The following is a 132,491-nucleotide window of genomic DNA, read 5'->3' as shown; positions in this document are numbered from 1 at the left end:
GAGGGTGAAGCCATCATGAATGGAATTATACCTTTATAAAAGGGGTCCCAGAGATTCTCTCGCTCTCTTTACCTTATGAGGATGTACAAGAAGAGTGCTGTAACCTGGAAGAGGGCCCTCACCATCACTTGACAACGCTGGGACCATGATCCCAGCATTGAAGGCATGGAGACTTCCAGCCTCCAAACTGTGACAAATAAATTTCTGTTATTGGCAACCCAACCAGTGTTCAGTACTTTATTACAGCAGCTGGATCTGACTAAGGCAGAGTTGTGTAAACCAAATGCTTTTAGTGGTAGTTAAGTGAATGTGCATCGTGGGATACTAGGATCAAGGAATTTGGATAGAGAAAGTAGAACATATGTTCTCCTGCCAAGATAAGCCCCAAAAGGTGACTATCTGTGAAATGAGAGTTCTCTCTCTCTCTCTCCCTCCCTCACTCCCTTCCTCCTTATCTTACTCCCTTCCTCCCTATTCACCTGCCATTCTAGGGGCTTTTATTGCTTGCTTCTTTGTGTCTTCTCACTCAACCTCAAGAGCATTAATATTCTTGTTTTTCAAATAAGATGAAACTTAGAATAAATGACACCCAAGGTCACAGAAGACATATTCAGAATGTGGATTCCGTGCTGACCTAGCCAGCTTCAAAGCCCGCACCTATTTATTGTTTGCACATGCCTTCCATAATTAAGAAAGAATGTGTCGGGCCAGGGATTTAGCTCAGTGGTTCCACTGCCTGCCTCACAAGCTCAAGGTCCGCAGTTCAATCCCCAGTACCAAAAAAAAAAAAGAAAAGAATATGTCCACTAAAAGAATTTCTTGTCAATATCAGCTTAGAAAATGAAACTAAGTGTTCTGTGACAGAGATAGCTAAGTTAATGAGGAAACAGATGAAATGAGAATAAACAGTTCTTAAATGTAAAAACTGTAAAAAAACAGGTCTAATTGCTGAGCAGTCAAGAACATGGTTTTGTAGTTTTGCAGGTCTGACCAGCATGGATTTTAATTTTGGCTCCATTACTTACTAGACTTTTCATCTTTCTGAAGTTACAAAAGCTCTCTGAGCCTGTTTTCTCATTTATAAAGAAGTATATAAAGAGGGACCGGGGATTTAGCTCAGTGGTACCACTGCCTGCCTCACAAGCACAAGGTCCCAAGTTCGATCCCTGGTACCAAAAAAAAAAAGTATATAAAGATATATATAGGACTAAATGAGGGAACATATACAATTTATTGTGAATCTGATGTACTTAGGCTGTTAATTAGTAGCTTTACTTATTTATTATTATCACAACGAGGCCAAGTACTAATTGCAACCAAGAAAAACCTTCATGGATGAAAAGAGTAAAAGGAGAAGTAAATTTTCCCAGAAAGTTCAGCCGTACAGAATTCAGGATTCTCATTCATTCCTTCCTCCTCTCTCTTCTGTTCTCTCCCCATCCTCCGACTTGCTAAACCACATACATCACCTCATTTCATCTAAACATAGTTTTTGCCCTTCATCCACCTAGAATTCTTCCTGTACTCCCCCTGGCTCACACTCACTTCCTTTCTCCAAGCTTCCCTCTCTAGGCTTGCTCTCTTTTTTCAGGTAATTTATTGCCACTTCCTCAGAGAGACCATGTTCATGTCCAGGCTTACAGTGCAAAGCAGCCATCATGCCATTCCATATCATACCGCCCTGTTTAAGCTCTCTGTACAGCACTTAGTACCATCTGAGGTTTTTTTCTTTACTAAGGATAGGTTTGTGTGGCATGGTCAAGTTCAGAAAAATGTGCAAATTGGAATGCAAATTTGGCAGTCATGATTCTGCATTGCTCTGAATGGTGGCCACTTGAAGGATGTAGAGCTCATAACATGTTAAATGAAAGTTGACACCAACACTCTGAGTGGGAGGGACACCACGGAAAGGAAAGAAATTTTGTAGATCTGAGATCTGGATACAATCCCCACCATGAGGAGGAAGCAGTTGTGAGTTTAATGTACTTTTGACCTTAACTGAAGTAAAATTTAGTAAACTGGGTTGGAAAAGAAAATAGCTTCCTTCCCCAAAAGTCAAGAACATAGAAGAAATCTGAAAGTTTTTATACAAGGACAGCTGAATAGGTTGAACTTTGCACTAGAGTTCAAGTAGACAATGGAATCATTATGGAAACCAAAAGACCAATTATCTAAGAGGAACTATCCTATTTGGGGACTGGACATGACTTGTGAATAAAATAGTACTGCATAGCATTGGTAGTGCTAATAGTTTTTGTTTTGTTTTTTATGCAAAGTCAGGTGCAAGAAATCACTTCCTTCACACATTGCTAGTACAAGTAGGGTAACATTCCTGGGGAGCAATTTGCAATGCAAAGTAAAAGCCTGTCCCTTGACTAAAAGACCATTTAGAAAAATTTACCATAGAAAATAGTCATTAAATTTACTGGTTTTTAGCTTAAAAAATTGTGACATCCAATTTTTCACTATTTTTGATCATTTCCAAAACATCCATCATGAAAGAGGTGACCAAATAAATTAAGATTCATCCAATAATAAATTCTTACATAGTTACTGAAAACTCGTTTCAAGGATTTATTAAACTTTTCTCAAATATTTTTAACTACTAAAATTCTCACAACAAAATTTAAAAACCAGAAAACCTAACTTCAAATGCTATATCAGCTTACTAAAAATTGACACAGATATGTCATTGAGTCCAAATTAAAAACATGAATTGGATTTAAATTTTATTCTATAAATCTTGAATGCTGATAATTTCAGTAGTTGATAGACATCCACACACATCACACCCCATATACACTCAAGACTAAATAAAACTAACCCAATTGTTAACATAGTTATGTCTGAGTGAAGAAATACCAGAGGATTTTTATTTCTTTGCCATCATTAAAGTTAAGAGTAATAAAAATATATTCACTAAAAATAGAAGTTTTTTGTTGCTGTTCTGTTTTTGCTTTTGTTTTGCAGAAAGCAACCTTCTCAACCTTATTGCGATTTTTGTATTGATTTGTTTGCTGTTTAAACCTACAGTATTTTGCTGAGAAAGAGGAATAGAAAAAATCAAAAGCTATATGCTTTCAGATCTAAATACTTACATTTTTCTAATTATTCTCATGAAATGTAATCTAATTTACTTTAATTGCAGATTTCGGGAAGTAGAAGATAAAGACTGTCAGGAAATAACATTAGAAGTGATAACAGCAGGAGCAATAGGACCTAGGAGTTCCCAAAAGGAACATGAAGGATGTCATGCCAAAAGGGGCAAAGAGCACAGTCCTCAACTATGGAAATAATTGTGGGCCAAACTGTTAATGGAATTTGGGGTGCTGGAGTCTCCTAGAGGTATTTTCTAGGTCCTTTCTGTCCTAAACAAAGACACAAAAGTTGGCGAGATTTTAACATTTATTAAAGATAGGAAAAGAAACATGCTTTACAGTGTGAGTTTGGGCCAATTAGAACTAGAGAAAGAACATTCTACAGGGTGAGAACAGACCACCATTAAAGAGAGAATGCAGTGGTCCCAAGCTCAACCATCTGTCTCTTTGTATCTTCCACTCCTCAGGTTAACATCAGGTCTAGGCTGCCCTATCAAAAACCTACTCCAGCTCTCATGAGAATTGAAGATAGCACTCTGATTGCTGCCACAAGCAGGGCTTTGGGAACTGTTCTATGTTTGTATCCTGTAGCTTTGTAATTAATAGGTCATGCCCTTTTCCACAGCTGTTTGCTATGCTCTAATCTCCTGCCTCAAAACCAGTTGCCTATACTTATGGTGCATTATTCTAGTAACAGAGTTTTGTTTTGTTTTTGTTTTTTTGCAGTACCTGGGATCGAACTCAGGACCTTGCACTTGGGAGGCAGGCATGGTGCCACTGAGCTACATCCCCAGCCCAGGTAATAGAGGTTTAACAATGAACTTACCAAGTTAAATAAATTAGAAGCCAGTGGAAGTAACTGAAATCATACAGGGCTGAAAATGGGGTTGTCCAGTGTGTGGGCTACACAGAGCGACTCTACAGACAACAGTAGATAGAGACTGCAATGCAAGTATTGCACCCCACCAATACACCTACATCTCCTTGGAGGAAGAAGCCCCCCTTTTTGTGTTTGAGCAAAGCTTTCTTATAGATTAGTGGTAGTCCTGTGGATAAACGGTGAGGAACCAGAGACAGAATAGAAAAATTTTTAGGTATCAGCCCAAGGAAAACAAGTACAGAGAGATACATGATTCCACTTGTTTGTCTTTTAAAATAAGAACTACTCAACCATCTTTAAGTATTTATGGAGAAAAGCCAGTAAATATTGAAGGTACAAGAAAAACTTGTTACCGGACAGGATCCAAGGAGGTTCTCCAAAGCCGAGATGAGGAAACAACTCACCTCAACCACGGGGCAGGCCATAGGTTAACTGACTTCCATCACAGAAAAAGAATTTTCAAGACAGGCCAAGGAGAGGCCTAAAGAAATTGATTAGGCAGTACTGAAAGTTGATACTCAAACTAAATAGAATGTGGGCCCTCAAGAGAGAAGCACATTGTAGCCTAGCCCCGAGAATAGTTATGTTTTGGTGGTGGAAATCTGTAGAATTTGTGAATATAGAAAGTTTGGGCTAAGTTTATGGAAGAAAATAAGACTGCACCCACAATTAAATAAGGACTCATTTTACAGATGAAAGAATGGCCTATTTTACTGGAGAAACGCATAGGCCCAATCTATTGTTTGTTTGTGTTTATCTTTTAAGATGGTTGATTTAGGATGTTTTGCCTAAAAACATTATTTGAAACTTTTGAGTCTGTTTCTCTATCTTATGGCTAGGTTTCTGCCCTTTACGTTATCAACCAAGCTCAACTTTAAATATCTCTAAGAGATTTTTGATGTGATGAGTCTGGAAGAAAAAACAAACCAGCCTAAGAAGCTTAAAGAATCCTATGAAGGGCAGATATGGATAACATTGGGTAACTCTGTGTTGTGAAGTTTCAGTGTTCTGAAAAGTACAATTTTAAAATGATGATTTTCCTGGTCTCTTTCCTTTTTTTATTTCTATCCTATAAAAGATGAGGAAACCTGAGTAGGAAGACAAGGAGTTAGGAAGATGTTTGGAAGAATTCGAATTCAGAGGAATGCATGAGCCAGGCTTGGTGCCACTGTAAAGGTGGCCCAAGGAGCTCTTATGCTAATTGGCTCCAATAGTTTTATAATAAATAAAATAGACTTTGACCTAAGGACAGCACTACTCTCGTTTGTATGCATGAGATCTTGGGCTCTGTTTTGTCACTCATTTCTCACTCATTTCAAGTTCCTGGTTGTGGTTGCTGGAAGTTTGCCTGCCAGATTGAGATGGATAACTGTAACATAATAAATCATAGTTATGAGCAAAAATTGTAATATCCACCTTGTAATACTATTCTCAAGAACCAGATGTTTTCAAGAAAAACGCTTCAGTCTCCAATCTGCCTTACAGTGCACATCAGTGAATCTGGCACAATGCCCATGAAAGCAATTTGATCCCATAAACCAGGAAAGCTGAGTAATGAGCAGGTTCTAAATGCCTTCTTCTGAGTGGTGTAACCATAGAATAGATGGCAATCATTAAACCAGGCTGTTTTCAAATAGTGCTTATATTATTTTTATCTTTCTTCAAACAAATTCTTTTGGCAATGTTAAAGAAACTCTGTTTTTAAAAAAACATAAGGATATTTTAAGAAGGTAATTACTACTTCCGTTTCCGCCAGAGGCAGCCTAGTTTTATTTTTAAGAGTAAATGATGTAAGAACTTTAAAAAAAAAGCACTTGAAGTACAAACAATGCTGTGAAATAAGTATTCAGTAGCAACCTCACCTGCAATGAGACAGGCTAATCAGTCCTATTTCATACTTTATTTTTTTTCTTTTTAAATTAAAAATATTTTATTAATATATGTTTGCAGTACATGTAGTTTACAATCATCCTGATGAAGTGGTACGTGTACATACTACAACTTGGTTTTTTTTTAAATCCCCTTCCCCTGCCCCGCATTTCCCCATCCTGATTTTAATTTTTGTTGATTTATTAATCTTAGCTCATTTTATACCATATAATATTTATGTTCATTGAGGTTATTATGTTCCTGTTCATGGCATATCTTTATTCTATTTATTTACTAAGCTTAAGAAATTTAAAGGAAAAAATGAACTAAAAGTCTAAGCAGTTTAATAAATGCTCTTTTCATGTGCTTTAAGTTAAATACTTACAATTGTTTTAGTGAATTAAATTTTCTCTCTGGCATATAGTTTCTTTAAATTTTTTCAGCCTAACTTTAGAAGTCACAAATTGTAGAAGATAATCTGAAAGAATTTACAGAGGCAGGGGAAATTCCAGTGTACTGAGACAACCCAAAAGCAAATTTGAAATGATTGAACACATATCACACAAGGGGAAGAAATGGGACAAAGGAGATATGTCTGGATTTTGATGTCACTTCTCTGTATTAAACACATAAATCTAGAGCCTCTTATAAAGTGCAGTATCTTGTATATCTTGGGTTATTGTTCTCCTCATACCTCTCTTAAAATGTCAAATGCTCCTTATTCTAGTTTCAATAAAAATTTTTTTCCACAAAAAGACAAAATGAATTTCACTTTTTAAATTTGTCATTTAGAAACCATTTCAAACTTATAGAAAATTGCATGAATTTGAAGAGTGGGAAGAGTACCTACATATCAAGATACATATTTACCCAGATGCATATTAAAGTATTGCTAATATTTTATCTTTCTATCTATATATATAAAGTTTGGTATGTACAGATACACAATCATATGTAAATGTTCTTTTGTGAATTTTCTGAGTCTACATTGCATACAGCATCACATCCTTATATTATTCTCTACTTCCGTGGTGTGTATTTCCTAGGAATATAAGTACTCTCATATAATCATAGTGCAGTTAACCAGCTTCAGTAAATTTAACATGGATATAAATACTTTACCACTATTTTTGGCCTACTGATTCAGTAGTGTTCTTTTTACCCCCCAATCAGAATCTATTCTGGGATTGAATACAGTAATTCCTTGTCATGCCTCTTTGCCTCTTCTGTCTTGTTTAATCTGCAGCATTTCCATAGCCTTCCTTTGTCTTTAGCATACACATTTTTGAAGAATATAGTCCTCTACATTACTAATCTTTTTAATAGAATGTTTCCAATTCTTGGCTTGTCTAATATTTCTTCATGATTTGATTTGAGCTAAGCATTCCTGGCCATAATTCTATATAAGTAATGCTATTTCCTCAAAGTATGACATCTGGAAACACCAATATCCCTTAGACCATGTTGGTGAATTTTCGCTACTCAATCAAATTTCTCTACTACATAGCTATTATTTTTCCTTTGTATCTCATAACCAATCTGTAAGGAGACACTTAAGGTCATACAAGTATCTGGCTCTTCTTTAAAAATTTCCCCTAAAGTTATTGTTATCCTTGCCTAATCCTGTCTTTACTATGCTGTTTACAAAGGCTGTGTATCCTAATATTAGCACTTTTTCTACCTGTACTCAGAAGTCAGCACTCAGCATTTTATCATATGCAATGCTTTTACCTTGCTTATTTATTATTGTTATTTTTACTTTTACTTTTTAAATATCTCCATTATTATATCATATAGGCTCATGGATTCTCCCCACTACCACCACCCATGGTTCATAATTCATTAATGACCTCATTTATTTTTGTGGTCAAATTGTTTTGGACTTGACTGGCATGAACCTCATCAAGTTGGCTCCTGAGTTCTAGAATATGCTTCTATAATTCCTTTTTTGTTTTGTTTTGTTTTTTGAGCATTTCCTTACTTTCTAGCATGGAAAGATGTCCCAGGTTCAACTTGTAATTACCATGTTCCCACCTTGGAATCATCTATTTCTCAAAAAATCCCCAGTTCCCTGTATATTAGAGATCAAAAATCTAAATGGTAAGTCTACTCATTGCCAGGGGTTTATAGTTTCTTTAGGCCCTTTCAACAGGTGGAAAATACATGCACACACATGCATATAAACACGTACATGCATTCATACACACATGTTTGATATATACATGCATATATTAGAAACCACACAATTACACTAATTCCTCTTTGTTTCAGTTTTTCCCATGGAGCTTCTTCAGTTTGCTTTCCTCAGTTTTTATTTGTATGACCTTTCTTCATTCTGAAAACCTGAATCCTAACAACCTAAACATAATTGTTCATCTCTCCAAGTTTATAATCCATCTAAAATATTTTCAGAATTATTCACACAGTCATAACAAAAAAACCTTTAAAAACTTCAGAATTTCAATCCCCCACCTACCAACAACTTTGATTTTTAATGTTGATAAATTCAACAACCTATCTTAAAATGTTACCAAAGCCATTGCCAACTGGTATGAAGTATTTAAAAATCACACTAAATAATTTATTGCTGATAAGAGTGTATGCTGTAATCCATAGGCCAGCTTTGCAATTTCCTTCCACATATTCCTCCATTTGCAAAATAATTTTCCACCCCTTTCCACACCAGCCAGTGTCATATTAATGAAGTAGTGACAGGAAGGAAAGTAAGACTTAAATCACCAGGTGGTAAAGAACGAGAATTGAACATTTTTGTTAAAAATATATAGCAGAGCTACATTTTTATAAACTAATTTATTTTTGTTTGACCTTATTATTTTCAGAATCTTTTGCTGTGAAAGTTTACCTAGCAATTATAAACATTGCTAAAAGAATAAAGAGTAAAAATTTTCTTCCTATATTATTCAAAATATGAGTTTCTACTTTATAGCAACTAACACTATTTTTTTCTTTAAATGTGTTCTTTCAGACTACTGCCATTTTTCATGAGTGAATCCTGGTATTTGCTTGAAAAAGTTAGATTTATTTTCGCTATTCTTTACTTTTGTATTTATATTTCATACCTACTTTCTTGAATCCTACAGCCTCATAAAATGGTTTCGAATAGCAGAGCTGCAGAGATGATGGGGAGGTCAGCTATGTTAATTTCAAAGTACCCCAGACTTCCATGTGAGGTTGCCTAGCAACCCATCTCTCAGGCGTCCTTTGTGGATGAGAGAAGAGAAAGCAATTCTTTTGTACACTCTCAAGCTGAGATGTTTTATACAGTGAAAAACCTTTCGCAAAGGGTCCAACACAGCCCGTTTCTCCTTTCTGCCCACTTTGAGCTCTTCACACAAGATGAGAGAAATATTCCATCCTTTGATACCTTAGATCTGACACAGATATATAATGGAACTAGGCATGATATGGTCAAACAGTGGAAGTGACCTGTATCCTTATGTTAAATTGAGACACGTTAATTAAACCTCAAATCTTCCCCTTTCTCTTTTATGAAAGCATACTTTTCCCCTCAAGTTCTAAAAGCCAGCTATGTTAAATGAAACTGCAACTGCCTGCTGAGCATCAGTTACCATAGTGACGGGAGCCAGGAGCGGTGTTTTTCTCTTTGGGCACAGGATAGCTGAAATGTGTTCAACCAGGGGACCCAAGCAACATGCTGACTAGAACTCAAGCATCTGGGAAGTACCTGCTCTATGCCTTTATCTCTACACTGACATGAAAAATAACTAACCTCTCTGCTATCCCTCGAAGCTGTCACCATTTTAGAACTGAACTTCAGTGGGTGGCAGGAATGATACATCCCAGTAAAATCCACATGAACAGCTGAGAGATCCGGAGAAGATGCGCTCCCTTTCAAACACTACTAAAAACACAATGAAAGAAACAGCTAGAAATTCACGTTGTGAAAATGCTTATGTACAATTTTTGGAAGCATTTATAATCCTTATTTTGGAGGCAGACAATGCTGTTCAGAAGCACACTGTGATTCACATCAACATTATTTTAATAGAGAGTAAGATAGAACAGGTGTAACCACAAAATGCTTTGTGCTTCCATCTAATTATGGTTGAGAAGAGAGAGGCCAGGTAGCACAGTGGGCTTTGGAGTCAAACAGCCTGAATTTTCATCTTCTATCATTTATTGGCAGTGTGATTTATGACAAGTTCTTTATGATGTTTAAGTCTCAGTTTCCTGTTGTTTAAAATGGGACTAAAAAGGGGAATTTGACAATGGGAATAAGAAAATAATGTGGAGTGCCCTCTTAGACAAGGTTAGCTGCCACGAGGAATTTGGCTTAATACGTCAACCGGTGCTTACTGAGAACCTGGTCAATGCCCTGCATTGCGCTTGACAGTTAATATTGATTGTCAACTTGCTTGGCTTGAGAGGCACCTAGGAGACTAGCAAAGCACGTTTTGGGGTGTTTCTGGGTGGATCATCGATGGATGAGACTTTACAGACTGTGTCTGGTCCCTGGCCTCTTCCTCTGAGATCCCCTGCTCTCTGCTTCCCTGATGCTATGCATTAAAAAGCTGTTCACTGTCATGCCCTTCTGCCCTGATGATTTTGCCTTGGAGCCAGATGACCGTGGACTGAAACTTCTAAAACTGTGAGTGAAATTAAATCTCTCTTCCTTTAAATTGCAGGTATAGAGGATATTGCCCCTGCACAGGAAAAGCTGACTAATACAAAGTAACACTGAGTTCCATCCAAAAAAAGGGCAGCCAAGCATGGGAACTATGACTACAGGTTACCTACCCTTCTCACACTTTATTTTGGTATGTCATCCTCACCAATATTCTACACATACTAATATGGCATCTACCTCTAGAGTCAGTTCACAGAGAAAAGTCTTACTGTGATTTTTATAGCTACATTTTGCTTTTCTATCCTAATTTGTATTTTCAGCACACTTGTCATATTCATCAGACAGGGCACTATGCTTCTATGGAGGGAGTTAAAATAATAATTAATAATTATTACTAATTAATAAGTGCATTGATCCCTGAATGCAATTCCCAATGGGTCTACCCAACCCTTATCAACAGTAAACACTGGAACATATATGAATTTCCAAAATGCTTTTCCTGGGCACTCTGTTCTGATAACAGTGTACCTTGTGGTCATTTATTAGAAGAAACCACTGACGTAAATCCTGGGAAGCATATGCCTCTTAAAATTTCCAGACATCGGGTTGGGGATTTAGCTCAGTGGTTCCACTGCCTGCTTTGCAAGCGCGAAGTCCCGAGTTCAATACCCAGTATCAAAAAAAAAGGTCTGATCATCAAGACTAACTCCTTCATTTTGGAGCTAAGGAGTGGAGCTCAGGCACAAAGATTAACTTGCCCAATTCATTTGTATACATGCATATATATATATATATATATATATATATACACACATATACACACACGTAAACAATATAAATACTCACTGCGTTCATGTTGCAAGTATAGCCACATGCAGAAATTGATGTGTCCCTTGGTTACTAGTTTCCATCACTCTGTCCAGGAGCAAGGTCATCAAGTCCTAAGTTTACCTATCTGCATCAGAAAATTTCCGGGGAGACAGTCCCCAAGTAGCTACTAGAAAAATGCTGTCTGATTGATTTGTGCCTCTTTTTTCATAGTATTTAACTGGATATTTTAACAAAAAAAGTACCTACCTGGCCATTAGCATAGCTGACCACCTACATTCACAGCACAAATTTTAAATAATGGAGCAAAGTACTAACCTATCATTAATAAAAGCAATTTGCAATATGATAAAGTGTTTATTCAGAAATCATAAATTTTCCATTTATTTTCTTTCTGCCTGATGTCTGTCATCTACCAAGATGTCTGCTGAAAATATCAACAACATAAGAGCTGCCTAGGCTTATACTTTTCCAAATCAAGCAGCAGCCATAAAGATTCCTGTTCCTCCATATTGAACTTCACAGTCTTTCTTCTGTGCTATGGCTCTATTATGTATACATTATTTTGTCATCATGTAAAAGTGAGCTCTTAACCACTCCACCAGCTCACTTGAAACATGGAGAGAGATTAGGAAGGGACTGAGTTAGGCTGGCCCCATTTAGCCCCAAGATTTCTTATTATATCACTCATCAAGTGCCTAGAATGCCACTCCCAATTTCCTGAGCTCACGTATTTCCTAGGCATTGTGAGGTGAGTAAAGTCAAACAGAAACCAAACAAAATTTAAGGAGATGGGTTGGAGGGCAGTTTCTAAAAACAAGATGCCAGCTGATGGAGTGATGTCCTCAGGAGAGGTCAAAGGCAAATGGACCTGGTTGAGCACCAGGAGAGGAGATATTCATCTGAATAAAATCTAGAGTTCTCCCTGGTGTTGACTATGCCCCTATGAAGTTCCTAGCAGGAGAAGTATATATTGCTGGCACATACTTGGGGTAAAATTATCATAGCAAATTTGTAAAACATCCATCCCCTTACTCATATGCACGAGGTACTCTCCTCTCTCTTCTAGTCTGTCCCCACAGAAGAACCTCTTCCCTGCCTCAAATGAAGCTAGTTCTCTTCAGTTTCTATGCAAGATATTTGTTGAAGTTCCATATTCTCTTGTTCTGTCTTCTAGCCAAGTCATTGTGTGCTTTTGTAATAAAATATAAAAATCAACTTCAACATCCAGCTTTTGTATAATAAACCTTGATGCCCCATTAGACCCAAATGTCTAATCAACAAGAACAAAAAATGTCTATTTTTACTCAAATGCATAAAGATAAACTCTAAACTCTTCTAGTGCAACAAAACAAGACAAGAAAAACAGAACCATTGGTTCTATATTAATAGGAATGTTCATCTCCTGCCACAATTCAAAATATATTATTGAAGAGTCAGAAAAGTAAAAAGTCCTTATATAAAGAGTTTCTGAATTGTTCTGGTCTTTCTTTATCAATCATCTTGCTCCTGCTTTCATGCAGATGCCCCGCCCAGCCTAGACTTCCATCTGTCACAGGAACATGACCATCTGGTGTCAGTACAGATCATTAATCCTTCCACACATCCAAGTTCTTTTAAACATTTTTTTAAAGAACACAGAAGTCTTCATTAAATTGCTCTGGTGGTTCTGCTTGTTTGCTATTAGGGCTCAACTCACAGTGATATGAGAGGAGCCATGATGGCAGGGCAGACCCCTGTCCTTAGGGTCCATGATGGGCCTCCTTCTGCTGTTACAGCAATAACTAGGAAGTGACTGGCTTCAAACAACACAGATTTATTTCCTTAACCTTTAGGAGGTTGGAAAGCCAAAGCAAATGATATAGGCTAAAATCAAGGTGAGTAACAGAGCTGTGTTCCTTCTGAGTGTTCTAGGGAAGAATCTTTGATTTCTCCAGTGTCTCGTGGCCACCTGCATTAACTGGCTCATGGGTACATCATTCTGACTTCTGCTTCTGTCATCACATCTCCTTCACCAACTTCCTTGCCTCCCTGTTTCCCTCATAAAAACTCTTGTGATTATATTGGGCTCACTTGTATAATACGGGATACCCGCAAGTTCCTCAATTACATCTGCCAAGTCCCTTCTGCTGTGTAAGTTAACACATTCACAGGCTCTAGGGACTAGGATGTAGACATCCTTTGAGGAACCATTACTCTGCCTGCCACAAGGTTTCACGTAATCAGAGATATACTTTTTTGGAATCAGAGAACCTGATTTCTAATCACAATTAATAATTTAAATAAGGATAGTGCATAGGGATTGCTAATATCTGGAATTTTAACCTTTAACTTATTGAATTGTAGCCCTCAATTCTGGCCCTAGTCTTTAAAGTGGACTAACCTGAGCTCTCATCACTTAGAAACTCTGAGAACCTGAGTAAGTTCCCCAACTGCTCTGAGCCACAGTTGCTACTTCACTTCTATGGGATATCTTAGGGAAAAGAGACTCAGAGACAGGTTTTCCTGCAGGAGTGCTCTTGGAAGTAACAACAGTATGAGACTGACAGAAGCAAGACTGAACTGTGAAGAAATCACGAGAAATCCTTCAGCTTTTATTTTTATTTATTTTTTGATACCGGGGATCAAACTCGGGACCTTGTGCTTTCAAGGCAGGCAGTGGAACCACTGAGCTAAATCCCTGGCCCTCCTTCAACTTTTAATGGAGTTCTGTGGCTGGTATGGTTCTTCAGAATTGTCCCATTTAAGGCAAAGGAGCCAGTCATTGATACCTGTTTAGTCAACCTCCCTGGGCTGGTCTCCTAAGTTAGGTGAGGGTGGAACTTGCCCGGAGGACAAAATATAGAGGACCCCAACTACTCAATAACCAACATAAACAATGTTTTAATACATTAATGTTAAAAATCTAAGCTATGGGGGCCAGGGATTTAGCTTAGTGGTTCCGCCACCTGCCTTGCAAGTGCAAGGACCCGAGTTCGATCCCTGGTACCAAAAAAAAAAAAAAAAAAAATCTAAGCTAATGAAGAATCTGCAATGAATAATATTTTAAAATTTTGAAATAGAGACATATTGGAGTCTGGCACAAGGGAAAAATGATCATATTGTTATTTTTATTTAAAACTGATATTTTGATCATCACTGATTCTTTGCATTTTTATTTTTTTTTAAATTGCTTTAATATATTATTCGTATTGATTGCTGAGGGTTTTTTTTTTTTAAAGCACCTCTTAAATTCAGCTCCCAAGACTAGTTCCTCACTTGGCTTCCCCTTGTCCTGTCCCAGCATTGTATATGGCTGCTCCTCGCCCCACACCCCCAAACCCAGGAGGGACTATAATTTTGGGGCCAGGGCAATTCCTAGAGAAGGGTTTAGGTGTATGGCATCAGCAGCCAACACTTCTAGCATCGGGTAGTTGAGTACATTGATCCTGTACAGGAGAATGGGGACCGCCAGAGCACCTGCTGTGGAATGCACCTCCCTGCCTGTAATGACAGTGTTTTGCCCTGTAATTATTCACTCATTGGGATCATCAAGATGCACCTGAAGACTTATGTAGCTACCAACTAATCCTTTCAGGTACTAGTGAATGTAGTCACAGACTAGACTGGGCCTGACCTCTTCTTTCCATTTTCCTGACAGCCAAACATTTGAGTGAAAGGGCCAGGTAATTTACTCAGACCTGAGGCTGCCATTAATATCACTGTCAACATATTGCTCTGATCTATGTATGGCTCATTAGCTTTGGCAAGAATTACTGAGCAAATAAACCGAAGTGCAACTTCATTCTATCTCAAGGCCTGTCTAGACCCTTAACCCCAGACAACCTTATATGCCAGTGATCACAATCAAGCTGGAGGACAGGCATAAATCTTTTATTGCTGTAAGAAAAAAAAGTCAAAGTGCAAGCTCTGTCAAATATGGGTTAGTGAATGGCATGATGAGTCTAGCGTATATACATGACATTCTAGAAACACGTTGACTTGACATGAAGAAAAAATATTAATTCTCTGTCTTCACTCAAAGATCTGTGTTTCTCAAAAGGAGAGGGGGTTTAATCGCCACTGGGAATATTAGTGACTTTTTAAGAGGAGAGGTGTTTCCAATCTCCAGGGGTTTACATTAGAATCTCCTAAGGTGCTTAATTGTGCAGTCTCTTTCTAGTTTCCCACTGGAGAGATTCTGACACTTAACCTTGATTCCCATGAAAGGTTTCACAATTACTGCAGGAAATCGCTGTTACTGATGGGAGAATGAAGTCTGTATTAGACATCTGCAGATAGAAAAGGGAGAGGGCCACTGTTACAAGTTGAAATTGTTAATATTATTGCACATGAAACAAACCAGCGGCAAGATATTACACAAGTATCTGACACATAGAGTGGCATTTTGCCACATGAAAAGTATAATTGAAGTTTTTTTTTCATGAGCCATATTTCAATAAGAGCTATTGAGCAGTGTTTAGAGCACATCATGTGTAGGGGGGTGGGAAGAGCTTTTTTCAGAAGCACTGGAGATTTTTAAAACTTGTATATTCTAGCCGAAAGAAAAAGATTATACTTTGTTATGTTTCAATAAGCCCTCTCTCTCCACCTTGGGAAATGGAGGTTGTTGGCGCTACATTTTGTTTTCCTGAATTGACAGTAGTTCTCTAACGGTGTTTTTCTTCTTTTCCTTTTCATTCTTTTTTAAACTACATGATCTTTACTAATGTAAACTTCACATAGATTCTGATGAAAGAAGCAACACAATTTCTAGCCATTGTGTACTCTTTACATAATTCACTTCCATGGGCCGGGGATTTAGCTCAGTGGTTTCTCCACCTGCTACGCAAGCACAAAGACCCGAGTTTGATCCCTGGTACCAAAAAAAAAAAAAAAACATAATTCACTTCCTAATGACTCCTTTTTCTGTTTTTGCAGGTCATTTAGCAAAATCTACATCCTAAAGTGATTTGTGTAAATGCTTCTGCATCTGTTAACTTATTTTATTTCCCTTGGACATTTTTCTTTGTGATTTTAGTGCCCTCTGAGGATAGGGTGTTCATATCATATCTTTTCTTCATGATAATCATTTTTTAAATGGTCTGAGCACTTCTTTCCCCACTATAATCCTAAATGGTTATACAATATCTGCATTTTGCTCAGCCTTTGAGATTAGAGTTGTAGTGTCCAAACCAGCATAGGCTTTAGTAGTGGCCACTCATACCACCTCAGCTGGTGTTTGAGCAACCTTACCCTCTGCCTTTTCAATAAAGTTGTTGGACAGTTGATCACCTAGATAACCTGAGGAAGTTTAAAATTCAGACACTCGCTGGGAATGCCCAGTATTCATTTTCTTCTCATTTATTAAGGAAAAAAAACAAAGGTAATATAAATGAAGTAAAGGGTCTGGATGACAGTAGTAATTTGCGTTTCCCCTCCATCCCCTCCTGCTTTAAACCATGAGAGTAGTAAAAGAATGCCTACTCATATTGCACAAGTATTTTTAAAAAATAATTCTTCCTATACATCAAGGGGAAGACAATACCAATATTTTTAAAACCTGGGAAGAATTTTTAGTCCTAGACTACTAAAAGTAAGTTGTGGATAAATTAATCCTGTAAATTGGACATTTCATTGAGATAAATTGCAAAAGAAATTGTTCCAACATGGATTAACTTCTGACCTTCAAGGTGAAAAGTATAAAGATGATATTCTTGGATTTCATGAATTTTAGATGTTTTAATTATTGTTGTGTTACACTCCAAAATACCCTTCCATGGGGCTGGGGATTTAGCTCAGTGGTTTCGCCACCTGGTGCACAAGCAAAAGGACCCGAGTTCGATCCCTGGTACCAAAAAAACCCCAAAAAACTAAAACTTTTCCATTATATATTCTTAAATCAAGTTAAAAATACATCAAAATTTTAATTAACATTATATTTCTTCCAATTTATATTTATATATGTACATCTTTCTGTTTGCATTTGCCATCATGAGAAAGAAAACTTTATTGTATTATAGGATGTGACAAGTGTGAACTAATTTATTTCTGCCACTGTGGTGAGCTGGTTAAATTATTTTCATAAGTTTTCTTCACTGAAAACTGTCACTCATCACTTCTTGATGATATTTTTCTGAATCTTATTTCTCAAAAATATGCCCAAAATCTTGACACTTTTTAAGGAATAGGGTTCTTTTCTGTGGGTGGTCATATTATGATATAGTCATATTTGAGGGTATGATGAAGATATTAGATCTGCATGGAAACATTTTCTCAGTATGATATCAGGGTTGACTGTACAGTAGTACCTAATAATATTAAAGAAATGTAGCAAGAAATTAGTAGATAATCTTCTAGCATTTTTCATTTCTTTCAGGAAAATAACCTATGGGCCCTTGTAAAAGGATTTTCTGTTAATACTTAGTTACTTTTCTCATTGCTGAGACAAAATACCCAATACTCAAAGTTAAAGGGGGAAAGGCTTATTTAGCTCACAGTTTGTAGGGGTTTCAGTAATTGGCTGGCTCCAAGGCAGGGTGGCATGGCAGACAGGAGTTGCAGAGGAGAAACAGTTCATGGCAGGCAGAAGGTAGCAAAGTAAGCTCTTTCTATGCCTTATATCTCACACACACTACTTAGGGCAGGTAGCATTCATACCCTTAATCTTAGTGACCTTGAGGCTAGCATTGCACCATGAATCAGTAACACAATCTAGATCCCGCCACCTCTGAAAAAGCCACACCTGTAACGTCTAAACACAAGCCATAACATTCCACCCCTGGCCCCTCAAAGCATATGCCTTTATGTAAAAGGCATTTAGTCCATCTCCAAGAGTTGTCAAATTCCCAACAGTTTCAGCATTGCTGAAAATTCCAACTCTAAAGTCTCCTCAGATTTAAGGCAGACTGTAAGCTACAAGCCCCTGTTGATAAGAAAGTTAAACACTTTCAACATTCAATGACACAAGATAGACATTTCCATTCCAAAAGTTACAAATGGGGATAGCAAGGAATGGGACCAAAGCAAGTCCACAATCCATCAGGGCAAACATTAAGTCCTGTAGTTCCATGTCCAGCATCTGAGACAGTTTGTGGCAAGATGTGAACTCCAAAGGGCTTAGGTGGCTCTGCCCCTATAGCACTGCTGCTGGTTGTAGTTCCCATGGCTTCTCTTTGGGCCAGCTCTGCTCCCTCCTTGCAGCTTTCCTCAGGTGATCCATGTTCCTGGCTTCTCCAACCTTCTGAGGTCTTCACTACACCTTTGGTTTCACACTCACAGCTTCACACACTGCCCTCTTAGGGGTACACTGCCTGGCCTTCCATGCCTTCTTCTGAACTCTGGGTGGAAGCTTTCCTGACACCACAATTATTGCATTCTACACACACCTAAAACCAGCACCATGTGGATGATACCAAGGTCTGCTGACAGCTTGAAGCAGTTGCCAGACTTCCTTCTCTCTTGTCTGTCGGGGTTCAAGTGCCTATGAACCAAATTCCGAGGAACAATTTCCCTTGGCCACCACCATGCTAGAACATGGTTCTCTGCAGGCTCTCTTCTCAAAGCAAAGTCTTTCACTTTTTTTCTTTTTTGTATCAGGAATTGAACTCAGGACCTTGCACTTGTCAGACAGGCATGGTGCCACTGAACTAAATCCCTGGTCCAAATTCTTTCACTTTTGTAGTTTTGAGGCTGTAAATGCTGGAGTCCTGCTGTTTCCTATAATGTCCTCAGGCCATCTTTCCTATTCTCCTGTTTCTTCTCAGCAATCAAGTTCTCTGTTCTATCTTTGCAGTCCACAGCTTTATTAGTGCTTCCTTCCTGGCTAACCTCACAACATTTTAAATCATTCTGTTGGCTTCTTTTTTCTTGAGTCTTAACATAGATCTGGCTAAAAGCTCCCAACAGCAACCATGCCTTAGCCTCAACATTAGACTGCCTTGAAATTTCTTCTGCCAAGATTATTTAGTCCACTGCCATTAATCTCAGTCTCAGGCAAAGTCTCTGGACTTGAGCAAAATGCAGACAAACTTTCTACCAAGGTATAACATACATTATCCGGAGTCCAACAGCCAACTGGGTCCTTCTTCCCAGCAGAAACCTCCAGAGCCTGGTCTTTCTGGGCAGCATTTCTATCAGCTTCCTCATCTTCTAAGCTCTGACCAGAATCTCCCATCAAGTACAGCATAAGGCATTCCAACTCTACTTTTTCAGCCAGCATCTTTGAACCTTTCCAAACTCTTCCCACAAGCCAGTCCCAAAGGCTCCTGAACCACATGTTCAGGTAGAGTGACAGCAAGGACCCACTTCTCTGGGACTTGATTCTGTGTTAGTTACTTTTCTTATTGCTGAGACAAAGTATCTGACACCCAAAGTTAAAGGGTAAAGGTTTATTTAGCTCACTGTTTATTGAGGTTTCAGTCCATAATCGTCTGACTCGAAGGCAGGGTGGTGTGGCAGGCAGATCCTGCAGAGGAGAAACAGTTCATGGTGCTCAGAAGGTAGCAAAAGCAATACGGGACCTAAACAGCAACTTTTTGCCCCTTTTATCTTGTTCAGACCATGTAGGGCAGGTAGCACTCACACCCTTAATCCTAGTGACCTTGAGCCTAGCATTGCCCCATGAATTAATCACATACTCTAGACCCAGCATCCTCTGAAAAAGCCTCATCTATGACCACATGATGCTTTGGCAGAACATCTAAACACAAGCCATAATAGTACTGGTTAAAAACATTATTGGTTTAGAGAGTGGCAGCATTGTCTGTTACATTGTAGTATTCTTTTATTTCAATTCAAAGACCCTATTTTTAGATCTTTTTAAGTGTTGCTAAAACACTTTGTGTTTATACACAAAGATACACCTTATGTATCTTCTGACTATACACAAAAATACACTTTGTGTATCTTCTGACTATGGATATCAAGTGGGAATTACTTATATGGGCATTCTTTTGTTCTCTTGCTGGTCTGATGGTCATGTGATTGGATTGCCATGCATTACAGGAAGCAGAGCCCAGACCAACCAACCCTTCTTCACCAATGGTACCTCTGCCAAAAGAGATGATGCTTAATGCTTAAGGGAGAATAAGGTGGGGGAATGAAGATCAGCTCAGAAACGGCTTTGCCATTGAACTGTATAAACAGCTTGAGTAGTCAGATGTATATTCTTTCATAGTAACCAAGTAGCAACAAGTAACTATTATTTGTCATTCTTACAAATGAGATAACAATGAGTTAAAGCTATTTTGATGATTACAGGGAGAAAACGGTGTTCCATTTCTAAAGTATGTTTGGTGTTTGAAGGGCTGATGTTTGCAGGTCACACTTTTGGTTCTTTTAATTATGCTAATACCCCCAAATCAAAAAGCTTCAAATAAAAAAGTGTTTGGTGTAATTCTTTCACAATTCTGCTGCTAAGTATGTAGACATAGCTCCATTCACCAGGCTTACTCTATGTATCAGGATGGCTGCATCTGAATGAAAAACAGAAAGGGTGAGAAGTTATATTCATACCTTTTCAGATGACATAATGTTTGTACTTTCCATTGCTAAATTTTGCTGTTGCTACAGAGAGACAAAAAAGATTCATTTTTTTAAGTCCTTGAAAATGTTGCAGTTAGTGCAAGAAAGAAAAAAAATATTTTGAACTCACTAGTAAAATTTAGGAGCTGCAAAATAAAGTAGGAACACCTAAAATTGTTTAGTGTTTTTGGATGATCACCCTGTACAATAAAATGAACTATGAACTACAAATGGCTACACAAATACCCATTAGCAGACTGGAAAATATTAATAAAACTTGGACAATTTGACTTAAAATTATTTAGAACAGAAAGTCTTCCTTACTCTTAGTACCACAAAGCTCTTAGAATTTCTCTTGGGTATTTGAAGAGGATTTACACACCCTGAAGGTAGAAGAAAGTAATTTCTGTACCTGTTTGTAATAAATAAATAAATAAATAAATAAATAAATAAGTAAGTAAAATTTTCTTTTTTCCATAAGGAAAGATATATGGCCAAGAAAGGGTGTAATTGCTTAAAAAACAAACAAATAAAACAAAAAACATAGAGAAAGAAGTCAGAGAAGACAGAGGGCAAACATAACAGAAAAAGGCAGATTGGTATATATATCAAATCCCCAAGCTGAATATAAATGGTACATACTAATAAAAATAAATAAAACAGAAATTTTTTTAAAAGCCAGTAAGCATGTGGATGTTCAGGGCTTCCTGCGTAATGCCAAGCCCTCCCACTCCAGTGGCCCTTGTAGATGGTACTATATTGCCACCAGTTAAAATCTCTGATAGACAGGAGATTCTACGCCCAAGTGACTATAGTTAAGTTTCACTGAAAATGTGCAGATTTTAAAAACACAGTGGGTAAACTTAAAAAGAAGTCATCAGTTTAAGTGATAAATCACATAGAAAACACCTCACCATTCCCAAAGAATATAAATAAATGAAGTAATTTCTTATTCATCTTATTTTTTTCTTTTTCTTCTATCTGATACTTATTAAGATAGATGATAATAGGGGCTGGGGATTTAGCTCAGTGGTTCAAGGCCTGCTTCGCAAGCGCAAGGTTTCAATTCCGAGTACCAAAAAAAAAAAGGATAGATGAAAATAATTTTCAACCAAATCATAACTTTTATTGTGCGATAAACTTCATCAAATTGGTGGTGAAGAGTAGTGATTGTATTTAATAGAAGAACATGCTAGATAGGTTTCCTGGTTTTCTTGGTATGCTTTCATTTGTTTGTTTATTATTTATTAATGTAGAATTTCTAGCTTTCTCAGAGAATCTTAAAACAATAAAATAAATAAAAAATATATCCTGGACCCCATGCCTAAAAATGTTAAAGATATGTGAGTTTTTGGAGAAGAAATATATTGGCTATTCCTAGTACTTTCTCTGTTGGGAAGTCGGATGAATAAGAGAACAATTCCATAGGTGTGTTCTGCTTTGTGTCCAAGTCCCCAGCCCTTGGCTGGAAACTGTGTGAGTAATTCACAGGAGCTCAGGATGAAGGTCTTTTGGTTGTGTATACATAGACTAACCATGTACCATGAGATTGTTCTACTCAAATGGCAGGATTTTTTCAAATAGATTCCATTCTATCAAAACAAGTTCTCACACCTTGCCCAAAAATTCCTCATCATGTTTTCTCCAAGTTGAAATCTAAGAAAGTAACCGCTTTTATTTTTAAGGAAAAAAAATGCTCTTTTCCTTTCAGCAATTGAAAGTGTATTTTCCTAAGAATGGCTCCTTTTCCCAATAAAAATTTGGCTACCTATATCTTTCTAATTCAAATATTCCACGTCAGCATAAACTCTTTAGTCAGTGACAATATGGCTTCACTACAAAGTACTTTTAGTTGTCGTTTTGGGGAATTCAAATGCTAACAGATGAGTTAACCAGATTCTACTTCACAACATACAATCACTGTCTAGTCAAGCCCTTTTTCTTTTTTTTTCACGTTTTTGGGTTTTCATCCCAATTCGTTCTTGACTTCGCTTCCATTTCTCCTCCCACACACACAGCCATCCTAACAAGTTTGAAATATGTTATTGAATATGTAAACATTCTCAAAAAATACATAAACTTGTTATTAGCATTTACATTTTAATTCACATAATTGGTATTGTGCAATAGATTTCATTCTCTCCCATCCTTTTTATTCATTCAACACTACTATTTTTAGGATGATACTTTGGCATTTTAATTCACTTCTTCCAACAACTACATGTTACACCATACTATGTATTCATCACATTTTACTTGTCTGTTCTCCTAATAATAAGACTCATTTGACACCAGTTCCCAGCTGTTACAAAAGAGGTAGTAGATTCTGGTGCTGTTAAATTTCTCCAAACATTGCATGCTGACCTCAGCAGTCCTAGATGCCCTCTAACCTTGTACCAAGGTTCTCAAGTCTCAGTCTCACCCACATTTCTGGAAGGTTAGACTTTTTATCAACTTGATGAGTACAAAGGAATATCTTACTTTAATATGCATTTCTTTGATTACCAGTATCGTTTAACACATTACTATACACTTAATCGGCCATTTGGAGTTCTTTTCTATGAATTGCTTTTTCACATCTTTCCCAATATTTAAATTTGTTTCCTTCTATCACTCCATAATACACTCACTGTTCTTTTAAAAATATAAATGGCCAAAGTTAGGAGGTTTGCCTATCTAGCATCCTTAGGCTTCAAAGTTGGCCAAAAAGTTTGAAATTAGAACAGGTTAGGTGGCTGTGGTGGTGGGATTTGCAGATAGAGGGGACTCTTGGATATGAATTTGAGTTATAATTTCAGCACTTAAATACCAAGAGACTTAGTACAAATTGCTTTCTCTTGTCGGTTTGTGTGGGTGTGGATATGAAATAGGGAAATAATAATTATGCCTTGAGAGGCTTGTTACTTACTATAAAATATAATATAAAATCATTTATGTACAGTACAAGGATGATTATAAGTATTCCACAAAAATTTGTTCCAATTTTGTCTGGCCTATAGGAGGAACACAATAAATAGTATTCATAATACTCATGCCAGCAAACTCATTGTCATTGTTTAGGAAAGACCTTACTTGAAGCAGAATATAGACATTGTCTTCTAAGATCTTTTCTAGTCCTACGTAGTCATAGAATTCACTCACACATTGACCTAGATTTTAGCATTAGTGAGCTGTTAGTGTTCTCATTTGCTCATTTGCAAATGAGAACACTTTCCTAAAATCTTATAAGAGAATTCTTTGGCTATTTTTATAAGGATTCTGAAACCATCAAATTAAACCTATTTTGAAAAAAAGAAAAACCTCAGAAACTTTAAGTCTTTCTTCCTTTCCTCCTTCCTTATTTTAGTAATATATTAGTAAAAAAAAGTCTATAACAAACTCATTAAAAATATACACTAATATCATTTAATAAAAATTGTTATTACATATCTAATTGAGCACATCCCTTTATTTCTTTATGCTTCAGCTTTCTCATTTATAAAATAAGTTGGATTCATTAATTTCTAAGCTGTTTAACTGATTCCAAATTCCATGTTTCCTTGAGTCTGTAGGATGACATGTCACATTAACAAGCACAGTGCTGCTGAAAGACACTTCAGCTGCAACCCAAGTCACTGAGGCAAGGCCTCCACTTGGAAGGCCTTTGTGTGACTGTCACAGAAAGTTGTCCCTTCTTCCAAGCACAGAGCTTTCAGGAGCTGTGTGAGATGGATTTCAGTCTCCTAGGTGCCTTTGTGGAGAACAGGAAAAAAATATATAATGGCCCAGAGGTCACTGCTCTTTCTGATCCAGTTTTGGCCACTTAGACCTCCAGCTTCAAAAGAGACTGGTAATGCTCTGGCACAGGTCTTGGTGGGGATGTGCCCTGTCAGTACTGACCTCATACACACATAATTCCCTCAACACTCCATTTCTTTATTTTAATGTTATTAAATACTCATTCTTCATTTTAATGTTATTTGTCTTGGTTTTTATTGAAGAATTGTGTGTTTGTGTTTTTAAAAATCTGTTTTTTCTTCCTTATTCAGTCTTATTTTCAGGTTCTGATATAATTACACTTAAGATGTTTTGGAAATAACAAACTAATCAGATTTACAAGGGGAAAGCCACTGTCTATGAAGGTAGATTTGCCATTGCCCTTCTGGGTGAGTGATGCTGCTTCAGCCCCTCCTCTGGCCCAGAGTAATCAGCCAGCATTTCTTCCCTCTCTCCTGACGCCGCCGGGCACTTTCCCCATACCTTCCACGGATGTGCTACTGCCACTGCCCCAACCTGTGATTCATTTCCTCAGGTTGGGCTGCACCATAGGCCACCCAGCGTCTATTCAGGAGTCACTGGACTCATTTAAATCCCCGCTGGTATCAAAGGCTTAGAGGAGAAGGCGAGCCCTACCTTGCAGATGATTCTCATTTAGGTACTTAATTGCCCTGAAAGCTAAATACCTTTTTTTTCCTGTCTCACCAGCTGACAGATCAACTGTATTTTTGTTTAGATTTGACGCAGATCTGAATGGTCATGGGCTGGGCAGATCCTGGAGAGAAACAACTGCAGTCTGAAGTCCTTAGAACAAGGCACTCACTTTCAGCCCATAACAGTGCCCAAGTGAGACCTTAAAATGAAACAGAGAATATTATATATAGTAATATAGTGAGTCAGAGAATATTATAGAGACAGAGAATATTATATGTAGTAATTATATATTATATAATATATAGAGAATATTATGTAATATTATATATGAGAGAGAATATTGTATGCAGTAATTGTATATACTTTATAATAAACCACTTCTCTGGCAATAGAAATGTATTGAGGCTGAACTCAAAGAGATGGTCAACTTTAATCACTGTTAGCAGTATCACACTAGTTAATATCTATTTATGTATTATTCACTATATGCCAGACTTCGCTGGAAATTTCCCTGAATTATCCAATGCTGAACTGCTACCTACTATTATTTTTTTAGGGGCAGTGTCCTTTATTTTATGGATAAATTTATAATAACTAATTAATTAAATATTTAATGACTTCCTAGAGGGTGTTCAAATGAGCTTGATGAATATTTATTTTCATTGAAAGGTATACAGGAGATATTTTAAATTGGAAAAATAAAAAAGCTATTGCAAGACTTTCTTTTCTGCAGCTTTGAACTTACTGTGAAAATTATTTCTTTCTTTTCTTCTTTTTCCTGTTTTGGGAGGAGGAAGAAAAAATGTGTATCTACCCCATTGTACAAAAATAACACATTTACATACAAGGAATAGTTAAATAAATTGTTAATGTGGTTAATTCTAAAGTATGAGATGCAAAAAGAAAAAAAATGTATGGACTCTCTGCTTTTTTCATTTTATTTACAACTTTAATTGGGACTTGTTTTAATTATAAACACTAAACTGACTTATATAATAAAGAACTTTTAAAGATAAGAGAGAGTAAGCAATGTCAACAGCCTCTTCAAGTTCAAGCCATTTTCTTTATACTACTCAAATGAATGTTTCATCTAAGCTTTAAAACAACATAATGACAGGCCTATAATCATTCATAATGAACGAAAGCTAAGTAAACCCAATTAACAGAAAAGAACACTGTATCTATTTTTCCAATGATTTAAATAGATTGATCTAAATAATATATGCTGGAAGTTACCTAATTCCTTGTAATAATTTAATAATGGTGAAGATAGTCACCAAAACATTTATCCAGTAATTTTCAGATTTACAGATTAAAACCTTTACTTTCTAGTTTTCATTTGACACTTACTGTGACCTTTTAAAGGAGATATTTAATCCAGTAATAATCATAGTCATGTATGAAGTACCTTCATTCCCATGTTCTAGGCACTGTACAGACTGTTCAATATCTGTTATCCTATTCAAACCTCAAGATAGTCCTATGGATTAAGCATGCATTAACTTCAGCAGCAAGTCACAAAAATAAATAAATAAATAACAGCAATGGCTCAAACAAAACAAAAATGCATTTCTTCCTTCTCTAAAAGCTTGGGTAAATAAATGGTCCAGGACTTCTACAATTCCATGGTCATGAGGGAATGAGGGTCTGTGGACCTCAGCACACAATTTATGTACCGTGGTTTAAGTTGACAGCTCCAGCTCTACCAATCATGTCTGAATTCTGACTGTCGGGAAGAAAAAGAGAGAGGAAAATTGAATGTTACCTTTTCTTTTGATGATACTTCTTCAAGGTTGCAGGCATCACTTCTATATATATACCCCTGTGAGAAATTAACCTAACTGCAAGGGAGGCCAGAGAGGAGGACTTCATTCTGGCCTTTGTGTCTAGTCACATTTGGGGGATTCTTTGCTGATGAAGAAGGGAAGAAATATACTGGAGTAAAATAACAATCTCTTTATTAATTTTTATTTTTATTAGTACCTCAGTATCTGTTTGCAGTACATAATGACTACATCCAGTGTGGGAGTTGGTACATAACACATGCACGTAGGATGTACATAACATGTACATAACACACCTTCATTCTTGTTACCTTCCCTTCTCCTCCCCACTGCCCCCCTTCCCTCTACCTCTTGGCCCTCTTTCCAAACAGTTTCTTTCATAATGTTCTGATTCTCATTCTACAAGTGAGAAGTTAATAAATGTGTTAATGACACTACTGTCACTTTTATTAGTTAATGATACTAATAAAAGTGCCCAATGTCGCTAGTAATAGTTTAGTTGGTTTGACTGAAACTTATTTACCACTGTACACTAACTCTTGTACTCTTAGCTAATCAATTTCCTAAGGTAGTTATAATTCAACTAATAATATACAAAACACTTTTTTCTTTTTTTTTGTAGACAGGGTCTCACCGTATATTTGAGGCTGGCTTTGAACTCATGATGTAGCTCAGGCTGGACTCGAACTCGAAATGATCCTCCTGCCTCAGTTTCCCGTGTGCTCGGATTACAGGTGGGCACCACAAAACAGTTTTTAATGCAAAGGGCAATTAGAAGCTGCTTTTGGTCTAAGTGTTTGCTGTATTAGTGACTGTACTTAACTATGAATAAGCAGGCACCAATGTATGTACATAGCTTAAAATTATGAGTTTCTAGGATGAATTATGATATTTGTAGCTAAGGGTCGTAAAGGTGACATTTAATAAAAAATAATTTTAAAATCCTGGAATAAAAACAATGATATCACCTATATCCAATAAGATGGATTTATATCTCAGTATTAGAAACTATGGTAAATAAGATCACATTAAATCATATATAGGGGCAGAATGACACTAATTTAATGAAAATTGAAATAGCAAGATAATACATAATCATTTAAATGGTAACTGTTATGTGCCTAAGTGCTTTGGACAACTGTGGGGGAAGTAAAGGAGATCTGTGGATGGCTACTGAGCATTTCATATGAGTCAAAAATGAGATATGCAGTAGGTACAAAATATACATGATTTTGAAGACTGTACCAAAGTAGAAATATAAAATAACTCATTAAACAATGTTCATACTGACTACAGGTTCAAATAATATTTTAGATATGCTGAGTTAAATAAAATACATCATTTACTTTATTTTTGTCTTTTTTATTAACTTTCACATTTAGCTCCTAGAGGACTTTAAATTTCATATGTAGCTGGAATTTGAGACTCAGGTTAAATTTGTTCTGTACGGTGATAATCTACACAAAGAGAAGCAAGGAGAAGACAAGGACAGAGTTCTCCACCATTGTCCAAGGAAAAAAAATCTTTCTGTGGAATGTCTTGAGTCTCCCAGTCATTAGAGAGGGACAGCTTGTTGCTGGGCAGCAACTCATGAACAAATTCCCAAAATACTTAAAACTGTCCAGAAAACCATCCCGTATTTTTTTAAAGGACTCCACACTCAGGAGGAGGGCAGAGAGCCAACTTCTGATGACTAATTTGGTTTCCTAGTTCTTTCAATAGAGAAAGGCGTGTCTAGGATAAGAGATAAATTCATTCTGATTGTTGGGAAGAATGTGCTTCATTTGAAGTAAATTCATTGATCCTGAATCAATTGAGAAGCTTTTAGCAGCAATTAATAGGAAAAGATGGATGTAAGTGATACAGGAACATATTGTCTCAAGAATAAGTCCAGAGATAAAGTAAGTTTCTGCTCCATTTCTCTGCAAGTCTATCAGGCTCTGCTTTCCTGGGCATGTTAGCTTTACTTTCAAGTTAAATTTAATAGCACAATGAATCAGTGGCTTCATTATTTCTTCTTCTCCTCCTCCTCCTCCTCCTCCTCCTCCTCCTCCTCCTCCTCCTCCTCCTCCTCCTCCTCCTTCTTCTTCTTCTTCTTCTTTTTCTTCTTCTTCTTCTTCCTCCTCCTCCTCCTCCTCCTCCTCTTCCTCCTCCTCCTTCTTCTTCTATGATTACCATATTTTTCATCACTAAAATTTCCCCAAATCTAATCACACAAATCATCTCACAGGCTTTTGCTAATACTCATTTATTTATTCACTTAGTAAACACATCTATCAAGCATCTGCAATGTGCCAAACGCAAGATAATTCTGTTATGGAGCTGTTATCGTTGTCCTGTTAGATAAAACTGAAAAGGCACACTAAGCATATGTTCACATTTATTAAATCAATAGAGCTCTCCAATGGGTTTAAAAACTCTCCAAGTCCTAAATGCAACTTGAAAAGTTTACTCCTTTGAAATCCAGCCACCAATTTGGATGGGAGAGTCAGCCTGGTTAGTACAAATTATGCCTGACAAGAAACTCAGATCAACAGGTTTTTATGTATTTCAGTGATTTGGATCTCTCAGTCACTAATGCTTAAGGGAGTGTAGATATTTCTTGTCAAATGTCTTTATCAAAGGAGAAGAGCAGCATGTTAATTCTCTGTGGAATTCTGTTTCTGCCCCCCAGGCCCCCGCCCCTGCCCAGAGGAAGCACTCAGGGAACTCTCCTCCCCCAAGACGAAGACTGACTGTCTTTACTGCCATAACACCATTTCTCAATACACATCATATAGTCCCTGGGAGTCAGGTGTCCAGGGAGAAATGGAAGAAACTCCCCTTGAGCTGGTAAAGATTTTGTCTACCTCGCAGAGGACACTTCAGATCCCCTGCACATTGAACCAGAAGGTCCTTGGTTCAAGTTCCTGACTTAGCAATTTGAATGTGTTACCTTGAATGCAGGTAACACATGTAGGTTCTTTGTGAAATGAGTTCTTTTTTTTAATGTATATTTGAAACCTGAAGAAAGTAAAGGTCAGAAAATGACTGGCTCCTTGACCTCAGCTTTTACTGCAGTCATTGGGGAATTACAGTTATCTTTAGCCCTGAATGCTTCTTCTTGAGATTAAAGTGATGAAGGGATTCACTATCTAGTGCACAATAAACCTTCCATAACTTCATTTGGGAATTCAGTTGGAAAGAAGGAATGCGGGCTTCTGAAAACATTAGCAGGATAGAAAAGTGAAGCCAAACTCTACTTGCATTTTCCAATTTCTGAGCATCAGGCACAGGATGGTCACTGGTAGGTTCCCATTCATTTTCTGTTTCAAAATTCAACAAGACAGGGAAGTGCTGCACCAGTTAAAAGGCAGTGAGTACTGTTGCAAGAGTGAATGAATGAATGAATGCATTCATCTTTTCTCATTTATTTTAGGTCAGTCTCAGAAAGAATAACCAGCTGGTGTGATATTCTTGTACAGCAGTATCTACAGAGAACTGGTTCTCAGGCCCCCAGGACACCAAAATCCATGGATGAGTAAATCCCTTATATAAAACAGCTAGCGCTTGTGTATGGCCTACACATATCTTTTGTTTACTTTAAAATCATCTCTAGATTACCTACAATTCCTAATACAATATAAATAGTGCATGGTCTTTATTCCATATGATTTTTAAAATGACAGAAATGTACATTTTGTACAAAAATGTTCTGTACAGATATGGTTTTTAAAAAATAGTTTGAATCCATAGGTTCTAGGGCTATGGAATCTAGGAATATGAATCTAGGAATATGGAGGACCAACTGTATGGGTTTGTATTCTAAAGTCCTTGTTAAGTTTCATTAGTATTACTCCATAGCAGATAATTGTATCCCAAAGCAGTGAAAATACAAAAGGTCTTTATTACTTCTCAATCTCCCCACACCTCTGACCAAAAAATAAGAGAGAGAAAAAAAAGTAGTGAGGGTGACAAGCCCACTCTTAGATTGTTCTCCTTAGGTTGGGAAAGAAGGATTTCTTATGAGTTAGAACATTTTTTTGAGCGACTTCCCAGTGAGTGAATAATAGGGATATTTTTCTTGACATTTTAAGTAGAAGTGTGGAAATAGACTTGAAGCTGGTGAATCTTGGGTGGCATCAAATGCTTTAACCATTCAACTGAATGTGGTTGTGCTATGCATAGCAGATCCTTCAATAATCATGAGAGTCTCTCCTGGGAAACCATGATACCAACCCATTCCATTTCTTGGTACTATTGGTTCTTTGCCTTGACAGATAGCTCTTACCTAGTGATTCAGAAAATTGTCCTCATTTATGCTTAATATTTTAGCGGTAATTTTGTGACATATGCACATGATGTTAATAGCAGTGAATCAGGAACACAGACATAAAATATATATACATAAATAAAAAGCTAAGATGAATGACCTCTTATCACTTATTAAAACCTACACTCTTTAACCATTCTTCAACAATACTATTGATACACAGGTAGTCATTACAAATAAAGCAAATTCTTATGACAAGACAGGATTTTCTTTCCCCCAGACTACTCTGTTCCAAACATCTTTTCCTTTCTCCCTTCCTTGTGCTAAAAAGGAGAAAGCTACTGAATGTCTCCTAGGATATTTGTCAATGATTAAAATTCTACCATCAGTACCATATATTTTTTTATTTAATGTGTAAACTCTTAACAGTAAATTATATAAACTACTCTAGAAATTAGTTTCAGTTTTAGCTGTATCGTTTTAGATATATATGTATATATATATTTTTTTGGTACCGGGGATCGAACTCAGGTCCTTGCACTTGCACAGCAGGCGGTGAAACCACTGAGCTAAATCCCCAGCCCTAGCTTTTTATATTGATGGGAAAGAATACAAAGATCATAAAAAGACTAAATAAGTCCACACAGTGGCCTTGTGGTAGATAAGGCTGCAACAGGGCATCTGTAGCATCAAGGAAAACTAGCTACTGGACTATTCTGGGCAGGTTAAACACTAAGATTTTGCTTCTTACTTTTTGCTGTGGCTACTGAAATATATAAAAGTGTTATATAATCACAGAAAGCACTTGGAATAACACCCAGCACTATCAAACTCCGTGGAAACTTTTATTAGTTTGAGCTGTATTTAACTTTAACATTAATTAGAGTCTAATTGCTATAACATCCACTAACAGAATGTATTTTACAAAAAGGTTTTGGAGTTAGACACACTAGACTTCTTATAACATCTTGTCCACTTGCTGATTGTATGAATTTAAACTCTCGGTGTCTTATTTTCAGTCAAAATTGAGGTAAGTATATCTGTCTCATGGTGTTGCATATTAAGATAATATATTATTTAGCACCTTGCACAGTGTAGATTATTTAAATAATACAAATAGTAACAATGGTAATGATGATGATGATAGAAATTATATTTTCTATTAGGGATGATGGTGAAAATTTCAACATCCTTCAATCACAGTATTGGCATTAAAATAAAATCTCTTAAATGTCTTAGTAATGGCACCTATGATGACATGGTAATAAAATTGTAAACATGGATACCTTTTAACTTGATAAATCTAAATATACACATATTCCGTGTCCCAAGCGCTCCCAAACATTATGGAGGCTTCTTTTCACTTTAAGCAAGTCAAAGGCCATCTATTTTTTCCTCAGCAGTTGGAGAGTCCCTTCAATTTCACTTCAGATACTCTTCTAAACTGTGCTTTCTTTCTGACCTTTACAAATTCCATAGAATCAACTCACACTGATTCCTTTCCCTGAGTTCACAAACCTAAACACCCATGTTCTTTTGAGCACTTACCATGTTTATGTTATGCACTTTGTGTAATGTGACTCCTTGTGTCACATATACACATAGCACGTCATAAATGGTCGGTCCTTCCATCCCTTCCTATCTTTATTTACACATGTTCTACCTCTTTCTATTGAACGTATCTCACAGGTTTCCAATTTACTTATCAATGCTTAATACATCTTCTGCATCATAACCATCCCATTGGTTTTCTTGTTTTTTGTTGCTGAATTAACTATTTTTAAACAATACAGTGAAAAATGTAGGTCATGTATTTTATCATTCAGTACCAACCACCAATTGGAAATACTATCTCTTTCTTCTTGAAAGAGAGCTAAAAATCTTACATTCTTGACCACTTACCCTTTGAACCTAGACCAGGTATTAATAATTTCAAGTTAAAAGGATAAACAATCTTTTCTTTTTATTCATAAAGTGATTTAAACAAGTTAAGGCAAAGGCATAAGGGCCTGGATTTAGCTCAGTGGCACCACGCTTTCCTCGCAAGTGCAAGGTCTTGAGTTCGATCCCCAGTACTGTAAAACAACAACAAAAACCTGACAAAAGGCATCTTGCTTAGGCATCTTGGTCTCTTCAGGCTTCAGCTTCCTCTATGACAAATGTAGGCTATTTTATTGGATACACATGAATGCTGCCTCTTCAGCCAAGGGGCCCTGGGAGAATGGTGACATGTTTGAATTTTGATTCTTTAGAAGACTGTACAGAGTGAGCATCTCTCAGATCGAGGGAGGTCCAGTAGGGGATGTGTGTCTAGTCTGCACTTGAAACCCCACCCTGTACCACAAAAGGAATCACTGGAGGCCAAGGAGTGTTCTCAGCTTTCAGGACAGTAGGTCTAGCCCCACCTTTCCATGCCCAGTAGCAACTAGTTGTCCTGCAGTGCAGGATGTTCAACTATCCTGACTTCCCCAGGGTTCTCCTTGTGTTAGTGGCAGAACTCTCATGATCTAAGAAACCTCTGAGTCCTGAGCAAACTAGGATGGTTATTTATCCTATTTCTTAGCATTTTTGATGCATCAGTTTCCTCAAATATAGAGGAGGAGATATGGACTCATTTACCTCAGTGTTCTTACAGCATCTGAGGGAGATAATGTGAGTAGAGTGCTTAACAACAGTGCATTTATGGTGAAGACAATTGTTACCCTGTTTCTAAACCACCAATCTGGTTTTAGGCTTTATTATCTCCACATAAGCTTGTTTTATTTTATTATATTTTATTTTACCTTATTTTTCATGGATACATTCAAACAGAGAATGCAAGTGACTCCTTCTAAAACTCCTGGTTTTGCTGTTTGCATGTGTGCATGCAGTACCACACAATCACACTATTCCAGTGGTTCTCAAAGTGTGGTACCGATGCCAACAACATCAGCATCACCAAGGGCCTTGTTTGAAATATTAATTATTAGGCTATACTCCACACTTATTGTATCAAATGCTGGCGAGATCCAGAAGTCTGTTTCCCACCCAGTCTTCTGTGTGAATCTGTTTTTGTTGTTTTGTTTAGCACTGCATATACTACATTCCATGCTCAACATCTTCTTCACATGAAAGCGATCTAGTAAAATGCTGGGTGCCTTATTCCTGAGGCAGTATATGATTTTTAAAAGATCTAAATCTTTTACATTTGTAAGTAGAAATCATTTAAGGGATTGTCTTCTTCTGCACATTCTTACACAGAACTTGACTGCTTATGCTAAAAGTTCAACCTGTGAATGATGCTGAGTGACCTCAATTAATACCAACAAGTATTTTTCACTATCAGTAAATACCTTCCATGCAATTCAGTGCTTCCCTGTTCACTGTAACTTAGTTAAATTATTTCCCCTGCTAACTTACTGTGATAATCATCTCAAACTTAGAGTTTTGAAATATTTCAAATAAATACAGAGTAAAATTTGCGATGAGCATGCTGAAAGTGACAGTTATATTTTGAATGGCTGATTAGATGGTATACAGCTGTTTAAATTTAAGTGTTTCAATTTGGATGCTTAGTTACCATCTCCCCTGGGAGAGCTCCTTGACTACTCTGCTTTTTCACTTCCTGGTAGCAATGACTTCTTTGAGTGAAGTTTAATGTCATTTTAAGTGGTGGAAATAAAGTAAGCAATGAAATGTAAACAGGGTCTATTGACATGAAATTAGTATGTTTTAAACACAAGGTCTCTGTCATGATGTTCAAGTGCAAATGCACTCTTCACAGTTTAATAGCTGTGCAATAAATAGCTGCGCCACAGTTTAAACAAATATACTTTTAGCAATTACGTCGCGTATCATTTAATGTTGAATTATCTGTTCCTAAAGTCATGGCTTAATATTTGTGGGAATCTCTTTTCAAAGTATTGTTTTAGCTTCTCTACAGACTTCTCTGGAGATCTCATGTCACTTTCTTTTCCCTTAATTTAAAGCATTCTTCTGAGTTTGTAAAGCAATGTCTTTCCCGAAATTCTGTTTGTGCCACTGGAATGAATTCAGATAAGTGAAGGGAATGATGAGATGCAAAGGGAAAAAGACTGCTATTAATCCCGATAACAATTACTCTGTGTAGGTGATTTATAATTATGTGTTATCTTAATATTTAGAATACAAATGATTGCTATGCCTTAGAGGGACATTTTCTATATTCTACCCCTCCCCCAGCTGTGATTCTAAATATGTTTTGAACTACAAAGAGGGATGAACATTTTTAAATGTCTATAGAAGAGAATATAATGAGAATATTTTCTAGTGGCCTTTAAAGGCATGGAGATCTAACTGAATGAACATCTAACTTTATCAACAACTAATTGGACAACTAGTTGAAACTTACAAGGCACAAAGATGTGGCAAGATGGTTCTCATTTTGGGTGTCTCATGTGGCTGCAGCCACATGGAGAGAGCTGGTGCCCCTGAGCACCTCGCTCTGTCATTGTGTGCTCTCTCCAGCTCTGCACTTTGTGGGGCTTAGGTCTCCCACACAAAATCTTACAATCATCTCCTCATTCTGAAGTAAGAATACAATGCCAGGAATCACCAGGAAACAAACACTGAAACAAACAAACAAATAAACAGAAATGGTAACAACATTATATAAGGTTACTCTTTTGGGTACTGTTTTAAATATTTGGTACATATTAATTTCTTTTGTACATCTTTGTATAATCAGAACTCTTACTATTTTCATTTTATTGAAGAAAAAAAGGAAAAGAAAAACAGACCAGAGGTCAGAAGTTGCCCAAAGTCAATGGCAGTACTGGGCTGTGAACTGGGTGCTGAGCCTGAGTTCTTGAGCACTATCCCATACACTGAGAGACATTCATGGAGCAATAGGAAAAATACCTGGAAGTAACACATTTAGAGAAAACAGTAGATTACATATTCATGAAAAAGAATGGAATGCCATCTGAAAGGAATGTTGAAAATAAAAAATAACTCTGTTATGTCTTGTGTCTAGATGTCCTCCTAAAGCCTCCTAAAGTTATAGGTTGGAGGTTTTTCAGAGGTGGCTAGGTCTAGATGTGTGATTCTTGGATTAAAGGTATGTGATTACTAAATTAGTCCACTGATTGGTTTGGCACAGTTCTGGGTAGGATTCAAGTTGCCCACCCCATACTGAATGTGAGTGATACAATATAAAGGGACAGAAAAAATCTGTCATTTTTTGCTTGCTGCCTTCTGCCTGCCCTGCTTTGCTATGAACTGTTTATCCCTGTGATGCCCCTCTGCCATGCCACCCTGCCTTGGAGCCAGCCAACTATGAACTGAAATCTCTACTAACTATGAGCTGCAATAAACCTTTCCTCCTTTAACTTTGAGTGTCAGGTATATTGTCTCATCAATGCAAAAAGTAACTAAGACAGAATTTGGTACCAAGACCAGGGTCATTGCTATGACTGTAATTGACCATGTGGGTCAGGAGCCTATGGAACTGGCTTGGGGGAAGAGTTTGGAAAGTTCTGGAGATGCCAGCTGAAGAAGCTGTCCTGGAATGCCATGATGGGAGATTCTGGTCAGAGCTCAGAAGATCAGAATGCTGGTAGAAATGCTGTCAGTAAAGATCAGGCTTCAGAGGTTTCTTCTGGGAAGAAGGACTAAATGGGCTGTTGGATGACAGATGATGTATGTTATGCCTTGGCAGAAAGTTTGTTTGCATTCTGCTCAGGTCCAGAGACTTTGCCTTAGACTGAGATAAAGGGAAGTGGACTAATGAATCTGGTAGAAGAAATTTCAAGCAGTCTAATGTTGAGGTGGTGGTATGGCTACTGTTGAGGCTTTTAGCCAGATGTATGTTGAGATTCAAGAGCAAAGAGACTAGCAGAGTTATTTAAAATATTTTGACTTTGTCCAAAAAGTGAACTCCAGTAAAATTGCAGCCTGCAAAGATGGAATAGAGGAGAAACTGGTCACTAAAAAGATTAGAAAGAAAAAGCCAAGTATTTCAGAAGAGGACAATAGAGATGATGGCCTGAGAACATTATAAGAGCCAGAAGGACTCCACCCTTTGCAGCCTCAAAATCGCAAAAGTGAGACTGCTTTGAGAAAAGGGCCCCACAGAACCATGCTTCAGCATGGTGGTGGCCTAAGGCAGTTGTTCTTCAGGATTAGGTTCAAAGGCACTCAACCCCTACACACAAGAGAGAAGGGAGCATAGCTACTGCTTCAGTTGGCAGCAGACCTTGGCATCATCCATGTGGTACTGGTTTTAGGTGCATGCAGAATGCAATAATTGTGGGGTCAGGAAGGCTACCACCCAGAAGAAGAAGCTGTCCTGGAATGCCATGATGGGAGATTCTGGTCAGAGCTCAGAAGACCAGAATGCTGGTAGAAATGCTGGCAGTAGAGATCAGGCTTCAGAGGTTTCTTCTGGGAAGAAGGACCCAATTGGCTGTTGGACTACAGATGATGTATGTTATGCCTTGGTAGAAACTTTGTCTGCATTTTGCTCAAGTCCAGAGACTTTGCCTGAGACTGAGATTAATGGCAGTGGACTAAATCTTGGCAGAAGAAATTTCAAGGCAGTCTAATGTCAAGGCTATGGCATGGTTGCTGTTGGGGTCTTTTAGCCAGATCTATGTTAAGACTCAAGAAAAAAGAAGCCAACAGAATGATTTAAAATGTTGTGAGTTTGGCCAGGAAGGAAGCACTAGTAAAGCTGTGGACTGCAAACATAGAACAGAGAACTTGATTGCTGAGAAGAAACAGGAGAATAGGAAAGATGGCCTGAGGACATTATAGGAAACAGCAGGACTCCAGCATTTACAGCCTCAAAACTACAAAAGTGAAAGAATTTGGACCAGGGATTTAGCTCAGTGGCACCATGCCTGTCTGACAAGTGCAAGGTCCTGAGTTCAATTCCTGATACAATAAAAAAGTGAAGACTTTGCTTTGGGAAGAGAGCCCCCAGAGAACCACGTTTCAGCATGGTGGTGGCCAAGGGAAGTTGTTCCTCGGAATTTGGTTCATAGGCACTTGACCCCTACAGACAAGAGAGAAGGAAGTCTGGCAACTGCTTCAGCTGCCAGCAGACCTTGGTATCATCCACATGGTGCTGGTTTTAGGTGCGTGTAGAATGCAATAATTGTGGTGTCAGGAAAGCTTCCACCCAGAGTTCAGAAGAAGGCATGGAAGGCCAGGCAGTGTACCCCTAAGAGGGCAGTGTGTGAAGCTGTGAGTGTGAAACCAAAGGTGTAGTGAAGACCTCAGAAGGTTGGAGAAGCCAGGAACATGGATCACCTGAGGAAAGCTGCAAGGCGGGAGCAGAGCTGGCCCAAAGAGAAGCCATGGGAACTACAACCAGCAGCAGTGCTATAGGGGCAGAGCCACCTAAGCCCTTTGGAGTTCACATCTTGCCACAAACTGCCTCAGATGCTGGACATGGAACTACAGGACTTAATGTTTGCCCTGATGGATTTTGGACTTACTTTGGCCCCATTCCTTACTATCCCCCTGTTTGTAACTTTTGGAATGGAAATGTCTATCTTGTGTCATTGAATGTTGGAAGTGTTTAACTTTCTTTTCATTTGTACAGGGGCTTGCAGCTAAATTTGCCTTAAGACTCAGAGGAGACTTTGGAGTTGGAATTTTTAGCAATGTTAGGAATTTGTCAACTCTTGGAGAAGGACTAAATGCTCTTTTGCATAAAGGAACATGCTTTGGCCAAGGGTGGAATGTTATGGCTTATGTCTAGATGTCCCACCAAAGCCCCATGAGATCATAGGTGGGACTTTTTCAGAGGTGCCTGGATCTAGATTGTGTGATACTGGGATTTATTCATGGTGTGATGCTAGGCTCAAGGGCACTAGGATTGAGGGTGTGAGTGCTACCCATCCTAAATAGTCTGGTTAAGATAAAAGGGGCAAAAAGACACTGTTGTGGTCTCTTGTTACTTTTGCTGTCTTTGTCTGCAATGAACTGTTTCTTCTCTGTGGATGCCTCTTTGCCACGTGCCACTCTGCCTTGGAACCAGCCATCTATGGACTGGAACCTCTATAAACTATAAGCTAAATAAACCTTTCCTTCCTTAATTTGCGGGTGTTGGGTATTTTGTTTCAGCAACAAGAAAAAAGTAACAAAGACAAAATTTGCTACCAAAGAATTGGGGTCATTGCTGTGACATGACCATGTCCTTTAGGAACATGTGGAGCTGGCTTAGGGGAAGGGGAAGAGTTTGAAAGGTTCAGAGATGCTGGCTGGAAAAGTAGAGCTTGAAGCTTTAGGTGGTACTTGATGGGAGATTCTAGTCAGAGCTTAGAAGACCAGAATGCTGATACAAATGATGCTGGTAAAGACCAGGAGCTTTCTACTGGGAAGAAGGGCTGCATTGGCTGTTGGACTCCAGACAATGTCTGTTATGACTTGGCAGAAAGTTTGTCTGGTGCATTTGTTTGTATCCAGACACATTGCCTGAGACTGAGATAAGGGGCAGTGGACTAAGCAGGGCTTTTTCAGAGGTGGCTGGATCTAGAGTATGTGATGCTAGGATTAAGGGTATATGATTACTAAATTAGTCCACTGATTAGTTTAGCACAGTTCTGGGTAGGATTAAGGGTGCCCCATCCTGGTGTGAGTACTATCTGACCTAAGGGCAGGCACCCTGGAGACAATATAAAGAGACAGAAAGAATCTGTCCCTTGTTGCTTGCTGCCTTCTGCCTGCCCTGCTTTGCCATTAACTGTTTCTCCTCTGCAATGCCTCTCTGCCATGCCACACTGCTTTGGAGCCAGCCAGTTAACTGAAACCTCTAAAAACTGTGAGGTATAATAAACCTTTCCTCCTCTAACTTTGGGTGTGGGGTATATTTTCTCAGCAATGATACAAGTAGCTCAAACAAACTCTTTAGGATTAAAAAAAAATAATATCAAGAAAACAAAAATAATTGCACAATTTATGAAAAAAATTCAGACATTAGAATGAAAAACAAATGATGAAAAACAGAATTGAAAAGATGAGAATCAAAGAAGCAGTATATGAGTTCCACAAACAGGAAAGATTTAAAAACAGGGGGGACAATATTATTTTAAAATAGAATAAAGTATTTTGGAAGGAAAGGACACATTTTCAGATTGAAAGGGCTGATTAATGTCCTACCACAACAAGTGAAGAAAGAAGCATATCAATGCTCATCATCACAAAACTAGAAATAAAGGAGAGACCTTAAAGATCCAAGAGACAAAAATGAGATCTCTTTACAAGGATCAGAATCAGGACAGGATTTAATCTAGCTTCTCAACAGCAACATGGGCTGCATTCCAGAGGGAGCACTGTCTAGTCTACAACCTTCGCAGGGAAAGTGGTTTTCAACCTTGAATTCTTTACCTTGACATACCAAAATTAAGCCTTAAGGTCAGAGATATTTTTTGACAAGCAATTCCTCAAAATATTTACTTTTCAAATGCCCCTTCCTAAAAAGCCACTCAACCATTTGCTTCTTCAAAATGAAGGAGAAAATGAAAAGGAAGAAGGCCTGAAATCCCAACCATAAAGGAGAAGAGCTAAAAAATTTCCTGGACCACTGCAAGGCAGCCATCCTGAAGAGGGTGTTAGACAGCCAGGAAAGGAATAGTGTTGAAAGTTTACCTAATGTGTTTGATTCTACCAAGAGTTTAACAGCAATGTCGGGAAACTTGAGGGTGCATGAGTGATCGGTACACAGTAAACTAAAGAAACAAAACAGTGCGGGGCTATTTCAAAGACCAGAAAAACAAAAATTAATGCAAGGAAAGAAATGTAAGTTATAAAACATGGTGTGGTTCAGCTGTGAGTGATATGCACAATTATAGCAATAGTAAGTATTAAACATTGATTTGACTCCAAAGTGTGCTATGAATACCATGGGGAGTTTGGAAGAAGAACATGTATTTATGGGGTGTCGTGGGAAGAGTGCATCAAACTCCTTGACCTACATTTTTTTTTAAAGGCAAATCATTTAATACTAATCCCTAAAACTGGAAAATCAACAGAGTAAGCAGATGTTTTAGAATTTGGGCATATATATATCAACAAATCAAATTTTGAAAATTCTGCTTTTGAAGAGTACTAAGGCAAGGAAGATATTTCTATTAAATGCTTGAAAGTACTATTTTAGTTCTGAAAAGTATACATATGTGTATTGCTCTCATAAAAAAATTTAAATAAAATTGAAGCTCTGCTGAAATAATATTTATCAATCTCTACTAGTATCTATAATTGTTCATAGAAACCAAAAGCTACTGCCTTACTTGGTATGATTTAGGTTTAACTGAAACCCCATAGTAAGAAACCTGGATTCTGTCTATTAAATAGGTTTCTTCTAGGGGCTATAGAGGATGAGGAATGTCTATTTGGTCCTGAGCCCTGCCTAGTAGGTCTGTCTGAAGGATCAGAGTGGACAGAGGAAAACAAACCTGCAGGGCCTATGAGTGTCCTTAAGCAAGCCCGGCACCCAAGAAAGCATGGAAAGATTAGACAGTTGTATTCAGAAGGATACATATTTTATTTCACAGGTATACAAAGGGCTTGTTTTGCAAAACTAATAAACTCTGTGGTCTGAGCCATTGAACAAATATCCATAGAAGGGTAAGAATTATTTTAATTTACTTTGGAAAGACTGCAAAACAGTAAGTTCTCTTTGTAAATGCATTTTGTCCTGAAGAGTGGTTTGTTAGCCACAACTAATCCAGCAGGTCCTGGCCTCACAAAAAGATGTGTGAGAGAGGGGGGAAAAGACAATGTATTTTTAAATTGTTGTTGGAAAAGGAGGGCTTAGATTTTCAGCCAATCAAAGGATCAGTAATATTATGTTTGAAAATAGATTTAGGAAAGATCTCTTGCTATCTTGTCCAGACTCTTGAGCAAAACAGTAAACACTGAAGCTCAACATGTTTGGTTTTCTCTCTGGCATGTAACTCAGGCTCATTAGAGCATTCTCTCAGCAGTGTCTTTGAATTGTTGCCTGACTTCATGTAATTTATACCCTTTTCATATACTATCCCTTGAAGCTTTACTCATATTTCTTCAGTCTCATAATCTTGTCCTTAAGAAATATAGCTAATACTACCTTCATCACTTAATCTTCCACTCTTCCTCACTACTTCGTTCATCCAAAATATTTTTACCAGTAATTTTTGTGTGAAATATATGTCCTATAAGGACATGAAAATATGCTGCACCTTTACCTTTTTCAGAAGGGTAAGTTGAGATGATATTTCAATCATTCTACATATTCATTATATGTAACTTTTGAGAATAAAACCTACTGTAGTTACAACCATCACATTTTATAGATGAGAAAGGTGAACCACAGCAAAATTATTCAGAATTTAAAGGCAGAATAAGGATTATGAACTGAGGCAGCCAAACAAACTCCAAACTGTTAAATGGGATATATAACCTATACTCTGAACTGAAAATCTAGTTTGGAACTAATTAATTATGGTAACACAATAAACTATATTTTAAGCTGATAAAATGTATTAAAAGTATTACATACTATTAGAAAGAGTGGAAAACTTTTAATGTAATAGTTGTTAATTTACTAAAACCTGAGAGAGAATTTAGCATTATAAACAGTATTTTTGGTGGAAAGATAAATTTTCTACTATAGTTCATATAAGGGCTATCAATTTTATGAAAAGTCATTGGAAAAAGTGAAAAATCATAGCTCAGACAGTCTTTTTTTAACTATAAACAGCCATATCAAGCAAATAGCAGAAATTTTAAATAGAAGATAAATAGAAAATTATTGGAATATTAGACAGTTTGGACTAGTTTTTATCGTTTTGTTAGAAGTTTTAAAATACATTTTTAGATAATATTTTTGTCAGAATATATTATCAACTTTTATTTACATAGTGATTTAGTATATGATCTTATTTATGTATTGTTATAGTTATATACACACATACAGAAATTAAAGGTTATGTTTACAAGTATCGTTTAATTTTAATTGATTTATTTTATAGGCCTCAAATTACTGATATGGTGGAATTAAATGAGTTTTTCAGTTTCCTTTACTTTTGAACTCTAATTTCATAACTTACACAATGTTAAGTCTTATTTCTCACTTGTTTGTCATTTTCTAACACACAGTTGACCTGTCACCAATTAAAGTTTCTCATGTAATAAAAAAACCCCACCAGAATAAAGCCTAGAGAAATTGTTAGACAAATGCACAAGGATGTTTCCTATAGGGTTAAATTAAAATTCAATTTATTATTTTAAATGTTTATCCATAGTAGATTGGTGAAATGCATACAATAGAATTATTGTACCCATACAGCATTACAAGTGCTGAGGTACAGAATGATTTTCTGTTTTTATTTTTTAAAAGAGTCAGGGTATATTTTTTTGTTGTTGTTTTTTGTTTGTTTGTTTGTTTGTTTGTTTTTGGTGCTGGGGATCAAACTCAGATCCATCCGCTTGCGCAGCAGGCAGCGAAACCACTGAGCCAAATCCCGGGCCCCTTGGGGTATATTGTTAACTGAAGAGGTGTATGGTATTGTAGGGAAGAGAAAAATGTTCTAGGGGCAGTAAATTGTAGGGGAGTGACTAACAGATATATATATATATATATATATATATATATATATATATATTTAAGGTAGAAAGGGAGAGGTCAGAAAGCCTTTCCTGTACCTGCTGTTTTACAAGTGCCCTTAGCTCAAAGTAATCAATAACCAAAGGACATATTTTGAGGCATTATGTTCTGAACTCCTTCAGTATGATCCTATCTGTCTAAAATGTTCATGTGTCTTCCTCACTCTGCAAATGAATAAAAGAATGCACATGGAAATTTTCATAGTGGTTTTCTTTGGGTACTTAGGAATTTTTAAATTTTATTATATGGGTTTCATTTTTTAAAAAATAATGAGTTGTATGATTTTGTTTTTCTACAAATAGGATTATTTATTGATCAGAAAGAAGGAATAAACTATTTTCATTTAAAAAATATGTGTCATGGGAAATTGCTCCTTGATTCAAATTCTTTATAAATTCTGCCAACAAAAGAGTTTCTTTCATTATCAATTTATAAAAGAAATAACAATTGGGAAAGAATTGCTAACCAAATTTTGAATCATAAAACAATAGTTCTAGAGGCAACTCCAAGAAATTATACCTACCTTTGAACAAAACAATGATTAAGCTAAATATATATATAAAATTTGTCCCTATGAGAATGAGTGTAGAGGCAGTATTTGGCTTATAATTAAATGGTCAGCTAGGAATCTTAAATAGGGGCAGGAATGCACTTTGGACAGAGGTAGGAACTGCTCTCACATACCAGTGGAGACATTTTACCAAATTAACACAACAGAAGTCAAAATCTCCCTGCTCCATGAACAAAATGCAATATAAAGTGTGAGACCTGTCAGGAACCCTGGAAATACAAATATATGTTTTAAAAGTTTCACAAACACCGAGATCTGTGCAAAAGTTGTGACCATTCCACACAAATATACTTTCTGTCATCAGCAGAAGGCAGCAAATGTGATTGGGAACATTGACTGAGTGCAAGGAAACTGGAGCATCTAGAACGTGAAGAAAGATCACATTGTCCTGAGTCCCTGAAATGAAACGTGGCAGATCTTCTCAGAACTATCAGGGGCTCCGATGTCAGTTCCTGGTTTTAACCACCTTTTCTTTCTTGGCAGCAAATATGTATTACCTTTGTAAAAATAGTTTACTTTTATACTGTGGGTTCCTCATTATTGCTCCTATCATTAATGAGAACAAGTAGTTTGGTTTAGGTCCAACTTAAGGTTTGTGGAAATTAGTTTGGTTTCCTTCCAGAATAAGCCAATGAAAATAACTGGTTCTATTCATTTATTAGTCCAGATAAACAAAGACAGTTTTATTCTGGGCATAATGCTTATCTGTGTGACTGACCTGCACAGAAACAGAGGGGAAGACAGAAACCATGAAAAGCAGAAACTGAAAAGTTGGCCTCTTTCCACAAGAACTAACTGTGTTCCAGAGCAAAGAGAAATCTTACCCAAATGAGCTGGAGCAAAGAGCCACAGGCTCTCCGGTGTTTTTGACCTTTAAATGCAGGGAAATTAAAGCAATTTTACAGTATATTCTGTAAGAATAGTTTCTTTCGTTTGTATTTAGCTTAAGGTTGTACAGGCACACAAACGAGATTGTTCACTAGGAATCTGTTTCCTTTCTGAAAACAACTTCTCTTTTCCTCAGAAGTATGAAACATGCTTTCTTTTAAAACTGAATTACTATTTCTTTTTATTTTGAGATATTTAGATATTCTTGAGATATATGGAAATGTCCTTGTAATAAAACTAGGACTGTGAAATATTGGTTTAATACAGGCAATAATTGCATACTGACCACTATGGAATTCACAAAAAATAGTTTTTCTCCATTATTTATTTTCTTTAGCTAAGTAATTTTTCATAAAAATTAGATTACCATAGCAAAGCTTGCAGAATGTAAAGAATATGCAGTGGAAAGTGTGCTAGCTGCCCAGTCCACAGGGCTACTCAGAAGTAATCAGTTACACTTTCTTGCTTATCTTTTCAGAAACTTTTACGCATATACTTCATTCACGTATGATAAGTAAAAGTATACAACACAGAGATAAATATTTATATATCTCACAAGTAGGAATTTTCTTCCTCCTAATGATTTTCTTTTGTGTATTTTTAAAAATTTAAAAACAGGTCCCAGAGATCATTTCAAATAATCCTATAGATATGAATATCATTCTTTCAAGTGACTGCATGATATATAGTTATAGGGACACATCACAACTTATTTATTTATTTATTTATATTAAATTCTTTTATTGGCACATTGTAGGTATACAACACAATTACATTTCTCATTGGGAATTGTACCTTTATATAATGCATCTTGATTCTTATTTTTTCCCCATTCCTAGCCCTCCCTTCATACCCTCCACCCTTCCCTATTTACAAAGACTTTATTTCCATGTTTTCCATTTCTCATCATTTTTTCCTTTCCCTTCTTTCCTTTCCCCTGCCCCTCCCACTACCCCTACCCCTTTGGACCTTTTCTTCCTATTTTACATTATCGATTATTCATTCTAATCATTGGTACATTTTAGGTATACAATATAATGACATTCATCATTGGAAATCTGCACCTTTACATAGTCTCTCTTGGTTCTTATTTTTCACCCTTGCCCAGCCCTCCCTTCAACCCCTCCAGTCCTCCCTATTTACAAAGATTTTGTTCCTATTTTTCCATTTTCTCATATTAATCCCATTCCCATCTATCCTTTCCCCTAGCCCTCCCACTTCCTTCCCCTTTGCCCTTTTTCTTCCTATTTCACATTACCTATTATACATTTAGTCCTTATTTACACTTTCAGTTTCTCACACCAGAGAAACTATTCGGTATTTACACATGTGTTTCCTATTTATTTCACTCAAGAGTATCGCCTCAATGTGCATCCACTTAGCTATAAATGTCTCTAATTTCTCATTTTTTATGGCTGAGTAGTACTCCATTTTATAAAAAAACCACATTTTCTTTATCCAATCTCCAGTTGATGGGCATTTGGGCTGTTTCCAAGTTTTAGCTATTACAAACTGTGCTGCTATGAACATGGGTGCACATATATCACTGTGGTATGATTCTTTTAATTCTTTGGGGAAGATCCCCAGCAGTGGAATAGCGGGGTCAAATGGGACTTCCAGTCCTAGTTCTTTGAGGTATCTCCATACTGATTTCCACAGTGGTTGCACCATTCTACACTCCCACCAGCAGTGGAGCAGGGTTCCTCTTTCCCCACAGCCATGCCAGCATTTGTTATTGATTGATTTCATGATAGCAGCCATTCTTTCTGGAGTGAAGTGGAATCTGAGCATTGTTTTCATTTGCATCTCTTGAATGACCAGTGATGTTGAACATTTTTTCATGTATTTATTTGTTATTTCTACTTCTTTGTCTGAGAAATGTCTGTTCATTTCAGATGCCCATTTTTGGATTGGGTCTTTAAATTTGGGAGGTCTGATCTTTTTAAATTCTTTATAGATTCGAGATAGTAGACCTTTGTCTGAGGAAGAGCAGGTGAAAATTTTTTCCCACATTGTGGGTTGTCTCTTCACACTGCTGGTGGTTTCTCTTGCTGTGCAGAAGCTTTTTAATAAGAAGAGATCCCATTTGTTGATTGTTTGTGCTATTTCACAGGCAACTGAGGTTTTGTTCATAAAATCTTTTCCTACACCGATGTCTTCAAGGGTTCTACCTAACTTCTGTTCCAACTGGTTCAGAGTTTCTATTTTAATATTTAGATCTTTAATCCATTTTGATTTTAGTATAGTGCATGGTGAGAGATATAGGTCTAGTTTTAATCTTTGGCAAGTTGAAACCCTGTTTCTCCAGCACCATTTATTAAAGAGGCTACCTTTCCTCCAGTGAGGGTGTTTGGCTCCTTTGTTGAAGATGAGATGGCTGAGTGTGTCTGGAATTGTTTCTGCATCTTCTAATCTGTTCCACTGGTCCTCAAGTCTGTTTCTTTGCCAGTACCATGCTGTATTTATCACAGTAGCTTTGTAGTATAGTTGCTGGTTGGGGATTGTGATAGCCCCTGCCATGTCTCTGTTACCTAGAATTGCTTTTGCTATTCTGGGTCTCTTCTTGCTCCAAATGAATTTTTGGATTGTTTTCTCAAGGTCTATGAAGTATGCTGCTGGGATCTCAAATTGGAATTGCATTAAATCTATATAGCAGTTTTGGAAGTATGGCTATTTTCACTATATTAATCCTTCCTACCCAGGAGCAGGGGATGTCTGTCCATTTTCTGATATCATCTTCAATCTCTCTTTTCAGAGTGCCATAGTTTTCAGAGAAGAGGTCTTTGATTTCTTTTGTTAGGATGATTCCTAGGTATTTCAGTTTTTTGGATGCTATTGTGAAAGGAATTATTTGCCCTATTTCTCTCTCAGTGAGTCTGTCATTGGTGTAGAGGAAAGCTATTGATTTTTGTGTGTTGACCTTGTAACCAGCTACTTGACTGAATTTGGTTATTAAGTCTAGAAGACTTTTGGTGGAGTTGTTGGGGTCTTCTATATAGAGTATCATGTCATCTGCAAATAATGACAATTTGACTTCTTCATTACCTATCTTTATTCCTTTTATTTCTTTCTCTTGTCTAATTGCTGTGGCTAATGTTTCCAGAACTATATTGAACAAGAGTGGTGATAGTGGCCATCCTTGTCTTGTTCCTGATTTTAGTGTGAAGGATTTCAGTTTTTGACCATTTAGTATGATATTGGCTGTTGGCTTTTCATAGATGGCTTCTATCCATTTGAGGTAGAGACCATCTATGCCAATTTTTTGAAGGGTTTTTATCCTAAATGCATGTTGGATTTTGTCAAATGCTTTTTCTGTGTCTATGGAGATAATCATATGGTTTTTGTCCTTGGCTCTATTGATGTAGTGTATTACATTAATTGATTTTCATATATTGAACCATCCCTGCATCTCTGGGATGAATCCCACTTGATCAGGGTGTATGATCTTCTTGATGATCTTCTGCATTCTGTTTTCCAGTATCTTATTAAGGATTTTTGCATCTATGTTCATTAGTGAGATTGGCCTATAGTTCTCTTTTTCAGTTGGGTTTTTCTCTGCTTTGGGGATCAAGGTGATGCTTGCTTCCAGGAATGAATTTGGGAGTATTGCATCCCTTTCAATTTCATTGAAGAGTTGAAACAGTAGTGGCAGCAGTTCCTCTCTAAATGTCTTGTAGAATTCAGCAGTGAAGCCATCAGGGCCCAGGCTTTTCTTCATTGATAAGTTTTTAATTACATTTTCAATTTCATTGGTTGATATTGGGTTGTTCAGAATTTTTAGGTCTTCTTTGTTCAACTTTGGTAATTCATATGTATCTAGGAATCTGTCCATTTCTTCTGTGTTGTCCATCTTATTGGTGTATAGGTTCTGGAAGTAGGTATTGATGATCCTCTGGATTTCTGCTGGGTCTGTTGTAATTTCACCCTTTTCATTCTGAATTGCATGGATTTGGGCCTTTTCTTTCCTTTTTCTGATAAGGTTGGCTAAAGGTTTGTCAATTTTGTTGATTCTTTCGAAGAACCAACTCTTGGCTTCATTGATTTTTTGTATCATTCTCTTCATCTCCATTGCATTGATTTCTCCTCTGATCTTTATAATTTCCTCCCTTGTATGAGCTTTGGGGTTGTTCTGCTCTTCTTTTTCTAGAAGCTTGAGGTGCAGCATCAGGTTGTTTAATTGGGTTCATTCTGTTTTCCTAATATGCATATTCACTGCTATGAATTTCCCTCATAAGACTGCTTTCATTGTGTCCCATAGATTCCGATATGTTGTATTGTCATTGTCATTTAATTGAAGGAACTGTCTGATTTCTTCTTTAATTTCCTCTGTGACCCATTGGTTATTCAGAAGTGTGTTGTTCAATTTCCACATGTTTATGAAATTATTTGAGTTTCTTTTGCTATGGATCTCCAGTTTCATGACACTATGGTCTGATAATATACAGGGGATAACTTCAATTCCTTTGCACTTACTTAAACATGTTCTATGTGTGAGTATGTGGTCTATTTTTGAGAATGACCCATGTGCAGCTGAGAAGAATGTGTATTCTGATTTTGTGGGGTGGAAGACTCTGTGAACATCTGTTAAGTTCATTTGTTCAAGAGTTCGATTGAGTTCTAGTATTTCATTACTTATTTTTAGTCTAGTTGATCTATCTATTTGTGACAGTGGGGTGTTGAGGTCCCCCACTACAATTGTATTAGTGCATATATGACTTTTCATGTCCGTTAGTATTTGTTTTCTATAGTTGGGTGCACTAGTGTTTGGTGCATAGATATTTATGATTGTCATCTCTTCCTCTTGGATTCTTCCCTTTACAAGGATGTAATGTCCTTCTTCATCTCTCTTAATCAGTGTTGGTTTGAAATCTACTTGATCTGTCAAGAGGATAGCTACTCCTGCTTTTTTTTGGGTTCCCGTCACAGGGAGTATTGTTTTCCACCCTTTAACTTTCAGTCTATGAGTTTCCTTTTGAATGAAGTGTGTTTCTTGTATGCAGCATATTGTTGGATTTTGCTTCTTGACCCATTCTCCAGTCTATTCCTTTTGATTGGTGAATTGAGACCATTAACGTTGATGGTTATAACTGAAACGTATTGACTTGTCATTGCCATGACTTTTTCTTTTGGTTGGGTTCTCCCCCTTTACATTTAATTTCTTGTCATGCCAGCTGGGTTCATTCTGCTTTGCTTCCTGGGGTTGTGATCCTCAATGTCTGTTCCTAGGATATTGTGTAAAATTCTTTGGAGTGCTGGTTTGGTATTCACGAAGTTCCTAAGGTGCTCTTGGTCATGAAAGTATCTTATTTCTCCATCCATTTTGAAAGCTAGTTTTTCAGGGTACATCAATCTGGGTTGGAGGCTGTTTTCTTTTAGGGCTTGGAATATGTCACTCCAAGCTCTTCTTGCCTTGATGGTTTGTGTTGAGAAGTCTGCTGTGATTCTGATGGGCTTTCCTTTGTATGTGATTTGTTTCTTTTCTCTGACTGTTTGTAGAACTTTGTTCTTCTGTTGTGTTTCTGGAATCTTAACAATTATATGCCTCTGTGTAGATTTTTTTTGATCAAGGCTATTTGGAGTCCTATATGCCTCACTTTTCTGTATGCCAAGCTCTTTTCCCCAGCTTGGGAAGTTTTCTGCCATTATTTTTGTGAAGAGATGTTTTATGTCATCTGCACTCTCTCCTGTTTCTTCATTGAGCCCAATCAGTCTTATGTTATTCTTTTTTGCATCATCTAGCAGCTGCTTGATTAATTTCTCATGTTCCCTTATAATTATGAAGCCATTTTTCTTTTCCTGGTCACTAATTGCAATCTTATCTTCTATATCTGAAATTCTGTCCTCACATTGGCTCATTCTGCTGTGTAGACTTTCAGTGGAGTTTTTCATGTCCTGGAAATCTATTTGCATCTGTTTTATGGATTCCTTTTTTTGTTATGTTAGGATTCCATCATGTTCCTCAGCTCCTCTCTAAATTTATTAATCATGCCTTGCACTAGAGGCACAGTTTCTATTATCTGAGAAATTATTTCTGATTTCATTTTTTCCAGATCCCCTTTTGTTGCCAGTTCAGTGGGTCCAGGTGTTTGAGTATCAGAGTGTTCCATCTCATTTCCCTTTGGGGTTGCTGTAGGTGATCTGGAAGTCTGGTTTTGAGACTTATTTACATGTTTTCTCATTTCGACTGGGGTGGGGGGCTGTTAGAACCTGCACGGATTACCTCCTCTGAGCTTGGTGAGGTGGTACAGGGGCCGGGAGCAGCGTTAGGGATGGTGCCCCAAAAGCCCTTTCCTGTGGGCTGGGAGCGGCCAGAGGGATGGTGGCTGGGAAACCCCTTCCTCTGGACCAGGAGCAGTGGGATGGTGGCTCAGAAACCCCTCCCTCTGGGCTGGGAGTGGTGGGAGGGATGGTGGTCCGGAAGCCCCTTCCTCTGGGCCAGGAGAAGCAGGACAGAAGGTGGCCCAAAAGCCCTTTCCTCTGGGCTGGGAGCAGCGGGAGGGATGGTGACCGGGAAGCCCCTTCCTCTGGACCAGGAGCAGTGGGACGATGGCTCAGAAGCCCCTACCTCTGGGCCGGGAACAGAGGGACTCAGTACCTTGGTCTGGTGGTCTGGTGTCCTCTGCGTCTTTGTAGTGTGGAATCAGGTGGCTGCCTGTCTGCAGCGGGGTGATTCTGCGTGTGATTCGGCATGTGTTCCGCGTGACTGGGGACCTCGGTAGGGTGTGGGCAGACCTGCCTGTATGCAGCGGGGTGATTCGGTGTCTTCTGCGCGACTCCACAACTTATTTAATTAGTTCACCACTGAAGGATAGTTGAATTGTCACTGTGGTCTTTCTTTCTGCAGTAACTCTTCACTAAGCAATAAACACTAAGATACATGTCTGCATGTGTGTGTAAATATGTACAAGTAGGTTAAAGCTCTAGAAGTGGAATTACTAGGCTGAAGTCTGTATTGCACTTTCAAGGTTCCCTGGTTAGTAGATTTGACAAAATTTTGTCTTCTTAGTCTAATAATTTGACAATGAAAATATGAAAAAAATAAACAAAAAGCTCTTTGTGTAAAATAGTTAATAATGATGGGCATTGACAAGATCAACACTCATTTTTGAATATTCAGTGAATTTAAAAAGCACATAGATGCCACTAAACCAGAGAGAATGGATCTCCACAAGCTTATGCTCATAAGAAACAAAACATGAAACTCCATCTCTGAAAGAATCTGTCATTAAGTTGTGAAGTTTTGCCACCAAGTTGTGTTACTTTCTTGACTAAGCATTTAAGATTTCAGAGCATTTACTTCAATTCTTCAAGTATTTACTGATGGACTGCTCTTCACTAATCCCATAAGAAGGAAAAAGTAGAATTCTATACTGTCTAGGAACACAAGAGTGAGAGAAGGCAACTGCACAAACACAGTGTTTAATGAAAGACATGGAATCTCATGGTAACATATGTGAGAAATGGTATGGAAAGATTTCTATTACATCCCTTCTGTCATTGACAAAACTGTGTCATACAGGCAATGAATGATAAAAGAAAACACACATTTCTCTAGCACATTATCACTAACAATAAACATATTTTATAGGAAGAAAGGAGGGAAGAAGGCTAGAAGGAAGGTAAGAAAGAAAAAGCATTAAAAAGAAAACCAAACAAATAAGCCATTTCTGGTATGCATCATGGGAAAGACTTCCTTCATGTCTTATTCATCTTTGTATCACCAGCTCTCATGTGATGGTCCCAGGCGCACATCTTGTAATCCATCTATTTGGGATGATCTGCTTTTGTCTACTACTACTACTACTACTACTACTACTACTACTACTACTGCTACTACTACTACTACTACTACACACAGCCCTCTCGTGGTCCTTTGACTTTTCACTTACTGGTTTTTTCAGGAATGCCTTTCACACCTTAGTCCACACATCCTTGTCCTACCTATCCTTGTATTACTGACTCAAGGATCATTATCTCTCCTTCCATACAAGGTACACTTTTTTCTTCCCCTAAGAAGGACTTCATACCCCTAGGGCAGTGATGACAAACCTTTTAAAGCTTGTAATGACACAAACAGCATGTTGTAGCACGTGTGCCTTAGGTTTACCACCACCGCCTTAGGGTATACCTCTGCAATGCTTCACCTTTGCCATTTCTTTCTTTTCCTGAACTATCAATAAGACAATACTTGTTCTTTCTTACAATGTTTATTTACAATATGCCTTTTTATTATAATTACTTGTGAATATTACTTATGACCAGGCTATAATTAATTACCTTCCTTAAAAATACAGTTTAATTTTTCTCACAATATTCAGCACAGTGCAATGTATTTAATTTTAAAAGTACTGGGCATTTACTATCCAAGTAATATGCTAATTTAGTCCATATATTGCATCTTTATATACTTGGTATAATAATAAATGGTTATAGAGCTCAACATAGTTAAGCACTCTTCTAAGTGTTTTATAAAATTAACTTACTGAATTCTCACTACAACCAGAGGAGTTTACTATTTCGTTTTTCAGATGTGGAAATTGAGTCACTGATAAATTCAGTAACTTGTCAAAGTATAATAACTCAATGTTGGCGCAAGCTGGCTTCAGAGCCCATGCTCTGGGCTATTCTGTGAAACTGCCTCGACCAAGCCTGAGTGGATGTGGCCATGGAGCCTCTCCATTCCTGAGTAGAGACGATGCTCCAAGTGGAAAATAACTCATTCAATGCAGCATCATTCATTGGCAAAGATGGGTTTACAATTACATTTAACTCTAAAATCCATATATTTTTCTATTATCTATACTTTGACTCAAAAATTCCATCTCCTCCTGGGGTGTGACTCCAGTCTCAGTTTGTATCTTGCAGCAGTAGTTCTTGCCTTCCCGGAATCTATTTATCCCCAGCACAATGTTATTCTTTCAGTGATCCACCCCCTCTCACTCTCAATCCAGGGAAGCAATACATGGATTGTATTGCCCTTATATTTATTTACATGTCTTCTCTCCGAAATACCTAACGATCCTCCAAACAGCAACAAGAGAGATGACAATGTTCATCCATTGTCTACCCATTCCAAAATATAGTTCAAACAAAATAAACTCTAAGCCAAAAATAATGTAACAAAGTTCTGTAAAATTCCAATTTTTCCACTTACGATAACTTCGGGAAAAAGATAAAATATCAAATTCTACTAAAAAAAAAATTTGTAGAAGCCAGCTCTGCTGTGGCCTAAGCATATCCTTCGTGCTTCTTTTGGACAATAGTGTGTTGCCGCTAGGAGGAAAAGCAACAGTGATGCAAGAGATGAGAAAACAGAAGATGAGGGAATCCAGACCTAATATTGGGGGAAGAAAGAAGGCTATGGATGAGCTGTTCTGTTATTCGTGAGTTAGAGCAGACAGAGAATGGGGTCAAGGTGCCTTCTAGGAAAGCGAAAGAGGAAGCAACCGTGAAAGTTGAGTAAGGTAGTAGTTGTCATGTTAAGAGGATGTTTAGACCAAGAAAAGGAGGGAGGCGGGACAGTTAACACCCAACCCAAAGCTAGACTAGTATGAGGAAAAGAAGGAAGTGGATTTTTTTCTCTGCCTGATGCATTGTCAAGTTTTGTTTCTGTGGCAGCTGAAAACTGAACCCTTATTCTTCTAAATATTTGTTTTAGGGATTCGGAATATCTAAGTTACTTCTGTAAGTGTTATGGTTGTGTGTAGATGTCCCTCTACAGCCTCATGCAGTCATGGGTGGGGCTTTCCAGAGGCCTCTGGATCTAGGGTGTATGACACTGGGATTGATTCACGGTGCACTGCTAGGATTAAGGGCACTAGGATTAAGGATGTGAGTGTTACCCTCAAGGCCGGTAGCTGGTTAAGATATAAGGCACAGAATGAAGCTTGTCCCTTGTAGCTTGCTGGCTGCTACTTCACTGCTGGCTATCTTTGCCTGCCCTACTTTTCCATGGATCATTTCTTCTCCATGATACTCCCTTGCCATGACACCTTGCCTTGGAGCCAGACAACTACAGACTGAAACCTCTACTAATTGTAATCCAAATAAACCTTTCCTCCTTTAACTTTGGGTATTGCTTATTTTGTCTCAACAATGAGAAAAGTAACTAAGACAATAGGTTTCTCTCTCCTTTCTTTCCTTTTTCTTTTTTTTTCTCTTGAAGGAAGGCTTATAAAGTTGAATTTGAGGTATCTGGCAAACATCTGATACCTTAAGTATCCTCAAATTTAGTAAGCCTCAGAATCCCTGGGATTGGTTCATCAGATTTAGCAAATAAAAATACGAGACACTTAAATTTAAATTTCTGACAAAAATGAATAAATTTTAGCATAAATATGCTATAAATATTGCATGGAACATACCAAAATTATTTGTTGTTTATCTGAAATTCAAATTATTCTAGATGTCCTCTATTTTATCTGGCAACCTTACCTAAGGAGCTTGTTAAAATGCATTTTTACAAGTTCCATATTCTAATTCTGTCCCTGGGCCTGAAATGGGACCATGTAATCAACATATAGAGGGATGCCAGTCAAGCTTTGATAATGCTGACTTGAAAATGAAAGAGGGCATGTGGGGGAGGAGAGAGGCATGCATAGTGATGGTGAGCTTAAGGGTGCTAGAGACCTGGTCTTTGACTGGCAGCAGAGGTAACTCGTTAGTACTGAGACCTTTGTGTGTTACAATAAAAGATGTCTATTGAATCCCACTTTTGTGTTATTCAGTCCTTTCAATAACTGTATTTCATTAGATAAGGAAATATAAGCTCTGGATTAATCAACTTGCCCAGTGATTAGAAGAATTAGGGTTTGATCCAAGACCAGTTGTTTCCATAGTCCATTTTCTCAACCAATCCCATGCAACAATAGTGGATTTAAGGAATTTTTGCCAATTCAGGTGCTCCTTCTTTTTACAATCTTTTTCAAAGTGCTAAACAAACCAAAATATAATTTGATATATACTCTCTGGAAAATTATACACATTAGTGATAAGCAAAGGGTCTAAGGGTTTGTGAAAAGTCTAAAGAGCTGAGCATTTGAAAATTGGATGACCTATTAGACAAGGTATTATTTAAGGAAATGCTTTTTGTCCAGATGGCTCCACCTGCCCCAGCCAAATCTATGATCCTGAAGGGGTGTATGTCAAGCAATACTCTCCTTCAAAGAATAGACCATAATCTTCTCACTAGGTGACCTAAGACCGCTGATTAGGCTCTGGAGAAGCTGAGAGACCACTAAATACAGAGAACGGTTGATGGAGGAAATGGAGCTTATGAGACTAGAAAGGAGCTAGCTCTAAACAACCATGGCTGATGAGATTTTCTAGTATTTGTAGAGCTGATAGGAAAAAAAGGATAATTGAGCAAGGACCACAAGTTGGATAGTAGTTGTATAAGGATTTTTAACTCAATAAATACATGGTAGAGTGTGTTATGCCTCAAAATATCCTGCACATTTTCCTAGGTTGTCTTGTTTTCTGCCTTGCGTCTCCCTGTGGGAGAATTCCAGGTACCTTGTACTGGCCAGTGAAAGGTGTAAACCCAAATGGCCAGCATGTGATGCCCTAGGATCTCATTCCCTCTACCCTGAGAGGGGTTTTCTACTTAGGATCTCAAAGAGAAGTCAGTGTGGAGCAGAGCCAAGCTGGTCTGTGACAAGCACATAATGTAAACAAGAAATGAACCTGTCATTCTGTTACTGACATTTTAATGCCATTTGTTATTATATAATCCCTTAGCTATCCTGGTGTTACATAAGAAAGTGCTCTATAAATGCCAGAATTGTCCAAAGATAGAAAGGAGTACCTGAAGAAAGTGAGTTCCCTACACTGGGAGTATTCAAACATTGCTTCAAGACTACTTTGGACCATGCTTTTAAAAAGTGTGGAGGAGTGGAAGATTGAAATCTTGGCTGAACAGTTGGACTCAAATCTTCTTTCTACATCTGAGATTCTATGCTATAATAGTAGGAGGTAAAAGTAGGTACAAAATGAACAAAGCCAATTTTGCTTATCCATGATTTACACTCACTAGACGAGGAGGGACAGAGTGACATTTGAGTAGATGAATATCAGTTTGTGGTTACTGAGATTTGGAGTATTAACTTAAACTTGTTTGAAAACAAGTTTCTGGAATGTAACTAAAAAGAGAGTTAAATATTTATGGAGTCTGAGATTAATTGCCAAAGACCTTCAGGAAAGGAGGAAAATAGCTAGGGAAAGTGAAATTCAGACACTGTCATGAATCACTATCATTCGCCAGGACACTAGTAACTCTTGGATGAACAGTGTCAAACCACACATTGGCCAGAGATCAGAAATGACAGAGTGGGCCACTACCACATTATCAGATCCACAGTGCCCAGAAAAATGCCCAGTCAATGTTCACCGCCTCATTGTCTCTCCCCTTTATTGTTTATCCCTTTCATAATCCTGAGCTTGTCCTATTCCCTTCTTCTATCCTTTTGTCTACTTCCACTCTTAACTACATCTCTCTTCAAAATCTGATTTTGGCAGGAGGTGCAGCCCAGTGCTAGACTGTAAGACTGTGTTCTGAGCATGTGTGAAGCCCTGGGTTTAATACCTGGGACTCCCCAAAATCTGATCTCTCACCATTCTCTCATGTCAGTAATCTAATTTTTTTTCCAGCTACCTGTTTACCAAAGTCATCAGTGACAAGGCTAGGAATGAGAAAGGGGGAAAAAATGAAGAAAAATTATAAAATGAGGGACAATTTTTTCCTCATAAATAAATTAATCAGCAATGTGGCAGTGTGTGTACTATGTGCAAGCATGGCTTTGGGGAAAATTGAGAGCTACTCCAAATTTTAGCTCCAATGCTGAAGGTCATGTGAGTGACCTTGAACAAACTACTTAACCTTTCAGTGTTCTCAGTTTCAAAATTCTTACAATGAGGCCAGTAACTACGTAGGAGAGTTATGGTGAAGATTAAATAAGGTAAAATATGTCATATATTGCTATACATAAGAGACACCAGGTAAAATAGATTACATCACAATTTACTTCAGTGCACATCTGTATTTACAATTTCTGCATCTCAAGTTAAAATGTGTTAAATACTGGAACCATTGTCTGTTGGTACTTTTTAGTGTCTACAGTATCACTGGGCATATAAAGGTATAAATTCTTTAAGACACAGGACAAGCCTTTACTCCCAGGTATATTTGATACTACTTTATCAAACTCTACATATTATGGTCTGAATGTGTCTCCCTCAAACTCAAGTATTGAAGTCCTAATTAGGCTAATTGAAGATATGGAGCCTGTGGGAGATGATTAGGTTCAGATTAGGAGATGAGGGTGGGACCCCCATTGTGGGATGACTGTCTTTATGAGAAGAGAGATCATTTGTGCTCTCTCCCACTTGTGAATATGCAGCAAAGATGTTGCTTCCAGACAAGAAGAGGGCTCTCACCTGAGACTGAAAATACTGACAAATCAACCTTGGAATTCCTCACTCCCAGAATTGTGAGGAAATAATTTCTGTCGTCCAAGCCACCCAATCAATGATATGCTGTTTTAACACCCTGATCTAAGAATAGGTGGACAGTATTTGTAGTCACCTTCTAGTTTTGCATATCTCCCATACTAGTTCAACCAAGTGAACTGGGGATACCACATTGATATGTAGGATTTGTATTTTTGTTATGACCTAAGTCCATGAGGAAAAGACTCAATCCCAAAATTTTAAAATTTACATTTTAAATGAACTAGGCAGATTTAGACAGATCTAGCTTCTACCAAAGATCGACTCTTCTATCTTTGCTGACAGAATTTAAATGTTTGAATTGTCAGTACATTCATCCTTAGCTAATGTCAAACAATGGCCTAAGACAATCATGCCAACCCTTTTTCTTGCTTTCTGCATCTTTGAAGTTTGTGGTGGCCTTGAGATGTATATAAGAAGTTCTTGAAGGAGCTCCTGGGAAAGCTTTTGCATTTCTGACCATCAGTGCTGAAAGTCTCTTCCTTCGTCCTCCCTACCTGAGTGTGCAAATATTGTTGGCTGTATTTTATGATTCTGACATGACAAAGGTGGTAGGAAAACTGACATACTAAATACTATAAAAAAAGAACTTACTGAGTATATTACTGAACAATTGAACTAAAGGCAGCACTCAGCCAGGTCTAGACTTGTTACATCAGAAAATGAAACTCTAAGTCACTATTAGCCTCTCTCTTTTCTTAATTTTCCTTCCTAGTAAATGTCAGTCAAATACTTTCTTAACGTGTACCACATAAAAGGGTAATGTACAGCAGAGTTGCTGTTCTTGTGAAATTTCAGGACAAGTAAACAGGAACTGAAATATCATTGACATAGAAACATGGGAAAAGGGAAAGTTTCTATGAGAAGTTCTCTCAGAAGAATACAATTTTTTTAGGAAAAAAGATTCTCATATTGGTAAGAAATGATAAGCAAAAACAAGTGACCATGGTATCTTATAGGAAAACATTTTGACATTTAATATTTAGAATATTCTTAAAGTAGATATGTTAGGGAACATAAAACTTTATATTTTAATTTTGGAAGGAGAAGGAAAATAAAATTTTATAATACATTTTAAAATATAAACAGAATACTGGGTGTATATGGCCATCTGATGATGAAAGAAAGTTATTTGGGGAAATATTTTATAGTAAATATTGGTTTATGTGATGTTGGCAACTGATACATACAGTTTTACCAGCTGTCTCTACATTTGTCAATATCGTGTGTAGAGATGCTAAAAAGATGGTAAGCATTGATATACTCTAAATTTTTAAAAATTTGGCTTCAGTCTGATTTCTTATTTCTAACTAATCACTCTCCTCTCCCCATTTAAGATTCTGTCCCCATGCTAATTTGAGTTTTTGGAATAATTTAGAGACTGCTAATTTCGTCTGAACATTATTTAATCTCAGGATTAATTCAACAGTTTTTTATTTTTTAGGGTTTTTGGGGTTTTTTTTTTTTGCTTTTTTGTTTTGTTTTGTTGAGACAGGGTCTCACTATGTAACCCAGGGTGATCTTGAACTCACTATGTAGTCCAGGCTAGCCTCAAACTCATGGCAATCCTCCTACCTCTGCCTCATAAGTGCTGGGGTTACAGGCATGCACCACCATGCCTGGCTTCTTTTTTAGTTTTTAAGAATCTCCAAGTTTTACATTTGTAGGCTGTAAAAAATCTTTAATACCAGCATGTTTTATCCACATTTTTTAATGGAGATGTTTGATTGTAGTGAGATACCACATACACTTTTCTTGCTGACCTCTTTTAAACTGGCTTTCTTATATTCATAATAGTACTTATTTTGTCATTACAGGCTTTTCTAATTCAAATAACATTTTGTGATTTGTTATAGTCAAAGGGATCAGAGCCAAATTCTTTGAAGATGCATATCTATTTAGTCACAGTAGCAGTTTGGATTATGATACTAATTAATGTGTAAATGTATTAGTCTTTCTGAAATTTGCCACATGGAGTTCTGACACAGAATGATAAGCCTTGAATGATCAAAGAGTAATTTTGTTTTATTCAATACATTTATTTATTTTTTGGTGCTGAAGTTTGAACCACGGTTTTGTGCCTACTAATCACATGCTCTACCACTGAGCTCCACTCTTATGCCCTGAAAGCAATTTTAATAGTGAGTGAGATAAATCTTTTAAACCATCTTTATTAGAAACCAGTGTCAAGAAAATGTTTTGTCTATATGTGAACGTACTCAATGAAGTTCAGATTTATTATGTATGTTCTTTTTTAAAAAATAAAAATCACTATATAATGGTATTTTAAAGTAGGTTTAAATGGTAATTGAATCTAAAATTATTACATTTTTAAAAAATGTAATATAGGAAACATAAACCAAAGCGCCAAAATTTTTCCTTCTCAGAATTTTTGCTCTTGCCTCATACTCAGCAATCACTTTCTCAGACATAGTGCAAATTAGTTCTTTCTCCCCTCTCAGCCTGTAAGAGCACTGAAGAAAGGCAATAAACTGATCTCGAGCACTTGATATGTGTAGCATCTATTGAAGTGCTGGGCCAAACTGACACTCGTGAGTATTTGTTAAAGGAACGACATCACTCCCTTTGAAGACTACAGAGGTTCCCCTGTCTAATAATTTGGCACAGTTGCCTCACTCCAGCATCCACCTCTTTACACAAATCCTGTCCTAGCCCCCAAGAGAACAAACCAGGTCTTGCCTGCAACATACTCTAAGTTTTTGGGTACAGGGCATACCTCCTACAAAATCGTGACTTTCCACTTCACCCTTCCCTGAAGATTCATACCAAATTCTTTACAGAGACTCTTTTTATTCCTCTAGCCTATAGGATTGCTTTCCTTTGTACATAGATACAATATGTCACTGATGGCCCTTGCTCCATTGTGGTTTTGATTATATGTATTTGTGTACACATCTCATTTCCCAATCTATGTTATAAGCTCCTTGGAGAATGGGATAGTGAAGGAGTCCTGTTATCAATTCCCAGGACACAGAGCACACAGTAGGAATTTCATTCATACTCATGAGTATATGTACCCGGCCTTTCATGTTCATTGATGTGAGGGAGTTCATTGATGTGAGGAGGAAGCTACTACTGGAAAACACATGAGAGTTGCACAGTGTGGTAAAGAACACAATCTTCTACATCAGCCTGTTGCATAATTGTTTTGTACCCTAGAATAACTCACAAAATCTTCATCTCTAGTATGATAATAATATTACCTACCTCAAAGGGCTTTTTTTGCAAATTAAATGAGATAATGTATCTATAATCCTTAGTCCTCATGAAAACTATTCATTGATATTCACTCAATGTCAATATTACTTGAATTTAAGATGTTGGAATTTTTAATGGTTGATATGCTTGTTTGGCAATATTGCATTGTAGATTAGAAAGCATCTCTATAATAGTAAAGTAATAACAATTACCATGTCATTGCAGGCTCAATATATTTTTCTTGGAAAACTCAAAAAAATTTCTATGATTCTTCACTTAATTTACAATACAGATCTGTGAAATGTTTCTTGCCATACTGTTTAATAATCCAATAAATTCCTCCTTGGGATAATAGCAATGATGGCTATGAAGTACTATAAGCACTTCTGGTTACTTATTTAGTATTTATAAGGCATACTAGTGATTACACTGCCTCACTGAGATGAACATATGATGAAATACCTAAGCCACTGTATTTTTATTGTAATACAGGACTTTGCAGCTCTTTGGCCCTAGTACAGAAGATCATCAGAGGCACACACGTTTGTTAGAACACAAGAGGTGGGAAGGTAACCCTAAATCAATTCTCAAGATAATATTACCATTTGCTTGATTCTAATTTAAATAACTTGAAGTTCTTGGGAAGCTTTGAAAAATAGTGTGTTTACCCAAAAGGAGTACAATAGAAACTTTTTTTTTTTTGCATTTTGCAAAATGGCCCTCTTAAAGAACAACATGCTCTTTGAGGCTTGCACTGAATAAGGAAATTTTACTAGTAAAGATAAGAAGCATGTGCTATGGTAGTATTGTACCCACAGGACCTTAGTTAAGAAAAGTCTAAATCTTTAGAGTATTTAGAAATATACTCAGTTGGGCAGTTAAGGAGACTTTTCCAACTTAATGTGTGTGATTGTAACAAAAAAAGAAGTATCAAAAATGTTATGGGCGGAGATTAAAAACATATTAAACTCTTTTTCCAGTGTTCCCATTCTGATGATCTTTAAGAGTTATAGCTGAAGAAATACAGCCCATCCTTGACATTGGTTCCTTTCATAACAAATTATTTTAAATGTCACCAATAAGACTTCAGAGTCTTTTGAAGACCAAAGACAAGATTGAAAATGGAGCAAATGCCTGTTTCAGTTCCTGAAATGAAGACATTAGCAGCATAATAGAAGGCAAGTGAAAGATAAATACATTTGTTTTTCCATCTGTTAAGACACAGCTAAAACATTTTTCCCATTTTTTCCTTAATATTTGTTTCCTGGCAACAAATGACAAAAATTCTCAATCAACCACGACTTTCACTTTCTTTGAAAAAGCAGCATTAATACTGTTATTTAGATTTTTGGTATATGAAATCTTTTTCAGAAAAGAATCTCTCTGTCTCTCCTGTCTCTCTGTCATATTCTTTCATATGCTCTCTATATGTGAGAGAAAGGTTGATATATATATATACATATATATGATTAATAAAGATGTTTGCCATTAATATCACAAAGATGTATTATATAACCACAATTGGACATTATCTGATAAATTTGTTATAATTCAGCAATTTCAGTCCTAGGTATTTATCAAAAAAATCTTTTTTATGCTCTTTTATCAGAAGGCAAACATAAGGATGTTCTTAATAGCACTGATTGTAATCTCTTTGTCTCACATACAGGCACCTGGAAGATTTTAAATGCTATTTAAGAGCAGAATGGATAAGTGCCATATAGTGTGAAAATTAAATAATTACAGCAATAACATGCATAAATCTTATGTACATAATGTTGAGAACAAACATGAAGTAGAATAATACACATATGTTTCATTAATATGTAAAATTGAAAAATATGCAAAGTTTATCAGTATTTTTTATGCATGCAAATGTATGTGGCAAACTTCTAAAGACACAGGAATAATTAAAACAAAACTTCAAATTTGCTGTGTGTAGGACTTGAGAATACCTCACAGTTGTTACCCAAACAGTATTCTTTTTTTTTCTTTTTTGGTACTAAGAATCGAACTCAGGGCCTCACACTTGCCAGGCAGGCACTGCACCACTGAGCTACATCTCCAGCCTCTAGTATTGTTTTTCTTTAAGTAGGTCATAGGTTCATAGTTTCTCATTGCATTATGGTTCTTTATATGTTGTGCGTATTTAATAGATGTTCATTTGAAACTGCTCTATACTTGATAAAACAATTAAAAGAGACACACTCTGGTTTCTCTTCAGATCATATAAATCCTTCATCTTTTACAATTAAAGCAGAGCACTGAACAGTCTCTGTCACTATGATACCTAAGCAAAATATTTTTAAAGTAATATAACCTTTTAATAACCAAGGATGTATTTCCAGATTTCTATGAGGTTATGGTAGTGTTTAATTGCTATTTTTTAAAAAATTAGTACATGTTTGCGGTACATAATGACTACCTTCCTTGTGGAGAGTTGGTAGATTTACATAACACGTCTTGATTTTTTTTTTTTACTTCCCCTTCTCTTCCCCTCATAATTGCTATCAAGACAAAAAAAAAAAAAAAAAAAACCTAGGTAAAATGGTAAAACTGGTCAGTCTAGTTTACTGTGATCCGTGATGCTAAAAAGGTCAAAACCATAAAAAAAAGAGGATGTTCAAAGTCTTTGGTTTTTTACAATCTTCAGAAATAAAATTATATTAAAATGTCAGAAAAAAATTGTACAATATATTTATAAATGAGAATTTATTTCCTAATTTGGTCTACTTTGTCATAGGATAATTTTTATGCCATATACTTCTGGAATTATTCCTTAAATGCAAACTATCCATTGAAAATCCATATAGCTGCTGTTTTTGTATATGCCCCAATACAATTAAATTTTTAAAACTCAAAATTTCATTTTTGCATTAATAAATTTTATTGCATCTTCTCAGGTCTTATTTTTGCTTCTAGAAAAAAATTAGGAATAACTGATGCAAAAGTCTTTCACTCTCAATTCAAGTTTATGTATTATTTAAAAGACAGACTCTTATTTTAACATCAAAGTAACAATGTGAAGATACTGTATTTAAGTTTTTCTAGTTATAACTAAATGAATAAAATTAGATTATCAAATATTATTAAGTACTGCTTTGGAACATTTTCATTTATGTTTTAAAGTATCACATACTGAATTATTGTACAATTATACAAAAATTACAAAATCCAGTTTTTTGGAATTCTAATTATACTTACATTACATTTACAATTTATTTATTAATTCATTTATTTGTTTTTTGAGACAAGGTCTCACTGTAGTTCAGACTGGCCTTAAAGTCAATATGTAGCCCAGGCTGGCCTCAAACTTACAACAATCCTCCTGCTCAGCCCCCCAAGTGCTGGGATTACTGGTGTGCAACAGCATACTCAGCTTATATTATTTTATTTGTGTGTGTCACTGTGTGTGTTTGGGCACGCGCGTGTGGACACATGCTGGGAATCAAGCCCGGGGGGCCTTCTAAATGCTAGGCAAATGTTCTACCACTGAGCTATATGGCCAGCTCTTAAGTTATATTTAAAGTACACAAATGAGCAAACATGTGTCTATTGCTAAATGGGGCATTGTACTGAAGTTTTGTACTCCATTTTATCTCCCAGAATTATTTAGACATTCTTGTTTTCTTCACTGCTTTTATGATAGAAATCATATTTGCTTTTTGGTATGCCATTCTGTTTCATATCATCTTATACTTAAAAGGAATTGCTATATGAAAAAAATTCAGAATTTGGTTTAATATGTTTGAGGACATTGCAGGAGTTTTTTGAGAAGACAAAACCTTATACTGCTTAACTGTTCCATATGTTATCACTATATGAATGAAATGGTGACTGGGGAAGCAGAAATTGTCAATGAATGCCCAAGAACAAACTAAAGATGCCAAATCATCCACCCTTGGATCCAAGGCAGAATTATTTTGCAACTTCTTTCTTAAGAGTTCATAGATCCTGGGTTTTGGTTCTCACAGGCTTGCTTTCACCTTCCAGCTCTATGGGCTGTGGATCTCTGAACCGGCCACTGTCTCTGCACCTCTGAAATTACAGAGGTGTTGTGGAAACTGACTGAGACAATGTAGGAATAATTCTCGCACAGACTTAGTACTCAGTAAATATTTCTGCTGTTCCCACACCTCAGTTCGAAATGCAAAGCAAAATTTTCTCAGAATATGAGGCCATAGTGCAGTATTACAAGCCACTTCCTTATCGCATAGAGCACTTACTAGTGTTTTTTGAGAAACAAACCACAGACCTCAGGATCTTTGCCCTAATATCTCCTCCAACTCACTTCACAGATGTTTTCTTACCTATTGATCTCTTATCTTCAGAGTGAGTGACAAGAGAGAAATAATTGTCTTAGGGAACAGAAACAGTGCAGAGAAAGGATATGTAACAAAAATGTACATTCCCCACCACCACCACCATCATCACCATCATATCACCACCATCACCATCATCATTACTGTCATCATTGTCATCATTACTGTCATCATTGTCATCACCATGTCATCATCATCACCATCAGCCTCATCATCATCATCATCATCATCATCATCATCATCATCATCATCATCATCATCAGAGAAAGCCTGTATAGGACATGAGTAGTGAATAAAATGCTTTCTAAATGAAATGATTATGCCATCATGCAGTTTTGTGAGACCAGAAGACAACACAGTGTTGAGACTGAATATTCAACTTATTTCTTTTACGTTGATGTTGCATCTATCCCTGTGGAAGGCCTTAAAGTCTGTGCTAGTATCTGAAGACACTTAATGTAACATTATCTTTCTATGTCTATGACTAAGGTAATTTTTCTCTCAAATCTGTATTACATCATCTGGTAATAAGTAAACCTTTGTAAAACCATGGACTTACCCTTTTTCATTAAGGAGGCAATTGCATTCTATAAGCCCTTCCTAGTGCAAGGTGTGAAATGAGCGTGGTGGAATTTACTTGTGTAAGACAATAGGCGTTAGGCATCACAGGAATCCAGGGTGTCATATGCTCTACTACATCCCAAAACCAATGTGCTTTTTGATCATGATCTATGTGGCTTGTTTTTTGTTTTTGTTAGGAATTAGGACTGAAGTTTTCCCAGTTCCCTCTGCTTTGTCAAAAATGAAGATTTTCTTTTCCTTTAAAGGGCTATATAGTAAATATCTTAGACTTTGTAGACTATTCTGTCTCTGAGACAACTATTCGACACTGCCAATGTAGTGTCAAAGCAGTTGTAGACATGAATGGGCATGGCTCAAAAAGTAGGGAGAGAGATCTTTCTCAAATGGGAGGGGATTAAGCGGTGGAGGAAAGGGGAGAGAAGGGAGGGAAAGAGGATGAAAAAAAGAATTAAGATGTGTTATGTACACATACCACCTCCACACAAAGAATGTAAACACTATGTACTGCAAACATGTGCTAATAAGAATAAATACAAAATTTGCAAAAACATGTGGATGTAAACCATTTCACCTGCATTAGAGTACATTTTGGGGAACACATGAGAATTGCTGGGCAGTCCAAGGCCTGACCCAAGATCCTACATAAAAATGTTTTCTGTTCCTAATAAATATTGAGCAAGGAGTAATAGTGCAGTCTTATTGCTCTGTAGTGTAGAGCCTGGGAGACCAGCACTTTTTTGAATCTTAGAGCCCCTTCACCATTCTGCTTCCAAGGGTTAGAGCTGCATTCCTGCACATCCTGTTTTCTATGAATGGCGCCCCATGTAATTGTGCAACATGACGCTCTAAAATGATGATATCTGGGCATACTGTCAATGCCTTCCCTGCTCTAGTCTATTACAACTCTTCTCTTTCTCCATTCTGCACAAGTTTTATTGAAATTTGGATTAGTAATAGAAAACTGGCTCACACTGAAAACATTCTTTCAAATATCGTCTACAGCAAACATTTTGTGCAGATGTGTGGCTCAGTGGTAGAGCTCTTGCTTAGCCTGTGAAAGGTCTTGGTTTTGATCTCCAGAAACTGCCCTTCACCAGACTTGTTTGGAAAGGGTCTGGCAGCATTACTTCATCTTAGTATGGTCAATTTTTGAGTACTTAAAAAACTAGTTTAATTTGTCTTTTTAAATCTTTCTGTAATGAGCATGAATTTCTTTACAATAAAAACATTTTTATAGGAAAAGATAAATCAATTCAGGAAAAGTGTGAGTCAAGGACACATTGAGTACATCTCAGAGGTCAAGATCATGCAAGACCATTATCATATTTTCCCATGAAATACCTTTGGGTGCCAGTCAAAAATTAGAGTGAGCTATATCTAATATCAGTCTAACTCAGCACGACATTTCTTTTTGCTTTTATACTAATGCTTAAAAGCTTGAAACTCTGCACTCTATTCAATACATTTCATCAATTATTTATTGAGCACCTACTATGTGCCAAGTATTATGAAAACAGGATTAACAAGACACGGTTCATTTGCAGTTTAAGTCAATAATTGCCCTTCTAGAAATGTATATCTATTTGAAAATCTGATGGTTATTTTGATACTATTCTTCAAGGCAAAAAACGTCATGTAATGTTCAAAAAATTTAAACTTGAATAATCAATATTTTCATTGCTTTAACAATGTAGGATTATGCTGAATCATTTTGACAAAAAAAAAAAACCCTCACGTATTTGTGGCTCTTCACTAAGGCATCACTACTATCCTACTTCTGAATCAATAGAATTTCAATTCTTTCACTTGTTTTGGAAGAAATTATTTCAATCTGTTAGGTCCTTGAGCCAAAACTCTCTGACTTTGAGATCCTGACTAGGTTTTCATGAGGCAAAACTGTTTTTAAAATTTAAATCAAGGCATATGTTTCAAACTAAAGTTGCTAAGTCCTGGCTAACCAACAATTACACAATTAAACTAAACATATTTAAATTCGGGCTTAGTGAATCTGCACAGTCTTACTCATTACATTATATACTGCAGTTATGTTATGAGCTAAAATTTTATTTCGCTTAAGTAATTTTAATTTTTTCCTTTTTGTTTTTCATTAATTATTATTGCTACATTCAGGAGTTGTTTTTTTTTTTTAACGATGATTGCCTTGGTTTGGAGTTTACATTAACTAGAATGTCAGGGACTTGGAGATATCTTGGACATAATACTGGTTTTTGTGAAGATAAACTTAAGCTCAGAAGTGAAGTAACTTGTAGGATTATAAGTTGTTTTGCACAGTGCCTCATGAAACAGGGTTATGTGAAAAGTAGTATCGATTAGTACATTGTCTTACGGATTCTCGATCTTGCCCCAGATTATTTGTCCATACTGTTGTGTACAGCCATTCTTTGGACCTGCACTGTACTCATGACAGTACATATTGATTTCTTCATGGTTTTTGATGGATTTATTCACTTAATACATATTTATTAGGCATCTACTCAGTGCCAGGTACTGGTCTTAGCCCTGATTTAAATGTTATCAAATGATTAACCAGTGGAACTGTTTCAAATCCATATAAAGGAGAATTCTGTGGCTGGTTGTGTGTGGTATATACACATGCATACATGGGGAAGAGAGAGGGTGAGATGGTTCTCTCTTCTTTCCCGAGTAAACTCTGCCCAATTTTCTAACTTAACTGCCATTATATGCTAAACATGCGCTACTAAAATAAACTTTTTTTCTGAGAAGTATATATATGCTAAAGCTCTGGATTTTGATGATGAAATGCTAATTTTCCTTTCATAAATTCTTCATTTCATACTTTTGAATAGGATGGTACTTTCAAAAACTCTGCATCTGATTAGATTTGGGACACTAAACATTTCAGCACAATAATACATTTATTAGGCTTGCAGCACTTTAAATTTTACTGTGAAGTAGAAAAACCTTTAAGACTTTGCTTTCAGAATGATATAATAGTACAAATAATGTATGAAATTTTACAAGTAATGCCAGATTCAGAAATATTGCTTTCCCTGGTTAAATTATCTCTTGCCATTGTGAAATTGACAGCCAGTTTTTAGCAACTTCTGATCATTTTTATATATTTTTTTTCTTTTCACTCCTCAGGCAGCAGCTTGGTCTTTTATTTGCTTGTGCTCCCTTTTTTGTGGGTCTGCCCTGGCTTCTCTTTTCAGTTGTTATTTGATGTTACTAGTCTTGAGGCCCCCACCTCTTGGCCCTTGGATTCCAGATTGCTCTTCTATATCCATCTGTTCTATCCTGATTGTCAGTGAAAATTGTTGCCCTTCGCCTGGTGAAACATCACAACTCTGACAGTCTTTGGCTCCTGCTTCATTCAGAGGTGGGTGGTGCACAGAAGGGATGTAGACTTCTTGGTCAAACATTTAGGATTTCTCTGAAATTCCTCAAAGATTAACATCAAACAGCTAAGAATGTTGTAGCACTGAAAATAAAGAGGGAGGTAATTTAACGTTTTCAGCTGTGAACTGAAGGACAAACACTACAGAGTTTGCACGGTAACATATACAATTATCTCCTGAATGTTTTTTGTGGGGTGGGGTGGGTGGAGGAGCAGCTTAAAAATTGTTTTTATGTACTGGTATTAAAATGTCACCAATGAACAAAAGTCTCTCTTAATGCTTACAAAATAACCATATTGCACAGAACATGCAATTACCTAAGTTTTAAACTCAGTTCATATAGTATAAAATATGTATTACTGTGGATGCTAAAACCGATGCCACTGACTGGCCAAGTAAGACTATACTTGTTGATATTGTACAAATCAGTATTTTAAACTTACTTTTAATCACACATAACACGAATAAATCAGCAAATAAGCAGTCTTAGAGTATGTGTCAAAAGAGTAGGAGGAAGGCCACAGCCAATCTTTACTGAAAAATCTGCCACCGTGAAATTACACGTTATCCAAAGAGTTTTAAGCTATTTTTCCATTTATATCCCTCCATCTCAAAAAGTTTTGAGATAAAGCCAAATAAATGAGTTCCTAGTGATGTTCAAAGTCCTGATTTGGGTTTGCCAAGGGCACAGCAACAGATGGAACGCTGGAATGGAAAGTTGTAAATATTCTAAAAGGGAAAATACGATTTAAAAAATTGCCGAAAAACAATGGTAAAACCTAAAATTTTCCTAGAATCTGTGTTCTCACCTTGCAGAATAGATGTTGAGCTTTTAAACAAACCTACAGTAAAAGTTAAGCCCTCTCTAGGAAACCACGATCTCTTTCCAAACAAGGACAGGGGAGTGCTGACTATTGCCACCGCTTTCAGTCTCCTCTGGGAATCGGTAGCAAACTAGGAAGGGGAGGTGCGCCCCAAGTTGACAAGACTCTGCCAAATACCAGAGGCTCCTCTTCGGGAGAGGGAGGCGCTCCTTTGGACGTGAGGCGCCCCTGCCAGAGCTGCGCACAGAAACGGAAACCACTAGCTGCCCTGAAGGGAGTCAAGTGATGAAATCAGGACTACACGGGGAGGAGGCTCACCAACCTAACTGGTGACAAAAGCTGCTGAAACCTGCCCGTGGAAACCACACCAGCCTACAGTTACTGCCTTCGCGAAGTGTGGTCTTGGAGGCACCACACCCCTCCTACCTTTTGGCTAACTGGGCTTGGGTATCTAGACTTGGTTCCCCAAGCACACGGACTGTGTTCTGGCGACAAGGTGACCACTGACCCTGGGCAGGGCAGGACTCCTCGAGCGTGGAGCGGCCGGTAGAGGGGCTCGCGGGGAGCTGCGGCTTCGCGGAGCGGAGGGATCGACCCCGCCCGGTGCGCGGCGCTCACCTGGAGCCTCAGGTAGGGCTGGGCGGGGCCGAGGCAGGCGCGCAGGCGCGGACAGGGCCTCGCCCGGCAGACTCCGCTGGGGGAGCTCACCTGGGAGACTCGGGAGGAAGCGGAGCCTCTGTGCGGCCGCTCCGGGGAGCGCGGGAGGCCCAGTGGGCAGGCAGGAGGCGGTGGCGGAGGAGGAGCTCGGCAGAGCTGTAACTGTAGCGACAGCAACTGAGGCGCCGCGGCGGCCACCTGCGCCCGACTCCCGGCCCACATCCCGCTCCCGCCCGCCCGCCGCCGGCTGCCCTGCCCACGCCAGGTAAGCGGCCGGGGCGGGCGGGGGGCGGCAGCGTCGGAGGGGAGGCGCGGCCGGTGGGAGAGGGGCTCTAGAGCCGGGCTGCAGCTGCCCCTCGGGGGAGGCCGAGCGGGGAGCCGAGCGGGGGGGGGGGGGGGGCGAGGTCGGAGCCCCGGCGGCGAGGATCTCGGGTGGGGCGGCCGCGCTTCCCCGTGGGCAGCAGGTCGCCGGTCTCCTCCCTCCCTCTGTGCCGAGGAGGCCGAGCCTGCCACGGGGCCGGAGGGCAGGGCTGTGCCCGGCAACTTTCCCCGCCGGATCCCCGACGGCCCAGGCTGCGGACCGCGGCTTCCTCAGGTTTGGAAGGCGCTCTGCGGTCGGGATGCCGACACCCCTCTCGCTCTGTGCAGACTCGGCACTTTCGCGGTGCACTCGCTCCCAAGCCATGCTGGACCCCCTTTCCAGCGGGATCGGGAAGAGTTCGGCAGGAAATAAACTACCACGCACCAGCTGTGCACCGTCTCCTCCGAGGACCTGTTGACTTAGGGACCGGCGTATCGCCGCCGTGGTTGCCCGTGGCATATGACTCAAAGGTTCAGTAAAACTTTCAGGATCCTGCCACGTCTGAACCTGGGAGTGCCAGGCCCAAATTCCTCTCCCGTCTAATTAGGCTTTTTCTGGAGCCTAAGAAATAGGGTGAAACTGACGCCTACCTTACTTAGACTTTTATTTCCTTCTCTCTCAAACTCATCAAAGAACTCTTTCTGGTTTTGGAGCCCCACCTAGTTATCCATTTTATTAACTTTTAGAACATGTTACTATACCTTTGCTGTAAGGTAAAAGGCATAATGAAGACATTTAAAAGTTTATTATTAAAATCAGAAAGTGACTTTGAGAGCTTCTAGTTGCAGGAAAATCTGTTGCTTCTTTTATTATAGATTTTTTTCTTTGAGTTTGTGGCTAAAATACATTAGGTTTAAAGACACACCTTGCAATTAGATTTGTTTAAATTTAACTTTTACTACTAATATTCTCAAGTCTAGTGTACATCTTTAAACATTCTGACCAGTTTATTTGTATCAACTATTTTTCTCTTCATATTGTTTAACCCATTATTTTTACATAGAAATTTCTCATATTAAATAGCAATTCCACACCCTAAGTATGTTTAGTTCTTGCTTTGCTAATTTTTAAATATATTTTTAAATTGGACATTTAACTTAAAATACCTTAGGCTATATATATATATATAGTTTTGAAAGAAGGTGCAATTAACAGCTAAAAACACACCACCACCAAAGCATAAATGGTCATAATTGTTCATTCAACCAGGACATTTCTGCTTTTCTCAAAAGAGCCTCACTTGCCCTCTTAATATTGTTTCCATACAGAGAAATAAATCGCTAAATACTGTTTAAAAATTAGAATAGGTGCTGCTGTCTGTATTTTGAATATTAATTTTCATTGGTTATTGGGCAGGTGTTGTCAGACTGTCTTTATTTTTACCTGGAGGGAGAAATGTAACATGTTTTTTGTTAGCTGGAGTAACTGAAGTGCCTCAATTTCTGTTTGTAAAGGAGGCAGGTGCTTCCTTATATCACGATAATGAGGCCTTAAAAGAATCAGAATTTCCTTTAGTCTTAGCTTTCTTAGGCTTTCCTTCTTGCTCTGAATATCCAGTCAACACATCTTGCTGGTAAATAAACTGAAGCTGACTGGGTATCCTAACTTCACTTCACCCTGCAGGTTAGTGCTAGAGATAGCAGTATGATTCCAGTGATTGGAGTCCTATGTCATTACATTTCACCACCCACATTCTCACTCATCAGAAGATGTTTATCTTTTCTTCTTTAGTGTAGTTTGTAAGGCTTTTGTAATTAGAGAGGAGCCCATTGTTCTCTGTCCAGCTCTGATTTACTTAAATTTCTGTGTGTCCCAGGGATGCTTGTTCAGTGGAGACTCAGTGAGGCCTTCATGTTCCTTTTCTGCTCATGGATCACATGGATATTGAAGATGCCATGTGGATTGAAAGTTCTAATCCTTTCTTGGTATTTCATAGCCACAGTTAATTTTTTGAGCCAACTTGAACAACATTATTTATTCTTCTGATCTTTTATTATATTGGCTTAAAACATATTTTATAAGGCAGTGACCCAGTGTCTTCCATCCATTTGCAATACTCTAGATTTTTGGTTTCAGGCACATATCTTTAACAGTAATATTTTTAAAACTTCAATTCTTGGTTGAAAAAAAAGGCATTCAGTGTTTTAACTCAGTACCCTCTAGTGTGTGCTTATAATACTGAAACAAGTTTCACAAAACAATACTTATAACATGAATGTTCTTTATTATTTTTAAAAATTGGCCTTAACACGCTAGATTCATTTTATGAGAACAGTATGAAAATGGTGCTATTGTGTTGAATCTACACTTTTAAGGCTCATTTTTCTGCCAGTTTTCTGTCTGTCTCTCATACACGAACACACACAAGAAAAATTACTTTTTTTGTAAAATTATATTGTAATGCTAATTAAACATTTTGTTGGGGGGCTTGAGGCTGTAGGACTTTGATGTTAGAGTAAATCTCTCAAACAATAAGGCTCTGAAATGTCATTGTACATTATTGTATTTTCTTTCTTTCTTTCTTTCTTTCTTTCTTTCTTTCTTTCTTTCTTTCTTTCTTTCTTTCTTTCTTCTGGTACTAGGGGTTGAACTCAGGCCCTTGTGCTTGCTAGGCAGGCATGGGACCAGTGAGCTAAATCCCTGGCCCCCATTATTGTATTTTCAACGGGTTCTTAGACTATTTGGTGGGGGGGGAAACTTGAAATTTTTTCTGAGGGGGGTTTGAGGGGAATAATTATCAAGTGAAAGTTTGAGAAAGAAAAATAATTCAATGCACTCTGTTTTCATTCTAATTTTTGTGGCTGAGTTCTGAGTTTTGGATGGGAGTCTGAAAGAATTATTAGAGAAAAACATAGTCCAAATTATTGTTTTCTTTCTTGCTTGCTTGCTTTCTTGCTTTTCCCCTTCCCCTTCTCCTCCCTTCCTTCTTTCTTTTCACTTTGAGACAAGGTCTTGCTAAATTGTCCAGGCTGGACTTCAAATTTCCATCCTCCCGCCTCAGCCTTCCTACTAGCAGAGATTACAGGTATATGCCAACATGTTCAACTGTATTTTGTATTTGTATCTTTTTTATGAAACAGGTGTAAGATTTGAATTATGGGAATCGGATCTTTTCCCCAAAAAGATTAGAATGAGAGAAAAGATTGGATCTCTAAGTAATGTGTAGAGATACCATCTTGGAAGCTCTGATTGAAAAATTAAACTTTCATAGAAGCTTTCAATTTTAACCTATTTTCACATTCATGGTTGCAGGAACTTTTCTTCTAAAGAAAATATTATCGTATCTAATATTTTGGAATTAATACCTGAATCATCATCAGAAATATTCAGTTGTCTGGTCCATGATACTTTTGGAATGATAGATCTTTTATGGGTGTAAAAGCTTATTGAGAAGAAAGGAAGTATTTTCAATTACCTGTCCAATTATGTATCTAGTTAATATCAGAATAATTCATATTTAATTTGGGTAATTTTAGCATAATTAATGTTAATATAATTAATGTTAATGTCAATAGCAACACTGAATTCAAATCAGTTCCATCAACGGCAAGGGAACAAAGTGCATAAAGTTATGTCACAGAAAAGACAAGTAGAGCCAAAACTCCTTGAGTCATTTTCTGAATTGGGCTCATATTTCTGGGACTTAATAGAGTATTTCTCTGAGTGCACTTTTCCCTATAATTCTTGCAATTTCAAAATGTTCAAATTGAGATTTCTTATCTACATGAGTGCCTGCTGGACAGCTTTAAAGTTGTTTTAATAACTAAGATTATACATGTGTACCAGGATCTTCACTACATCAAACAAACTGCTTTACTCCCTGAATTCTGTCTATGGATGTTATTATTTTTAATATTAGTACTTTTAGTACTCTTATCCATAATTCCACAATCAGTCTCCAAAAAGAAACTAAAGCTTAACCTCATTTGGAGCAAAATATGAGTGAACTATCAGGAATCTATTACCTAGCTGCTTGGCACATGGATTCTTACTGCAGAAAGAGTACCAAGTTTCATTACATCATACCGCCCAGGCCTTGCTGGGGTGTATCTGAGCTACATCACCTTTCTTACATGCAAAAAGTTTGGAATTTTGGAAAACATTTGACTCTAGGAATTTGGAGGACTAGATTATAGATCTGTACTACTACCCTGGGCATCATGTCAGAAATCCAGAGGTCATCTTAAACTCTCTTTTCATAGCCTTCACAACAGCTGCTGTCTGCATATTTGTGTTCCTCCAAAATTCATATGTTGAAATCTAATCCCGAAAGAGTTGGTATTAAGTATAGGTGAGGGCCTTGAGAAGTGCTTAGTTCATGAGGGTTCTGACTTCACAAATGCGATTTATAAAAGAGGCCGAAGGGAGTTTGTTAGGCTTTTGCTCTTCTACCATGTGAGCAACGGGCCCTCCCAGACATTGCATCTGCCATTATCTTGGTCTCATACTTCCTCAGCCTCCAGATTGTGAGCAGTAAGTTTCTGTTTATAAATCACCCATTGCAAGGTATTTTGTTATAGCCAGCCCAAACAGAATAAGCCATCAATCATCAGACCGATGAACTGGCCCAGCATCTTATACCTTTTCTCCCCCATAATCATCGGTTTGTTGGGAGCAATGCTACATAATTCTAGGGATAAATCATTTGGTTAGCCTAGTTCTCTTGCCTACAGCCCAGCTACAGAATAACTCCAGTTTGGCCTCCGGTCACAACTGAGACTTCAGTGATCCAGTGATGCTGTGATTCTCCAGGACAAGAAACATCCTGGGAGAACAAACACCTGCTCAGTTCCTCATTGTTCTTGGACTGATTAACATCTTGTTTGCCGGAGATGTACTGAACTCTCTGCAAGCCTTCCGTTACACCTTGTTTATCCCAATGTGAACTATTGAACTCTCTGCAAGTCATCTGTTACATTTGTTTCTCCCGATGTACTGAATAAAAGGTGTGGTAAGCTGGGGGCTTTTGTCTTTGCTGCCCAGAGCAGCACTGATCAGACCCAAAGCTCAGCTTCTTCTCGGCCTCATTTTTCTACCTTTCCTGTAATTCGCCGTGTGCTGCCGTGGCTCGCAGGAGACCAGGACTAACTGCAGAGGTTCTGGTAACGTCCCCTTCCCCTGTCCCCTACATCGGTTCTTGACTAGGGTACCACTTCTTAACTGGTATCTTAATGGATGTCCTTGTCCTCCTAAAAACCCATCCTCAGCAGATCCCCAGAGGTGTGAGTCTTTTTAAAAATGTAAACTGGACCCCCTGTCTTGTCTATATAGTCTTTCAGCAACTTTCCATAGTTCTCAAGATAGAACCCATGTTCCTTAAAATTATCCCACAAGATCTGACTCTTGCTTTTCTTAAAATTTATAACTGGATGAAACAAAATTTTATGGTCTAACAACAGACTTCATTGTTTTTTCTGTATGTTACTCTTTTGCATTCCTCACTTTTAAGAATAACTTTCTTTTTATTTTTACCACTGTAAGTCTTTTTATTTTTATTTTTTAGATAAAGTCCCATATGTTGCCTAACCTGGTGTCAGACTCCTGGGCGCCAATGATCCTCTCACCTCAGGCTTCTAGTGCTGTGTACAGGTGCGTCCCTGCACCCACCTACCTCTGTAACCCCTGATGGTTCTTAAGACTCAACTGAGGTCTTCCCTCTTATAGGGAAGTATACCTGGTGCCTATACCTACATGCACACCTGAGCTGGACAAAAATCCTGTGCATATTTCTATCTTGTTTTATACACGTAATATAAATTATAATCCACTTTTGCACCTGTCTCTGTGTATATGTACATACATGTAAGATGTGACAGAAAGCACAGTGGATCACTTCAGAAAGTGACAAGAATGATCCGATAAGTATGCTTAAAGAGGAGGAATATCTTGAGAATGATTAATGGCAACATGTCTTTTACTGTAATAAATTTTAAAAATTTATTCATTGTATATTTTGATCATACCATTACATACACATATTTTATTTTATTAAATTATTTTATTGGTACATTGTAGGTATACAACACAATTACATTTCTCATTGGGAACTGTACCTTTACATGATGCATCTTGGTTCTTATTTTTTCCCCATTCCTAGACCTCCCTTCATGCCCTCCACCCTTCCCTATTTACAAAGATTTTATTTCCATTTTTTCCATTTCTCATCATTTTTCCTTTCCCTTCTTTCCTTTCTCCTGCCCCTCCCACTACCCCTACCCCTTTGGACCTTTTCTTCCTATTTTACATTATCGATTATTCATTCTAATCATTGGTACATTTTAGGTATACAATATAATGACATTCATCATTGAAAATTTGCACCTTTACATAGTCTCTCTTGGTTCTTATGTTTCACCCTTGCCCAGCCCTCCCTTCAACCCCTCCAGTACTCCCTATTTACAAAGATTTTGTTCCTATTTTTCCATTTTCTCATATTAATCCCATTCCCTTCTATCCTTTCCCCTAGCCCTCCCACTTCCTTCCCCTTTGCCCCTTTTCTTCCTATTTCACATTACCTATTATACATTTAGTCCTTATTTACACTTTCAGTTTCTCACACCAGAGAAACTTTTCGGTATTTATTCATGTGTGTCCTATTTATTTCACTTAAGAGTATCGCCTCAATGTGCATCCACTTAGCTATAAATGTCTCTAATTTCTCATTTTTTATGGCTGAGTAGTACTCCATTTTATTTTAAAAACACATTTTTTTATCCAGTCTCCAGTTGATGGGCATTTGGGCTGTTTCCAAGTTTTAGCTATTACAAACTGTGCTGCTATGAACATGGGTGCACATATATCACTGTGTTATGATTCTTTTAATTCTTTGGGGAAGATCCCCAGCAGTGGAATAGCAGGGTCAAATGGGACTTCCAGTCCTAGTTCTTTGAGGTATCTCCATACTGATTTCCACAGTGGTTGCACCATTCTACACTCCCACCAGCAGTGGAGCTGGGTTCCTCTTTCCCCACAGCCATGCCACCATTTGTTATTGGTTGATTTCATGATAGCAGCCATTCTTTCTGGAGTGAAGTGGAATCTCAGCATTGTTTTCATTTGCATCTCTCGAATGACCAGTGATGTTGAACATTTTTTCATGTATTTATTTGCTATTTCTACTTCTTTGTCTGAGAAATGTCTGTTCATTTCAGATCCCATTTTTGGATTGGGTCTTTAAATTTGGGAGGTCTGATCTTTTTAAGTTCTTTATAGATTCAAGATAGTAGACCTTTGTCTGAGGAAGAGCAGGTGAAGATTTTTTCCCACATTGTGGGTTGTCTTTTCACACTGCTGGTGGTTTCTCTTGCTGTGCAGAAGCCTTTTAATAAGAAGAGAGCCCACTTGTTGATTGTTTGTGCTAGTTCATAGGCAACTGAGGTTTTGTTCGTAAAATCTTTTCCTACACCAATGTCTTCAAGGGTTCTACCTAACCTCTGTTCCAACTGGTTCAGAGTTTCTATTTTAATATTTAGATCTTTAATCCATTTTGATTTTAGTATAGTGCATGGTTAGAGATATAGGTCTAGTTTTAATCTTTGGCAAATTGAAGCCCAATTTTTCCAGCACCATTTATTAAAGAGGCTGTCTTTCCTCCAGTGAGGGTGTTTGGCTCCTTTGTTGAAGATGAGATGGCTGAGTGTGTCTGGAATTGTTTCTGCATCTTCTAATCTGTTCCACTGGTCTTCAAGTCTGTTTCTTTGCCAGTACCATGCTGTTTTTATCACAGTAGCTTTGTAGTAGAGTTGCAGGTTGGGGATTGTGATACCCCCTGCCATGTCTCTGTTACCTAGAATTGCTTTTGCTATTCTGGGTCTCTTCTTGTTCCAAATGAATTTTTGGAATGTTTTCTCGAGGTCTATGAAGTATCCTGCTGGGATCTCAATTGGAATTGCATTAAATCTATATAGCAGTTTTGGAAGTATGGCTATTTTCACTATATTAATCCTTCCTACCCAGGAGCAGGGGATGTCTGTCCATTTTCTGATATCATCTTCAATCTCTCTTTACAGAGTGCCATGGTTTTCAGGGGAGAGGTCTTTGATTTCTTTCATTAGGATGATTCCTAAGTATTTCAGTTTTTTGGATGCTATTGTGATAGGAATTATTTGCCCTATTTCTCTCTCAGTGAGTCTGTCATTGGTGTAGAGGAAAGCTATTGATTTTTGTGTGTTGACCTTGTAACCAGCTACTTGACTGAATTTGGTTATTAAGTCTAGAAGACTTTTGGTGGAGTTGTTGGGGTCTTCTATATAGAGTATCATGTCATCTGCAAATAATGACAATTTGACTTCTTCATTTCCTATCTTTATTCCTTTTATTTCTTTCTCTTGTCTAATTGCTGTGGCTAATGTTTCCAAAATTATATTGAACAAGAGTGGTGATAGTGGACATCCTTTTCTTGTTCCTGATTTTAGTGTGAAGGATTTCAGTTTTTGACCATTTAGTATGATATTGGCTGTTGGTTTTTCATAGATGGCTTCTATCAGTTTGAGGCAGAGACCATCTATTCCAATGTTTTGTAGGGTTTTTATCCTAAATGCATGTTGGATTTTGTCAAATGCTTTTTCTGCATCTATGGAGATAATCATATGGTTTTTGTCCTTGGCTCTATTGATATAGTGTATTACATTAATTGATTTTCATATATTGAACCATCCCTGCATCCCTGGGATGAATCCCACTTGATCAGGGTGTATGATCTTCTTGGTGATCTTCTGCATTCTGTTTGCCATTATCTTATTAAGGATTTTTGCATCTATGTTCATTAGTGAGATTGGCCTATAGTTCTCTTTTTCAGTTGGGTCTTTCTCTGCTTTGGGGATCAAGGTGATGCTTGCTTCCAGGAATGAATTTGGGAGTATTGCTTCCCTTTCAATTTCATTGAAGAGTTGAAACAGTAGTGGCAGCAGTTCCTCTCTAAATGTCTTGTAGAATTCAGCAGTGAAGCCATCAGGGCCCAGGCTTTTCTTCATTGATAAGTTTTTAATTACATTTTCAATTTCATTGGTTGATATTGGGTTGTTCAGAACTTTTAGGTCTTCTTCATTCACCTTTGGTAATTCATATGTATCTAGGAATCTATTTCTTCTGTGTTGTCCATCTTATTGGTGTATAGGTTCTGGAAGTAGGTATTGATGATCCTCTGGATTTCTGCTGGGTCTGTTGTAATTTCACCCTTTTCACTCCTAATTGCATGGATTTGGGCCTTTTCTTTCCTTTTTCTGACAAGGTTGGCTAAAGGTTTGTCAATTTTGTTGATTCTTTTGAAGAACCGACTCTTGGCTTCATTGATTTTTTGTATCGTTCTCTTAGTCTCCATTGCATTGGTTTCTCCTCTGATTTTTATAATTTCCTCCCTTGTATGAGCTCTGGGGTTTTCCTGCTCTTCTTTTTCTAGAAGCTTGAGGTTCAGCATCAGGTTGTTTAATTGGGCTCTTTCTGTTTTCCTAATATGCGTATTCACTGCTATGAATTTTCCTCATAAGACTGCTTTCATTGTGTCCCATAGATTCCAATATTGTATTGTATTGTCATTGTCATTTAATTGAAGGAACTGTCTGATTTCTTCTTTAATTTCCTCTGTGACCCATTGGTTATTCAGAAGTGTGTTGTTCAATTTCCACATGTTTATGAAATTATTTGAGTTTCTTTTGCTATGGATCTCCAGTTTCATGACACTATGGTCTGATAATATACAGGGGATAACTTCAATTCCTTTGCACTTACTTAAACATGTTCTATGTGTGAGTATGTGGTCTATTTTTGAGAATGACCCATGTGCAGCTGAGAAGAATGTGTATTCTGATTTTGTGGGGTGGAAGACTCTGTGAACATCTGTTAAGTTCATTTGTTCAAGAGTTCGATTGAGTTCTAGTATTTCATTACTTATTTTTAGTCTAGTTGATCTATCTATTTGTGACAGTGGGGTGTTGAGGTCCCCCACTACAATTGTATTAGTGCATATATGACTTTTCATGTCCGTTAGTATTTGTTTTCTATAGTTGGGTGCACTAGTGTTTGGTGCATAGATATTTATGATTGTCATCTCTTCCTCTTGGATTCTTCCCTTTACAAGGATGTAATGTCCTTCTTCATCTCTCTTAATCAGTGTTGGTTTGAAATCTACTTGATCTGTCAAGAGGATAGCTACTCCTGCTTTTTTTTGGGTTCCCGTCACAGGGAGTATTGTTTTCCACCCTTTAACTTTCAGTCTATGAGTTTCCTTTTGAATGAAGTGTGTTTCTTGTATGCAGCATATTGTTGGATTTTGCTTCTTGACCCATTCTCCAGTCTATTCCTTTTGATTGGTGAATTGAGACCATTAACGTTGATGGTTATAACTGAAACGTATTGACTTGTCATTGCCATGACTTTTTCTTTTGGTTGTGTTCTCCCCCTTTACATTTAATTTCTTGTCATGCCAGCTGGGTTCATTCTGCTTTGCTTCCTGGGATTGTGATCCTCAATGTCTGTTCCTAGGATATTGTGTAAAATTCTTTGGAGTGCTGGTTTGGTATTCACGAAGTTCCTAAGGTGCTCTTGGTCATGAAAGTATCTTATTTCTCCATCCATTTTGAAAGCTAGTTTTTCAGGGTACATCAATCTGGGTTGGAGGCTGTTTTCTTTTAGGGCTTGGAATATGTCACTCCAAGCTCTTCTTGCCTTGATGGTTTGTGTTGAGAAGTCTGCTGTGATTCTGATGGGCTTTCCTTTGTATGTGATTTGTTTCTTTTCTCTGACTGTTTGTAGAACTTTGTTCTTCTGTTGTGTTTCTGGAATCTTAACAATTATATGCCTCTGTGTAGATTTTTTTTGATCAAGGCTATTTGGAGTCCTATATGCCTCACTTTTCTGTTTGCCAAGCTCTTTTCCCCAGCTTGGGAAGTTTTCTGCCATTATTTTTGTGAAGAGATGTTTTATGTCACCTGCACTCTCTCCTGTTTGTTCATTGAGCCCAATCAGTCTTATGTTATTCTTCTTTGCATCATCTAGCAGCTGCTGGATTGATTTCTCATGTTCTCTTATAATTATGAAGCCATTTTTCTTTTCCTGGTCACTAATTGCAATCTTATCTTCTATATCTGAAATTCTGTCCTCACATTGGCTCACTCTGCTGTGTAGACTTTCAATGGAGCTTTTCATGTCCTGGAAATCTATTTGCATCTCTTTTATGGGTTCCATTTTTTTGTTATGTTGGGATTCCATCATGTTCCTGAGCTCTTCTCTAGATTTATTAATCATGTCTTGCACTAGGGGCACAATTTCTCCTGTTATCTGAGAAATTATTTCTGTTTTCATTTTTTCCAGATCCCCTTTTGTTGCCAGTTCAGTGGGTCCAGGTGTTTGAGTATCAGAGTGTTCCATCTCATTTCCCTTTGGGGTTGCTGTAGGTGATCTGGAAGTCTGGTTTTGAGACTTATTTACATGTTTTCTCATTGCAACTTGGGGTGGGGGCTGTTGCCACCTTGGTCTGGTGGTCTGGTGTCCTCTGTGTCTTTGTAGTGTGGAACCAGGTGGCTGCCTGTCTGCAGCGGGGTGATTTGACGTCTTCCATACACATATTTTAAATTACTTACAAAGCATGTAGCAATTAATTTCAAGCCTACTCATAGAGTAAAAAGAAAAGTTACAGGTCAAGACAGAGAAAGGCATTGGGAAGTGACCAAAGCGACTGGGGAGTAGGAAGCATGTTCCACTGTACTCTAATTAATTTGGATTGCTGTTATCCACATATCATTTCTGTGTTATTTTGGGGGTCATTTGGTCTGATTTCAGGATCTGGATTTCATCATTTAGAAGTGAAAAGTTGACTTTGTGATTGAAATGTCTTGCAGCTTTTGATTATAAATATTTCTTAATTGAATACATTACTCATGGTGAGGAGCCAAAAGAGGGCAGCTTTTACTTAAAGAAGATACTTTGGTGAGACTAAATCAAAAGCAAAAAACAGACAACAGCAACAACAATAACAAAAAAACAGGGGAAAAGATTAGTTGCTGTTAGCTGCCTTCCTTTCAAATCTGTGGCTTGTCCTTCATGATGCTCTCTCGGTTTTATTTACAAAATAAATTAAATCTGTTCTTTTTCTTCCATTCCTTTCACTCCCATCATTTCTTGCCCAGTTCCTGTTTATCTGTCTAAATTCTTCCAGGATCCTATCTGGTTGGTTCCTCACACTGCACTCAGAATGATAGTTTTCAAAATATTTGGACATGGTAACACCTAGTTAAAGTGCTTCATCACACTTGGGATAAAGCAAACTCCTTACCATAGCCTGAAGGCTTGGTATGAGTCAGCTGCTGTCAAGTGCATACCACTCTTGTCATTACTCTGCTCTAGTCCTACCAGCCTTTTTTATCGCCATGTTTCTCTTGCCTCTAGATCTTTGTAAGTGTCATTCTCCCTGCCTGTAACAGGGTTTTCCCTCCTATCTTGGCCTATCCGGCTAACGTTCAACCTTCAGGTTTCAATTTGAACTCCTTTTCTTTTAGCACTAACTGTAACTGAACGTTCTCAGCAGTCTCTCCCCACTCCTCTCAATCCTGTGGAATAAAGACTAGCCTAAAGAAATAAAGTCCTACTTAGTATTTGGGAATATGAACCAGATAGCCTGTATCTGGAAAAATGATTTTGGTTATTAATATCTTTATATTTTTGTCAATTAATAGTTCGTATTTATTTCCATAATAAGGATTAATCCTTATTTATTATTTTACTACTGCATAGTTACCTGCCAGGCATTATTTTAAGAAATTTACATGAGTTATTATTTAATTTTAAGAGTAACCCTATGAAGGGCACAGTTTTTTCTCCCTATATTAGAGATAGGAAAATTGAGAAGTTTAGTAATTTCTTTTCATCTACAAGGTTAGTGAAAACTCTGAGCCAAGCTTCAACTCCAGTATATTTATTTGCTGTTTTTACTCCTTTGTCTGAGAAATGTCTGTTCATTTCGGATGTCCATTTTTGAATTGGGTCTTTGAATTTGGGGGGTCTGATGTAAATAGGGAAGGGTGGTGGGGGTGAAGGGCGCACAGGTAATGGGGGAAAAAATAAGAACTAAGTTACATCATGTTCAGGTACAAACACCCAATGATAAGTGTAAATGTATTATATACCTAAAATGTACCAATTAATATATAAATAAAAATAAATAAATAAATAAATAAAAGATTCAACTCCAAGCAAGTCTGTTCCCTGATCCTGTATTTCCATCCTACTTCTATATACATAACATTATATAGGATTGTTAAAAGATTTACAAAAGTAATAAAAAAAATTCCATCTCCCCTGTCCCTCCTCTCCCACATGCCCAGTAATGCTGCCTAAAAGTAATTAGTTTTACTTTTAGATGTGTCTTCCAGTATTTAATTCTTGAAATAATATGCTTTTATTTCTGTTTCTTAATCTATCAATATGTGGCATTGACTACCAACTTCCCATTATGCTAGATAAATATTTAGCTCTGTTGTGCATACACCTCTGCTCTCCTTTCTTCAACATCCCAATAGAACTCTCATATATTTTGTTTATATTTCACTTTCATATTTATTTATTATGAGTTGTGAATATTGTACACTACAAAGCCAGACAAGCATATTAAAGAGTATACTTTCTTGAATATTGATTGGTTGATTGATTGTTGCTTGCTTGCTTGATTTTGAGATGGAGGCTAGTCTCGAACTCGTGGGCAAATAAACCTCTTCAGTCCTCTGAGTAACTGGGACTATAGGCATGTCACATCAGGCCTAGCTTAGAAAAAAATATTTTAATCCTACAATTAATATTTAACTCATTTAAGAAAGCCAATTTACATACCTTGTGCACACGTTAATTAGAGCACAATTTCTATACATTCCTTCTCAGTTTGATTTTCCACATTGTCTAATCTATCAGATTTATTGGTCTGCTCCTGATGCTATCTATTGTCCTGTTTCAATTTAGACTGTTGCTCTCTAGGTATCTTTCAGAACTTCTGTTTGGGATTTCCATTTGCTGACATCTCTGATGGACTCTCTATTCTTTAAATACTATGACTTCTCTATTCTTTAAATATCATGACTCTCTATTCTTTAAATACTATGACTTCTTATTTGTTCATTCCTAGTTTTCCTTGAAGAACAGTAAATACTCCATTAGCTAATCCCATTCAACAGGTCAAGAACCATCCTTAGCACATATCACAACCTGGCAACCTCACCAGTCTCCACAACCATTGATGTACTGAGTTCAGCTAATTCTACCTCCCAAATCTCTTTTCCCAGCCTCCGTATCTCTTCTACTCATCTCTTGCCCAGATTAGTAGTCTCCTAACTGCCTGCAACATCATATACTTCCAGGCAAAAATGAGCACAGCTTCGAGTAGAATCATTCTAAATTCCAATTCATATTAGGTTACTACCTTGCTCAGAATTCATTAGGCCTCCCCCCTTTGCCTAATGAATTAAGTATAAATCCCTCAAAATTAGGTATCCTTCTGTTCCCTATTTGGAACTTGGCATTCAGCATATGTCTGAAAGGCCTCTCTGTCTATGGTAATTCACTATGCATGGTCCTGAGGAAAATTACCCTACCCGATATTAACTGTTGAAAGAAAAATTAATTTTTGGATTGAAACTGGTTTATTTTCAACTTAAACTTGTATATTAAGGGAGGCTTTACATGTCTTAACCATGAAGTGTGTATAATGCAGGAATTTCAGGTAGTTGGAGAAGTGGAAGGATATTATATAATTCAACAGGAAAATTTAACTTAATCTAATGGTCAGATACTGTTTTCATGTATAATAAAAATAATCTGATACTATAGATCATTTGTGATGTAATTTTTGGAAGTAACAGTAATGGGGAAGGCATAGGTATAAGGAAATTAATAAATGTTAAATTTGAAATCTTTTCTAGAACAGAACTTGCCAAACAATGGCCCCTAGACCAAATTTGGGCCAATATCTGTTTTTGTAAACAAAGTTTAATTGGAACACAGCTATGCTCAGTCATTTATACATTGTTGTGTGTGTGTGTGTGTGTGTGTGTGTGCACGCTACAACTACAGAATTGAGTAGTTGCCATTCACAGTATATGGCCTGCAAAGCAAAAACTATTTTCTGACTGGCTCTTTATGGAAAGCTCACTGACTCTTTTTCTACAGGGTAATGGAAGTTGAGGAATAAAGCATGAATATCTACTGAGTGAGTTGTGGCTAAACTTGCAGAAAGATGAATGCCAAGTGATAGCAGTTGAGCAAGTGGGCATTGTCCTTTGCTCTTTAACTTCCCCATCCTTTAATATTCTTGGGGCTCTAAAGGAAAAGTGACTTGAAGGAATTGTACTCTGCTTATGGGTTTTTATATTTCTTGGAAAAAAAAGAATGTTTGATTGGATTTATTTCATTGTATCCTGGATGCCCATCCTCCAACTGCATTCCATAAAATGGTCCAATGGACATTCCTTTCACTAAGATATTGAGAAATGTGTTAGTGAGGGGAAGCCTTGCATCTGTTAAAAAAAGTCTATGCTTACTCACCTTTTAGGCATAGAGATTGGCTTCTTGATTTCAATGGTAATATGGAATTCTAGCAGCAGAATCCAAGTGGCAATAAGCACTTTAGGACAAAAGATAAGGGAGGCACATCTTCCTTAATTGAAAGCAGGGACACAACTTCCAGAAAGCTTTAGCCTGCAGATGTTTCTGGTAGCTGAGGCAGTGTCTCTTTGAAAGACTCCTAATGGTAGCTAATGAACAAAATAGATGGTCAGTACTACAGTATCACTTGTCTGCATAGCCAAAAAAAACCCACTTTAGCTCTGATAACAATTTCCTGTTAGTTTTGATAACTGAGAGTCACTGGCTCACTCAGTTTCCAGAGCTGTGCCAATTCGCAGACCCAGAACTCTTTCTGTAATGGACCATCAGACATTTGCTAGAGACTATGATTTGGAGAAAAGGAAATGAAAGGAACAACACCCTTCAAACTGAGTGGAATTGGACTCACAGTGTGTCCCAATGGTCAGCAAATGCACTCTGTGCTTATTTCCTCATTTCCTTAATGCATAATTGGAGTAGAAATACTAGATAACTGGCACAATCTCCGTTGACTCTCAAGTGAAGACCATGGGATAGGAGAGCAAAGGGAAAGACCTTAGAATCCCCATCTCTACAATAATAAATCAGAAGTAATATCATATCCCTGAGGAAATCACTGAGGTTGATGCCTCATTCCATATAGGAACGCCTCCCCATTTAACTTACCTATTTGGCCTGTGCAGAAATTGGATGAGTCTTAGAAAATGCTTGTGGACTATCATAAACTTAATCATTGAGTGACTCTAAATGAAGTTGTCAGCCCACAGGTAATATCTTTTTCAAATCATACAGCCCTGGCATTTGTTACACAGCTTTTGACTTGGCTAATACTTTTCTTCCATGCCAATTTAAAGGGACCACCGTGTTCTTATCTAACAGGGCCAACAGTGTATCTTCAGCCTTATCTGAGGGGCAGGTTGTTCTCCTGTTCTAGTGATCTTAATAATCCTAACATTCCATGAATCATCACACTGATTTACTATGTTGATTGTATCTGTTGAGCAGAATATAGCAAATATTTTTGATATCTTAGTGAAGCACATGAAGACTAGAGGATGATAAATCATCCCCACAAAATTTCAGAGGCATACCATTTCATTAACATTTCTGGGTATTCAGTGTTCCTTTATGGATTGACAGACCTTTATGGATTTTGGAGACAGGATGTACCACATTTGAATATATTCCTTCAACCTATGTTCAGTGTAACTCAAGGGCTGTCAGTTTTGAATGATTACCAGAGCAAAAGAAAGGATGTGCAGCAAGTCTAAGACACAAGTGTGAGCTATACATCACTTCAGCTTTTGACTCTAACAAATCCTTTAACTCTCTTAGTGTCTCTAGAGAATAGGTACTCTCTGTAGAGTCTCTGGACAGTACCAATACCAAAATCACAAGAAAGATCTCTAGGATTTTGAAATAAATATATTCCATCTTCAGATAACACTGGACTCTGATAAAACAGCTCCTATTGCCACTTGGTAGATACTAAATGCATAACCATGGGTTTCCATATAGACAAAGCTTCCTACCACTGAATGGATATTGTCTGACTGATCTAGCTGTAGCTTATTCATGCATGGTGACAATCTGTCATCAGGTAGAAATGGACTATGAGAAAGAAGCCTGGAAAAATATGGAAAATATATGTCAGTTACCTGACCAAGTGGACCCAATTCCTTCAATACCACCTCCTGTTACATTGCCTTTTGTTAGTCAGCTTTCCATTACTATAACAAATAACTGAGATAATCAGTTTACAAAGAGAGAAGGTTCATTTTGGTTCACAGTTTTGGAGACTTCAGTCCATGATTGGTTGGTCCCATTGCATTTCGGTCTAGGGAAGGCAGCATATCATGGGACCAACATGGGACAAAAGCATTCATTTCATGGCCAGGATGTGATAGGAAGAGGAAGGGGCTGGATCCCAATATTCACTTCAAGGGCTTACCCTCATTGTCTAGAAGACCTTCTACTAGGTCCCACCTGTTAAAGATTCCATCTCCTCTAAATAGAGACACTGTTGGACACCAAGCTTTTAACATATGGAACTTTAGAGGATGCTTATCCAAACTTTAGCTCCTTGTATCCTTCAACTCATGGCTTATGGCTCCTTGAGGATTTTCTTAGTTCTACTGATAGGCTAAGAAAAAAGTCTCAAGACTGATTTACAGGTGAGGCTGCACAAAACACCAACACTACCCAAGAGTGGACAGCTTCAGAACAATAGCCTACCCATGAATAACTGTGAAGGACAGGAGAAAGGAAATTCTTCCAATAGGCAGAAATTTGAACAATAGGTATGTTTGTCTTTGGTTTCTGGAAGAAGGGATAACTAGAAGTACAGATCTATATTGGTTGATGGGAAGTTGCTAATCATTTGTATGGCCAGGGATCTGAAAGGACAGGACTGGGAGATTGGTGACAAAAAAGTTGAGGATACATAGGTGGATCTTTCAAAATGGACAGAGCCTGAAAAACAGTCATGTCCCACCTAAATGCCCACCAAAGCATTCTTTCCTGCAGAGAGGGCTTTTTATAATCAAGTGGTCAAAATGACATACTCTGTGGATGTTAGAATTCCTCCCTAACCACCTGAGTGCTTGTTAAGTGGACCTATGAACAGTTGCCTTGGTAGAAGGAATGAAGGCTATGTAAGGCTTGGCTCAGTAACGTTTGATGACTTCTTTCTAAAGTGACATGACCAGCACTACTAATGGGTGCCTAATCTGCAGAGACCAACATTGAGGCCCCAGGTGGACCTGAAAAGCTGCATAATTGAGAGGGTAGATTATGCTGCTTATCAATTTATTGTTTCTCTGATCTAATTATTAGCCTGTTCTGCAGTAATGGATGTGGGCCTTGTAAGTATTTCTCCTATGCTAACTGGCACAATATTAAATCCCATTAACAAAGGATTTACCAAGATTTAACACTGGAGGGACCCTGAGGGTGAAAGGGGTTTCTCTTCCTAGTCTCAGAGCTGCTCACTGGCCACTGCTCAGTTCTTCACATGATTTTCTCCAGTGCTACTTATCTATAAGGCACAGTTTTCTTTAGAGTTGGCACCCCTACCCTCTGTACTTTCCCTAGAGCTTGACTTTGGCAGTTGTGATGTGTCCTGAATCCACTGACACTCTGGATCTGCTCTGCTGCCCAGGTCATATTTCTTCAAATTCTCTCTCAAGACCCTCATGTGCACACTAGGAGTCCTACAAGATTGGGTGTCTAGAGAGCTGGCTGCTTAAACTTCCAGGTGGTGCCCAGCCTAGAGCCATCTTGAAAAGTGCACTGGCCTCCTATGGAAGACAGCCCCTCTGACTCCAACAACCAGCAGTTTTTCTCAGCACTGTATCTAGCTAGTTCCAGAATTCAGTACTTTGGGAATAGTCTCTTCTGGGACTCCTGAGGGCAAATTTCCACAAGTTCCACCAGGCAAATTCCCTACCTGTGTTCATCTCATCACTTTATCCATCCATCTCTCATTTCTTTTTTCTCTTCCCAAGTCCTATTGTTTGGTTCTGTTTCCTAGACACTCTTGAATCATTCTTTTCCATCCATCTGGTACCCCTTATCTCTTCAATATCATATTCACTGGGGATGGAAACTTGTGATTTATTTGTATAATCTCAAGTTTATGGTTCTGCTTTAAAAATCATTCAGTTTTTTTCATTCCATCCATATAGGGAAGAATTGATAAATTTTCAAGTCACTGGAAGATGTGCTCCACTTCTAGTGAACTGGCCTTTAACTGACCTCCCAGCCTGCTCTCCTGCCACTCCCTACCTGTACCTTCCATCTCTGCTGTACTAAGGGATGACCACGTCTTTTCTTGCTTCTGTGCTTTAGGATCCACCATTTCTTCTTGCTTTTCTCTCTTCTCCATCCGCCTAAAATTTACTTACTTTCAAGATTCTGCTGAACATTATCATCCCTGGGAAATTCTCTTAACATTTCTCCTTCCCTCCATGTTGTCTTGGTAGTCTCCTGTCCCAGCATGTATGATGCTGCTTCATTGCCTGACTTGCCAGATTTCATCCTAGTCCCTGTTTCTTAAAGGGAAGGGCCACCTTTAATTTTGTAGCCACAGCCCTGAACAACATTTGACAAATAAATTGTCCAACTATAATTTTATGATTCTGTGACTCCTTATATGAATTTTTCAAGCAGAGGAAAAAATGTAAGAGGTCATTTCATTCTTTATATGAAGTTCTTATAACAATGAAAGCTCAGAAATATTGGAATTTTGCTTTTATGTGGAATACGTATCATAACTGAGGTATTTTTAGGAGCCGTATTGTCTGTTCCATACTGAAAAAAATATAGAACATTCCAATCAGAACTAATATAAGAAGTAAGTTCTGCCTGTTTTATTTATTCAGCTTAAATTATTCTATAAAAGGCCAGAGAATTCATCTTAGAACTTGCTTTTCTTATTTTAAATTTAGTTATAACTTTGAAGGAGAAGCTAAACAAAGTGATAAAGTTAGTTCTTACTGCTACAAATAATCTTTCCTTTACGTTTAGGCTTTAGGGTCAACAAGCACTTTGCAGGCCTCTTTCCCTGTATTTTACTTGATTGGCTATAATGGTGCATAGTCTGCAATCCCATACCGAAACCCTTTCACCACCCATCATTTTAAGCATCACAAGGAAAATGGGCCCTCACTCTGATTCGGCCTGTCCTCAGCATCCTATGTTGCTTTTCCTTTCGCTCGTGGTGTTCATGCTGGGTTTATATACCTGTTGCTCTGTTCTTAAGGTCAATGGCAGGCAGAAATTTATTATTTCATCAAACCAAATTCTGGTTTTTGAACCCTAGAGACACTTAAAGAGAAGCAAATGTATTTGCTTTTCACTATTAGATTTTGTATTTGTATGAGCTTGAGCTATTGAAGTTATGTGTTACATAACAACGAACTGAATGCTCTTGATTTTCTTTATGGGTTCTGTCAGGATTCCCAAGTGCTATCAGGTGAGGAAATTTGGCAGAATGCATGCTTACTTATTTGTGAAGCTGCTTTATTATTTTACTTGGTTTAGTTGGAGAAGTGGTTCACAGGTTAAGGGAAAATTGCATAAATAACACCATGCACAGGTGGATGCTTGGTTGGGCCTGTCAGTATATCCTTGCTTTCCTGTGGATCTCCTTCAACAACTTCTTATGATCCACTTAACAAAGTACTTTAACTCCGTGGTTATCAAGCTAAGACATTCCCTTTTTCTAACTCAAAATACGCTTGTAAAATAATTTTATGTATATCATATGGTAGATGTTACCAGAGTTAATACAAATGTGGCAGCTGTTGGGGAGGTTGTTTATTTTGGGGGGATTTTTTGAGACAGGGTTTCACTTTGTAGTTCAGACTGGCTTGGAAATCACTTAGCAGCCCAGGCTGGACTTGAACTCCCAGTGATCCTCCTGCTACAACCTCTCAAGTGCCTCCATGGCCAACAAAATATGTATTTTTTATTGGAGAGAAAGCCTTAATATTTTGTAACCTTAATAGACTATAGTTAATTACACAATTGTTTTTTCTAAAGTGAAATTTTCTCGAGGGCAAAAAATCTTTGTATTCTTATTAACCATAAGAGTACATTGTTGGTTGAATGAATAAATTATATGATGCCTTTGTGAATAGCTAGCTACTAATAACAGCTGTTATTTCTATTTGTAGGTATAACTGTTTAAAGGAACTTTCTTACCAACAAGTCTATGATAAAAAAATACAAGTAACAGAGGAAATCTTAACTGTTATTTGTCAAGAAACAAGGATTGATGTCAGAATGGCTCACCTAAAGCGACTAGTAAAGTTACATATCAAAAGACATTGCCACAGAATGTTCTGGAAGCTTGGTGCAGTAATTTTTTTCTTTATAATAATTTTGATTTTAATGCAAAGAGAAGTAAGTGATCAATATTCCAAAGAGGAATCAAGGATGGAAAGAAACCTGAAAAACAAAAACAAGGTGTTTGATTTAATGCTAGAAGCTGTAAATAATATTAAAGATGCAATGCCAAAAATGCAAATAGGAGCACCTGTCAGGCAAAACATTGATGCTCGCGAGAGACCCTGTCTTCAGGGATATTATACAGTGGCAGAGCTGAAACCTGTTCTTGACCGCCCACCTCAGGATTCTAATGCACCTGGTGCTTCTGGCAAAGCCTTCAAGACAACCAATTTAAGTATTGAAGAGCAAAAGGAAAAAGAACACGGGGAGGCAAAACACTGTTTTAATGCTTTTGCAAGTGACAGGATTTCATTACACCGAGACCTTGGACCCGACACCCGACCTCCTGAGTACGTTGAAGAATACTCATTCTTTATTGCTTGTCACCAGAGATTTCAGTGGACAGGCATTAGTTAAGAAATTTGCTTGTTCTTTAGCTACTGTGAGGCAGACAATCAGCACATATTGTTTATTCCATCTGTTGTATTTATTTTTGCTTGTAATTATCAAGGCTAGATACCTTGGCTGGTGAGGTAGGGCAGACAGGAGAAGTTATTAGCTTGGAAATTAGAAAACTGAGTTCTAGATTTGACATTTAGGTACAAGAAAACCTTTTATTCTTAATTGTTGTAATTTCTTCATTTATTTAGGAAGAAAGACAGGTTTTGTGGAAAATGTCACAGATGGAGGAGTTGTTTTCATTTCTCTTTGTATTGCTATAGAATGGAAATGTTAAAAAATGTGCCAAGATTTTGGAGGTATTATATAACATTTTATGGATTTATAAAATAACCCAAAGACTCTGTGGCTCTTTGCAGTACCTAATTATGTCTCAAAATGCCTTATATTTTATAAGCTTTCCTTTAAGGCAAAATGGTGTTACAATTATTATTTCCACTATGATTCTGTCTTTGAAGATTTGTTGATAAAGTTATATCTATAGCATTGTCTTCCTTTAGCTACAGAGAAGTCAACATTTGTCATTATCGAGTCACTTGGTATGTGTTTGTCTTTGCTGTACTGTGTTTTGATTAATATTTCCCTCCAGGTTCTACTATTGTTTCTCTATATCCTTAGTTAACCATTTTGTTATCTACAAGGTAATGTTCAAATGCTGTATGTAAATTGCAAAGGCTAAAATGAATTCCAGCACCCTCAAGCCATCAGTGGTTTTTTGTGAGCACAAGATAGGAAAACAGTAAGCAAACAATGCTGTGTATTTTGCTTTTGGGTTATGACAGATTACACTTGGCAGCCATACTGAAGATAAGAGTTTTGATAGAATGGTGTATTGTTTCAGATTTGTGTAGATTTATGGTTATGAATATTTGCTCCACTATTTGAATCCCTCAGTGTTAAAGTTGTGTAGGTTAGATTTCTGTCACTGCATTTTAATCCATTTAATCTAAAGTCAAGTTGCTCAGAATCAATGTGTAAAAAAATTCAATGAATATCTACAAAATATTCTGGCTCTTGTAACAGATCATGGTGTAGTGCCTTTCTTGTATTAATAGATTCAAATACAGTAGTGCATTTTATTGATTTTGGTAAGGGTCTTGATTGAAAGCAGTCCACATAAAAAATCAATTAGTAGGATTTGAATTCTTTGAAATGATATTAGCTGAAGCTGAGGTTTTTATGATAACATTAAGAAACTACAATAATGTTCAAAACTGTTAATTTTTTAGTAGTGAAAAATAACTAAGCATATTTAACAACATTATTATAGTCAGGGATTTACTTATTTCTGACTTTAGATAGGGGTTTGTAGAGGTGGTGAAGAATTAATTGTTTTGTACTTTGAATGTTACCTGTGTCAACAAGGAGCACATTTCCTGAAGAACTGCTAGTTGTTTTACAAGCTCATTAGTCATTTAGATCTAGTTTCTCTTAAAGTCAAATGGTCCTGTGATTGATAATTTAAGCAAGTCTCTATATGCCACATTTTTGAATGGTTTGACTGAAAAATACATAATATTTGGCAAGATATATTAATTGGACTATTTTAAGTGATATGTGAAATGATTTTAAAAGCATAAAAATATCATGCTAATTATTTCAAAGTAAATTAAATCATACCAGGAAATACTTTCACTTTCATTAATGATAAAAGTGATATTTCATTGTGGCACCTCCCACTGTGTCATTTTTAATTACTGATTAATATCAGTAGATGTCAGTTAAGTAAATAAATACTGCCTTAAACAGGGACAACTGTTCAAGATTAAAGTGACAGCATTTTAGTAGTGTGCGTTTTTATGCAGCTTTATATTTTGCATCTTCAATTTTTTTAGAATTATTGATTAATATTATATTAACTACATGGCAAAGATAGGAAAAAATTTTTAATCCTAAAATTCTATTTACTCCCTAAAATGCCTTTAAGAAAATAAGTCATGAGGTAGTTCTTTTTCCTTTAAAAAACCATGTTATATTATGGAGTTTTTCAGAATTTGTATTCATAGTTCGTGTTGGTTTATAAACATTTAGGTGTTAAAATATGAACTTATATTTAGTAATTCTGTGTAATTAATGTTCAGGTGTATATATAGTTTGTATTTGAACTTCACTTTTAATTGGTAGTTTATCTAACATTAAATTTAGAATAATTTACTTTTATTCCAAAGGATGAGGGAAATTATGATAACTTACCTTTTTTTTTTGTACTGGGGATCGAACTTGGGTCCTTGCACTTGCAGGGCAGGTGCCAAAACCACTGAGCTAAATCCCCGGCCATGATAACTGACTTCTGACTGTGCATTAGTATTGCACTTTTAAATCATGAAGTGATCACTTCCACTCCCATCTATGCTCTCACTTTCTCCTTTTCCTTCTAAGTTTTGTTGATATTCTCTTTCCATTTTACCCCCAATCTAATTCCCTTTCTTGTTCACTATAAATATTCCACCCTAAAGACTTGCTCTTGGAAAATGACTCCAAAGATACACACATGTAAATATGGTCAGAAAGTAATTAGTAGGAGAACTTACACTGTCACCCCAGAGGGTACTGCCCCTCCTTCCCGCCTACCCATTGGCCCTAGAAAGTAACTGATGTGTGTTGACTCTCATCTCTATGAGGGAATGATTCACTTTCATATCTCTGGGTTTGAGCACCAATATTTGATTCTTCACATACTTTATTTATTGTGTGAGAAGATTTGACCATGTATGAGGATTTTATAGTCTTTTGTTCAAAATCATACAGCAAATGATGGGATTTAAATGATCTTAGAAATACAGTTGCTTTGTTTATCTTTTCCATAGACCATACGTGGTTATTGTACATCCCACTGTTTTGAAACCTTCTTCTGTGTCACTCTTATTATCCTCGCCTCAATTCAGGGGGTGAGCAGCTGTGATCTCCACATTTCTAGTGTCAAAGGCTAGAAACTGTGTAGAGCCACTAACACACTAGTTGGTTATAAAGATTATGTTCTTTGGGCCAGGGATTTAGCTCAGTGGTTCTACCGCCTGTTCCGCAGGCTTAAGGACCGGAGTTCAATCCCTGGTACCAAAAGAAAAAAAAAAAGATTATTTTCTTTGAGGAAGACATTGTTATAAAACTGTATTCAAGTTCAACGAATGACTAGTATTTTTACCTTATGAATAATACCACTAATGAGTCGAGAGTACTTAGAATTTCTCTCTTAATACCTTTCAACCTTGCAGATGGTGATAGAAGCTCAAGACTCTTCATGTGGATTTAGATATTTATTTAAAATTTTTAAATACATCCTGTTAAAAAGACATTTTTAAATGCTAGATATTAACTAAACAGTAGGGCAAAAATGTTTTAGAAACATTTGAAAAATGGTATTAAGAATTTAACTAACTGGCCAGATGAGGTGGTACATGCCTATAATCCCAGCACTGGGCAGGCTGAGAAAGGAGGACTGCCACTGTTCAAGGCCAGCCTGGGCTGCATAGTGAACTCAAGAACTCAAGGACAGCCTGAACTGCAGAGCAAGACCCTCTCTCAAAAAAAAAAAAGAATTTACCTAATGATGAGCATCATAAGAACTTAGGTTTTATGGTAAACTATTTTTTCCTTTGGTACTCTATAGATTAAATAAAATTTATTAAATAAACTTAGAAAATAGTAGATACTTGACATACATTATGTACTTTAAAAAGTATCTCATTTAAAATCTTTATGAAAAATAAAGTTGCACAGTTTAGGTTGCAAATAAGAAAAATTAGTGACTTTTGCAAGAAAATATCAAAATTTGTTGTTCGAGGAGGTAATCAGATTTTTTATTTTTACACATTGTCTCCTTTGTAACATTTTATTTAAAATGTTATTTGTTAAAAATTAATACTGTTGAGAAAGTTTACAGTAATATATTGTGATCTATATCACTAGGCATAATCTTTGAATGATCTAGTGAAAATTTGTTTTGATCTATTTACATTTATATAATTTAAGATTGTTTCATATAGAAAGAAACTATTTGCTCATTTTTTGATGATAGATTAATGATAACTTTAGCAATGCTATAGCTATGAAATAAGATAATAAAAGTTATAATCGTTCTTTTACTTTGGCTTCTTCTAGATGTATTGAACAAAAATTTAAGCGGTGTCCTCCTTTGCCTACCACCAGTGTCATAATAGTTTTTCATAATGAAGCGTGGTCCACGCTGCTTAGAACTGTCCACAGTGTGCTCTATTCTTCACCCGCAATACTGCTGAAGGAAATCATTTTGGTGGATGATGCTAGTGTAGATGGTAAGAAAGCACAAATTAGTTTGTTTCCAGGTAAATCCATACGGTGGTGTGCAAAGAACACTTGGCTATATACTGCTCTCTGTATGCCATCTCAGAACTTGAATAGTTTGATTGGTATGTATGATGTATGAAAGTAGAATCTGAGGCTGTCCATATTCAAATATTTTAAAGTGCAGTAATATATAAAGCACCATTATTTATGACTCTGGAGTTCTCAATGTGTGACTTTTATTATAAGCCATTGTGATTAGTAAGAGCACAGATTAAAGCTTGGAGTCAGGCTGCCTTGATTTTTTTGTTTTGTTTTGCTTTGTTTTTTTGGTACTGGGGATCGAACTCAGGACCTTGTGCTTGCAAGGCAGGCGCGGTGCCACTGAGCTAAATCGCCAGTCTAGCTGCCTTGATTTGAATCTCAGCTCTTGCTCTGACCAGTAATTTGGACAAATTACTTAATATCTTTTCTTCAGTTTCCTTATTGATAAAATTGGAATTATACCATATTTCATCAAATTTAAGATGTCATTAGTTTATGAATCAACAAAAAGAAAAAAATAGCCAATTAAGCTAATATGAAATTGATTACAAGAAGTATCCAACTTTGTAACTTAGAATTGAGAACGTGAATAGGACATACCTCCTAGGGTTGTTTTGAAAAATCAATGAGTTAATATAAAAATAAATGTCAATCATTAAAATTACTAAAGAATGACTAGAGTTTGCTCTATTTTGGACAAAATTTTTAATTCATATCCACTTAAAATTATAGGTCACACACTAAATTACACATTTTAAATTAAAATTACAAGACTAATCTAATTTGCTAAATTTTCAAAATTACATGTTTTTTAAGTACAGATTATCTCAGTGATTGCAAAGTGTATTCCTAAAGGAACCCATGTTTATAGGTCTTCCAGATGATGTTTTCTCATGTAAAATGGAAATATATGCTTTCATCACATCCAAAGCACCATCTATTGTTTTATATATATATATATACATATATATATATATATGTATATATATATATATTTTTTTTTAATCAGTACTAGGGAATGAACCCAGGACCTTTGCACTGAGCTATATTCCCAGCCATTTTTTAAATTTTTGTTTTGAGAGAAGGTTATGCTAAGTCACTGAGTTGCCCAGACTGGGCTCTAACTTGTGATTCTCCTGACTCAGCCTCCCAGAGTGCTGGGATGCGAGGTATGTGCCACAATGCCCTGCTACACCATTACTTTATGTACATGTGAAAAGAAAATGGTGCCTATTAAGTCACATTTTATCAATTGCAAGATATATCCAGATTCCAGACACATTAATAAGTGAATAAAATTTAAATCATTAACCTGGCTTATTTAACCACTTGTGCATACAATTCTAAAGGTTTCCATACTTTTACAATTAAATATTTTGAGTAAATTGTGGTTATATTCTCAAGATAAATGAAAGTTTAGACAGAATAAAATTGCTTAATCTCCAAGGTTTTGTTTTTGTTTTGAAGTATTGAGGATTGAACTCAGGGAGGGCTGATCTACACATCCCCAGTCCATTTCCTTTTTTTTTTTTTCCACTGTATTTTGGGACAGAGTCTCATGAATTTCCCCAGGCTAGACTTGAATTGGTGATCTTGTCTCAGCCTCCCAGGTAGCTTGGATTATAAATGTACATTTCTGTATGTATCCAACACCAGAGATTCTTTTTTTTTTAACCTGGTTGTGAAACCTATCCTTCAAATGTTGAAGGTTTGTAATTCAAGTCCCGTGGATTCAAGTTCCATACTGTAAGACTCTGATTCAAATCTCTAATATCCTCATTACCTGACCACTTAATTGTAATCAGCTGGTGCATTTACTGTTTGATCTGTTCTGATTTTTCCTTATTCTGTCTAGTTGAATTGCAGTTCATAGGCTTTATGTGATGTCTGATTAGGTTCTATGCACCTCTGTATATTTCACCTTAAAAACAACACTATGTTAGAAATTTTTTCTTTTCCTTTGGTTTCTTGAACACATTCTCTCAGATGATTTTTATTTTGTTTGATTTTCCAAGTAGTAGTGAGAAAACAGAGGCATGCTAAGTTTACTTCCTGTGAGCCTTCAATTGATGGCATATATTTAATTGTACAACCAAAATCATAGAATTAAAGTAAATCAAAAATTTTAAAAGATACCCATTCCTAATGTTCCTGTTTCAATCATTTCATTCTTTTCATTTTCTTTCTTAAACTCTATCAAAATAAGGATATGTTTATATAACTATCCATGTTAGAGAACTCATTTTAAAACCTGATATTTTTACAAACCATTGTTACTAGCCATTTTATTTTATGTTCAAAACTTTAGTTTTAATGATGATGGACTAGACATATTTTACTTAACCATTCATCTTTTCTTCACCCCATACTGTTACTTTATGTTATACTGAAACAAATACTATCCTCGTCTTCCTGTCTCTTTCTTTTTTTTGCATTATACCTTTAGACAACTTAGGAGAAGTAAAACTGCTTAGTCAATTGATCTAAATATTTTTATAATTCTTTATAGTATCTAACAATAGATTTAGAACAGGTTTCTTAGAGAAAGTTATCTTTGGGTACTATTGTAATTTGTCTTACTGACACAAAGAGCTATCAAATGAGTGCTCGCTATAAAAAATGTGTCCCTCTTTGCTGGAAAGGATCCTATGAAGTAGAAACTAGTCCCTGTTTCCAACTTGCCTGGAGAAAAGCAGCATAAAATATGTAAATAGGTTAGAATAAGATTGTTAAACCCAGTGACAGTAAAAGAAAAGATAATCTTCTAAAGCATTGGCATTGTGATAGGCCCTGTTTTAATAATGCTTTCTTTGTACAGTAATCTCTTCTTTTATCTTCCCAGTAGTGTCTTCTGTAAATCCTGTTATCCTCATTTATGTATAAATAAACTAAGTGACAGAACAGGTAAGATAGTTTGACTGAAGTCACATAGCTAAAAGTAATGGTGCCATCAGAGCTCAGATGTACTTAATCTCCCAAAAGAAGAGTATAGATGGGATTAAATTTCAGGGCCAGATAAGAATTTAGAGGAAGTTCAGAAGTCTTGGATAAATTTTAAAAATTTTTAATGAACTCAAACAATGAGAGGTTTTATTGAAGGGACCTGTGGTAATTCCATTTTAAAAAATCAATCCCCATTAAGACCTTTAAAATTTTATAAGTTTCTTAAAGCAGAAAATATTTATGTTTTTTCTTTATAAATTACAAAACTACAGGTCTTTAAGAGAATTTTTTCAGAGGAATTTAGGTGTCTAAAAGTTAAGACTACTATTCTGAGACAATACTGTTTAGATTTTGTTTTTTCCATAGGGTTGTTCCTGAAATCTCACCTCCCCTATGAATATTTAAGTGTTAAATCAGCAGCTATCTTATCTGCATCCCTGTAGAACTGAAAAAAAATCACAGATGAGATCAGAGTCATCTGCAGTTCTTCTGAAACATGTCAGAAGCCACCATCTTCCCCAGGATGCTGTTTACTGCCTCCACATTTCTAGATCTTTTCTCCAGGATTAGTGCTCTGGCCAAAAAAAGGCCACTTGGAGAACTACATTATTTACTCAACAAGGAATTGAGAATTAATGATGAAAAACAGGCTTAAGATGTTTAAAAATATAAACAGCACTTGATCAATGGATTTTTCTTTTACCTACTGTCTCAACTTTTGCTTATTATGTATCTCATCCAAATTGAAATGTCGAATATCTTAAATTATATACCCATTACTACAATTTTGCCTGTTTTTAACTTCCTGATTTACATGCTCCTTTTTACTTCCACATTTTTACTGGAAAGAAATCTGTCAGGAGACTCCAAAGCTTCCAAAAATTTCCTGCTGACTATAGAGATATTCCCAAATTTCTCTAGTTCTGGACTTTCCTATTGGCCTTTTTCCCAATACTTAAGCTTTAAAGTATTTTGATCACTGCCTACATATGAAAGAATCCCTTTGATACTTGGCATTTTCATTAAGATTTCCAGACTTAAAAACCAATTTAAAAAAATGTCAAATATCTTTTTGGCCAAGTGATATTTCTTTCACTCTCATAGTCAAGCTCAGACCTCTGTATGCATTTCTGTAACTCTCAGGTACTGTAACTTACATCTCTGGTCTCTCTAAACATATTTATTAATATAAAATGTACAGGATATATGTGTGTTACAGTAGTTAAATATGCATATAGAGCCTTTTTTTCCAGTGAAGAATAAAGGTAAACATTTTCATCTTGCTGGAAGAACATGTGAAACTATTAACCTTTTGCATTTGGAAGGATATTTGCTCTGTGATTTCATTTAATATACTGTACATGAAAATAAATTAGAAATAATCATGATTTATTTTTCTTTACAGATTACTTACATGAAAAACTAGAGGAATATATCAAACAATTTTCTATAGTAAAAATAGTCAGACAAAAAGAAAGGAAAGGTCTGATCACTGCCCGGTTGCTAGGAGCAGCAGTAGCAACAGCCGAAACACTCACATTTTTAGATGCTCACTGTAAGTATTTGTGTACAGATATAGTTATAACATTTTCCCTCTCCTCCTCTAATTTAAAAGTTAGTTTTCAGGGCTGGGGATTTAGCTCAGTGGTTCCGCCACCTGCCTTGCCAGCGCAAGGACCCAAGTTTGATCCCCAATACCAAAAAAAAAATTTCCAATATTGGGCTGGGGATTTAGCTCAGTGGTTCTACCGCCTGCCTTGTAAGTCAAGGACCCGAGTACGATCCCTGGTACCAAAAACAAAACAAAAACAACAAATAAAAGTTAATTTTCTTTACATGCCTAATTGCATGCTTTTGAACAACACTTTTTAGTATTCCAGCAATGACAGTCCAAGCAGACAGTGGCTGTGCAGAAGAACATCCTTTCATTTGTACGGAGCTCTTACCTCCATTATGCTTGAACCTCCTCAGCTTTAATGATCTCCAGTGACCAGATTCCTAGTGAATTCATGAGTAGCATTTTTTTTTGCATTTGTTTACAGATGTTCATCCTGTTTAAGAAGAAAAAAAATTTCTTGTTATCTATGATTCTTTTTTTTTGGTACCGGGAATTGAACCCAGGACCTTGCGCTTTCGAGGCAGGCACAATACCACTGAGCTAAATCCCTGGCCCTGCTATATATGATTCTTACATTTTAAAATGATAATTAATTTGCTTAAGTATAATCGTTATCATTAAACTTTGTCCCAATATCACCACTTTTAACTTTTATATTTCACTTCTTTTTTGAAAGATTTGTGGACTCTTTCTTATGCTAAATTAGGAGTTTCCCTTCCCAATTTCTATCTTTTCTGTGAATATTGTCAATTTTTTTTGTATTGCTGCTTTGGGGATTTTCTTTAATTTGTTTCAGTACCACTGTTTTTGGAGTCAATGTATTATGGACATGTTAGGTATTGATAAATGTCACATAGTCTCTTGAGCTATAAATTTGGTGGGTTTCAGTTTTTTTGTTTTTGTTTTTTTTTTTTTTAAATGAGTGTTTATCCTTGAACTTTCCAGCCCCTTAGTTATGTTTGGCCCAAGAAAGGGTTGTAAGCATGTGCTAGTTACTACAGAAGGGCTTTTAGATTTCTTTGAGTTGTTTAAAGCCATTGCATCTACTATTCTTTCACTACAAGATATTTACAAATGAAAAAAGATTTAGAGATATTTTGCAAAGGAAAACAGCATTCTTTTTCTAATCTAGCGTTAAAATAAGGGTGGACTGAGCATTCTTTACCTCCTTGGGAATGTGTATGATTGTCCTCCTGGACCAGGACTGCTGAAGTTTACTTAGTGGCAAGTCCAGAACAGGACTGAATATGTCTTGTCTCACTTCATTCTGTGTTATGTAGGATACCTCGGCCCATCATCAGAATTCACTTTTCATAGGATTCCTTTGCTCCCACTTTCCATTAGATTGTAGCTTTGAATGGCCTTTTTTCTCCAACTGCTGAAATCAAAATATTGTGAGACTTTGAGTTGGCTTTCTCCTAAGGCCCAGTGAGGGAAATGAAGCTTTCAATTGCTGTACCTTACTTGGGGTTGGGAGAGCAAGTTTAAATAAATCAGGACATCTTTGGGGCTAGGTGAAAAGCTACCTGTTTTAAAGGGAAACGCCAATCATCTGAAGCTTAAACATATCCTTTTTTAGTTTCTTCTCGGAGAAAAAGATCATCATCTATAGGGAAATTTTCCTAGCTATACTCAGTCTTCCTTTTCCCTGTCATCCTACCCTTATCACAAGAAATCTAAGAAATCTTTCCTTTTCCAGATTGGTTATACACTATGGTGCCTATAGTTTATAATGTATTTTATGTGTAAAATTTGCTAAGAGTAGATTTTAAATATTCTCACCAGATCTACTCATATGAGGTGATGAATATGTTAGTTAGTTTGATTTTAGTAATCATTTCACAGTGTATACATACATTAAAACATTATGCTATATACTATAAATATGGGCAGTTTTTGTCTATTATAACTCAGTAAAGTGGGGGAAAAAAATCACTACTATACACATGTTAAACACAAATGAGTTTTAATTCTCATTTCTCTATAAACTTTCAACCAAACAACCAAAGAAAAATGTTCAGTGTTTTCACTGAGTTAATTAAACTCCTGTTTTCTCCAGGTGAGTGTTTCTATGGTTGGTTGGAGCCTTTGCTGGGCAGAATAGCTGAGAACTACACTGCCGTCGTGAGTCCAGACATTGTCTCCATAGATCTGAATACATTTGAATTCAACAAACCTTCTCCTTATGGTAGTAACCATAACCGTGGAAATTTTGACTGGAGCCTTTCATTTGGCTGGGAATCGCTTCCTGATCATGAGAAGCAAAGAAGGAAAGATGAAACCTATCCAATTAAGTAAGATGCTTACTCTCAAGTCTTATATTCATACTATCAGGCCATGAATTGAATATGTTTGGATTTTTAATTTTTACATTAGTTGCCTCTGGGTTAGTTCATACTAACAGCAACAACAAAGGAGAACGCATATTCTAAATATAGAGTATAGTGAAGTAATTTAGGCAGTTATGTATGATATTACTGAATAGGAAGTAAAATAAAATAAGCTTTTATTTCTTCCAAATAAATAATTAAGAGACTTAAAGCATGGTTAGGAGAAAACATTTAATCTGGGGGAGGTCACTGAAAATACTTATTTCCCTCAGAAAGTTGCCTGAAGATAGCAATTTTAGTTCTTATTAATCTACAAAAAAGAGTTAAAATTGTAGTATCTCTTTAACTTTTATTAAAGTTATTCAAATTTTCATGTATACTATTTTAACTTTAGTTTTTATAACAAAGTTTGATGATGGATTATTTTTCAGAACACCTACTTTTGCAGGAGGCCTTTTTTCCATATCAAAAGAATATTTTGAGTATATTGGAAGTTATGATGAAGAAATGGAAATCTGGGGAGGTGAAAATATAGAAATGTCTTTCAGAGTAAGTTTGTGGAAATTAAATATGAGCATATGTTAGACAATGAAATGTATTATCTTCTAATTGGCTGGTACAGATTATTATGAATGTATGGAGTCTCTTAGTGGTTTTTAAAAATTTAATTACTGGAAATTTTAGAATAAGAACATTTCCTTTTAAATTGTGACTTGATATATTTGTACACGGTTGCCAGTGTGACAAGAAAAATCAGCTAAACTCCTATGTCCAGGCAATCACACCAATTAATGCTCTTGTAGCTATTGAATTGCAGCCAAGAGGAATATAATTAAACCTAGTGGTTCAGGATATGAGCTGATTATCAGGGGAGTCGGTATGGAAAGAAACATTTATGTATAATTTTGAAAGGTACTTAACTCTTTGGATAAAATATGCCATTTTCTTACACATATTAAAAGTTAATATGAAAAACAGCACAAAGGCTTTGGATAATCTCAGCATTACCTAATTTGTTTGATTTCATGAGTTTATTTTTTGGTACAATTTCATTATTTACTTTCCATCCCTAAAGATGGAGTGTAGTGAAAAAAGAAATGATCTAGGAGTTAGAAGATTTAAGTAGTATTGGCTCTGGCACCATCACACACTGGCAGGGATGATCTTAGCCAGGTTTGGACTGTTAAGGGCAGGAGTCTTGTTTTATGCATTTAAGTATTTGCAGCCTACGCCACATGTCTGATTTCAAGCATAGTTTGTTCACTTGAAATATTAGTGTGTTTCTTATATGTTTAAAGAATAGTAAAAAAGAAGATGTGGCCATTTGCTCTAATACTAGGAAATACTATTAAACATGACTTCTTTTCAGATCTTTTGCTTAGTGACTATAGCAAAATCAATTATTAACTCATTTAAGTAGAAGGATAATTTCATGATTTGCCATTTTATTTAGAATTAATGCAGATAAGTTTTTGAATACTATCTAAATAGCCATGGATTTTTAATAATAACCAACTATTTTACAGATTTAATGGATTATACTCTGGCAATCACAGCTATCAGGAATTGTTTTCTTGATTACCAAATTGAATATATAAGAGTTAAATAGAGTCTTGTTCTACTAGACCACTATAGTCCGTGACTTAGAAGAGAAATCCTGTAGTTTAAATCAATCGATCATGTAAATTGTATAAAATGGAAGTCAAATGCACAAGAACCTTTGATCTTCTGTGTACATTAGTTAGAAAAATCTGGATAACTTTTTGCAAAAAAATATATATATAAATTTTGAAGGTTTTTCTGTTTTTGTGGTTAGTATTGCTACGGAACCCAGGGGTTTCACACTAACCTTCATCCCCAGCCCTTTTTGTATTTTTTAATTTACAACAGAGTTTTTGCTAAATCCCTAATTTGTCCAGGCTCAAACTTTGGTCGATCTTCCAGAGGACTGGGTTTACACGTGTGTACCACCATTCCTGAGTTTATTTTTGTCCAAAATCAGTGTTAACTTATCTTCTGAAGATGTGCTTTGTTGTCTTTAAGGTTTACATTTTTTAATATAATTGTTCTTTACATTTACAAGGTGGTGTTGAATTGAAAGGGCACAGAGACTATTTATAAAAATTATAATAAGTCTATATACTTTGTTTTTATAAGTATCTTAAAGGTGAATTTTTAAGCAACAGTTTGATTTTCCCAAAATACTGTAAATTTAAACAAATATCATTAATTATCAGGTATGGCAATGTGGTGGGCAGTTGGAGATTATGCCTTGCTCTGTTGTTGGACATGTTTTTCGCAGCAAAAGTCCTCATTCCTTTCCAAAAGGCACTCAAGTGATTGCTCGCAACCAAGTTCGCCTTGCAGAGGTCTGGATGGATGAATACAAGGAAATATTTTATAGGAGAAATACAGAGGCAGCCAAAATTGTTAAGCAAGTAAGTTACAGCTAATTCATTAAATTACAATAAAAATCTATACCAAGTTCACAGGTCCTTTTCCTTGAGAAACCTCAAGCACAAAACATTAAAAACATTTTTTAAGCTAGGCTTTAGAATTTTAACTCGTAAAACATATCTTGTGGTTTTCAGTTTTTTCTGTTAAAATGAAGAGTTAAGCAATTTTTAAAACTTCAGGCATTCTACTTGATGTTATCCTCTATGTATGAAAGATATTTAAGTGACTGCTTTTGTTTTGATATTTACTCAGAAAATAAGATTAAGTAGAACTGCTTTTTTACTGATTTCAGCAGATATGATTAAACACCTAAAAATTGGTTCAAAGTGGATTTTTAAAAAGGAGATAGAGGGCCGGGGATTTAGCTCAGTGGAAGGACCTGAGTTCAATCCCCGCTACCAAATGAATAAATAAATAAATAGGAGATAAGAGTTGACAGTGTCTTAGCATGCCAAGAGAATGAGCCAGGAGTATCAAGGTTTTTTTTTTAAACTCTAGTTCTATTACTCATGGGAGGTGCTAGCTTGGCAGGGCCCCCTTAAGAATACATAATGGGGATGACACTCAGAGTAGTTACCAGGTGTCTGGATGTGAAGTGTATGATACATGTTTTGTCTTTCTTCTTCCCTGACTTCAGAGGTGAAACACATGTCCTGCCTCTCTGCCAGAGTAGCTGTGAAAGAAGGAAGTGATAAATGCTAGCAAACACTTGGTGCTCTTGTTATTATCTAGTCATAGCTATCTATTCTACTCAACAGAATCTGATGCTTAATACATTAGGACTGAGTTCTTACAGTCTTCATACTGGATATGGTAAATTGACTAGGCAGATTAAGATTATACTTCCATAAATGGAAGCCAACTTTTTATAGAAAATAGTGCTATATTATTGAGTCAGAGGCATCAAACTCTTTAACTGTTGTGGTAAAGAAAGATCTGATTACCTATTGCCACATTTTCTTTGATCCCTTTTGTCTGCCTATATCATGTCAGTAGGAGGCCAACTCAGAGCACTACTGGGTTAGACTGCTCACCCAGGTCACTAATACAAATTGGACAAACTAAGTTCTGCACAAGAGTACTTGTCCAAGCAGGCACGCGAGCATTAAATGAAACATTTGCTCTGTGTGTCGCTCTCAGAGGACAAGTAAGCCATCAAACACCAGTTCTTACCACAGAGCACATAGATCTACCTGGTAGAACTTCTTATACAAGAATCCTTAAAAGTCTACTTATTGTTAAAATACCAGAGTTCAAACATCAAAGTTAGCATACTATTTTCCTTAGCTGAACTGATGAGCTTGAGTATTTACCTTTTTATACATTTATAATTTTGCTCTACAGTTTTGCCCATCAACCAAACATCTTTTCAGATTAATGGTACTTTATTTTAAAAAGAGAGTTTCCTTTACTCTTTAAAAGAAGGGAAAATAAAATGCAATTAACTAAAAATTACCTGTTTCTACTAAGAATTCAGTTAGGGATGTTGTTAAAAGTTAGACTCTTAAACTAGAAAAAAATTATTCCCAACTGTGTTTTGTGTATGTGTGTGTGTGTGTGTGTGTGTGTGTGTGTGTGTGTAGGGGTGTTTTTTTGTGTACTTTACTAACAAGAGATCTAAATTGTATTATATATTGGCATTCTTTACACATACTTTCTCACAAGTCACTTTACAGATCACTTTTAAGTATAAAGTTAGGATCAATTTAGGATGCTCCCACTATCATTCCTGTCTTGACAATATTTCAAGAAAGATCTTTATCTTTTAAAAGAAGTTTGTTGGTACCAATGCAGAACAAAATAGGTAGAATCTTGTCAGTGCTACAAAAGTGTATGATTCTCTCTGAAGCCAGAAAGGAAAAGGCAGCCATTCTTGATGCCTGAACAAATCATGAATGATAATAAAATGCATCTTGCCTTACTGATCCAGAACTTAATTTTTAAATTCCTAAATATTATACAAATAGTAGCCTTTGGAATATTTTATCAGAGCTCTTTTGATTAAGCATTACCTTCACTTCTCATCTTTCTCTAGAAATCATTTGGTGATCTTTCAAAAAGATTTGCAATAAAAAACCGCCTGCAGTGTAAAAATTTTACATGGTATTTGAACACTGTTTATCCAGAAGTGTATGTGCCAGACCTTAATCCTGTTATATCTGGATATGTGAGTATTTTCCTTTTTTGACTTAATATACTCCTTGCCACCACCACTTGCATAGTTCAGGGGAAATTGCTGCAATACTTTCTAGTTTATTGCTTTTGAGATTTTACATTATTATTATTAACAATAACAATCTTCACTGGAATAGCAAATAATCTTCTCTGGAATTCATTGAAAAAATGTAAACTACATAGATTGACTTTTAAAAATAATTTAATTTTCTTTTAGATTAAAAGTGTTGGTCAGCCTCTATGTCTGGATGTTGGAGAAAATAATCAAGGAGGAAAACCATTGATTTTGTACACATGTCATGGACTTGGGGGAAACCAGGTGACCACTACATTAGAAATCTTACCTCTCATTAGCATTACAAACACAAGAAAAATGTTGCAAAGTTTTCAGAAGTTCTAAGTCAAATTTATACTGAAGCTGATGTTTAAAATGCTTTCAGACTGAGCAGAACAATTGGTATTTTGTTTTAGCTTTCACTTTATCCATTCATAGAAAAAAAATGAGAAAATAATAGTATATATCATTTGAAATTTTTAGAAAAGGCATCTTTTATGTAGCTCTTTGGTATTGGTGTAATTATTGGTATGGTGATTATATATATTATATATGTACAATATGCTATTATAAATATATTGTATATTATATATAATATACTGTATTATATATGTATATATAATATGTGTTATATACATAAAGGGCATATTTAACTACATTGAATAGTGAATTACACCCAGTGTTTTGTTTTGTTTTTGGTACCAGGGATCGAACTTGGGACCTTGAGCTTGTGAGGCAGGCTCCAGAACCACTGAGCTAAATCCCCGGCCCATCCAGTGTTAATACTGACATAGCTATGTTCTTTCTGTGGGCCAAGATATTATTTCATTAATTCAGTGTCTCTTGAAAATGTTATGTTCTTAATTTTCTGGTTGGTGAAATCCCTCTCTGCTATCATTCTATTTTACCAAAGCTCAAATGTTAAATGTTGCTATCTGGACAGAGAACATACTAAATAGTAAGTTTTAGGGTTTTGGCTCCTTTTCTTTAACTTTTGCTAGTAAACTCCCCAAAGTATTAGACTGAACTTCTCTTATTTGTCATTCACTGCATTTGTTGAGTGGTCCCTGCATCCCTGATATGCTTATGGGCTCCAGCTCTTTAGATTCTAATTCCTTCAGGAAATCTATATTTCAAATGGAACAGTTAAAATCAGGATGATAACACTCAGAATAAAGCATTTAGAGTGCTCTGGAGCAATGGAAAAGGGCATCAGAATTACACTGGGTACCCAGATATTTTCATGGGAAGATGACATTTAAAACATTTTTTTAAAAAAGAGAAGTAAAAGCTAGGGAGGTGGCTGGTGAGAATCAGAAGAAAATGAGAAGAATGTGAACCAACACGTAGTAAGGAGAGGAATATGGAATATTTCTTTTCTAGGAACTGCAGATTTTGGTATAAAGTCCAAGATGTGTGTGTAGGATTTTCACAATATTAAATAATCATCCTATTTTAAAATGACTAGACTTTGAGAGTGTCAATTTTAGGAAGAATGGTTCTGTTTATCTCCTAAATTATCCTCTTTTATATGTCTTCCCACTCATGAGATTATTATTTAAATTATCAATAGAATCTAGCTGTTTTTTAGACATTTTCAGATGGGAAAAAAATTCACATTTTCATATTATTCAACAAATATTGGTTTAGAGCCTATAATATAATTTACATTGTTGTAGTAATGAAGATTAAAACAAGATAAGAGGAAAAATAAATAAATAGTTTTATATGTAAAGAAAAACAAAGCAGGTCAGTGGATAATGTGTGTGGTCATGGTTAGGAGTTGGGGGTATTTTCAAAGATGAGGGAAGATCTTTGTGGAAAGATGAACATGTTCCAGGAAAGTAGTGTCCTGAAGGAGAGATGGGGAAGGACAGACCCAGCAGCAGGTTCTTGTTGCCACTGAGAGCAGAACAGTCTAGGGCAGGAGGAGTAGGGAATGAAGTCAGAGACACTGCTAGGGGCCTGGTCATATAGGGTTTTGCAGGCCCCATTAAGGAATGTGGATTTCATTCTGAGTTGCACAGAAGTTAACAGAAGATTTTGACCAGGGCAAGAATGCCTGGTTTATATCTTAAGATGACTGTGACATCTGTCACTCTAACACAGCCATTGGTTTTATTTCAGTTTATGTGCTTGAAATTTTATTTTCAATCAAACATTGTACTTTAACTATTTTACAAATTTTAGTTTCTTGAGTGCTAAAATTGAGATATCATATATGTTGTATATGTTCTCATGTTTCCTTTTGGTTCAATCGTATGATATTTTTATAGCATACAATTCCATTGTATCAGTATTTGCTAAGTATATGCTAAATACAATAAATATTTTGATTATGTGACTGAATTAGCTAACACACTGGTACAAGGTAGTTAATGTCATCATCATAGCTTTGTGCCACTCAATGCTTTGCTCCATTTACTTTCTCTTCCAGGGTGTCTGTCCTGGATCTAAGTTCCAAGTCTTTCCAATATCCAGCCAGTTAATTAAATTTTTTCCAACCAATGTAGTTTCAACCATTTTCCATTCTTTATTTCTTTTATTTTTTAATTTTTAATTTTTAATTTTTCCTGTACCAGGGATCAAACTCAGGACCTTGAGCTTGCAAGGCAGGCGCAGCACCACTGAGCTAAATCCCGGGCCTAACTTTCCATTCTTTATAAGTTCCATATTAATGACATTTTCATAATAATGAGGTAAAATACTGAACAGCTTTTCTTACCATCTCTGAGATCTTAAGGTTTGTGTTTCGTTAAGTACAATTAGAATCCTATTTTCTTTCCTCATCTAACCCCATTTTCTTCTAGTGTTTCTATGTGAAGAACTACCAGTCACAAAAATGATTGATATTTTATTTGTGGCAGGAGGTAAATTAAGCATGAGACCAGGGCTAGGGCCCAAAGATATGTGACTGTTAATTCTGCTAGTGTTTGAGGAACACCTGCTCTAATACATAAAAGGTTTAATACAATGCCTGCCTAGCACATAAGACTCAATAAATACTAGTACTAGCATAAATTACTTCACTTTTTGATTCCATCATCTTTTTTTGTTTTATGAAAAAATAAATTTTCATGACCAAATAAGAGAATAACAATAACTATTACACTGTGTATCATTATCTTCGAAGTAGTTACTCAGTACAAAACATAAGCCAAAAAGATTCTTATAATAAAGAAATAGACAGATAACACAAACTTTCATTTCAACAAATGAAAATAAACTATTAGTATGAATGAAACAAATTAATATATATTGAAATAGTTTTATAACAATGGAATATGTAATCTGGGGAAGTATTTGAACTTCATACTTCCTATTTATTTCTTTTCTGTTTTTACCTTTATTTGTGTGTGTGTGTGTGTGTGTGTGTGTGTTTCTTATATAAGAGAAACCATGCAATATTTGAACTCTTATGTCTTATTTACTGTATTTCCCCGAAAATAAAACATATTAACTTTTGCTTCAAAAGATGTAATAGGGATTATTTTCAGGGGCTATCTTACTTTTTAATGTACAATCTATATTTATTCATGTACAACAGTCTACGTGTATTCAGAGACAGCCATGTCATCCTCTAAAACATCATCATAACTCTACAAACCGCAATTTCCAGCCTGAATTTCTTACAACTCTATTTTCTACAGAACTGTTGGTCACAATCTCTCATGTTCAGCAATAAGCGCACTTAAATGAACACTTCTTGTCCATACAGCCTGGTTGTAGTTCTCTGGCAATACAGCTGTCAGTGATTTTTACTTCCCATGTGATCAGGGTTTTGATCAAAAGTCTTTGCCTACACCTATGTCTTCAAGAGTTCCACCTATCCTCTCTTTCAGCAGATTTAGTGTTTCTGTTTTAATGTTTAGATCTTTGATCCATTTTGATTTTAGTTTAGTGCATGGTGACAGATGTGGGTCTAGATTTACTCTTTTTACCACAGTAGCTCTGTAGTAAAAGTTCAAGTCAGGGATTGTGATCCCCCTGCCTTGCCTTTGTTGCTCAGAATTTTTTTTCTATTCTACATCTCTTCTGGTTTTTGCTATTCTAGGTCTCTCATGAATTTTAGGAATGTTTTCTCTAGTTCTGTGAGGTACACTATTTGTATTTTGATTGGGATTGCATTAAATCTGTGTAACAATTTTGGGAGTATGGCCATTTTTACTATGTTGGTTCTTCCTACACGTGAGCAAGGGATGTCTTTCCATTTTCTGACCTCTTCGATCTCCTTTTTCAGAGTACTGTAGTTTTCAATGTAAAGATCTTTTACTTCCCTTGTTAGATTGATTCTTACATATTTCATTTTTTTTTGATGCTGTTGTAAAAAGCAGGTTTCCCTAATTTCTCTTTCAGTAAATTTATTTGTGTACAAGAAGGCTGTTGATTTTTCATTGTTGACTTTGTATCTAGCTACACTACTGAATTTGGTTATTAAATGTAGTAGTTTTTTGGTGGAGTTTTCTATATAGACTATCATGTCGTCAGTAAATAACAATAGTTTAACATCTTCCTTTCCTATCTTTATTCTTTTTCTTTTTCTCATTTAATTCTCCAGCTAATGTTTCTAGAACTCTATAGAATAGGAATGGTGATAGTGTATATCCTTGTTTTGTACCTGATTTTAGAGTGAAACCTTTCAATTTTTTGACCATTTAGTATGAAGCTGGCTGTTGGCTTTTCATAGATGGCTTTTATCAGGTTGAGATAAAGACCATCTACTCCAATTTTCTGTAGGTTTTTAAAAATCATGAATGGGTGTTGGACTTTGTCAAATGCTTTTTCTGAGTCTATTGAGATAAACATGTAATTTTTGTCCTTGGTTTTGTTAATATGGTGTAATACATTTATTGATTTGCATGTGTTGAACCATCCCTATATCTCTGGGATGAACCTACTTGATCATGGTGTATAATCTTCTTGATAATTTGTGCCATTCTGTTTGCCAGTATCTTATTGAGGATTTTTGCATCTGTGTTCATTATGGAGCTTGGCCTGTCATTCTCTTTTTTGGTTGGATCCTTTCCTGATTTTAGTATCAGAGTAATTACTTGCTTCTAGGAATGACTCTGAGACTATTGCTTCCCTTTCAATTTCATTAAAGAATTTGGAAAGTACTGACATTGGATCTTCTCTAAATTTCTTGTAGAATTCAGCAGTGAATCCATCAGGACCTGGGCTTTTCTTTGTTGGTAGGTTTTTAATTACCTTTTCAATTTCATTGATTGATATTGGGTTATTTAGAATTTTTATATCCTCTTGATTCAGCTTTGGTAATTCATATGTATCTATGAATCTATCCATTTCTTCTGTGATTTTCATCTTATTGGAATAAAAAATCAAATAAGCACTAACATAATTGCAATGGGGGACCTCAATACCCCACTGTCACAAATAGATCAACTAGATAAAAAAAAAATCAACAGAGAAATATCAGAACTGATCCAAAGCTGTGAACAAATGGATTTAGTAGATGTGTACAGAGTGTTCCACCCTATAACATCAGAATACACATTCTTCTCAGTTGCACATGAGATGTTATCCAAAATAGACCACATACTAGGTCATAAAGCATCCTTAAGTAAATGCAAAGGAATTTGAAATTATCCCATGCTTATTATCAGACCATAGTGCAATGAAATTGGAAATCAATGCTAAAAAACAAACAAACCACAAATCTTCATAAACACATGGAAATTAAACAACACCCTCCTGAACAACCATTGGCCACAGATGAAATTAAAGAAGAAATTAGACACTTTCTACAACTAAATGATAATGCTGATAAAACATACTGGAGCTTATGGAACACAATAAAAGCAGTCCAATCAGGGAAATTTTTAGTGATGAACTCTCACATCAGGAAAACAGAGTGAGATCAAATAAACAACCTAATGATGAATCTTAAACTTCTAAAGAAGAAAAACAAATCAAGCTCAAAGCTCATATGAGGGAGGAAATTATAAAGTAATTATAACAATCAAGATTAAGAAAACAATAAAAAGAATCAATGAATCAAAGAGTTGGTTCTTTGAAAGATAAAGAAAATTGATAAACTCTTAACCAACCTTATTAAAAGAAGGAAAGAAAAGACTCAAATCCTAGCTTGAGGAGTATTGGTGTTAGATCTTTCCTGAAGTTCTTGCAGAATTTGGCTGTGAATCCATGACCTTTTGGTTGATATTTTTTTTCATTATCACTTTAATTTCATTGGCTGTTATTGGATTGTTCAAGATTTTTATGCCTTCTTGGTTCAGTTTTGGCAATTATATGTATCTACTAATCTCTCCATTTCTTCTGAGTTTTCCACTTGTTTGATATGTATGATTGTGAAGTAGTTGCCAATAATTTTCTGGGTTTCAGCAGTGTCCATTATAATTTCACCTTTTTCAATACTAATTTCATTAATTTGTATCCTTTCTTTCCTTTTTTGGTAAGACTGGTTAAAGGTTTGTCTGTTTTGTTTATTCTTTTAAAGAACCAGCTCTTTGATTCCTTGATTCTTTGCATTTTTTAAGTCTCCATTTCATTAATTTCTGCTTGGATCTTTATGATTTTCTTCTTTGTGCAAGCCCTGGGTTTGGATTGTTCTTGTTTTTCTAAGACCTTGAGATGCATCATAAGTTTATTTGGGCTTATTCTATTTTTCTGATGTAGGCAATCACCACTATAAACTCCCCTCATAGGACTTTCAATGTGTTGCATAAGTTCTGGTATGTTGCACTGGCATTATCATTTAATCCTATGATCTGTCTAATTTTTTCCTTAATTTCTTCTGTGGCCCATTGACTACTCAAGAGTGTGTTGTTTAATTTCCCTATCTTTGCATAGTTTCTGTGGTTTCTTTTGCTATTGATTTCTAGTTCCATTGCACTGTGATCTCATATCCATGGTAAAATTTCAATTCTTTTGCATTTGCTTAGGCATACTTTATTCACTAGTAAGTGGTCTACATTGGAGAAATTACCTGTGTGGCTGAAAAGAATGTGCATTCTGTTGTTGGATGGAACACTATATATCTATTAAGTCCATTCCTTGGAAGGTTTGATTCAATTCTTGTATTTGTTTGTTGATTTTTTGTTTGGTTGATCTATTTGTGATAATGGGATTTTGAGATTTCCCCCACTATAACTGTATTAACGTTTATCTGGTCTTTCATGTCCATTAGAGTTTGCCTTATGAAGTTGCGTATATAGTGGTTTGGAGCATATATATTTGCAATCATTATATGTTCCTTTTCCTCTTTTGATCAGCTTGGGCTTGAAATCTACTTTGTCTGAAAATAGGATAGATATTCCTGCTTGTTTGGGGGTTCTCATTACATGGAATTATTGTTTTTCATCCTTTGATTTTGAATCAATGAAATTCTTTTTGTGTTAAATGTGTATTTTGCAAACAGCATATCATTGAATTTTGTTTCTTGATCCATTCTGATATTTTGTGTCTTTCGATTGGCAAGTTGAATTCATTTACATTAACAGTTACAATTGATAGGTATTGATTTATTCCTGTCATTGTATTAATTTCCTGTTGCTCTTTTGCTTTCTTTCCCTTCTACTAAATTGGTAGCCTTACCTGATAAATCCATTTTATTGAACCTTTTGACATTGTTAACCACATTGTTTCTAGAATATCCTTGAGATTTTTTGGAATGTTTATTTGGTGGTCATGAATTTCTTTAGGTTTTCTTTATCATGGATGTATCTTATTTCTCCATTAATTTTGAAAGATAATTTTGTAGGACATAACAGTTTGGCTTGGAAATTATTTTCTTAACAAGCTTGAAACACTTCATTCTATGCTCTACCTGCCTTTAAGATTTGTGTTGAGAAGTCTGTTGTAATTCTGATAGCTTTTCCTTTTTGTCCTATATAGGTGATTTTTTTTCCTCTAACAGCCTTGAAGATTCTGTTCTTGTGTTTTATTTCTCGTATTTTAATTATTATGCTGTTTTATTCTGATCATGGATATTCAAGGTTCTATGTATTTTACTTATCTATATATTAAATTCTTTTTCCATGTATGGAAAGTTTTCTGCTATTACTTATGCAAACAGGTCTTTTATGGCCTTTATTTTTGCAAATTCCAATTACTCTTATATTAGTACCCTTTCAGTAATGTAGGAGCTGTTGGATCCATTTTTAATTTTCCCTTGTTGTTTTCCAGGTATCTCTCATTAATTGATCATATACTACAGCCCTGTCCTCTAGGTCTGAGACTCTGACTTCACCTTCGTCCCTTCTGCTACCCATACATTCAATCACGGTTTTAATCTGGATTTCTGATTTAACTTTCTTCTAAATTGCTGTTCTTTTCTATGCTGGGCATTCATGTTTTTCACCTCTTTCTTTAACTTCACTAACTTTATTAATATCTTCTCTAAACTCTCTGATCATTTGTTTGATTACAGCCATTATGTGAATAGTTACATCTTCTTTAAATTCACCAAGCATCTTGTAGAACTGTTTTACCTCTATTGTTACCCTTTCAGACCTATCTACTGTGTAGCTTATGACTTTCTCCCACTCAATACGCCCTGTACTAGTTTTGGGGGAGTTGGGAGTTTCTGGAGGTATGTTGTTGCCTTGTCTTTTCGTGTTTCTGTGTGTGTTTGTTTGTTTATTGTGCTGGAGTTTGCAAACCATTTGTCCCAGTGTCTCATTCTTTGGGGGTGGGGGGAGTGAGCCACAATATTTTTTATGATACCCCCCCACCCCTAGCAATCCAGGTATTGGCATAGAGAGAAAACCAATTGCCAGCCTTGTTACTTTGTCTATGGTAGTAAATTCAGCAAAAACAATGGTGTCAAATTTTGACAGGATCTTGACACACCTTAGGAACCATTCATAAAAAACCCTTTACCAAAGCAAAGAGAACTCTTTAGAAAAGACAATTAGGTCCCGCTTATAATGATCCATAGTAGTACAAAGCACCGATTTCTGTTGGATGTTGGCAGCAGTATTAGAGCTCAAACATGTCTATACTTCCTTCTTTAGGACTGTCCTCTCTGACAACTACTCCCATTGAACCTGGTCTCCCACAAGAGGACACAGGACCTGTGATCTTCCTGGTCTGATCCCTATTTAGCTCTAACCCCCTCTAAGCCTAGCTCTCAAGCTTCTCTCACCTGGTCTCTATGGAAGGGTATGACTTCAGTCATGGAGTGAAACTTTCTTCTTGGGCGTTGGTCTGTTCTTTGATCAAATTAGTCTGTTGGTTGTCTACTCTGTTGCCCTGTGCTATAGAGAACCTTATGACTGGAGGCAGGGCACACATTTTCCAGGTCTTCCTGGCACCAGCACAGGGCCCAACAACCATCAGTGTCAGCTGTGGGCAGGGTACTCTTGCTTCTTGGGGCCTCCCAGGTCCTTCCCAAGGCTCCAGAAGACAATGCTGTTGGCTGGGGGCAGGGCACATGCTCCCTGGATCATCCAGGCACCAGTGTGGGGTTCTGGCCAGTGGCCACAAACTACTGCATTATTTTTTTTCCTCTTAAATTCTTTTATTAGTACATTTTAGGTATACAATACATTTACATTCATCATTGGGAACTTGTACCTTTACGTGATGCATTTTGGTTCTTATTTTTTCCCCATTCCCCTGCCCTCCCTTCAACCCCTCCACCCCTTCCTATTTACAAAGGTTTTGTTTCCATTTTTTTCTCAAAATTACTGCATTATTGAAAGTCAATTATGTTAACTTATTTTATCTTTAGAATGTCAATATTATTAAACATTTGATTATAATGGATGTTATTAGTAGATGCACTGCCTGACTTTTGTCTGTCAAGAAGGCAGCTAGCTATACACACAAATCTAATAGTGTGCTATAAAAAATTATCTGTGATTTACTATTGAAACCTTGAAAAAGGTGTAATTTTGTGCAGTAGGATAGATTCAGGGAACATCAAAGAGAGAAGGTAACATTTGAGTTGTTCTCGAAGGATGAAAAGAAGTTAGCTTAGCAGGAAAGGGTCAGAAGTGTGCTCCAGGCAGTAGCACACACTAAAACAAAATCTTGGGTTAAGGACACACATATTCTGCATCAGTAGAATTGTGTAAGAAGAGTATAGTGTTCAGATGGGCAATGATTGTTTGAAGACTGAAAATTGAACATTTCATGTACTGATTAAGGAATGTCGGCTTTATCTTAGCTACAGTGATTTACTTAAGGGTAGCAGAGATTCAAACCAATGTTATAAAAGATTAACTGACAAGGTTGGATTGCTGGGTTTAAAAAAATTGGAGGTAGTGGGAGGTGTTGCTGTGTAAATTCTGAGGGTCTAAAAGAAGTGAGAATAAAGAAAAAATCGGTGGCATGTTAGTATCCAAGAGAGAAGTTCAGTAAAACAGAAAGAGAGAGAGAGAGAGAGAGAGAGAGAGAGAGAGAGAGAGAGAGAGAGAGAGAGAGAGAGAGAGAGAGAAGAGGCATCCCTAATAGCAACAAAAGGTAAAATATATCAAATGCTTACCATATGTGCTAATCTGAGTTCTGTTCTGAGTGGCTTGCACATATTAACCCATTATATTCAACATCCTGTCTGGGGTAGGAACTATTAAATTACTCATTTTACATTTGTGGAAACAGGTATGGAGAGAGACCTGTAGTTTCTAGTTTAATGAAAATGCCTTTGTCTGAAATGAATAAGAAAAGGAACATATATGGGAAGAGAAGAAGTTAGTTACATGATTGCTAAAAATTTCCAGACCCCCCCCCCTTTTTCCCCCTTAAATTCTTTTATTGAAACATTTTAGGTATACAACACATTTACATTTCTCATTGGGAGCTTGCATCTGTACATGATGTATCTTGGTTATTTTTTACCCATTCCCTGCCCTCCCTTCACTCCCTCCACCCTTCCCTATTTACAAAGACTTTGTTTTCATTTCTCATAATTTTTCCTTTCCCTTCTTTCCTTTCCCCTGTCCCTCCCACTACCCCTACCCCTTTGACCTTTTCTTCCTATTTTGCATTATTGATTATTCATTCTAATCATTGGTACATTTTAGGTATACAATATAATGACATTCATCATTGGAAATTTGCACCTTTACATAGTCTCACTTGGTTCTTATTTTTCCCCCTTCCCCTGCACTCTCTTCAACCCCTCCATTCCTCCCTATTTACAAAGACTTTGTTTCCATTTTTCCATTTTCTCATAGTAATTCCATTCCCTTCTTTCCTTTCCCCTGCCCCTTCCATTTCCCCTTCCCCTTTGCCTCTTTTCTTCCTATTTCACATTATCTATTATATGTTTTAGTCCTTATTTACACTTTCAGTTTCTCACACTAGAGAAACTATTCAGTATTTATACATGTGTGTCCTGTTTTGTTTCACTTAAGAGGATTGCCTCAATGTGTATCCATTTAGCTATAAATGTCTCTAATTTCTCATTTTTTATGGCTGAGTAGTACTCCATTTTATTAAAAAAAACACACATTTTCTTTATCCAGTCTCCAGTTGATGGGCATTTGGGCTGTTTCCAAGTTTTAGCTATTGCAAATTGTGCTGCTATGAACATGGGTGCACATATATCACTGTGGTATGATTCTTTTAATTCTTTGGAGAAGATCCCCAGCAGAATAGTGGGGTCAAATGGGACTTCCAGTCCTAGTTCTTTGAGGTATCTCCATTCTGATTTCCACAGTGGTTGCACCAGTCTACACTCCCACCAGCAGTGGAGCAGGGTTCCTCTTTCCCCACAGCCATGCCATCATTTGTTATTGGTTGATTACATGATAGCAGCTATTCTTTCTAGTGTGAGGTGGAATCTCAGCATTGTTTTCATTTGCATCTCTCAAATGACCAGTATTGTTGAACATTTTTTCATATGTTTATTTGCTATTTCTACTTCTTTGTCTGAGAAATGTCTGTTCATTTCAGATCCCCGTTTTTGGATTGGGTCTTTAAATTTGGGAGGTCTGATCTTTTTAAGTTCTTTATAGATTCAAGATAGTAGACCTTTGTCTGAGTGAAGATTTTTTCCCACATTGTGGGTTGTCTCTTCACACTGCTGGTGGTTTCTCTTGCTGTGCAGAAGCCTTTTAATAAGAAGAGATCCCACTTGTTGATTGTTTGTGCTAGTTCACGGGCAACTGAGGTTTTGTTCATAAAATCTTTTCCTACACTGATGTCTTCAAGGGTTCTACCTAACCTCTGTTCCAACTGGTTCAGAGTTTCTATTTTAATATTTAGATCTTTAATCCATTTTGATTTTAGTTTAGTGCATGGTGAAAGATATAGGTCTAGTTTTAATCTTTGGCAAGTTGAAACCCTGTTTCTCCAGCACCATTTATTAAAGAGGCTATCTTTCCTCCAGTGAGGGTGTTGGCTCCTTTGTCGAAGATGAGATGGCTGAGTGTGTCTGGTGTTGTTTCTGCATCTTCTAATCTGTTCCACTGGTCCTCAAGTCTGTTTCTTTGCCAGTACCATGCTGTTTTTATCACAGTAGCTTTGTAGTATAGTTTCAAGTTGGGGATTGTGATACCCCCTGCCATGTGTCTGTTGCTAGAATTGCTTTTGCTCTTCTAGGTCTCTTCTTGTTCCAAATGAATTTTTGGATTGGTTTCTCAAGGTCCATGAAGTATGGTGCTGGGATTTCAACTGGGATTGCATTGAATCTATATAGCAGTTTTGGAAGTATGGCCATTTTCAGTATATTGATCCTTCCTACCCAGGAACAGGGGATGTCTTTCCATTTTCTGATATCATCTTCAACCTCTCTTTTCAGAGTGCCATAGTTTTCAGAGAAGAGGTCTTTGATTTCTTTCATTAGGTTGATTCCTAGGTATTTCAGTTTTTTGGATGCTATTGTGGTGGGAATTATTTGTCCAGGCCCCTTCTTAATGGTGTCCCTGTGCTGCCTCCATTCTGCCTGCTAACTCCCCATGTCTGGTAGGAAAAGATGTTGCCTTGCTAATTAAGTGATAGGTTGCTAATTGGTGATAGGTTGATAGGTTGATGGGTGATAGGTTGAAGGAAGACTATAGTATCTCCTATCATAAAAACTCACCATATTGTTTCTCACCATTATTTTCATTGCATTATTTTGTTGAAGTAGATATAGCTTTATTGTTCAAGTGTGAGTGGCTAGTTTTACTTTTTTTTCCTTTTTGTGACTGAACATACATGGCTTTTATCAGTAACAACACTCTTCTTTCCACAGTACTTTGAATATTCTGCTCAACATGAAATCCGACACAACATCCAGAAGGAATTATGTCTTCATGCTGCTCCAGATCTGCTTCAGCTGAAAGCATGTGCCTACAAAGGTCACAAGACTGTTGTCACTGGAGAACAGATATGGAAACTCCAGAAGGTACCTCAGTGCAGTAAATTCACCCATTTATTAAATTATTTTAATTAGCTCTAATGATTAACTGGAAAATATGTAAAATATAGTACATTAATATTATCCATCAGAATTTCTCTGCTTTTATTAACTTTGTTATGTGTGTCTACCCATATGTTAAGAAAATATATCTATTTAGTACACCTAGGAATGAAGTAATCATAAAATTGCTTGGTGGAAGCCTGGTTTATGCAGCTCAAGATCTTTGGTGAATTACCAATAGTAGCTGCTTGTTTTTCATTTTTTAAGATTTCTTGTAATTCTTTTTGCAAAAGTCACATTTTTCTCACCAGAAAATGTACTTCATATAAAATGATTCTTCCTCCACTTTAGTACTTTTCTATGAATCTAGAATTGAGAGAATACATGACAAATCTTTTGTTTTTAAATATATTTTAAAGCTTAGATGGATCATAGCAATTCTTATGTAGAAACTGTTCTGTATAATACTGAAATACCATAAGACTGGCTTTTATGATTTGAATTTTTTAGTTTGTCACTTATGAATAAATCAATAGAATGCTTCTTGCTTGAATATTTGACTTAGATTTTGCTCTGTTTACTTTTCTTTATTAATATAATAATGCCTTATGTCAATTGAACCGTAAGTGGCATAGATACAGCTTACAACAGAAACCAACTGTATTTTATTTTATTTTTTTGTTTGTTTGTTTGTTTTTTGTTTTTTGGGTCTGACTTTCGTTTTGTTTTTCTCCCTGTCTCTCTCCCCTGGGCTAGGGAACTCAGAAAACTTTTCTTATGGCACCAGGAAATGTTTCCTGGTTTTCCCACCATGGTGGTGGGGTAGGAGGCCTACAGGCCTGTTCAAGCGTATCTCCCTTTTTCTTTCTTTTTCCCATTTGTGGTCACCCTTTTGTCCTGTGTTTCTGTTTTCTGTGATATTTTGCTACTGTGGGGGGAAATTAGCTCAGTCTCTGCTTACTCCAGCTTACTCCTTTCAACCTAAGTCGCATCCGCACTTTCCCCCTTGATGGCTGTTTCTTTTTCAGAATGCTGTCTTTGTCAGGGTCACCATCTTGTCTCATCACATGACTCAACCAACTGTATTTTATCAGTCATAGTTGATCTTAGGAAGACTTAAACTTCAGAATGTTATACATTTAGTATGCAGATTTCCCTTTTCCTTCAATGAGAGCTTAAGTCATTTGCATATTTATCAGTTAATTATGAATCTTGAAACTTAATGTCTTGTGTTTTCTTTTATTCTAGGATCAACTGCTATATAATCCATTCTTAAAATTGTGCCTTTCAGCAAATGGAGAACATCCACGCTTAGTGTCATGCAATCCATCAGATCCACTCCAAAAATGGATTTTTAACCAAAATGATTAAGTGTTCCTTAAAGTTGAAGAGATATTCTTTCTCAAAAAACTGTGACTAGGCATACACTGTAGTTTTTGGAAATTATGCAAAAGCAGCTAATTGTAACTTATTCCAAGTGCATTTTTCTTATTTATATCTTCAAATGTCTATGTAGCACAGCTACAGAAATCCTGTATCTGTTTTAAAGCACAATAACTAGTAATACCAAAGGCCATTTTGAAATGTCTAGGTGTAAAAGAGATGTTTACAGAATGATGACAGTAATTTTCCTAGTAAAGTGATATTTGCGTGTTTTGTACACTTGAGGATATGCATAGTTACATTCATATACTCACTATGTAACTTCCCTTAGCTGTTTTGGGGAAGGAGAAAGAACTGATACTGTATTTTTTTAACATATAGCAATGGATCAATGAAGGTCAAACAGTGGCCTTTGTGCAAAAACCAGGAAATTTTTATAGTTCTAGAATTTGTTATTTATAACTGCAGGTAAAATTATTTTGGTTTTTGTTTTCTTGTCTGTCAAATGTTTCCTTAAATGGGAAGTTGAATAAGAAGAGGATATTTTTTTAACACTTAAATTCCTTGGCAAATTTTTTAATATTTTTAAATCTGAAGCCCACTCTACTTGATGCACTAAATAGCTTTTCTTAAGTAAATATATTCTGTGCTTTTCCAAAGCAATTAAAAAACTTTATAAATTATTTTCTGTTGATAAGGTATCCTTTCCTTCCTACTAGTCTTTTCTTCTTACCAAAATTTACTAATCTTGAATGTTTGTGACATTGACTTTCAAATGCAGAATACTTGACTCACTTAACTAGTAAAATTTGTTATTGACTCATTATAAATTGTCTTTGTAATGAATCTTTTCATGAAAAACTCATTTTTATCTATGTGAAAAAATACAGTAAAAATCCTAATTACTATTACAATTACTTGTTTAAGTTTTCTTCCTCTTTTCGATGAAATCTGCACTTGATAATAGATGGGGGAAATATGAATTCTCTATATGGAATTTCTAAGACCTATTGTTGACAAAGCCATGAGATTTTCTTAAGAAAAACTCAAACATTTGATAGAAATGGCATAAAAATTAGGGAATGGAAAAGGTTCTATGTTAGATATATAGAAAATTTTGTACAAATTACTAAAAATTTTCCCTGAGCATCTGATAAAGTGATTTTTTAAAAATGTGTTTACTAGGGAGATTTGACACTTTATTTTTGGTAATTTTATAAATAGATCCATTATATCCTTATTCCAGAAGTAAAATATGATGGACTTTATATTTTAAATCTGCCAGAGTCTCAAAAATAAAAAGAAAATACTTCTTGACTATTGCCCCCTCTTTTATTGTTTATAACTTTAAACTTTTATTCAAACTCCTGTTTTCTCTGATTGATTACTAAGCCAAATTTATTTAAATTCAACTAATATTTATTTTGTGTCTAATTTTGTGTCAGAATTTTTGGTGAACACAGTTAACACATATTGTCTTTGAGCTGTGTCTCCTGGAGCAGAAAAAAAGAAATGATTTTGACATAGTGCCAGTATGATATTATATTTTATGATGCAAATAACAGTTCACTTATTGGTATTTGATATTTCATTAATAAATAAAATCACACTGTTGTTATAAACTAGTAATAATACATGTACTTAAATATACAGTAGTGCCCACTTACATGTGTAATTTAAATTTCTCAATTTGTTACAGTAGAAATGAACATTCATGAACAAATGCTGCTCTGAAAGCTTGTTATAACTCCAAAAACAATGTGAAACAATTTTTCAAAAATATTTTATAAACAAACTTAAGTAAAGCCTGTTTTAGAAAAATGAAATCAACCTGAGGGTCCTCCTCATATCATTATTATGTTGTATCATGATCCAGCTCAAATCTGTTTAGATTAAGTTGATTTTATTATAGCTGAGTTAAATGCATGCACAGGGAAAGTCCTTACCTGATACAGGCCTCTCAGACTGTTGCTCCAACTATTAGACCAGTGATTTCATTAAACATTGGCCATTTAGTATGGGTAGTGCCTTTTAAAAGTCTGAATTTGGGGACATTGTTAACAGGGAGTTATTTATAGACCCTGGCTGCCACCCACTGAATGATTTGAATGCACTCAAGTGTGAAATTGAAGATCTCTTGCTCAATTTAAAGCTGCCAAGGGAAATGGTATAGGTGCTACACAGGACCTAGCATGTTGCCTTCCTTCTGGAGGGTCAAGTCTTCCGAACTCTAGGTTGGTAAACCGCACCTGCTAGGGTCAACCAGATGGGCAGGCTCCCTGAGAATGAAGGCTTGACCACACAGATAGCCACAGCAGAAAATAAGCTATATGCTAAAATTACCTATTGCTATAACCAATGATTGTGAATTTTAAATTCATAATTTTTTATAAGAGAATGGTCTTAATCAACAATTTACTGCATAAACGTTCAAAAATTATGTACAAAAAATAGAGAACTGATTTCTGAGAAAAACAGTTGGATTCTTAGACTAGAAAAAAATCAAATCATGAAAAGAAATGTTAAATCACAGGTGGACAAGAACTGTAAAAGGAAAAACAAAAATCAAGAAAGATTCTACATTCAAATTATTTCACATTTTAAAAATAAATTTTATTTTATCCCTTTTCCCCCTCAAGCCCTCTCCCCTCCCCAGGTACAAAAGCTTTGTTTCCATTTTTTCCTTCTATTTTCACTTTTTTTCTTGTCCCTTTCTTCCTTTCTCCTTCCCTCCTCGTTTCCCTTCCCATTTGACCACTTTCTTCCTGTTTCCCAACTTTCATTATACTTTTCAGTCCTTATTTCCACTTTCAGTTTCTCACACCAGAAACAAGGAAGTATTTGAACATGTGTGTTCAATTTATTTTACTTAAGAGAATGGTCTCAAGGTGTATCCATTTAGCTAGAAACTTCACATTTCACTTTGAAGACAATAGAAATAAACATCTTAAGACAGTGCATCTTGAGTGTGGTCTCTGCAGGAAAGGTTTTGCAGAGCTCTCAGATACCTGGTCACACTTGGATAAAAGACCTTGACCTTACAATGGTGTATTTGTGAAAGAATTAATATATATACAAAAGTAGAGGTATGTTCTTTGTGTCCATGCATGTTTTCATTTAAAATATTTTTTTATATGGATCTTTTTAATGGGTTTCTATTTTAACTACTTTTTCAAATCATTAACCATCAATGCAGGTGCTTTGGAGAAGAGATTTCCCCTGAACACATAATCACTTTTATTCTCTAGTTTTCTATGATGTGTAGGAAACGTGTGTTTTGTGTCTTATTGACCCTATTAAGCAATAGGATAATAATTTACAAGACAGCTCCTCTCCTCATGAAAGTCATACACCAGGAATGTGATCATTAATAAAATGTCAGAGTATATTGATGTTTTGGAGAGAAACAGTCTCATGATGTAGTCAATAGCATCAGCTTCCAGTAATTCCACTGGCTATACACAGAAGAAAAAAGAGGGCCTTGTATTTTGGAGGTAAATAATTAAAAGAGCACTTCTGAAACTTTTATTGTGCACACCTTGAGATCTTATTAAAAGCCAGATTCTGAATCATTAACCCTGGGGAGAAGCCTTTGATCTGTGTTTCTATCATGCTGTCACGTGATGTCAAAGCTGCTGGCCCTGGAACTGCATTTTGAGTAGAAAGTATATCCATTTAGTCAATGCCTAAAGTCCTTTGAAATCACAGTGATGACTTCCACCACATTCCACCTCCCTTAATACTTCAGACATAACCAGGAGTTAATGATTTCATCCATTATTGTCATGCTGGTTTGCTGGACACATCTACATCCTTTGTATAACTCGATTGATCACTCCCCACCCTCTGATCACATTCCACTCTGGCAACTTTTATTCCTGTTATTTGATCAGAAAACTCTCTTATATGAAAGTACTGTTCATAGTTCTGCCTGAAATAAACTGAACATCTCCTAAGAATACCTTTTTTTCTGAGAGGACTGTTGTGTTTTGTTTTGTATTCTGTCATTCTTCTTAGGCTTCAAGGCTAGGATTTGGAATACATTTATTCTTTCTTTAAAAAACAGTACCTCAGTTTATTTAAAGCAGTGCCATGCAGATACTTTGTCCTCTACCCCTTTGTGCTGCTATCCCTCACTCATGGATCATTTTGCATACCTCATTCCATCTATCAGTTGAATGTTTTAGTTCCTATTGTGCTTCCTTTCTTTATATTCCTGCTGCTACTGTCATCCTCATGGGCAAATTCATTGCCCATCATCCTGAGCTGTAAGCACTTGCTGCCACACACATGCCTTCGTATCCCTAGTAGCTATTCTCACTTCAACAGCTTGTTCACCTTAACCTATCACCTTCCATTCTAATTAACTACTTCCTCTAGAACATTTCCTACCTGTTTGAGACTTTCAAACCATTGATCTCTAGTCTGTACTTTCTTACAGAATAGTTTTAATATTTCACAATTATGATACTTCTCTTCCACTCCTAATTCCCATAAAATTTCTTCATCACACTTATCCAGAAAACCCTATACCCCAGGTAGAGAAAATATTTGCACTCACTAGCCCTGCACCCAGTTTTCTTCCTATGAAGACATATTTACCATCACTTTTGAACTTGCCATTTACCTCTTTTCCCTCCCTCCCTGTTCTAGCCTCTCCCCCACCCCAGCCTTTTTCTTTGGTCTCCTTTTTCATGGATTCTGTATCTTCCTCTGTCTTAGTTTGCTTTTCATTTTAGAGGAGTACGCCATACCATAATTTTCTGGGAAGGTTTGAGGATGCATGCAGTTTTAAAACTTTTATGTCTAAAATAAATTTATTCTATCCTCACATGTAATAGTATAGATGTCTTTGATGGAAAAAATTTTTTTCTATTGAAGGTGTTACTTTATCTTCTTCTGAATTCAAGTACTCAAAACTCCAATGCATTTTTTATTCTTTTTTTTCTTAATTCTTTTTTTTCCCTTAAATTCTTTTATTGGTACATTTTAGGTATACAATACATTTACATTTCTCATTGGGAACTTGTAGCTTTACATGGCATATCTTGGTTCTTATTTTTTCCCCATTCCCTGGCCACCCTTCCCTATTTATAAAGACTTTGTTTCCTTTTTTTCCATTTCTCATAATTTTTACTTTCCCTTCTTTCATTTCCCCTACCCCTCCAACTTCCCCTACCCCTTTGGACCTTTTCTTCCTATTTCACATTATCAATTATTCATTTTAATTATCAGTACATTTTAGGTATACAATATAATGACATTCATCATTGGAAATTTGCACCTTTACGTAATCTCTCTTGGTTCTTATTTTTCCCTCTTCCCCTGCCCTCCTTTCAACCCCTCCATTCCTCCCTATTTAAAACTACTTTGTTTCTATTTTTTCATTTTCTCATAGTAATTCCATACAGTTCTTTCCTTTCCCCTACCCGTCCCACTTCCCCTTCCCATTTGCCCCTTTTCTTCCTATTTCACATTATCTATTATACCTTATTTACACTTCCAGTTTCTCACACTAGAGAAACTATTCAGTATTTACACATCTGTGTCCTATTTATTTCACTTAAGAGTATGGCCTCAATATCCATCCATTTAGCTATAAATGTCTCTAATTTCTCATTTTTTAGGGCTGAGTAGTACTCCATTTTATTCAAAAAAACACATTTTCTTTATCCAGTCTCCAGTTGATGGGCATTTGGCCTGTTTCCAAGTATTAGCTATTGCAAATTGTGCTGCTATGAACATGGGTGCACATATATCACTGTGATATGATTCTTTTAATTCTTTGGGGAAGATACCCAGCAGGGGAATAACTGGGTCAAATGGGACTTCCAGTCCTAGTTCTTTGAGGTATCTCCATACTGATTTCCATAGTGGTTGCACCATTCTACACTCCCACCAGCAGTGGAGGAGGGTTCCTCTTTCCCCATAGCCATGCCAGCATTTGTTATTGATTGATTTTATCATAGCAGCTATTCTTTCTGGAGTGAGGTGGAATCTCCATTGTTTTCATTTGCATCTCTCGAAAGATCAGTGATACTGAACATTTTTTCATACATTTATTTGCTATTTCTACTTCTTTGTCTGAGAAATGTCTGTTCATTTCAGATGCCCATTTTCGGATTGGGTCTTTAAATTTGGGAGGTCTGATCTTTTTAAGTTCTTTATAGATTCAAGATAGTAGACCTTTGTCTGAGGAAGAGCAGGTGAAGATTTTTTCCCACATTGTGGGTTGTCTCTTCACACTGCTGGTGGTTTCTCTTGCTGTGCAGGAGCTTTTTAATAAGAAGAGACCCCACTTGTTGATTGTTTGTGCTATTTCACAGGCAACTGAGGTTTTGTTCATAAAATCTTTTCCTACCCCAGTGTCTTCAAGAGTTCTACCTAACTTCTGTTCCAACTGGTTCAGAGTTTCTATTTTAATATTTAGATCTTTAATCCATTTTGATTTTAGTTTAGTGCATGGTGAGAGATATAGGTCTAGTTTTAATCTTTGGCAAGTTGAAACCCAATTTTTTCAGCACCATTTATTAAAGAGGCTATCTTTCCTCCAGTGAGGGTGTTTGTCTCCTTTATCAAAGATGAGATGGCTGAGTGTGTCTGGAATTGTTTCTGCATCTTCTAATCTGTTCCAGTGGTCCTCTGGTCTGTTTCTTTGCCAGTACCATGCTGTTTTTATCACAGTAGCTTTGTAGTATCGTTTCAAGTTGGGGATTGTGATACCCCTTGCCATGTCTCTGTTACCTTGAATTGCTTTTGCTCTTCTGGGTCTCTTCTTGTTCCAAATGAATTTTTGGATTGTTTTCCCAAGTTCTGTGGTGTATGCTGCTGGGATTTCAATTGGGATTGTATTGTATCTATATAGCAGTTTTGGAAGTATGGCCATTTTCACTATATTAATCCTTCCTACCCAGGAACAGGGGATGTCTTTCCATTTTCTAATATCATCTTCAATCTCCCTTTTCAAAGTGCTATAATTTTCAGGGAAAAGGTCTTTGATTTCTTTCATTTGATTGATTCCTAGGTATTTCAGTTTTTTGAATGTTATTGTGAAAGAAATTGTTTGCCCTATTTCTCTTTAAGTGAGTCTGTCATTGGTGTAGAGGAAAGCTATTAACTTTTGTGTGTTGACCTTGTATCCAGCTACTCTACTGAATTTGGTTATTAAGTCTAGAAGACTTTTGGTGGAGTTCTTGGGGTCTTCTATATAGAGTATCATATCATCTGCAAATAATGACAATTTGACTTCTTCATTTCCTATCTTTATTCCTTTTATTTCTTTCTCTTGTCTAATTGCTGTGGCTAATGTTTCCAAAACTACATTGAACAGGAGTGGTGATAGTGGACATCCTTTTCTTGTTCCTGATTTTAGTGTGAATGATTTCAGGTTTTGACTATTTAGAATGATATTGGCTGTTGGCTTTTCATAGACAGCTTTTATCAGATTGAGGTAGAGACCTTCTATTCTAATTTTTTGTAGGGTTTTTAATCATAAATGAGTGTTGGATTTTGTCAAATCCTTTTTCTGCATCTATGGAGGTAATCATATTGTTTTTGTCCTTGGCTCTATTGATATAATGTATTACATTTATTGATTTGCATGTGTTGAACCATCCCTGCATCCCTGGGATGAATGCCACTTGGTCAGTGTGTATGATCTTCTTGATGATCTTCTGCATTCTATTTGCCAGTATCTTATTGAAGATTTTTGCATCTATTGTTCATTGGTGAGATTGACCTAT

General features: G+C 36.5%; 2 protein-coding genes and 1 long non-coding RNA gene across 7 annotated transcripts; 2 read left to right on the top strand and 1 right to left on the bottom strand.

Annotated features, from left to right (window-relative positions):
- Positions 1–3,165: 3,165 nt before the first annotated feature.
- On the top strand, positions 3,166–4,993 carry LOC147829947 (uncharacterized). The gene is made up of 3 exons (XR_015446814.1): positions 3,166–3,345; positions 3,825–3,897; positions 4,818–4,993. It is a non-coding gene; the product is annotated as an uncharacterized LOC147829947 (long non-coding RNA).
- Positions 4,994–69,813: 64,820 nt separating this feature from the next.
- Positions 69,814–72,018, bottom strand: LOC147829946 (uncharacterized). 3 transcript variants are annotated; one of them, XR_015446813.1, is made up of 2 exons: positions 71,648–71,745; positions 69,814–70,398 (listed from the first exon to the last, which is right to left on the bottom strand). XR_015446813.1 is itself a non-coding variant. In XM_087199793.1 (2 exons), the coding sequence occupies exons 1-2, from the start codon at positions 72,016–72,018 to the stop codon at positions 70,291–70,293; spliced, it is 279 nt and encodes a 92-aa protein (XP_087055919.1). In that variant the 3' UTR covers positions 69,814–70,290. The 3 variants fall into 3 exon arrangements, 1 of the variants encoding a protein (XP_087055919.1); XR_015446812.1 differs by having other exon boundaries at positions 71,566–71,734; XM_087199793.1 differs by lacking the exon at positions 71,648–71,745 and adding an exon at positions 71,848–72,018.
- Galnt3 (polypeptide N-acetylgalactosaminyltransferase 3) lies at positions 71,637–129,915 on the top strand. Of its 3 annotated transcripts, none has more exons than XM_021238598.2 (12): positions 71,637–71,769; positions 93,418–94,041; positions 94,342–94,449; positions 98,249–98,421; positions 102,804–102,953; positions 105,076–105,310; positions 105,778–105,895; positions 107,584–107,784; positions 109,839–109,970; positions 110,196–110,297; positions 123,199–123,351; positions 124,615–129,915. In XM_021238598.2, the coding sequence occupies exons 2-12, from the start codon at positions 93,527–93,529 to the stop codon at positions 124,735–124,737; spliced, it is 2,010 nt and encodes a 669-aa protein (XP_021094257.1). In that variant the 5' UTR covers positions 71,637–71,769; positions 93,418–93,526; the 3' UTR covers positions 124,738–129,915. The 3 variants fall into 3 exon arrangements, with proteins under 3 accessions (XP_021094257.1, XP_021094256.1, XP_004857661.1); XM_021238597.2 differs by lacking the exon at positions 71,637–71,769 and adding an exon at positions 71,931–72,061; XM_004857604.3 differs by lacking the exons at positions 71,637–71,769; positions 94,342–94,449 and adding an exon at positions 71,931–72,061 and having other exon boundaries at positions 124,615–129,911.
- The last annotated feature ends 2,576 nt before the right edge of the window (positions 129,916–132,491 follow it).

Source organism: Heterocephalus glaber, unplaced genomic scaffold (assembly GCF_053883595.1).
Source record: "Heterocephalus glaber isolate CG9 unplaced genomic scaffold, H.glaber_assembly_v1.0 deba00000347, whole genome shotgun sequence".
NCBI lineage: Eukaryota > Metazoa > Chordata > Mammalia > Rodentia > Bathyergidae > Heterocephalus > Heterocephalus glaber.
This window is presented reverse-complemented; position numbering and strand designations above follow the sequence as displayed.

Excerpts from the sequence above, each read along its gene's own strand:
- LOC147829946 (XM_087199793.1), bottom strand. The coding sequence starts at position 72,018 with ATGTGGGCCGGGAGTCGGGCGCAGGTGGCCGCCGCGGCGCCTCAGTTG. Across the intron at positions 70,399-71,847 it reads CTTCCTCCCGAGTCTCCCAG|TGCTACAACATTCTTAGCTG; the intron begins GTGAGCTCCCCC and ends CTTTATTTTCAG.
- Galnt3 (XM_021238598.2), top strand. The coding sequence starts at position 93,527 with ATGGCTCACCTAAAGCGACTAGTAAAGTTACATATCAAAAGACATTGC. Across the intron at positions 105,311-105,777 it reads GATGAAACCTATCCAATTAA|AACACCTACTTTTGCAGGAG; the intron begins GTAAGATGCTTA and ends ATTATTTTTCAG. Across the intron at positions 105,896-107,583 it reads ATATAGAAATGTCTTTCAGA|GTATGGCAATGTGGTGGGCA; the intron begins GTAAGTTTGTGG and ends ATTAATTATCAG.